The 101,318-nt window shown below is 42.4% G+C and overlaps 3 protein-coding genes across 3 annotated transcripts; 1 reads left to right on the forward strand and 2 right to left on the reverse strand.

The window, feature by feature from the left end:
• Positions 1-32,774: 32,774 nt before the first annotated feature.
• LOC133129314 (small ribosomal subunit protein uS14) lies at positions 32,775-34,053 on the reverse strand. Its single transcript, XM_061243301.1, has 3 exons — positions 33,900-34,053; positions 33,113-33,212; positions 32,775-32,904 (listed from the first exon to the last, which is right to left on the reverse strand). The coding sequence occupies exons 1-3, from the start codon at positions 33,959-33,961 to the stop codon at positions 32,896-32,898; spliced, it is 171 nt and encodes a 56-aa protein (XP_061099285.1). The 5' UTR covers positions 33,962-34,053; the 3' UTR covers positions 32,775-32,895.
• Positions 34,054-45,441: 11,388 nt separating this feature from the next.
• LOC133129395 (alpha-1,6-mannosyl-glycoprotein 2-beta-N-acetylglucosaminyltransferase-like) lies at positions 45,442-50,679 on the forward strand. Its single transcript, XM_061243455.1, has 2 exons — positions 45,442-45,552; positions 47,560-50,679. Exon 2 carries the CDS (start codon positions 47,866-47,868, stop codon positions 49,192-49,194), a length of 1,329 nt encoding a protein of 442 aa, XP_061099439.1. The 5' UTR covers positions 45,442-45,552; positions 47,560-47,865; the 3' UTR covers positions 49,195-50,679.
• A 21,234-nt stretch (positions 50,680-71,913) lies between these two features.
• On the reverse strand, positions 71,914-97,452 carry LOC133128427 (WD repeat-containing protein 20-like). The gene is made up of 4 exons (XM_061241939.1): positions 97,153-97,452; positions 77,509-77,691; positions 74,734-76,053; positions 71,914-73,467 (listed from the first exon to the last, which is right to left on the reverse strand). Exons 1-4 carry the CDS (start codon positions 97,414-97,416, stop codon positions 73,414-73,416), a joined length of 1,821 nt encoding a protein of 606 aa, XP_061097923.1. The 5' UTR covers positions 97,417-97,452; the 3' UTR covers positions 71,914-73,413.
• Positions 97,453-101,318: the final 3,866 nt, after the last annotated feature.

Below are 101,318 nucleotides of genomic sequence, written 5' to 3' on the forward strand. Positions count from 1 at the left end.
TATTGGGACATACATGACTGTAAGGTGTTTCTTGTTGCCCAGATGTGTCCTGTAAGATTGATCAGTTAAACAATAAAAGGTTCTGAATGTCTATTTGCTTTTAGCCTAGTTTTTATCTGGAAAGATTGCATTTGTGTTAGAAAAGATAAGCCAACATAAAGAGCTCTCTTTGGGAGACAAGCAAGCCATTTTGAAGCTTAGAAAAGTGGGGAAATCAGAAATCATTGGGGACAGCTTGTACAACAAATTGGAATGTACTGAAAAAGAAGGAAACTACTGGCATGTTAAAAACAGCAAACAAGTCGACCAAGGAAAACAACAGCAGCTGATGACAGAAACATTGTGAGAGCTGTGAAGAAAAACCCCAAAACAGCAGTCAATGACATCACAAACAATCTCTACAGGGCAGGGGTATCTCAATCAACCATTCGAAGAAGACTTAGAAAGCAGCAATATAGAGGCTGTACCACAAGATGCAAACCACTCATCAGTAGTAAGAATCGGAAGGTGGGATTACAATTTTCAAAGAAGTACAGAGATGAGCCACAAAAGTTCTGGAACAAAGTTTTATGGATTGATGAGACCAAGATTAACCTCTACCAAAGTGATGGAAAGGCCAAAGTGATGAGAAAGAAGGGATCTGCTCATGATTCAAAACAGATAAGCTCATCTGTAACGCACGGTGGAGGAAATGTTATGGCTTGGGCTTGCATGGCTGCTTCTGGAGTGGGCGCACCAATATTTATTAATGATAGTAGCAGTAACTTGTGATGGTAGCAGCAGGATGAAGTCTACAAAAACATTTTGTCTGCCAACTTATGGAGAAATGCACCAAGCTATTTGGGAGGAAATTCATCATGCAGCAAGACAATGACCCAAAACACACTGCCAACATAACAAAAGACTTCATTAGGGAGAAAAAGTCTGGCCAAGTCAATCACCAGACCTTAACCTAATTGAGCATACATTTCACCTTACAAAGAGGAGATTGAAGGGAAAAAACCCTCCGAAACAAACAACAACTGAAAGAGGCTTCAGTACAAGCCTGGAAAAGCATCACAAAAGAAGAATACAACGCTTTGGTGATGTCAGTGGGTCAGAAGTTTGAGGCAGTTATTGCAAGCAAGGGATATGCTACCAAATATTAAGTATTATTGACTTTAATTTACTTAAATACAATCTGTTCCAATACTCACCTAGAAATTGGGTGGTCTGATACCAAAGGTGCTGTGTTCTAAGTAGTTTAACACATCTAGGTATAAATACCAGAAAATAAAAGCTGAAATTCTGAACTCTTGTTCTTGTCTCATCTTTTTATGTCAATATTCAGTGTATTGCAAAAACAAAGGAATTGGCCTTGCTGTTCCAATACTTTTGAAGGGGACTGTCTATGCTGAGTGGTGCTTCAGTTATTAAGTGCATTTTTATTTGTTACAAATATTTTTCAGAAATTAGCCAAGCATTTTATTGGATGCCTTTTGCCATTCAAGAGTATGATACAATATCTGACCTTGCTGGTGTTCATTATTATTACACCTTTTATGTTATTTCCTTTTCCATAGTTGTGCTGTATTGTTTTGAAGACGGGTCTGCTGCATCAACGCATACCCACTCGATAGTCTGCAGAATTTTCTATTTGCAGTGCACAGCTTCACAGTAGTGGACAGAAAGATTTGGCAGCCATTTCAATAATCCTAAAAAGTGGATAAGAGAAACACAATGCAAATATGACCTTGCCAAAAATCACAGATTACCATTTAGAGTTCCTTGGGAAATACTTATTATGATAATGTGAAATACTTATTCTCTCCCTAATCGCTATTAAACATTAACGCAGGTTCTATCAATTAACTAGATGAATAAAGCTAGGAACCTCCAAGATAGAGAGATAGAGAGTACTACATTTGCTGGCCATCAGGGTACTATAGAAAATCAGTGACATTATGCAATGTATAATAGCAATCTGTCACACACCGACCTTTCACATAGGTCAAAAATAAGATTTACAGGGAGAGTGAGTCATTTGCAACCATCCCTTAGTCTCTCTGCTTTTGGGGGTGGGGCATGACTCACAGGCTAGGGCAAGGAGATAAGCGGTAGTAAGTGTCAGTCACAGCTGCGATGAAGCATGAGTTAAAGGGTAACCCAGGAACTAAGGGAACTGCTTTCAAGAGACAGGACCTGCCACTCAAACGCCAAGCTCAGGTGCTGTCAGGACAAATTTATCTGCAGCGTGAAAGCTCAAACATCTTGACATGGCTTTCATGGCAGACACGGATATAAATCAAGTACGGCCCGGCACTCATTTCCTTCAAAATGAAATGCACATTTTGTTAGACAGGAAGAAATCACAAGCTACACATTGCTTATGTCACTATGACAATTCTGATTTAATTTCAGTTTAGAAATTAATATCTTAATATTTCAGGAATCAGTCATCATAAAGCTATAAAAATCAGCATTACATAATTTGTAATAGCTTATGCATTTATCCAAAGCAACTTAGAGTTGATTAGACTATGCAGAGGACAATATGGACAAATATGGGATTAAGGGCCTTGCTCAAGGGCCCAACAGCTGTGCAGATCTTATTGTGGCAACACCAAGGGCTTCAGCCGCCAACCTTCCAGGTTCCAATCATATATTTTAGCTACAAGGCTACAGTGTGCCACCTATGAGTCCCCCTATGAGAATGCATTGTGCATCTCAATAACACAACAACAGTTTTATACATTATAACTGATATGACACTGAGATGCGTTGGGGGAAGATTATAAAGTGGTCCACCTCATTGGCTGCTGATGTTCTATTTGTCTCCCAATGCCTGGGAGGCCTTCAGCAGCAGCCTCACATAAAGGCAGGCACAGGTTGAGGCAGCAGCCATTTTAGGATTTGTCCATTGCCTTTATCAGGTGTGTTGTGCCAGTTGTGTCCTTGGTGAGGGACCTGCATAGACACTGCTGCATGAGTTGTTATACCACTTTCTTTTTGTTATTTTGAAAACATTTTCTTTTCAGTTTTGAACCTTTTCTCTATGCTTCCTTGCGTTTTTCCACCCAAAAAAGCAGAATAAATTATGCTTTGTCGTTTCAGTCTTTTGTTCATCTGCTTGCCACAATCATCGGCGTGCCATAGACTTCTGGTTGATGATAATATGAAGAATTTCACAAAGTGGACCAGTGTCGGGATTAATGAGATGAGTTCATCCTCTTACTTTATTATTTTTATTCCAGTTTTGAAGGCCTGGTCTTATTTGTGGCCAGTCTCATTACTGAAACTTTCTCTGTCGATTCAGGAAAGCGTAGACAAGCAAATGTTCTCCTCGGAAGAATGCGCTGCCAGGTAGCATTTCTTCATTCGTTCCGTCCACCAGCTGAACCATACAGTGGACTCAGAGGGTTGCACAGTATCCTTATATTTGTGTATTAATGGATTATATGGAGACAAGGAGCAGACATCTCTAATAGAGTCTTCTCTCACAATCAGAGGCTCAGAGATCCGTGATGCCCCTCAGACTATAAGCCGCAGTGCCTGTCTCAGCACGGAGGGTCACAGGGATGGAGCAGCAGCTGTCCTGATTTAACATTTACCTCAGCCAGCTCATTGACTTTCACATCACAGAAATAAACGGATGATTCATGACTGATATCTGTCTGATGTCACCTGATGTGTATCCCACACTGATCAGTCCTAAGGTAAACTGCATACACACACACACACACACACACACACAAAATCACACACCACCAATCAGCTTACTAAATTCTTAGGCAGTTATCTATCATGGCCTTGGCCTCAATGGACTACCATTGCCTTGACATTAGTGGACTATGTCAGACTATATAACCAAAATTTCAACCAAAAGGGTCTCCTAAGGCGCCTCAATACTTCAACAGTACGGGAGATGTTGAAAAACAGAATAAAAAATAAAAGTGAAATGGTTTATTATGAAAATTAACTGATGTGTAGGATTCAAAATTATATGCCAGAAGCGAAACCAAAAGGTTAATTGAGAGTAACACCTCATGTGTATGCAAATTTGCTTGCAAATTCAGTACAAATTTGCTTCGTCTAGCACTCCCTGTCAATTCAGTCTTTGCCTGAGAATGGATGGCAATTGTGATTGTCTAGTACTGCGGTAATGCCCATTGTTTGAAACTGGGTTATTTAAGGAACATGAAATGCTGATAAATAAAACCACAGGGGGCAGAAGTGCTGGCATGTTCAGGGGTGCCAAGTTTGGTTTTTCTCTGTCGTTGTCATTGATTTTGACACTGGCTCTTGAGTGTTTTATCGTAGGGTGCACCTGTTGAGCGCCCCAGGCAATGCCATGGGCATGCCTCCTGTGATAAACTTGTTGTCAATTTAAAAAACTTCTGCCCTGCGGGGTAAACTATATATCCCGTTTAGAATTGTGGACAAACGTTACACATAACAAACAATGACAGGCATTGTGTAGGGAGGAGTGAGGGAAAATAGATTAGATATGCTATTCTCCCAGTGTAGAACCATGTTGGGAATTGATCACAGACATTGCTTTTTAAAAATGCACTTTATTAGGTATTTATTAGACTTTTTTTTTTTCTCCTGCTGTAGCCTATCCACTTAGAGGTTTGACACGTTGTGAGTGCAGAGATGCTCTTCTGCATACCACTGTTGTAATGTATGGTTATTTGCTTTACTGTCACATTCCTATCAGCTTCGGCCAGTCTTGCCCTTCTCCTCCGATGTCTCTCATTAACAAGACGTTTCTGCCCGCAGAACTGCTGCTCACTGGATGTTTTTAGTTTTTGGCACCATTCTCTACAAACTAGATTCTGTTGTTTATGAAAATCACAGGAGATCAGCAGTTTCTGATACCTAAACCACCCTGTCTGGCACCAACATTCCACAGTCCATGTCACTGAGATCACATTTATTTCCCATTCTGACATTTGGTCTGAACAACAACTGAACCTCTTGACCATGTCTGCATGCTTTTATGCATTAAGTTGTTGCCACTTGGCTGATTAAATATTTGCACCACATATCTTACTCACTCTCCGATCTGATTTGGTCAGTCATATTTTCGGCAGCTTTCTTATGATCTGGTTCTTTTGATGTTCTGCATGTGTAACTATTGGTCGCTCCCTATAATAACGTTAACCCCTTAAGTACTGCCCCTTTTCTTTACTCAAAAGAAAATTACATAGTGAAAAAAAATTTCTCACTGAAGTGGAGACAGATTATGTAGCAGTACCTGGCTGAGAAACACAATGGAAACATAGCCAAAACACTGGACAAATTCCCTTTCAAATTTGATGACAATAAAACATGAACATTCTGAACATGAACATTCTGCATTGCTTTTTCTAATGTCTAGGAAGTTTTCCAAAAAGGACATTTGAGAACTCCAAAACACATATGGAAACTAAATGATATTATGGGTCTTATAACACATAAAATACTGTATTTTTTGCTTACTAAAGTATACAACACTTTTTATCCTGAAAATGAAATGTGTTTGCATTTCCCCCGCCTGTTAACCTCGCCCTACTTCTCCCTCTCCTTTTGGTCTCCTCAGATAGCAACAGGTCGAGAAGATTATAAAAAATAAGTAAAATAATCAGAATAATAACATCTTAATATATTATATATTATAAATATATTAATTGAGGTCCATTTATTGACGTCTTTGTCAAATACCCAACCCCCATCACCAAGTCAAACACATTCCACAATTTCTCATGCTATTTATTATTCAAAAGCAGCTTGCTCCTTATTAATAAGCATACTGAATAATAATACAATATTTAGAGAATGTATTTAGATGATCACTGGGGTCACGTTGATGAAAATGCTCTCTATTGTGGACCAAAGGGTGTTTTCACGGCAAAATTCGATGAAAATTCAAATTCAAGGAATGAATGGAAAAAAAAACACCACACCAGCCCAGCCCTGGTTAACCAAGTTCGGCTCAAAATGGCTCAAACATACAAAAACACATCACTGAAACTATTTTATAGTTTTATTGGGCTCACTGTTTGCATTTGTGTGACAATGGACTCTTTGGCTGTATTCAAACATGGGTCTTTCTTTTTATGTTTGCATGTTGTAACATGCTGCAATATGTGCGGATAGAGGGAAGGTAGAAGAGGGAAGGTAAATGTGTGAAAAAACGACACAGCTAGCTCACCAGGGATTCAAACTCACAGCCTTCTGATTGCTTGTCCAGTTGACCAACTACTCTGGAAAGTGACACCTGGGGTGCGACCCAATACACCAAAAAAGTGTCCTCCTTTACCCCACTAGTCCCCTCCCCGCACTCTTCCAAATAGGAGGCAAGGTGGTAGTCAAGGAAAGGAGGATGCATTTTTGGTCGCACCACATGATTAGAACAGCAGTTAAGATGGGGACCTTTAGAAGCAGTTAGTGTACCCAGCTTATAATACGATGCCATTGCCCAAACTATGATCCTGCGATGGGGCTTACAAAGCGCTTACATCTTGTTATATTTTTTGCACTCAATATTATTGCCTGATACTGTAGACCAGAGGAAAACAACCCTGGTCCCGACGTGCCTGTGATGTTCCTGCTGTAGATGAATGTGCCAGATGTAGATGGTGATTGGATGGACAACTAGACGCAATGCTGTGGTTGATGAGGCGATGGTTGCCATAGCACAACAGTGAATTCCACATAGACCTGTTGTTTCATTTGTGTCCTGTTAGCAGTTAATTTGATGGCTTTTAAATATAGAAATAAAGGAGAGCAGAACATCCACCTTCCTGTAGAAAGCAGAGAGGGTAACAAATAGGGAAGAAACAACAGCTGAGAAGGACCCATGGAGCCATAGAACCCCCATTTGCACGGTGGGGACTCTGCATGTGACCGGCTCCATGCTTCTGGTACACAAAATTGGACGTTTTTAGTTTATCATTGCATGTTAAAGTACAGAATGAAAGCTACATGAGGTACTGGTGTGATTGAGTAAGTATTTGTAGAGAAATCATTTGTTAAGAGTGAGAGTCACGTAGTTAGCGGGGGTGAAAAGGGAACCTTGCAGCGAGCTGCACGCCAGGCCTCGCCTCTTCTCTCCCCTACACGGCGGTCGTGCCGTGGGGAGGTGGCGTTCGCAGTTCTCTCTAATTGCTGTTTTCATCGCACTCACTAGGCTGCCTGGGGGCTGGCTGACCTTGCCGTTCGCGTGCGCCAGGAGACTTTGCACAGATCCTTGGCGGCCATCAGCCGTGCTGCGGGATGGTTGGCGGTGGAGTGGGGGAGACCAGGGAACTGGGGGAAAAGACTGACTGGCTGACCCACGGCGGGGGGGGGGGCACCTACACCCTTGGAATGTCGGCCGTACTCATCAAGGTGGAGCTCCGGTGATTGCCTGGGAATGCCTGGAGCCACGGACTGCTGAATGCACATTTTCTTCTGGTTTTGTGTACTGTTTCCCCTTCGCCTTCTGTTTTGTTTCTCTACACCAGTGATCAGATGAAGGGAGCGCTATGTCTCCATGCAAGGTCGAGGAGATTGACTTGTTACTGCTGCGCATAGAACATTCTACCCTTATTATAACTGGGCACAACAAGGTATATCCAAAAGGAAGCAGGATTTATTTCGGCACAAAGAGTCCAGGACAACAGGGTGGACAAGTCGGAACTGAAGAGGGTGGGGGTGGTCCCCAACGTTTTTAACCAAAAACTGTTTCATTTGTGACTTACATAAATCTATCTGATTGGTACATGGTTAATACGTAATAAGTTAATAGCATGTAGTGAAATATAATAACAAAGATAATAGTTGAATAATGATAAGCCCACACCGATTTCAGACCTTCAACATTACGTAAACAAGCTCTAAATCAGAAATAACTATATAGTCTTTATCTATCATAAGCTTTGTGAGTCCAGGTTTGTGGTGCCAGAGACATTTTCCACCTAGTCCAGATGGCAAGGGGGATAGTATGGGAAAAGGCCAGGCTCCCCTGCTTAGACTCCTGGAAATGTAGAGAGAGACAGAAAGCACACATGCACACACAGAGACATACGTGCAATATGTCCCCCCCCCCCCCCCCCCACTCTTGTATCGAATCCTAAACATGCCAGTACAAACAGGACTGGCTGGAAGCCCTACATGGTACATAGTGCATAATTGGCCATATTACTGCCAAAGGAAGGATTCAGTCAGCAAGGTAGGGCATGCCTCATTATGCAAGAGCGACGCAAGTCAGTCCGGACATCTGCAGTCAGCCTGAGTCCGTTGCACGTTAAGCGAGCTCTTCCAATGCGATGGCCGCCCTGCTCAGCTGGTGGCCCGCGGAACGGAAAGAAGCGGCAGCTGGCAGTATGTGTTTCAGGGGACTGCGCGTGGCTTACCTTCATGAAGCGGCAACTGTGTCCCTCTTTACTTGACAGAGGATGTTCCAGCAATGGGACAGGCTTTCCCTTGTGAATGTGCTCCAAATTGGGCTGAAAAATGGAGGCATTTCCCAGATGCCTCACTTTGGTAGTGATTAAGCTTATTTTTTACCCCACCCCATTGAAGAAACAGATGAAATAAGTATATAAGAAGTATGTACACTCAGTGAGCACTTTATTAGGTATTTATTACCACTGTTGTAATGTGTGGCTATTTGCATTACTGTCATCTTCCTGGCAGCTTTGACCAGTCCAGCCCTTCTCCTCTGACCTCTCACTAACAAGCTGTTTTTGCCTGCAGAACTGCTGCTCACTGGATGTTTTTTTTATTTTTCGCATCATTCTCTGAAAACTCTGAAGACATTGTTGTGTGTGAAAATCCCTGTAGATTGGCATTTTCAGAGATATTCAAACCACCCTGTCTGGCAGCAACAATCATTTGACGGTCAAAATCACTTTGATCACATTTCTTCCCAATTCTGATATTTGGTCAGAAAAACAGCTGAACCACTTGACCATGTCTGCATGCTTTTATGCATTTAGTTGCTACCACATGATTGGCTGATTAAATATTTGCATGAACAAGCTGGTGTACAGGTCTACCTAATAGAGTGCTCACTGAGTGTATACAGGCGCATTCTCTTATCTGATCAGCAGTGCTGTAAAATAGTGGTACAGTTACACAGAACAGTTGCGACACAAGAGGAAGTGCTTGAATATCTGGCTTGTTTGAGCAGAACGGAGAAATAAAGAATTAACCGGCTCCGGTCTGCTCCTATAGCCCTGAGGTGGGAATCTGGGTTTAACGTTCACTGGGGGAGAAATTATGCCCCGGCCCATTTTCATGAATAAGTGCAGTGTTTCCCTATCTGCAGTGATTGTATGGAAGGCAGTGCGGAAAGCCATATCAGGAATGACTTATGGCATCAATAAACATTTCTCCCATCAAACCAGTAATAACGGCCGGCTGTTTTTATTCCTGGATGTGGAGGAAATAAAAAAGATAATAAGGTACTAAAATATGATCTATGATAGGATTATTTTAAATATATATACTGTATGTGTTTATACATGGTACAGTTAAAACATACTCAAAATGACCTTGTACACACACACATTTACCTCATTAACACTGGAGAATTATAAAGTCATGAATATAGTCAGTAAATCTAGTAGAGGCATGGCCAATTACGAATATCTTGGTATCTTCATGTTGTCTCGATCATGTTTTCTGAGCTGCCACAACGCTTATTGGCTGAGAAGAGCATGTACATGACATTAAAGGAATTTAGCAGACGTTCTTGTCCAGAGCTGTGCAATGAACTGCAAATCAAAACAAGTACGTTCAGGACCCTAGAGGAAAATACGGTTCCGAGTCCTAGCATGATCACAAAGATACAACTTGAACCCTTGAAGAGTAAGGAATTGTGGGAGAGATTGCTTGCCTGTAAATGGTAAATGAACTGCATTTATATAGCACTTTTATCCACTTTTATTTTACTTTACAATTGATGCCTCTCATCAGGTATGTGTGAGGTATGTGTGTACTTTCCATGTCCTTGCTAGAGCTATCTGTAGCCTTTCCCGGAAGGTTGGTATGTGACTGCTGTCATTTTGGTTGTAGCCTGATTAACAACAACAAGTAAAAGCAAGCAGACTGTGATTCATATATTCCTCCAAACACATAAGGCATGCATTTTAGCAATTCCGCATCAAATCTTTAAGTAGCTCCTCCCCGCTAGCCTTTGCCTAAATAGCCTGGAGGTGACTCGGAGACAGCCTAGGCTAGTAGAAGTAGCATTCACATGCATCACTATATCATCACCGAAATCTACCTTGCTAGCATGAAGATAGAGACGCAATATGATGTTGTAATCTATCCTTGAATTGTCAGTCCTTCATATGCTGCATGTATTTTATAGAAATATGTTCCTCAACATTTGTGTCACTTCCTGTTTAAATAACACCCACTTCTGGATAATCAAATATATGTACAAATGCAAATACTTTTATCAGCTGAACAAATACAGACACAAATAATGGCATCTCTGCGCACCCCCTCAAAACAAGTAGTTTTTTGGAATACCCAATGTACATCAAGTGCTCTCTTCGGAAGCATGTGACATACCACCACTTTGCATCCACCGCAGTCTACAGTACAGACTCCAAAAGACTGGAGGAAGTCGGTTCATTTGGAGCTTAACAGGCGGACTTGCGGGCACCAGAACGGCCAGCAGGGGGTTGCTGGCGCACAATGCTGGCATCCCGGCCGATTGAAACCCATCCCCGAGTGATTCTGGAGGCAATTGTCCATCTCCCTGCATGGCTGTCAACCAGTTGGCACAGGCACAGTCCCGGTTTGGTACCAGACCATGCAGCATTTCCATTAGAACAGTGCCTTTACCGAATTAACAACCCAGTCACCCCTTGTTCCCATTTTTTGCTCCTCTACCATTGCAGGACAATTGATGGGCATTTTTTTGTGTTGTAGGATAACATTTATTTACTTTCGAAGAGTCAACAATGTTTAGTCAAGATGAAGAATTTAGCATATCCTGCCAATTTTGTAGCTTTTTTCATTCTGTTTCCACATATTTCAGCTCAGTCACGTTTTAATGGATACTCCAGCATTAACTTCCAGGCTTTGATAGTTTTCATAAATAATTTTCTGTACATTGTTTGTTCTCTAGAGCACATAAATAAGGAAAGTTGGCTATATGTTTAAATATTCAAATTAAAAACATTTTTATCATGGTGGTCTCAAACAAGGGACCAAACAAATTGTTTTCCCGTTCACCAGGACAGAAAGTAATCTGTGGTAACCATTGATAAGGGGAAATTGCAGCATACATGTAGGGGATTCATGTCATAAGCTGATTACATGCAGAGTTATGTAAATACACCCATACTCTCTCTCTCTCTCTCTCTCATACTCGCACGCACACACACACACAACCTGAGCATGCTGATGACAGCCAACCAATCACAGAGAGATCCAGGCTGTCGGGTCAACTCACCTCTATGTAACAGAATGCATATGCCACAAATAGCTGTCCTTTTACAAGGTGCAAATTAGCATTATAACCACATTTTTCAGCAAACAGATTTCAAGGTATTGTATCTGAACTCCGCTCAGCCCATGTCGGCCTGTTCAGTATTCCAGCTGCATAGAGAAGTGAGCAGCTGTTATCTTTACCTGTAAACAGCGCCGCTTTGTCTCCTTACGGCCTTGAATTCATAATGTGCTGTATTCACAGGCAGAACACACTAAAGCCTTCTGAGTACAGACAGCTACATCCATTTCTTACAGGCAAGCACCACCCCCTACCCCCCCCCCCCCCCCCCCTTTAAAAAAAATGAGAACAAAACTGTTCATGTAATAACAGACTATTACAAAGAGACTATTCATGCAGATCATTTTCCATTGGGACTCTCACCGCTGGAATAATAGCTTTGATACTCCCAGTTTCCCAGTTTCTCCGCTCCCCTTTTTTCTCCCATTTGGAATTAGCAGCTCTTGTGTGTCATTACAATGCCATTCTCAATCCCAGTGCTAGTACTGCAGCACTACTGAAACACAGGCACTCCTCCAATACACTCCACTGCAGCCCAGTTTTTACATACACTCACTGAGTACTTTATTAGGTATTCATTAGTACCTATTTTATTTACTTATTGGTCTTCGGCCTGCTGCTGTAGCCTGTCCACTTAGAGGTTTGACGCATTGTCTGTTCAGAGATGCTCTTCTGCATACCCCTGTTGTAATGCGTTACTGTCACCTTCCTGTCAGATCCTGGTCCTTCTCCTCTGACATCATTAACAACGTGTTTTTGTCCGCATAACTGTTGCTCACTGGATGTTTTTTGTTTTTGCACCATTCTCTGTGTGGAAAATCAGGAGATCAGCAGTTTCTGAAATAGTCAAACACCAAACGTCAAATAGTATGGCACCAACAATCATTCCACGGTCAAAATAACTTAGATCCCATTTCTTTCCCATTCTGACATTTGGTCTGAAACAGCTGAACCTCTTGCCCATGTCTGCATGCTTTTATGCATTTAGTCGCTGCCACATGATTGGCTCATTAAATATTTGCAATAACAAGCTGGGGTACAGGTCTACCTAATAAAGCGATCACTGAGTGTATTGCAAACTACACAACACAACAAGCGGTACAAGACACACTATTGACAACTAATTTGTATGTGGGAAGCCTGACCAAATTGGGCTTGCCCTGCCCCACTAGGACAGTGATTTAAACTGAGCCAATGAGGATCTCCTTGTGGCTTTTTGAAGAATTTCCCCTCTGCGATTTACTATGATTTCAAAGGGCACAGTCTACAGAGTCTCAAATGGGGTGGAGTCTCAGAGGAGGGTGGGATCTTACAGCGGCTGAAGTCTCATAGCAGGAATGAGCTTGTGGTAAATGGGGTCTCAGTCGGCATGGTCTCACAGTAGGTGGGGTGTCACCACAGTTTAAGCAAAGAAAGTAAAGGAAGAAAGATGGCAATCTCAACTGTCCGCTTGAGCGGCATGAGTATCCATACTTATGTAAGTCGCACAGGGAAGCATTCAGTTTCAAGACACTGCGAAATATTTGTTTCCCTTGCGTTAATCCTATGCTATAGGACATACAAATAGCGGAGTAACAGTCCATTGTCAGAACATTTTACAATGGGTCCCTATGGGGGTAAAAACGGTCTGCATTAGCAGATTTAAGCGCGGAACAATTTAGCCTCTAGGACGGATCTCTTTCTGCTGTTCCTCTCTGGCTGAAGCCTCAGAGCTTGTGTGGTGCAGCAGTGGGTGTCACTTCACAAGGCCTCAAAGTAGGCATTATCTGACACTCTCAGAAATAAAGTGACAGTGGAGGTACATTTTTGTGTCCTATGCACCTTGATAGTACAGTAATGTTCACTTCGGGTACAAATTAGTATGTTTTCCAAGCAATAAAGGTACAAATGAATTATATACTGCTGGCTTGGGGTACAATTGTCTGTACCTACAGTAGAGGATATTTCAAGGAGTGTACAGAGAATGCATCTTTATAGCAAGTAGATCTTTTTTTTATTGAATGGCCGGTCTGGGAGGGCACACACTATCGGACACAATCTCTGAATGATGTGCAGCTCGGTACCCACAAACTGAGCTGTGCACTAAAGCTGCCAAAGGACTGACCGGTTGACAGGAGGAGTCATTATTGAGGAACGAGGTTGCTGACTACGAACCCTCTTTCCCCAGGTGACACGACGGCCAATTATGCATTACCCTGCGGGCTGACAAAGCCGCAATCTGCACTGGTAAGCTCCAGGTTGGATGTGAACCTCTGCACGTATCGCTGTGGTAAGCACAAGTGCCTGGACTGTGACGAGTTACTCAGCAGGATTCTCGGTAGGTGGTACCCTGCAGAGGGTGGGGCCTAGCTGAGTCAGCATTTTCTACCGGCCATCCATCTTGTCCCCCGCTGGGGTGCGTGTCTTAAATTTTGGGTCACCCAACCCTGAGCTTGCGTGTCAAGCATAGCGCATCCGGCATAGCAAGAAGGGGGAATTGAATCAAAATGCCGATTCGAAAAAGGCAGCCCCGCACACACAAAGCTTCGCGTCGGCTATGGCAATGGCTGCCGATCTGAACGCGAAAATCTGAACGTGATCGACCGAAGCCTGGCGCATTTCCACAACGGAAAAATACAGACTCGCAAAAAAATGCCGTCTAATCTCCGCATGGTCTCTAAGATAGTTTCTGTTTGGCTGCGCTTTTGAAGAAAAAGAAGGAAAAAGAGAAATACTTTGGACTGGCGGGAGCTTTTCGCCCGTCTGTGTGGCAGATGTCAGGGTTTTAATGAACCAGGTGCTTGGATGCCATCTCTGCGGGCCTCCATATAACAGTGGCCCTCTTGGCTCTGGCATGAGGCCTCATTAGGCACAGGCTACAGTGGGACTTCATTTAATTTCATTACCATAAATAGCTGGGGACAGAGAAAGGATACTCAACATTACAGCGATGGCATTGGGCTCCAAATGCCTTCTTTTTGTCTTAGAGTGGGTAAAACTACATTTAAATAAAAAAATGTTTCTAAAAAGAAATGCACATGAACACACAGACAAACGCACATGCATGTACACACGCACATACACACGCACACTGATCTGAGTTCTCAGATATATTGGTGTGCAAATATGTGAAATCTTGGCAAAATGATTAAATTCTTTCAGGTGCTTAAGTACTGATTAGGTAAAAGCATTAGTCTTTTCTAGTTTTATTTCTAGAAAAGGGAGAGAGAGTGAGAGAGAGCAAGAGAGAGAGCGAGAGAGAAAGAGAGACTGAGAGAGAGAGAGGTGGATCAAAGCTTTTATGACCCTTCAGATCATAATGAAGCATAAAAATGTTTTTTAACAAGATGAGTTATTATTATTATTATTATTATTATTATTATTATTATGTTACTTGCATGTGCAATAATACCATGGCTAACATGATAAAATAGTTTAGCAACAAGAGAAAAGTACATGAAGCACAATGTCTACCCTTACTGTGTTAAAATGTAAAAGATGTAGTTGCTTCAATCACAGATTAATCATAGTATTTTCTCGTTCCTGGAATACCAAAGCAGAAGATTATTCCACCTTAAAAACTTCCCACTCACTCTCCATCTTTACCAAGTGGGAGGTAATGGGGAAGCAGCCCCACAAGGGAATGCAATCAAGACTCGCATTACTGGATTTCAAAAGTTTACAGGCATTGATAAGATACTCATTATATTTTAATCAAAACACCACAGTGAAAGCGTGCTTCATCATTTTGTTTGTGTTCCAAAATTATTCACCATAAATCACAATGAATAACTACAATCCTTCCCGCTTATTAAAAAGCCTTCAGGTTTTGCCCTTTGTGAATTATTCTATTTCATTAATGGAAAGTAATTTAATTCCAGTGTACCCGCATATGTGTAATGGCAGAAATTATCCACCATGAATTATTTATGAGCAATTAATAAGGAATTTATATTGCATGTCATGCATTGCAATGGCCTGATTCGGATATTTTTGCATGCTTTGCAACCTGCCATTCAAACTGATAAGGACATTGCTGCTTTTGCTGATAGATTTAGGATACATGATTCAACTCTGTGATCTCCAAGATGAGAAGTAAATTCAGAACATGGGTAACACCAAAAACTTACTGAATCAACAGCCTTGACAAGACTGACATATAAGTGGTCAGCACATGCAATCAAACACATTTTCTGGGTTTCCTAATAGAACTGGAGGTGCATTTTGCTCAGACACATAGGGCTCTATCTTGGACTCAATTGTCATTGCTAGTTTCAGAGAGAAACAATTGGTACCTTCACACCTTAACAGCACCTTTGCTGTTAAAATAGCAACTGACCATGCACGTACAGCAAGGTCAATTCCTTTGTTTTTGCTATACACTGAAGACAATTGAGTTTGAGGTTAAAAGATGTACATGAGATGACAGATCCAAATTTTTATTTCCAGGTATTTTTATCTAGATTTGTTAAACAACTTAGAACATATCAAATTTTGTATTAGATCACCCAAATTTAGGTGAGCAAAAGTATTAGAACAGGTATTTCGTGTTGCCCAGATGTGTCCTGTTAGATTGATTGGTTAAACAACAAATTGTTCTGAATGTCTACTCTTGGTTGTAGCCTTGGATTTTGTCTGTGAAGACTGCATTCGTGTTAGAAAAGATGCACATGAAGACCAGAGAGCTGTCTTTGGGAGAAGAGTAAGCCATTTTGAAAAGGGGAAATTGCTATTTGCAGAGCAGAGCTATTGCACAAGCATTGGAGATAGCTAGTACAACAACTTGGAATGTCCTGAAAAAGAAATAAACCGCTGGCATACTGAGCAACAGACATCGAACAGGTTGACGAAGGAAAACAACAGCAGTTGATGACTGAAACATTGTGAGAGCTGTGAAGAAAAAGCCCAAAACATCAGTCAACATCACAAACAATCTCCACAGGGAAGGGGTGAAGGTGTCTCAATCAACCAATCGAAAAAGACTTAGAGGGCAGCAATATAGAGGCTACCACAAGATGCAAACCACTCATCAGTAGTAAGAATCGGAAGGCACAATACAATTTGCAAAGGAGTACAGGGATGAGCCACAAAGGTTCTGGAACAAAGTTTTATAGACTGATGAGATAAAAATGTACCTCTACCAAAGTGATGGAATGGCCAATGTGCGGAGAAAGAAGGGATCTGCTCATGATCCAAAACATGGTAACATTGTGGGCTCACTAATATTTATTGATGATTTAACTCATGAGGGTAGCAGCAGGATGAATTCAGAAGTCTACGAAAACATTCTGTCTACCAACTTACAGAGATAGGCGTCCAAACTAATTGGGAGAAACTTCATGATGCAGCAAGACAATGAACCAAAACACACTGCCAACACAACAAGGTGGAAGTGGTTTTAGACTGGCCAAGTCAATCACCAGACCTTTACCCAATTGAGCATGCATTTCACATCCTGAAGAGGAAATTGAAGGGAAAACCCCCCAAAACAAACAACAACTGAAAGAGGCTACAGCCTGGAAAAGCATCACAAAAGAACAATGCAACAGTTTGGTGATGTCAATGGGTGGTTGGCTTGATACAGTAATTGCAAGCAAGGCACATACAAATAATATTAAGTATTATTTATTTTCATTTACTTAAATACTCTCATTATATAAAATTACATTAATGCCATTTGGCAGACGCTCTTATCCAGAGCGACGTACAGTTGATTAGACTAAGCAGGAGACAATCCTCCCCTGGAGCAATGCAGGGTTAAGGGCCTTGCTCAAGGGCCCAATGGCTGTGCGGATCTTATTGTGGCTACACCAGGAACCACAAATTGAGCTGTCTGATACCAAAGGTGCTATGTTTTAAGTAGTTTAACACATCTAGGTGTAAATACCAGGAAATAAAAGCTGAAATTCTGAACTCTTGTCTTGTGTTCATATTTTTATCTCAACCCCAAATGTCTTCAGCGTATTGCAAAAACAAATGAAATTGGACTTGCTGTTCATATACCTATAGAGGGGACTGTATCTTGGTCTTAAAGTGAGGTGTGGTCATGGTAATTGCCGGCGTATTTTTATGCAGAAGAATGGGTTGGCATTATGACCTACTAAAACCTGGTCTGTTAGCATGTTGCAATTCCATTGCTAGTTTAATGCCATAATATTTGTTTTGCACCTACACAAGGTGTACGCCTTCCTGTGTGTTACACATGCAGGCACACAAATAAACATGCATAAAAATATCAAGATTACTATGTAAAAGAATATTTTTTATAGATCAATAATGGATGGTCATAATATTGATCCGAATTATCACAGTAATCGCAGTAATCACAAATACTATGAGTATCTGTCTGATGACATCATACATAGTATGTGAATTGCTTTTCAATAGAAAACTCATGAAAACAACCACTGTAGTCCAATAGAGAGAGAGGGGTTTGTAGTAGGCTACTGAAAATGTGCTTCATATGTTTGCCTAAGTTGGGTGGAACATTACAATACAGCTCTCAGATGACTTGGATATGCTTTGCGGCATGGTGTGCATTGCATAACATTGCCAAATGTAAAGACTGACTTTTGAAATAAAGCAGCAGCAATAAATGATGACACATTACGAGACTTTAAAAGGTATAAAGGTGACTTGTATGAACCAAAACACTGGCAAAAGCGCTGTATTGCCTGGTAAGCAGATGGAATTGTTTCTTTGATTGAATAAAGTCCAAAGCTTTGTCTAGTAAATATTGCTTTTATCTTAATGCATAAAATTTTTTTAAAATGCAATATTGTCCCGGGCATTCAGTGAGCATGACGTTTTTTTTCTTTTGGATACGATGGGATTCATTGAAATTTACCACACTTTTTTAACCCTATTCTTTGCAGCAGCTGAACTGATGGACTGCCAAGTGAGTAGTTGAGGAAAATAAAGTGCATGTTTGTCTGTGGTCTCACAAACTGACAGAGAACATTCCAGAAGTGAACGGAGATTAAATGACTGGCCATTCCAAACTAGAGTAAAAGAAAAGGTAAGTGGAAAAAAATGTTTAAACAGGAGTATCATCAATTTTGGTACCAGCAAATGACATCCCTTTATCATTAGTACTGTAAATGGTGCCCATGAGCATAATCAAGCTAATTATGCAATTATGGACATGCTCATTTTGTAACAAAAAAACATCAATTGTGGATAGTGCGAAGTGGAAAGATATTTAGTGTGGTTATATCACAGCTATTTTTACATTTGTAACATTGCCCATATATTTTGACAGATATGAAATATGGCCTTGGTCTTTGACACATATTGATGTACACCGAGCCCAATCTTCATAACTTTTTGTGTCTCGGTGTCACAGTCAGACAGAGATGAGCAGAACATCAGGTACCGCAGGGGGCGATACACAATGGGGGTGAGTAACCAGAAAGACCCGCTTAAGCGATAATTACATTTTCATCCTGCCATCAACTCTGGCATCAGTCAGCAGGTATGGCAACACTTGCCTACATTGAGGCCCCAGCAAAAAGAAAATTGGGCTGGGTCACGGCAACCTTTCCACTCCGGTGGTCCGTGATCTGTCGGAGCATCTCCGAAACACCAGGGCCATTCCTCTCGCCTTCGCCCATTAATCAAAACCTGCAGGAATCAATGGGGACAAGTAAGCTGCCGTCCCCTCTGATTTCTGTCAGTCCTCATTATGTTCACTGTTCCAAATCCCTGCTTCCACTCTGCCCTTAAATATTTAGACACTGTTTTTAAAAAGGCCTTTGATTCTCTGCTGGGTTAAATGAAATCAGTTAAACAAGAAACCGGCCCCACTTATTTAGCTACCTTCCCGTTGGTACCTTGTTATTCTCTCTTTCAATCTATTTTCAATCTGCTTGTGCATATTTTTCTCTCTCTGACTCTCTCTTTCTGCCCATTTCATTCAAGCCACCCAAATGTGAAACAACCACTCTCAGCATTTCAGACTTATGAATTCTGAAAAATATGTTACTCATAAAAAAAACATAAATTTTGGTTGTAAATTCTTCAGTGTCTATATTATTGAGTTGCTAAGAAGTGCTGGGGGAGGAGTGGTTCACTGACAGTTCACAGTCGATAGAAAGAGCAAGCAATTTTAGCATTTGCTCTCCTATAGACATCAAGTAAAACCATGAATGTGCATATATTGACTGCTGAGATTGTGAAACAGACGGATTGTTGATGTACACACTCTGAAGCGTACTTTCATCAATCTCTGTGTTTAATTCCCCACAGCATATAAACAAAGTAATTTTTGATAAAGATAAGATTACAGTAGGTGAAGTGAAACTAAATAAGCTTTAGTTTCAGATAGCAGCTGAACAGTCAATTGTCTTTCCCATGATTTTTATATTTTTATATGTTCATAGTATTCCTCCCATATAGCTGGCACCTAGGTAACCACCTATACACTGCAAATAAATGACTGTCTTATCCCTTTAAGTCTCAAAGCTTTTGCATTCATTCCTTTTTTTCAGGGTGCAATTTTCAATCACTATGGTAAAAGGATATACCGTTTGAAATTGTTTAGACTCACGGTTCTATCTGTATAACCTATTTTAAGATGCTATTGTTTTAGCGACAACAGTTCCTTATTTTGTAACATGTGGGTGGTAAAACAAATGTGGGGGGACCTCACCCTCTCTGTATTTTGGAAATCTACATACTACACGAAGGTAATGTTAGTGTCCTTTTCACAACAAGCGTCCAGCGGACCAAATGCATAATAGTTTCTCATTCTAAAAATGTGCTTGGAAAAACGTTGATAGAATGTCCATTGTTTACTTAGAATTTCTCTGGAGAAATGATCTGTTCAGCCGTTCTATTTATACAAAAGTACTTTATAATTAATTATAAATAATTATATTATCTACATTTTGTATAGGTTCTCGAACAAGATGAGCCCAAGTACAACCATCTCTGACTAGTATTTGGAACATAGTTGCAGAGAAAATGCATTACCCTCATCCATATGTAAGACAATTCAGTATAACTTCAGCTCATGAAAGAACTGACTACGAGCATGTCATTAAAGTGATGACTAAAAAGCATTTTAGCTAATGACATTAGATTTCTAATGGTGAATAATTTGTCAGGCTTGCATAAAGCAACACAGTATTTTTTCACCTGCGTAATGAAACTAGCATTTTTCATACAGTCTGTTGCACTTTGGCAAAAACAGTCCATGACATTTTCTGCCAAAAAATGTTGACGTTTTACAACAAAAAGGTGACATTGCTTCTATTAATTTGTGAGTGGTGGGACTACTGTTTGCAGCGGTGCTACTGCATGTGGCTGTGGAGGCCCAACCTGGAGCCACAGATTCTGGTGTAGATGGTGCAACTAAGGGCAAGATCTGGGGACTGAGGAGGTACATTTAATTGATGTCTCTGCTGCTGCTGGACTTTCCGTTGGCTTGTCCTCTGGGGTTCCAGTATGGCAATACAACAGGAGCTGATGGAGTTCCACAATGGCCTGTCTACAGCCAGCCACTCAAGGTCACTGGGCTTGATGTTGCATCGCTTCATGGTGTTTTTAGCTGGTTTCTTAACCGCCAATGTGTTTCACCTATGCCTAGAACAAACCCGGGTGCCAGTGGGTGCAGACATACAGGGTGTAATTAGCCATAGCACTACCCAGCAAGGGAGGTAGTGATCTCAGTCAGCAGGACAGCTATGCCTCATCACACTCCTGCATCTTTCTCTCTATTCATTGGGTCTCCCACAGTTCACCAGCACAAGCTACACAATAAAATCTCTTCCTCCAATTCCATGTCTGTGCCAGTTTGATTGATGGATAGCAATGTGAAAAGGAGCTAAACATCTTGAGTGCTTGTCTGCTCTTTCTGAATTGACAGAGTTCTGCAGCAATGACCACAAACACAAACAAACTTGTCATTCCAAATAGGAGAAAACTGTGGTACCAGAGGGCTAGAGGTTCTGGATCTTCTCTGTGTGTGGTTTGAATGTTCTTCCCATGTTTGCATGGATTATCTCTGGGTACTCTGGTTTCCTCCCAAAGACATGCATATCAGATTTGTATACTTCTGCCATTACCCTTGGCCAAGGCCAAGACCTCAGAACTGGAGTTGCTCCCTGAGTGCCATCTTACAAAAACTACCTCCTTATTGGTGCTCACTACTGACTCCTCAAGATCAGTATCTACAACCTTTGGTCACAGGGTCAGATTCTGTACAGTATCCCTTGTACCCATACGGTTTTTGGTAAAAATGCTTTTAATGTCTTTGCACGTTGGTCATGGAATGATCTGCAAGGCCATCTCAAACTAGACTCTTTCATAACAACTGATGATTTAAAAAATATATCATTAAAGACCTTTTGGGCACTGAATTTTTTGGAACCTAAGGATTTGATTATTGTTATTTATCTTAATTTGTATTGTGGTTTGTTTTTAATGTTGTATTGTACTGTGATCGGTTTTTAATGCTGATATGTATATATGATATGTGGGGTCCAAAGGTCTGAGATCACTAGTAAAAATGTTGCTATTTTGGATTCTTTTCTAATTTAATTTTTTTTTTAATTAATTCCATATTATATTATCAGCATAGGGCGGCACGGATGGTGCAGTGAGTAGCAATGCCGCCTCACAGCAAGGAGGTCCTGGGTTCGAATCCCCCTCTATGCGGAGTTTGCATGTTCTCCCCGTGTCTGCGTGGGTTTCCTCCGGGTACTCCGGTTTCCTCCCACAGTCCAAAGACATGCAGGTTAGGCTGATTGGAGAGTCTAAATTGCCCATAGGTATGAGTGTGTGAGTGTGTGAGTGTGTGAGTGAATGGTGTGTGTGCCCTGCGATGGACTGGCGACCTGTCTAGGGTTTATTCCTGTCTTTCGCCCAATGTATGCTGGGATAGGCTCCAGCCCCCCTGTGACCCTGTTCAGGATAAGCGGGTTAAGATAATGGATGGATGGATGGATTATCAGCATAAAAATTTGAGTGAAATATTAAATATGTGAAAAATGTACATGAATTTCAACATTTCTTGGTATTTGGTATGTCCCCCAGCTTTAATGGCAACATGCACTCAAGCTGTCTTGGACTCATTTTATCTCAGCATTATTTGCCAATGTTCCAAAGAGCATCTTACCGACTGCTTGGCTTTTGTCAGTCTTCAAGTGTCCCCATAAAGGTTCAGTGGGATTGAGGTCAGGTGACTGTGGATTGTGCAGCACACATTGGTCTTTTTTGGTGTTCAAGCTGTTCTTGCAAAGCTTTGAAGTAACTTTCATTTGTTTTAACATTTTCAAAATCCTAAAACTATGTTTATTTTCACACTTACATGAAAAATAACTCCCATGTGAAACTGTATGTGCTGCTATTCTGGCCAGGATTTGTATGGGATGGTGGGAATACTCCTGGTAAAATGAAGGTTAAATTAATCAAATAAATGCTTTAATGTACGGTAACCCTCAACTATAAATTATAAAAACAAGATGTCATCATGACCTGATGATATCATCTCTTTAGACATAGCTGCTTTTATGCTGTTCAGTTAGGGCAAGATAACAAAAGATAAGAGAGCAGTCAGACTATGGCTCATTTCACTAAACCAAATGGACAAAGCCACTTTTGAGAAAGAAAATGTAGCTAATAATTTCAAGAATTTTTTTCTATTTTATTTCATTTTCTACCTGCTATGCACGTCATGTCTGTTGAACCTTGTGTCACACGCCGTGACACACCCCTGAGAGAATAGACAAGCCAGACACAGGGAGATATAGAAATTTCGGATTGCACCGCCATTTTATTTATACACAGGACCAGGTAAGGGAGAAAGGGAGAGAGCGAAGATGAAAATAAACAAAAACTCTTCACCCGTCACCCTCATGGGATCCAGGCAAAAATAATAAAAGTAAAATAAATCAAACCAGACTGTTGCTTTCACTCCACTTTTCAGCTCTGTTTCTTTTCAGCCCTGTCTCTCATGAACACTGCTCTCTCTTGTCATGGTTCCACGGTCTCAGCCACCTACTGTGGAAAAGACCACACGTTTAACGGCCTGGACTAATTTGAAACGTAGTCCAGGTGTGTGCCTACTTAACCAGTAGGCGTGGTCCTCCGATTGCCCTGCTTCCTTCCCGCAACTCGCACTCTTTGCCACACCTTGTTTGTATCCATTCAACTGAGATCTCTATATTCCTATGCCTGTAATACCATCTCTCACTTGTTTCTGAAGCAAATCATTGGACACCATAGCTGCACAGTACTGTGCCCCAACTGCCTTGGTACTTTCTGTGCAGTGTTCCAAAACCACATCGCCTGGCATAGATCTAAAGGAATATCCCCATGGAGTGACCAGACCAGTCTTTTCCTTCAGATCTAGCCCACAGTATTTTCTGCAGTGAGTTGTTTGAATTCAAGTCACCCCCCAGTGCACACTATCATGCTATGTAATGACTCAGCAGATTTTAGTATTCTTTTCTCCTTCCTGACAGTTCTGTAAAAAATAATCTTGCATTGCAGATGGCATACTTACAGAGTACCCAGAACCATTCTCTATAAATAACTGTCCTTTATCATCACTGTGTATTTCGAATTGGAAGTAGAAATTCATTTAGCTTTTCTTCTGAGAAGAGGGAACATTTTGGAAAGTAACCCCAGGGAATCATTTTAGCAGTTCAATGGTCCACACAGTGTAGACAAACACCCAAACAAACACCTTCTAATGTGCCAACATTCAAGCATCCTCTTTGTGCCAGCACCCAATACTGAAATATAATATTTCCATATAACAACAATTCTCTTCAGCTGCATGGCCATGTGCAATAACATACATGTCCTAAATATAATGTGATTACATTATTGCATTATTATAAGCAACAGAAAGCACGGAATACAGATAGTAGCTGAGCTGAAGACTAAATATTTGTGAGTGTGACACTTCATTTTCTCTGCAAATTAGACCCCTCTGCACCATTAACATTGGCAGATGGAAATAATCCCCTATATTAAGTGGTAAATGCCTACATTTAAACTGCAGAACAGCTATACCGAGACAGAATAGTAATTACTTACATGAATGTATGATTTACAATAGCTTCACTGACATTATCCAGCACAGTACATATGAAGTTATCCATGTGTACTTCACTTAGATATGTATTTTGTTCTGTGAAAAGAGTATATGTTCAAATATAGCACTAAATCTAGATATGCACACTGTATTTGCATGGAACTGAATATGCAGTGGACATGCCATATCGATACACCACATTAAAATCACTTGCAGGTTTTCTTATCAGCTTACAGCTTACAAAATTGGAGAACTTCAATGTTAGTCTCATTAATACCAAAGTATAAGCCACGTCGATTAGTAAGTACAAAGTTAACTGAACAAACCAACAATTACTATTGTAAATAGAAGAAAATGCCACTATACAGCGAAGCTGTCTTTACACAGCTATACAGATAACATTAGGAGGAAGTTCTTTGGTCCGAGTATGGTAATGCTCTCTGCTGCCCAGACCAATGTAGGGCCAGAAGTGGCAGGAGTCAAGGCATGCAGGCATGTAGCTGTGGACTGGCCAGGTTTTTAAGATCTGAATTCTATTGAAGACATAATACAGCGATCGCTTTAACTGCCTGATACACTAACGCCAAGGTTTGTTTTGAATCTGAGTTGATCTGTTGCTGAGATGATGTAGCTGTAAAGGGAGATGAGAAGGAAGTAACATAGCTGAGTCTGGGGAAGTTGTAGATCGGATGCAGAGCATCTTTTTGGATGAGCTGCAGAGGCCTGAAGGCAGAGGCAGGGAGACAATTTAGAAGGGAGTTGCCATAAGAAATGACCAGTGCCTGGACTAAGCTGAGCTGTGTTAGGTACAGTGAAAATATCCAGGCCCCACCAGCAGATGGCGCTATAGTGCAAGATGCATGGTGACACACACAATATCTCAGATTAATCAAATAGTGTTTTTATCGAGAAATCCACTCGTTCAATGAAGTAAACTTGACACATTCATAATGGTGCTGCTTGAAAAATACATATTTGTGTGTGTGTACGTACATCTGGAGCTGTGCTGACATTAGCTTGTCCCTCAGTGTTGTGTGTGATGGGGCCAGCAGCTTGGTGATGGACCCACGCAGCTGTTGTGTGAACCGTGTGAGCATGGGCAAAACAATACCCAACATATCAAATGTATGTTGAAAGAAATACCGCAGTGGTGAAAGGTGAAATAAAAAATATCACACCAGCTTTTGCTGAGCATGACCAGGAATTGTCATGTACAGAAAAAACTTGCAGCCACCACCTCACCTTGTAGGCAAGCTGATATGTATACTGAGACTAGTGTATCAGGATAACAGTGATAAGACAGGACATGAAAGGAGATAACAGAACCAAGACACTTAGTATATACAGAAAAGAGGAGAGCACCAAGGACAGAACCCTGTGGGACTCCAGTAGAAAGGTCATGAGGCCTCAATACCGCACCCTCTGATCCAACCTGGAAGGAGCATCTATTGAGGTAGAAAACAGACCAATTGAGAGCTGAGCCACAGATCCACAGTGTATCCAGGGAAAACAGCAGGAGATGGTGTCAAATGCTGTGGAGAGGTTAATCAGGATTAGAATGAGAGAGAGAAGCTGCCTTTGGAGTGGAGTGGAGTTCCTCACTGACTGCAAAGAGGGCTGTCTCTATTGAGTGGCCAGCCCTGAATCCAGGCTGGTGAAGGCCTAGTGGGTCATTTTTACTGTGAAAAGACGAGAAGCAAAGAGAGCACATTCAAGAGGAAGGAAAGAAGTGAAACAGGAAAATAGTTGAAAATAACAGTGGTGTAAAGACTGGATTTCTTGAGCAGGGGAGTGATTCCAGCTTGTTTTAAAACAGCAGGGACTCAAACAGTGGACAAAGAGAGATGGATAGGAGGATGTCAGAAACAGCAAAGGTAACATTTCATACAAAAAACAATGTATTTTATTATTATAATAATAATAATTATTATTATTATTATCCCTCTTGTTATTAAGTATATCAAAAGTGCTTCTGCGCTGCTGTAATCTTTACAGAGGACAAAAATAATTCTATGGCAGCTTAGTGAAAATCACTGCGGGAGATTGATATTCCAGGTGAATTGTAATAGCAGAGATGTCTATGTTCAACTGCAGCAGAAATTGATAGGTGGTGAAATGTAGCAATAACCTCAGCACTTCTGCAGCATTTGCAGGTTTCACAGTGAAGATAGATAGCATAAGTAACTGCAAATCTGACAGGAGAACGGATGGAAGCAGGCTCACCATTATTGCTCCAATTATTTCTTTCAGGCATTTGCATTTTCCACCCACCAATGTAAAGGGGCAAGAGGATTTCCAGCCTGCTGCATGTTATTGTCCACTGGTTAGTGATAAAAGGTAAAAAATAACTATGTTAAGGCCAGTGCACATAGACCAGTGCACATAGACTTGCATACCCAGAAACCAAGGAGGCTTATACATTTATAAAGTCATATACACAAAGATACACAACAGGCTTAATTTCCTACTCATGTGACAATAAATCCATAGTGTGAATTGTGAATAGGGGTGAATAGTACATTATGCACATTTCTCAGAAGAAAAAAACCCACTTTGAAGTCTTCAACATGATGGGGATCAGCTTGTGAATCTACAAGGCAGCGTTTGTATATACCACATCCAATGTGCACACATACACCAGGCAGGGTGTTAAATGAGTTTATTTGTTTATACAATAGCTACAGTATCTTTAAAGCAAGTACTCTGTGATGGATGGGTGAGGCTTCATTCAGCCAAAGATGGGTGGAGCCATTGTGACTCACTGTGACTCACTCATTTACACCAATCAAGATGTTATTCTGAACACAGTATTTTGATTGTTGAAACACACTGTGTTCGAGGGCCATGTAACACTCTGCCTTTAAGAAGATATTACCCACTGAATTATGAAGCATAGGAGGCTTTCTGTGAGGCTTCATTGTCCAAGCCAGGGGTTATTTGGTAGTTTTGTGGGGAACTATACAAAATACAAAATACCAGAATGGGCAAGATATTTTATATAATTTTCATACTTGAAGTGTATGAACTTAAAGTGTAGAGACACTGCCACTAATTACAGGAGGTCAGCTGAAGCATTTATTACTGTAGGTGTTATTAAATGTCAGCTCATGATCCCTGCTGTTTGTGAGAGCACTTGCATGTAATGTTGACCACAAGGTTACAAAGCTCATACAGAGAACAAGCTGCTGCCAAATTAGATTCTTCTCCCTGACTCCCTGAACAATCTCCCTCACACGTTGTATTTTTCACTGTATGTATGTCACTCTTTCAATTGAGTTCAAACAAAAAAAGTCGCCAACACATATCAGAGCAGTAACACCAGAAATGGTGAAACTGCAGCACAGTAAATATTTACAGAGGATTTAACAATCCCTTCTTGCAACTCTTTTCTTTTATCTTTGGAAAAGGATGATGCAACGTATCATTCTATCTCTCTGTAAGCTTCTCTACTAGTTTGCAACATAATTCAAAGCGGAACTGCACTGAGTTTTTAAAACTACAAAGGAGTGCTGTGCATGTGGTAAGATGGAGAGACACGGTATATGGCAATTTCTGGTTTTGAGCTATCAGCGTGAATCCATTCTTCCCTTTCAATGCCAAATTTATGGCTTAAGATACAGTAGGGCATTAGAGTGGAGTGGTTTAAGGAATGTTTGTGACAGGGAAACATAAAAAGGAGAGAGAGAAAGGGAGAGAGATGCAGAGAGAGAGGGAAACATATATATTTCTCTGTGGAATATCTGTGCCCACCCAAGGCTATAAAAACGGATGAAAAAAATCAGATAAGAAAGAGAAGAGTGAATATATGAGTTTAAGGTTCATCCTTTTGTTCAAAGAATTCTTAAGAAATGTGTTTGTTTGAAAGCAGTAGAAACCAGTAGCAGTTAGAACAGAGTGTTGCTATGCCAACAGCAAGACAAAAAAAGGCCTGTGTATGTGTGCGTCATCTCATAGATGTGCATGCCTGTGTTTCCATTACTTTTTTCTAAAACCTTGGGGAAATGCTAGCCTACACTCAAAGCAAACACTTGCCAGGGAAGGTTGGTCATTGCTGGGGGTCTGATGACTCCTTAGTAGGCACTATGCATCCTTAGAGCAGTTTTAATGTCACTTTCAAGTGGAAATTTGTGACATGTTTTTAGGCCTCTTATTTGATTAACCCCTCATGGGCTGATGCAACCTGCACGTTACATCTCCCTTAACAGATGGATACGACCTGCACGTTACATCTCCCTTAACAGACGGATGTGACCTGCACGTTACATCTCCCTTAACAGATGGAAGCGATCTGTGTGTTATGTCTCCCTTAACAGACGGATGTGATGTTGTATTTGATCATATTTAGCATTTTTCAAGACACATGATCGTTGAAATGCATTGTGATTCCTAGGCCTTTCTGTAGGTTTTCTATAGGGCGCCTAATAATGGGTTAATGCAGCGTTGATTAAATTATTTAACGATGATTTTAAAACTTTACTTCCAATGCCAGAACAAATGTGCGGAAAACAAGTGACATTATGTTTCATCATAAATTTCCATTTCCCTGAGCTCCTAAAAATGCACTGAACACTTTTTGTTTGTGAACAGCATTTTTTAAAACAGAAACTAGATTGAAAAACAAGTTTGAAAAATCGGGTATACTTCAAAGGTACAAGACACTTTTTGTCGGAGGCAATTATACACTTACTGAGCACTAGTAGCACCTACTTATTCATGCGATTATCTAATCAGTCAATTGTGTGGCAGCAGTGCAATGCATACAATCATGAAGATACAGGTCAGGAGCTTCAGTTAATGTTCAAGTGAACCATGAGAATGAGGAAAAAATGTGATCTAAGTGACTTTGACCGTGGAATGATTGTTGGTGCCAGATAGGGTGGTCTGAATATCTCAAAAACTGCTGATCTCCTGGGATTTCTCTAAAGTTTGCAGAGCATGGGGCAAAAAACAAAAGAACATCCAGTAAGCAACGCCTTGTTAATGAAAGAGGTGTGAGGAGAATGCCCAGACTGGTCAAAGCTGACAGGAAGAAGACAGTAACACAAATAACCACACATTACAACAGTGGTATGCAGAAGAGCATCTCTGAACACACAATGCATCAAACATCAAAGTGGATAGACGTTGAAACGCCATTGGCTGTGGCAATTAAACCCCATTGTCTATCAATGAGCTTGAATTATTGTACAGTTATACAATGTGCTGGGCCGTCAATTGTATATTTAGAAACCCAAATGTAAGGACTATAAAAACAGGCAGAGGGTGAGTCAACATGTCAGTGAGCCTTTTGCAATGATAGGAAGGGATTTACAATGGTCTTCTAACAATGTTTTAACACAAAAATCTTACTTATTGTACCTTTAAGTGAACTGGTATGCATCCAATAGCGTTAAGGACCACAATGTTTAGTTTGCTATATTAACATTCAAGGCAATCTGGTTGCCTGTGTGAAACTCATATACGTATACATATGTTACCAAATTGTTTAAATAGCTTTAAATAGCATGTTTAAGGCAATGAATGCATTTTTTCAAAATTTTAATGGTTGAAATAAACCGTTTTTATTAAATATTTATATGTTCTCTGATTAACTATATTTTTGGCTCTGTAAACATACCTTCATATTCAATGAACACAATTTTCACAAGCATTTAAGTATCTAAATACAGAAGCACCTAGTGACTACTTTTGTTCCAGAATTTTGTGCCATTTGTAACAACAGTGCAAGGTTTTTTTAATTTGTAGACGTTTTCTGCCATCTAGTGGTTAGAATTGTGTATTTATGAAACAGCAGTTCTACAGCTGCGATTGCATCCACATTTGGCCCTAGGAGGTTAAGGGGCTTCAACCAAGACGTTCATTGTTCTGCCATTGGAACATTGGCTGCTGATCCTAAAATGCCAGTTTTGCATAAAATAGGTACACCTACAATCTAGCCACGACTGCCACAGAGTAATACCTTCCATCATGAAGAGCCCTAAAACTGACCAATAAACAGATCCATTCTATGGCAGACACTGCACCCGCTATGGTGTCCATATCAGGTCATATGTCATCATGACAACCATGGTTTAGTTGTATCAATAACATAAATAACTGCTATAGAAGTGATCAAAATTAATGTACAGTACATAACACCTTTTGAATCCCCTGGTTTCCTGATTATGAATGTATACATTAAAAGAAAAACAAATGTCAATTTTTTCAGATTAAAAGAAACTAAAAACCTTTATTATGCTAGCATTATTTCATCTATGAAACATAATGACACAAAATATTGCGCTATGCATTATGCATTGCCTATTGTTTGGGGGGTTGACATATTTTGCCCATATCGTCTATCCTATTGGTATGGGTCGCTATAATTATTGTGCCTTTAAGATTGGACTGGATTTGTTGAAGGTCTCCCATGTTTGGTGTGTAACCTGGAAGCACACGTTTTTATTCTCTGAATCAAGCAGAGCTTGAATGACTTTCATTTAATCATTCATTATTCCTAAAATCAAATTCCCTATTCTCCAGTTGCTAAAACATGCCTATTCACTCAGTCCCCAGACCCATGGATATTACACTGGTGATTTAGCTTTCCAACGTATTATGTGTGCATTTCGTCAGGGTCAATACATTTATTTTTAAAATTCATCACGAATGCACTGGTGACACCAAGACTAAATTGAACATAACTAGTGCTGTGACCACCAATGGTTATTAGCACAACTAATATCTGTGACAGGTCTTAATGTGGCAGCACTCTATATACAATACAAGAATTCAAGTTGAGTCACCATGAATGGTTTTAAAATGCGCAATTTGTCACTCCAAACTCTCTTTAAAAATATACAAGTAGACACGAACAATGCTTTGAAACACAGGCAAATCCTGTCTTAAAAATAAGTCCCCAGTGCCCTTTTCATTAATGAAAATAAGACTAAGGAGCTGGTTATTTTGAGTCACCACAATGGCAGTCATTATTTTCAACCATTTTGATTAATGATCAGTCAGTTGAAGCAGCAGAGAGTGTAAATATTTAGGAACCTTTTTTTGAATTTACTTTGTTTTAAAGCCAACACGGAATACATTTTCAAAAAAGTAATGCGGCCCTTGTATCTAATCAGGAAATTGGATTCATACGATATATATAAGCAAGAACATTGTAAAGACGGTTTATAGAAGCCTTTTAATGTGTTCACGGTATTGGCACCTGGGGACTAATAAAAAAAAAATTGATGGTCCAGAATTACAAACATGGCCAGCAAAATTATTGGGAAAGAGCAGAAATAACTGGGATGTATATATAAAAAAACTCAGGTGAAACAAAAAGCCTGACAGATTGTGTCTGATCCTGTTCTTCCCCTTTTTTTAAAGAATTCATAAAACTGCCCTCAGGAAGACACTATAGATCCTCTACAGCAACCAAGAACATATACAGGGTCTTTCATACCAAAGGCAATGATGTTGCTAAATTCATAAACACCATTCACACTGGAACTACATCTATGGTTGGTTGTACAGTACGTTTTATTTATTGTGATGCGTTTTAACCAACCTGAGAAACCGAAGGCAAATTTCCACATTTGTGCGGACAATAAAGTTTAAGTATCACCAGACACTTAATTTTGTGCAGATTTGAGCGTGAAGACATCCACATCTATAAAAATATCATGATGGGGTACAAAGCTTAGTATGTAGTCTTCATTTTATAGAAAGTTCACAATGCCAAATTTAGATTTTTATTTTTTTTCCCTAGAGAAGGCTCCATTTACAGCTATGATGCGGTGTAATGACAAAACATATGTGTGCATTTGTGCATTTGGTTTCAAGGTTGGAGCCAGCTAACTTTTCAAAATCAAGCGTTTCAAAAAAAAGCTCACTGGGCCCCGGAAAACTGAGCACATGAATCTGTCAATACTGTAGGGGTGGCCTGTAGCGTAGTGGTTAAGGTAAATGACTGGGACAAGGTCAGTGGTTCTAACCCCGGTGTAGCCACAGTAAGATCCACACAGCCGTTGGGCCCTTGAGCAAGGCCCTTAACCCAGCATGGCTCCAGGGGAGAATTGTCTCCTGCTTAGTCTAATCAACTGTACGTTGCTCTGGATAAGAGCGTCTGCCAAATGCCAATAATGTAATGTAATACTGAGATTAGGTATTACACACCCATGCCAACAAAGCCTTGCAAAAGAGTGGTAGAGCTGCAACAATTTAAAATGTCTAACCAAATCAGGTTACACTAGCTCTATATGGATGGTAGTAATATGGAGTAAAGGAGGAGACCACTTGTGTTAGGTTCACCAAAAATTTAATGAAAATACAAATTGCAAATCCATGGATGCGCTTCTTTCCATTAAAGGTTTTACGCGGGGTAGGGTGGTCCAATCAGTACATCTTCGCAGCACATCTAATCCAGCTTTAAACGGAAAAACAAACAAAAATCCAGGTCAAAAGGTTACATGAATTACTGCATCCAGCGAATAGACAAGATAATACATTAGACTGTTGACGGTAGTAATATAATAATAATTCCACCGTACTCGCCGCTGAACACCATACCTTCTTCCGGTGGTCAATGAAGACATTAGTGATTACTAGAATAATTAAATACAACCAACATTTACCTTCACAAAGCCGATGTCTTTTGCGTACTGTCGGAAGCACTGACGACACATGTTGAGCCCGTATTTGCGGATCAAACCATGTCTGTTTGAGCATACCCGGCTATAAGGACAAGAAAAACATGATTAAAAAAACGTGCGTGCTTAGTAGCTGCAGCTGTCCGCATGTAATGATCTAGCTAGCTAGCCAAGTTAGATGACAAATTAACTCCTCCAATTCTACAGCCACATTCAACTTAGCAACTACTGCTGTGCACACGATGAGAGCTAACGTTATACCACCAAAACGAGATTAATAGGTGGGCCATTACCTGGATCCATGGGAAGCCAATTTACCAATAACCTGGCTACTAGGTGCAGCTAGCCAAGTTAAACAACAACGGGAAGTTTTAGTAAACTAATCGCCAAAAAGGCTAAAGTTAATCTAGCAAACTTCTGGCTAATGTTAGCCAAGTTGCAGTTAACGAGTTCACGTGGATACCATGCTAAAGCTAGTTGGGTGAATAAAGCGAAGATTCTAAAGGAAATACATAATGTTTTTACGCTATCGTATTGCAAGGCTTAATTTTTAATGAGTTTTAAACATGTTTAACTGAAAATGATATATTTAGCGTAACGCTACGTTTCAAAGGCCGGTCTGAGCGTGGGAAGACGCCATGTTTAGCCGACCACTGTCCATGCGGGCCAGGTCAACAAGCAACGTTTGCAGCCTAAATAGAGTTTATAAACACACATATCTCTGGAAGTATTTAAAAAGGTTTATGTTGTTGATATGAAGGGGATAACTAACCAGGATCGAGATCCCTGGCCGAATTTTCTTGGGTGACTCCAGTAGAGCTGCTGATGGCCCATCTTGTCTCTTTCGCTCGGGTGTCGAAAAGGAAGGAAGGGAAGTGCGCATGCGCAAATTACGTTTTTCCGACAAGTGTTTACGGCGTATCCGCTTTCTCTATATAGCCAATCATACTTTAATTCTGTACTTTAATTCCTGAATTTTGTATACTTAAAAATAAATAAATAAATAAATACATACATAAATACGTACATATATTTATTTAGGTCCTGCCCTAGGATATTAACTTATATAAATGACGGATAGATGAGCACATTCTGTTGTATAGCAAATATTGTACTTGGCAGCTGTCTTCTATAGCTGGTGTTTGTCTTGGTGTTTGGTATATTCCCACCACGCTTTTAAACTAACATGAGGCAATTACTCATAATTTATAACTCATGTCATTCAAATTAATTATACCCCAATCTCCCCAATACCACCAGATATCAGTTTTCTCCTCCATAATGAGGTTCCTATTGATTATGTGGTATGGGGAGCTGGGTTTCTAATTCAGAGGTTACACCTTCAAATTCTGGTTGGGCAATGCCAATGAACCCTGAGTAAGGTACTTGCTTGAGTAGGCCAGTATCCAGGTGTATAGAAAGATAACATTATAGTAACTGTACATACTATCGTAGTTTTCGTTTCCTTTACTGAAATGGCCTGATGGACTTACATCCTGAATATAAATTGTCATTGTTTGTGAAGAAATCTTTTTTTTAAGCTTCATAAATGTTTTATGTCTTTGTGTTGTTTGTGAGTTTTATGATTCAGAGCAGTCCTCTTTGTGTTCTGATGCACCGATTCAGCCCAAAGGGAAATGTCCCGCTGTGTCACTTTAGCCTGCTGGTTCACCTTGTTACAACTCACCTTTGCAAGAGAAAGAACATGAGAGAAATGCCTGTCTGAGAGCTCCTTTTTGATCCTCTCAATTAAGAGGCCTCACCTACCCATGGAGACTGTTGTCATACAATTTCCAGTGTTGTTCAGAAAATACCATTCTATAAGGTTCCACCAAGGGAGATTAGGCTGGGTGGAATACAGTATCACTAAAAGCCATACATCTGACATGGTAACAAATAATGACAAATGCAAGCCCTGGCTCCTTCCAGTTTTCTTCTTTGTAGAGGATAAGATGTTCATACACTGAATTGAAAATTAGTAGCAGACACACTGTGTTACATGGACCTGTTGAGGCTTTGTAAGGATTACCCAATTATGAGGAACGGCAGCAGGCATTGTTATGTCTCCTCTGCCCTGTACCACTAGAATATGAACTTTGGCACAGTGCCCAGTTATATTTATTCCATGTCTCATCTTTATGGCAAAATGAATACAACTGCTGGTCTGATTTTATTAAGCTGTGCCTGGCTTTCCTCATTCTCATTTCACAGTATGTCGCATGATTAGCAATGGCTGGGTTTATCTCATTAGAAAATTCATGCATGTTTTTTCTACCTGTCACAGCCCCAGCTTGTGAACAGTCGCCTGCACTCTCCAAAAAAGGTGTTTATCCATGGCCAAGTTTCTTTATAATAAATGTAATAATGATTGTAAAATCCATTTTAATTTGAATGCTATTGCGTGGAACTGCTTTTAAATGCAAATTTGGGATTTGTGAAAAACAGCTGGAAAGTATTTATAGTTTTGTAGAATGTCAAGAATGCTTTTCTACATCCTTTCCTATAAATTATTGTTATTAATTAGAGTAATTTCAATACTGGTGCATAGAAAATAGGAAATGGGAAAACCTCAGTGATTTAAAGCGCAGTCAAGACCAAGTCCATCTTTAACGAAATTGTCACCTCATAAATGTGTACTTCAAAACTGAATAACTGTTTAATATGAATTGAAATAGTGCTTGAAATTGAAATTATGAAGCAGACTATTGAAGTTAACATAGCTAATATACACTCATTGAGCACTTTATTGGGTATTTATTCAACTTATTGTTTTACTTATTGGTCTTCTGCTGCTGTAGCCTATTCATTTTGATGTGTTCTGTGTTCAGAGATGCTCTTCTGCATACCATTGTTGTAATGCATGGTTATTTGCATTACTGTCACCTTCCTGTCAGCTTTGACCAGTCTGGCCCTTCTCCTCAGACCTCTCTCATTAAGGCATGTTTGCCTGCAGAACTGCTGCTCACTGGATATTTTTTGTTTTTTGCAACATTCTCTGCAAAACCCAGATCAGCCGTTTCTGAGATACTCAAACCACCTGGTCTGGCAGCAATAATCATCCACGGTCAATGTCACTCAGTCCAGCAGACCTTGAACTCTCGAGGACCAAGGTTTTACAGTAGGCCTCTGGTGCAAGCAGTGAGATGGAGCAATGGAATTATTTTTCTGGTTTTGACATTCTTTAAATAAAAAATACAGGTGTACAATGCTTTTTAAATAACCCATCCATGTTATTTGTCAACATTGTTATTGTACCATGCTGGCTCATACAGTACACTGATGGTATTTCTCAATATTGGATGTTGATGCAAGTATGTGCTATGGCACAGATGATACATCTAAACACACATGATCTGAGGGTTAGTATGTTTGTTCCAGTAATATACAACCTATAATACACAATAAAATACAAGGTGTGCATTTGTATTACAACTGTAAGAGGAGCTGAAGAGGAGCTGTAAGAGGTGCATTTGTATTACAATTGTTTGAAGCTGGGGTTGGGTGGGTGTAAGTGGGTCAGAGTTCCTCATGTTACCACTGCATTAGTCCTCCCAATAATGCTCCAGCTACCAGTTGTTAAGGATAGATGCACCTCTCCACTGATAAGGGCTGGCTCATTCCTGCAGTACTTGTGGATGTTAGTATGTAATTAGTGTCTGGCTCACAGTTGGATGCATTGAGTATACACACTTCAGCTGTGTGTTCGTCATGTGGGTGCAGGTGGCACAGCAGTAACTGGAGAGGCACTATTCAAAATTCTAAACTGAAAAAAGAGGGGACAATTTTAATGACTAGAATTTGAATGAGGGATTTGGATGCAATTGAAATGTGCTGGGAAGCTAAGGAACAGACCTGGACAGGAATTTGAATTAGGAATTTATGCCGAGAATACTCAATTGGACTTGAATTAATGGACTTGTCTGGAATCAGTCCGGAGAAGGAACTCTCATGGCAAGGACCATCATTTATTACACTGGGCCTTACTCTTACACCAGGCGGGCAGTGGAGGATGGGTGCCCCATCTATAGTCAGGCTATAGTTTTTCCCACTTTTTCATCTGACTTGCTCCCTTTTTGGGTTTCATGCATGGGTTTTACCCGTTTTTCCTTTCGGTTTCCTCTTTAGGTGTCTGTGACATAGCCACTGTAAAAAGCACAATAAAATTGGCTGGACGTTTGGCTGGAAGTTTCATCAGGTGTCACACTCACTCGGCTGCAACTTTCAATTCCTGCACATTTCACATTGTGTACTTGAGGATCCGGACCTTGGTTAACCTGGCATTTTCAGGTAGCTTTCACCTTGGGGCAGGTCAAACCAATTCAGCATATACTGAAATACAAGTCAGGCCTCAAATGAAATCCTTATAATATCATGTGTGACAATACTGCTTCTGATGTGATTTTTCTCAACAGTTTTTTCCAGCAGTGCTGCTTTTGGCCTTTAAACTGCTGCTGGAATTACATCATATGTTTTCCTTTTCTTTTTCTGTCTGCCGTGTTCTGGACAAATGCATCCAACATTCATTACACAGACTAATAGCCTGTGAAATTGAACAGAAGCTGTAATTAGCACATGCAGCTGTTGCCTCACTGCTTTCTAATGCTTGTCAGATTTGGTGTGAGAATTTAAATATAACTACTCTTGAAATCTCCAGAGATGGCAGGCTCGTACACATTTTCATTCTTTTTTTAGCCTTTAGGGGTGAGTAAGAGCCATGTACACTGAGCGTAAATACAGTATGTGTCAACACTATATGAACAGACTAGACCTGCTGGTCTTGAATGAACCAAATGACTGACTATTATCTTATTCAGCCAGTACTTGTATGCATGTTATGCTAACATATTATTGGCTCTAATAACCAACAGATGTTTATTGTTTACCTCCAATATTTGAAGCATATTTTTCCTGAAAATGTTAAATGATACTTGGACAAACCTTTTTATTTGAATGTATGAAATGCAATAGGTCGAAGCTATTATTTCTGCTTGGCATAGAAACAGCAGTTCAACAAAAAAATTGGCTTTTTAATACTACTAACTAAGCCAAACCTCAGCTGCTATCACACATTGTTTTCTTATATTGTACAGATCCTATTGTGAAAACTTTGCTGGCATGGTAATTGTGATTGCTGCATTACTTACTATTATCACCATTACAGCGACAAACTCACTGTGATCTTTATCTTTAAAAAATGAATCAACTTGTTAGCTGTCACTTATCTGTTATCTGTTTTTAGTATGGAAAAAATGGCACTCCTTTATTTCCCTGAATGTGGACCTAATAGGCCTATTATGAGAGGACAACGGCTTACAAACTGGAATGCCATTTCAGAGGCATCCTAAACAGTTCTCACGTGAATACAAAAAATATTTTTATCCTTTCTGATAATACTGTTCTGATATTATATATATTGAATATAAGTGGCACTGTGTGGTGGCTTTAACAATAAATGAGGAGGTATCCTAATACACCCACTCCTAACTCAACAGCCACACACAATCCAATATGGAAATGAACAATGCTGTCACGTTTCAGGTCTGTCTCACCATGTTTTATGTTGATTTATGTTTATTCATGTTGTCTTAGTCACGTAGTGTCTTATCATGTATTATGTTAGTCTAGGTTCGTCATGTTGTTTAGTTTATTTCTTGTTACGATTTATTTTCTCGTCATGTCTAGTTATGTTTCGTTACGATTATATTACCTGGTTATGTTGAGTGATTATCGTCTTAGTTTCGCTTTGTGTTATGTCTCGATGCATGTTTATTGTTACGTTAACTGGTCGTTGTTATGCATGCACTTTTACATGTTTTTCCGCAAACCTTGCGTTCCGCCTTTTCTCTCTCTCTCTCTCTCTCTCTCGTTCTGTCCTTCACTCCCCTAGTGTTTCTATTTGTCTATTTACTAAAACTACTAACGCTAGATCAGGATTGGGTAGAAACTAACAAGACTAATCATGTGTTCATGTTACCTTACGTTTCTCGTGCATGTCATTTACTAATTTACTAATGCTAGGGCAGGATAGGTTTATTACTAACGATTACTAATCTCCTTGTTAAACTTGTCATCCATCGCACCTGTTTTCCATTTCCTTGCTACGCTCTAACTAATTGTCTACACCTGTCTACACCTGCATTTATAGCCCAGTCGCGCAACTGTTCACTGCGAAATTGTCTGCCTCTGTTTACCACGCAACTCTTGAGCATTATTTACTGTTTGATTACACGTTACGATCCACGCCTGTTTTGTGACCATCGTTTGTTTTTTGACTTCGTCCTTGCCTACCGTTTTTGTACTTTTGCTTCGCTGATTGTTTCATGGTTTCGACTCCTGCTTCGTCCACGACTACGCCTCTGCCTGCCGTCCGTCTGTTCATCTGCCCCGCTGACAGCTCTCCTGCTACCGGACCTCCCTGCACGTCTACCGACTACGAGTTTGCCTCTTCCCTCGGCACCGTGCTTTTTGTTTGTTTACTTTTTGTTTGGCTGGATCTACGTGTATGGACTTTGCTTGTGTTGACTACTCTCCTGGGATTCGTCCCGAATAAAGCCCTGAGGGGTCTTTATATTACTATTGTTTCTGAGTCGTGCATTTTGGGTCCAACCCCCACGCACCCGTCTCAGAACAATTTCGCCACAATGGACCCTGCTGACTCTACTGCCATGTTCCACGCCCTCCAGGAACAAGGAGCAATCGTCCAGCAGCATTCACAAGGAATCTCCGAGCTTCACCTGGAGATTCGTGAACTGTGTGCGGAGATGAAGAAGCTCGCTGTCGCGGTCCTGCTACAACCACGGGAGGAGCCTACCCACCCACCCACATCCCCAGCGTTCAACCCCATGCAAACCTGGCAATTCCGGGAGCCTCAACAACCCCCCCCGGAGAGGTTCGGTGGAGAACCTGAGAGGTGCAAGGCTTTCCTACTCCAATGTGACTTCGTATTCAGGCAACAGCCCCAGACCTACAACAGCGACGACCGTCGGATAGGCTATGTGATGGGACTGCAGAAGGGGAAGGCATTGGACTGGGCTACTGCAGTGTGGACCGGGGGTTCATCTCCTCCTCGTTACCCGGCCTTCGTCGAGGAGATTCGGAAGGTTTTCCAACACGCATCCAGCGACCAGGAGCCATCCCAGAGACTGATTGCTCTGCGCCAGGGACGGAAGACCGCGGCAGACCACTCCATCGACTTCCGCACCCTCGCGGCGGCCACTAGTTGGAACGATGCGGCGTTGGCGAATCTCTTCCTGGCCAGCCTGAGTGAGACGCTCCAGGACGAGTTGGCGCGACTGGACCCCATCACCCAGCTCGACCAACTCGTGCGCACCACGATCCGCCTGGACAACCGTGCCAGACTACGCCGGTCGGAGAGACCGATCTTTCCCGGCAACCCGTACCCCAGGCAGGGGCCAAATCCTCGACATGAGGAGCAGCAGTTGGAGGGACCCGAACCCATGGACCTGTCCCGGGCCAGTACCAAGATCTCTACCGAGGAACGAGCACGCCGCAGAACCACCGGCTCGTGCTTCTACTGTGGGAGGCCGGGTCACACCCAGGCTCGGTGCTCCTTCAGGACCAGGCGACCAGTAGAGGTGAGAGCAGTCGACAGGCATGAGGGTTCTGACAGAGACAACCATCGTCCCACGCTCACCACCCTGCTGATTCTTCCCGACGGAACAACCAGGGTTAACGCATTCTGGAGCGGACGCCAACCTCATCGACGAAGTTCTGGTGTCTGAACTGAACATTCCCACCCTCCCTCTACCCCACCCTGAGAATGCGCGGTCGCTGGATGGAAGGACGTTCTGCCGCATGACGCACATCACTATTCCCGTACAACTGATCATTTCTGGGAACCATCGGGAGATGATCCAGTTCCGCGTCATCCAGTCCCCTAATGACCAACTCATCTTGGGATTACCCTGGCTCCAGAAACACAACCCCACGATCAACTGGAGTTCTAACCAAGTGCAAGCATGGGATCCTAAGTGCCATCTGTCCTGCTTGCGTTCCGCCCCACCACCAGCAGAGGGAGTGCCAGCTCTACCACAGACTCCCAAACCCTCCCTGGAGAGGGTCCCCTCTCCTTACCATGACCTGGGCACAGTGTTCTCCAAGACACAAGCTCAGTCTTTGCCGCCTCATCGGCCCTACGACTGCGCCATCGAGCTCCTTCCCGGTTCGTCACTCCCCTCTAGTCGCCTATACAACGTCTCCAGACCAGAAAGGGAGGCTATGGAGAAATACATCCGTGACTGCCTGGCTAACGGACTAATTCGCCCATCTTCCTCTCCCGTCGGTGCGGGATTCTTCTTCGTTCAGAAGAAAGATGGCTCCCTACGCCCGTGCATCGACTACAGGGAGCTGAACAACATCACGGTGAGGAACAAGTATCCTCTGCCCCTGATGGACTCCGCGTTCCACCCACTTCACGAGGCCACCATCTTCACCAAGTTGGATCTCCGCAACGCTTACCACCTGGTCCGTATCCGTGAGGGCGATGAATGGAAGACCGCCTTCAACACCTCTCTCGGACACTTTGAATACCTGGTCATGCCATTCGGCCTCACCAACGCTCCTGCTGTCTTCCAGGCCCTGGTTAATGACGTTCTTCGGGACTTGTTGGGCCGCCATGTGTTTGTCTACCTGGATGACATCTTAATTTACTCTAATAATGCCAAGGATCATGAGAACCACGTCAGGCAAGTGCTACAGAGACTTCTAGAGAACAGATTGTTCATCAAGGCGGAGAAGTGCGTCTTCCACTCTGACACAGTTGAGTTCCTTGGATTCATCCTTGAGAGGGGACGGATCAGGGCGGATCCCAAGAAGATTCTGGCGGTCACCGACTGGCCCACACCCACCTCACGTAAGCAACTCCAGCGCTTCTTGGGATTCGCCAACTTCTACCGAAGGTTCATCCGTTCCTATAGTCAAGTGGTCTCCCCTCTAACCAAGCTCACGTCCCCTGCGGTGCCATTCCGGTGGAGCCCCGAAGCTGAGACGGCCTTCACCAAGGTCAAGAGACTGTTCTCTTCCGCTCCCATCCTGGTTCACCCCGACCCCACCCGCCAGTTTGTGGTTGAGACGGATGCTTCCGACTCGGGGGTGGGAGCTGTGCTCTCTCAGGTGGCGGCCGCGGACAACCGACTACACCCCTGCGCTTTCTTCTCCAAGAAGCTGTCCCCGACGGAGAGGAATTATGATGTCGGAAATCGCGAACTGCTGGCAGTCAAACTGGCGTTGGAGGAGTGGAGACATTGGCTGGAGGGGTCCGAGAAGCCGTTCATCGTTTGGACCGACCACAAGAACCTGGCATACCTCCAGACAGCCAAGAGGCTGAACTCCCGACAGGCCAGATGGGCACTGTTCTTCGGGAGGTTCAACTTCTCACTCACCTACCGCCCGGGTTCTAAGAACGTTAAGCCTGATGCCCTTTCTCGCCAATTTAACACCTGTCCTGAGCGTGAGGTTCCTGAGAACATCCTTCCGGCCTCCTGCACCGTGGGGTCCGTCACCTGGAAGATCGAGTCGGTGATCCAGAGGGCTCTACGGGAGGAACCCGATCCTAGGCCCAACCCCGGATTACGCCTATACGTTCCCGCAGCCGCTCGGACACAGGTGCTGCAATGGGCCCATTCATCCCTCCTTTCCTGCCACCCTGGCTTTACCCGCACCTTGGCGGTGCTGAAGAGGAGATTCTGGTGGAGTTCCATGATCCCCGACACCAGACGCTTCATCAAGGCATGTACCACCTGTGCCAGAAGTAGGCCTCCCACCAAGCTGGTCTACTCCAACCTCTGCCTGTGCCCAGCCGACCCTGGAGCCACATCGGCGTGGACTTCGTTACCGGACTTCCCCCTTCCGAAGGTAACACCACCATCCTCACTGTGGTGGACCGATTCAGTAAGGCGGCCCACTTCATCCCCCTGCCAGGGTTACCCACTGCCCAAGAGACTGCAGAGGTACTTATCAAGGAAGTGTTCCGCATCCATGGAATCCCCTCAGACATTGTATCCGACCGGGGCCCACAATTCATTTCTCAAGTGTGGAAAGCTTTCTGCCTGGCCCTCGGTGCCACAGCCAGCCTCTCATCCGGCTACCACCCTCAATCCAATGGGCAGACCGAGAGGGCCAACCAGGATTTGGGAGCTGCGCTACGTTGTGTCTCTGCCCAGAATCCGGCCTCATGGAGCAAGATGCTCACCTGGGTTGAGTATGCGCACAACACCCTTCCATGCGCCGCCACCGGAAAGTCTCCGTTCGAGATCTCTCTAGGCTACCAACCTCCTTTGTTTCCCGATCAAGAAGCTGAGATCGCTGTTCCCTCCCTCGCCACCCACATGAAACGATGTGCCAAGATTTGGAGGGACGCCAAGGCCGCGCTCTTACGCATCTTAATCGGCGTTTTGCTGACCGCCACCGCACTCCAGCTCCGGCCTACAAACCAGGTGTCTCCGTCTGGCTGTCCACTAAGGACATTCCCCTCCAAGCCACTTCCCACAAATTGCAACCCCGCTTTATTGGTCCCTTTAAGATCCACAGAATCATCAACCCTTCCTCTGTTAAACTGTCACTCCCTGCTTCCCTTAAGATTCACCCCACATTCCATGTCTCCTGTATTAAGCCTGTATCCTCTCACCCCATATGTCCCCCGGATCCCCCACCACCTCCCCCCCGCATTATTGACAACCACCCTGCTTTCACTGTTAAGAAACTCTTGAACATTCGTAAGAGGGGCCGTGGGGTGCAATACTTGGTTGACTGGGAGGGCTATAGCCCTGAGGAGCGTTCCTGGGTCGCTCCCAGTCTCATTCTGGACAAATCGCTTATCAGAGACTTCCATCGTGACCACCCTGATAAATTCCAAGGACCGCCAGGAGTCGGTCGTTAAGGGGGGGGTCCTGTCACGTTTCAGGTCTGTCTCGCCATGTTTTATGTTGATTTATGTTTATTTATGTTGTCTTAAGTCACGTAGTGTCTTATCATGTATCATGTTGTCTAGGTTCGTCATGTTGTTTAGTTATGTTTCGTTACGATTTATTTTCTTGTCATGTCTAGTTATGTTTTCGTACGATTTTATTACCTGGTTATGTTGAGTGATTATCGTCTTAGTTTCGCTTTGTGTTATGTTTTGATGCATGTTTATTGTTACGTTAACTGGTCGTTGTTATGCATACACTTTTACATGTTTTTCCGCAAACCTTGCGTTCCGCCTTTTCTCTCTCTTTCTCTCTCTCTCGTTCTGTCATTCACTCCCCTAAGTGTTTCCATTTGTCTATTTACTAAAACTACTAACGCTAGATCAGGATTGGGTGGAGACTAACAAACTAATCATGTGTTCATGTTACCTTACGTTTCTCGTGCATGTCATTTACTAATTTACTAATGCTAGGGCAGGATAGGTTTATTACTAACGATTACTAATCTCCTTGTTAAACTTGTCATCCATCGCACCTGTTTTCCATTATCTTGCTACGCTCTAACTAATTGTCTACACCTGTCTACACCTGCATTTATAGCCCAGTCGCGCAACTGTTCACTGCGAAATTGTCTGCCTCTGTTTACCACGCAACTCTTGAGCAGTTACTGTTTTGATTACACGTTACGATCCAAGCCTGTTTACCGGCCATAGTTTATTGATTTCTGTTTTGTGACCATCGTTTGTTTTTTGACTACGTCCTCGCCTACCGTTTTTGTACTTTTGCCCCGCTGATTGTTTCGTGGTTTCGACTCCCGCTTCGCCCACGACTACGCCTCTGCCTGCCGTCCGTCTGTTCATCTGCCCCGCTGACAGCTCTCCTGCTACCGGACCTCCCTGCACGTCTACCGACTACGAGATTGCCTCTTCCCTCGGCACCGTGCTTTTTGTTTGTTTTATATTTGTTTGGCTGGATCTTCGTGTATGGACTTTGCTTGTGTTTACTACGCTCCTGGGACTCGTCCCGAATAAAGCCCTAACGGGACTTTATTTAACTATTGTTTCTGAGTCGTGCATTTTGGGTCCAACCCCCACGCACCCGTCTCAGTGAAGTCAATGTGTATAGAAATAGGCTTAAATAAAAGCTGAGAAATTAACTACTAGCTATTTTGGAGCTAATTGTATGTCAAGATAGAAGTATAGGCTACAATGTAATAATGAATACGTATTTGAAACGCATTACTCACCTGTACGATTTGGCGTCTTGAAAAGTTGATTGATTGAACGGAGCGCGAACAATTGGAGGAGGAAGACGCTATCCAGAGGGGGCGTGACAACGGTGTTTGTCTCCAAAACCCCTTAAGATGTTCGACGTTAATGCATTGTATTGAAAGTGGTGCTATTCGTTGTGAAATGAATCGGAGGGGGAAAGAAGGAAGAATAAATCGGAGCGAAAACAATTTGGAGAGAAGCTGCGCCGCAGGAGAGCATCGGCGTTGAGGTGATGCATCCTTGGTTTGATTACTTTTAACAGGGTTGAATAATGTTTACAATCGCCATTACAGCGCCATTAGCCAGTTTGGTTATATGGTTTAGAAGAATGTACCGTTTCAGTTAGCTAGCAAATTATTAACAACCATTATTTATGGGTTGGTTAGCCACTTTGCCAATGTTATGTAGGCTATGACGTTATGCCATCTTTACGCAATGCAAGTTTACTTGTTTATCTTAACCTATACCATAACAGAAAGCTATATTACCTCACAATCCATCTGCCGTTCGACAACAGCGTTAGCCTAACTAACGACAGCTTTTTATCTTTCTTGCTGGCTTGGTAGTTATCGGCTATTCCTAGCCTACGCGCCCGCAGTAGACCAGTTATTGAGGAAATAAACTCGCCTGACAAAAACATAACGTTAGAATATTCGCTAGCTGATATGGAAATGGACTGTTTAGAAATATAAAATACCATTGAAAGATTACATCTGATTAGATAACCTAACGATTTAGAAGCGCATCTTGGTGTGGAATGAAAATAAATCAGTTGCGGTAGTAATAATGAATTCAGAAAACAAGCCAGAAAACAAGTATACATAAATATTATATTTTCTAAGATTACAGTGCTTAGATTAACTGGATATTGCTGTTGCAGTTACCGTTCTTTCTTTCCTTTTTTTTGTGCTTCATACAATGATCATCCGAACGCAGACTGTATTTTGCCCGAAAAAATCAACGACCGCCGTCGCATACATTTGTAAACAAATGTACGATTAACTGCGAATGTAAAGGGAATATTTTGGCACATACCTTTCTCAAAAGTAAAGTTAATTTGCTGTCTCCAGCACAGTATAGTAGCTACATAGGCGAGTCGGGAGGGGGCAGGCTGAGAAATCAATACATTAGGTGGATTGAATATTAACGGCAGCGTGAAAACATCCATTTCCCCGAGGTTTAGAGGCGACTGCAGATCAAGTAGCAAAGGACCAAAACATGCAGCGCAGACAACAATACTGTCCTGTAGAAAAGCTTGTGCGCAGAGGGTTTTACACTAACTGTAGCGAGTGTCGTTGCTGTTAATCCACATCCACGCAAAACAACGATGGTATTGTAGGACAGTGGTTAGAAAACAATGGATCAATTAGTCCAATCAACTTGTGTACATATTCAAATAAAAACATTTTTTGTCTCAGTCCTGTTTTGAACGGGGATATTTCGCATTGAGTCACATAGTGTTAATATCCAGTATTCTCTTTTTTTTTGTTATTCAGAGGAGTGCACGACTTTTTTGTTGTGACCAGTTACCTTAGTTATAGTTTTCTAATACAGCTGTATGAACTATGCTGGCCTGGTTCACTTCTGTACTTGAGCCCATTAGAATCTTTAGGATGCGTGTGCAGTCTGAAGCCCTAGCAATCAATACAAATATCAGATCAAAGTATGATGATTTGGGCTAATTAAATCATTAAGAGCCACCAGAAGTTGGCTCAAAATCCTGAAATGGATTGGTTCTAAAGGCAAGAGAAATATTCCTGCGATGTGTGATTTCTTTATTTCTGCTTTTGTTTTTCTATATAGGGATTTTTTTGACAGTATCATACAGCTGGGTTTCCTGAAGTGGTTCCCTCTGGAAGGGTAGAACAACAGTGCCTTACTCTGTGCTTGGGCGTTTTATTGGCATGTAAATAGCATTTTAAAGAATGTAAAGAGGGCTTTTGTTTTGTGTTGCGTGTTTGTATTATCTTACCCTTGCAATCAAATGTGACAGTTATTCTTTGTTTTGTCTCCCTAATAATGGCTACAAGTATTGAATGTGAAACAGACATTTCTAATCTGTTGAGCAGATTTGAATAAATTGAGCTTTGTATGTATTGAGTAACAATTTAGGTAGTGTTCGTCAAATAAATGATCCTCATTAGTTATGAAAAACACTTGTGGCTGTATGTCACCAATATGCTGGAGAGAAGCTAGGAGAATTAATCTATCCTTTGTTCTCTGTAAATTTTCAAAGGGTTGTCTGTGGCCTGGTTCAAGCAGAAAAGTTTCTGGGATGCCAAGCTGTAGACATTCTGTGGACAAACACGTGCCCTTCATACTGGCATGGGGGCCACTCAGTGGGCATGGTCACAGACTCTCTGAAGAGGTCTGTGTTTCCAACATTCCTAGAGTCAAGCACAATGGAGAACTACAGATAACAGGCACAGTTTTTTTAAGCATACTTTTTCTCTGAAATGTTTCTGTAGAAACAGAGCTTTTTGGATAGTAATTGTTGACGATTCTTTTTATTTTGAAAACAACGAAACCTTTGTCATTTTCTATGAGCTCGACTCTCTTCCCATCACTGCCCGAAATGAGATTCCGAATCTACAAGAGGAAAGTGGTCATACTGACCATGGGGATGCTGGCTTGTGGCTTTGCTTTTTGGAGCAGTGGCAGGCATAAGAAAAGCGAGGTGTTCTCCAAGGAGCCGATGAGGAGCAGCCAGGTGCAGACAACCCCTGCAAACCGGAGACTGATCAATGAAAGTCACCTGGAGGCAGCGGTCAAAGCAGAGACAGACAACATGACTTTAATCTACAGAAGGACTGTGTTCCAGCTGAACTTCGACCAAACCATCAGAAATGAGGACAAGCTAAAAAAGCGGCCAAAGGATGACCTGGTGGTGGTGGTCCAGGTTCACAACAGACTTGAAAATCTGAAACTGTTGATTGAGTCCCTTCGGAAAGCGAGGAGCATCGAGACTGTTCTGCTTATATTTAGCCATGACTACTGGTCACCAGAGATCAACCAAGTGATCGCCGCCATAGATTTTTGCCCGGTTCTCCAGATGTTTTTCCCCTTCAGCATTCAGCTCTACCCTCAAGAGTTCCCAGGGAATGACCCCAGAGACTGCCCGAGAGACATTCCCAAGAAAGACGCCTTAAAGCTGGGTTGCAACAATGCAGAGTACCCTGACTCATTTGGCCACTACCGAGAAGCCAAGTTCTCCCAGGCCAAACATCACTGGTGGTGGAAGCTAAACTTTGTTTGGGAAAAGGTTAAGGTTTTGAAAGGGCACAGTGGATTGGTGCTGCTCATAGAGGACGACCACTTCCTTTCGCCCGACTTCTACTACCTCCTCAAGAAGATGTCCTCTCTCATGAAAGAGCAGTGCCCGGACTGCGACATCCTCTCGTTGGGGGCATATGGGCATGTTGGTTATGCCAGCAAGGCAAACAAGGTGGAGGTGAAGGCCTGGAAGTCCACAGAGCACAACATGGGAATGGCCTTGACCAGGCAGACCTACCAGAAACTCATCCAGTGCGCAGACACCTTCTGCACGTACGATGACTACAACTGGGACTGGTCGCTGCAGCACCTCACCGTCGCCTGCCTGCCCTCGTTCTGGAAGGTCATGGTAAGCGAGGCTCCCCGTATCTTCCATGCCGGGGAGTGCGGGGTGCACCACAACAATGCCTGTCTGCCGTCCGGCCAGAAGACCATGATCGACAGGGTCCTCCAGGGCAGCAGCAATCAGCTGTTTCCAAAGAGCTTGCTCATCACCAAGAGACTGCCCTCAGCCGGGGTGCCCCCCCAAGTCAAGAACGGAGGCTGGGGGGACATCAGGGACCACGAGCTCTGCAAAAGCTACCATAAGTTACAGTGACATTGCTTGCTGATATTTGCATCCTCATTTAGAGAAGAAACTAAAGAGCCTGAATATACCTATGTATGGATTGCTTCTTTGCCTGCTACTTTATGGGGTTGATCCAGTGGTTGCACAAGCCCATGGAATGCTGCATCTTAGGAACGCAGGACATTTCAAAATATTGTTTTACACTAATTCTGATAAAAAATAACTATTTGTGCCGTAATATGCCAAGTCGCAATAATAGCACAATAAATGTACATAATTTCAGGGAGATTTGCACAACATGTTAGGGGGATGTGACGTTACGATGAGGGAGAAGGGGGGGTCCTCCCCTTGTCTGTAATTTTATTATGACATTTGTAACAGAAGTGCGATGAAATAAACGAATGTTTTGGTGTTCTGATCGAAGTGATTTTTTGCAACCCAGGCTAAATGAATTGAAGGCTATTTATGTTTTATTTACTCATGTTGTGCAAGCAACTGCGGTGTAGGCAGAAATACATTTCAACATATCCTGCTCCAGCGGTCTTTAGCGCTAATCCCATGACACTTCTGTACTCCAAACAGGAATGTGGGCATCGTTCTAACTATTACAACTCTACTGCCCTATGGTGGTACAAAAAATAACATGATTATGTACATTTGTTTTTCTTTTCTGAATCAATATTACAAAGTACACAACAATGACAGCACAAGTTTCGCACAAACCCAAACCAGCAGTACAACACCTCTCCTGATAAAGCGTGCACCCACTCGTGACAGGCACAATTTATTAGCCCCAATTAAGAAGAAATAACGGAACACTGAATTGGGATGTGCACAACAAAGCCAAGGGAAAGACAAGACCATACCATGCAATGTAGCATGCCCTCGCACAGGCAGGAAATCATCAGCTGCCAACTTTATAAGGTGAACTATTTTTGTAAAAAAGCTTATTTACATAGAAGATGTAGTGATCACATAATTGTAACGTTGCCATAGCGGGCATGAAGAATGTAGCTATGTAATTCTTTCTTACCATTGACGGCTTGTTGCAGATAAGCTAAGGTATCACAAAATAATTTGGAATGCACTACTTTATTCTTCTTTTTTTACAGCACACAGCAATGTTTTAAAACTAAAAAAACTACCTAGAGCGTAACATCTTGTTTTTTCATTGAATTGAAAGCACTTTTTATTTGAAACTCGCAATGCTACCAGCTTCTGTGAGTATTGAGATCAATAAACAAATGTCAGACACCAAAGAGGATTGGTACAAAGGTACAGGAGCTATTATTTTGTTGTAGTTCAAGTCTGGGTCATCACCTATTGTTATATTAAAAAAGACTTTGGAATATCTGCATATATAGAACACAGTATATAATATTTGTATTTCTTCTTGCATTTTGGCCCTCTTTTTCAGTGTAAAATGTGACATCTGATTGACCAAATTAAAGCATATGTTTCGGTGCTTCTATAAAATTGTCTTTACATAATAAAATAAATATTTTTGCTTGTGAATGGTAGTAGTTGTGGGGGAGTTTTATTGAACGTGTCAGTTATTTATTGTTTTGTCATGAACATTGCACATCTCTATATCTTGCACGTCTGAGAATTTATTAAGGGTAAAAGTATTAAAAATAGAAATCCCTGAGACAGATGAAATATGTGTTAGCTTTCAAGATTTAAAAAAAATGTATGTCAATATCATTCAGGAGCAGAACAAAAACAAAATATCGGATCCTGCCATAATTAATTATACAATAACCTGAACTGCTAAGTCCCACCACATTAATCAATAAAGTAATGAATTGTGTCCCTGCATTAACTTTGCTTTTTTAAATACTGGCACAGACACACTGATGCAGTTTTCCATGGTTTCAGTGAGAGGACTGAAGCATGCTGGCTAAGGACCAGTGGACCATCTGACAGCCACTGGGGAGATGACTGATTGCTCATTCCACATGATAGACCTGTCCAATAAAAATAGGATTAGAAGCAGCTGGTATCTCACAAGCGACTTGTCCCACTAAAGCACTAGTCCTTGGTGCTGTAATGCAGACCACAGTTTGGATCGCACACTGGCCGTGCCAGTGCCAACTGCAATGTGGGCCATAGCATCACCCAGGGAGGGAGGGTTTCACTCAGTTTACTGCCTGTCTAATAGCACAAGGAGTGTGGTTCTGTGGCACAATGACAGCACAGCTCATCTCATGGACTGTGGAGAGGAAAGCAGCAGTAGGCTGGCTCCACGTGCTTTTCAGGATTTGCATGCTAGGCTGCACTCTTTCAAACAGAGAGGATCTTGCAGGTTTGTGCAGGCTAACTGATATTATTGGTAATTCCGTATTGATGTGAAAAATGAAGACGTGAGGCATTATGGGTGGTGTACTGGGTCATGTGCAAGCTTTTCACAGAGGATTCATTATTTGATGCCATAGATGCATTCCACCATTCATTGTCTAATTGATATATCACATTTCTAATATTATCTTATTCTCTTAAGATCAAGAAGTAACAGATCAGACAATGGGGCTTTTTGGTGCAACAACCAATACTTTTGTTTTCTTTTATGCGTGTATTCTTGTCTTTAACTGAGTTTTTATTTATTTGATTCATTTTTATTCATTTCTAATCCATTTATTATTTTCATTTGAGTATTTTAAATCGAATTAGTTCTACATTTTGTTTTGACTGTCACCTTTAAATTGAAGGTATTTACATCCAAATCAGCTCAGACGGGCAGTAAAAGCTCTGACTTCTGATCTAGGAAATCTGAGACCCATTTGTTTTGTTTTCAATTGGTCCAGGATACAATGTTTTAAGGCCTGCATTTCATATGAATCTCAGTGCAAGGAAGCCTGCAATTTGTTAGTTCCAAATTACTGACTATAAACTGCAAGTCCTATCAGAGTAGTGTCGGGAACTAATTAATCAGGCTAACAATTTTGTCATCGTTCAGAACCATAACCGTATGAACATCAAAGTCTGTTTTATAAATCCCCTGCTTAATCTTCCAGACCACTGTGCTCTTTGTGTTTTTACATAAGGTATTATATTGTATGTCCTCATAAGACTTATTTTTTAGACATATTGGGTCTCATTCATGAAACGTTAGTAAATCAATGTTCAGATTTGCACATAAACGTCCACGCTACTAAAAACCTACTCCGGATTCATGAACGCCGCGGGAAACCCAGATCTGATCGTAAACACATGATCCTGAATGCCAATCCATCGTAAAGTGAAAGCGCGCTCCCGGTAATCAGCAATTAGCATAAATCCCCGCCCATGAATAGACAATGATTGCCATATAAGGAGGTGTAGACGCATCCAGTCGACCTGTCAGTCATCATGGCGCAAACAAGGAAAGAGAGAGAGAGAGAGAAAGAAAGAAAGAAAGAAAGAAAAAAAAGCAGAGATCGAAATCATCTTGGGTGAAATATATTTTATTGGGTAAAAAATATTTCATTTTCTTCTATCAGTAGTGGTGTTGTGACAGGGACAGGCAAAGCGAAGGCCTGGAAGGAGGTGACATGCTGTTAATGTTGCCTCTGTAGACAATAGAACCATATCCGAGGTTAAACGTAAATGGTTTGACATGAAACTGGAGGCAAAGAAACGCATAAGCGCACAAAAAAAACATGCATCAGCCACAGGAGGAGGAGGCTCACAGGCACAAATATCACCTGCTGACGAGCGCATCGCTGGCATTATTGGGGAGACCTCTCTGTCAGGAATTATACCTGACGGAGACATCGACATGCCTCCACTGGAGACAACATCAAACCCAGATGGTAAGGTGATAATTGTTGTATCATAATACATTCTGAAAACCATCCCTGATAGCTTAGTGGTTAGTGTAGTTTAACCTAGGTCGTACAGTCCCACCAAACAAACAGAACATTTGTGTTTTTCTTCGGATTGAATGAAGTGGAAACGGGAAACCAGTAATGTTATATTGTGCGATATGGTGCGTAATGGATATCAGTGTCGGAATGTAGAGCTATTTAACATTCATTTCAAGAAAGGATACGGATAACGTATAGCCCACTGCAGTTGTATGCATCATCTTCAAATTATTTGAATCTTAATAGCCTAAAGCTCTGTTTTATACTGTACAGCTCCAAACATTTCTGTATGTTTACACTAGGACTCTGTACTGTCCTCTCAGGTCCACTTTTGCACATTGATTTGCACTTTGTTGTACGTCGCTCTGGATAAGAGCGTCTGCTAAATGCCACGTAATGTAACGTAATGTAATGTAAAAATAAGTCAGTCTGCAGCCAACGTAAATTAAACATATTTCTAGCTGGCGAGCGCTCCTCCCATGATGTGGCTCCACCACCTGCTGCCGCCGCTGCTGCTCCTGCTGCACCCAGGTACCGAGGCCGAAGAGGTGATCCGGCTGTTCTTACGTATGAGGTTCTGAGGAATCAAGAAAGTCTACTTACAGCAGTCAACCAAATCAACACGTCCCTCCAAGAAATTAACACCAGCTTGAAGGAAATCTGCAAGGCACTTTTGCGTCCTCAACAATAAAGTGTTATGTTGTCAGTATTGTGTGATGTCTGTGTTTATCCTGGGAAAACACTTATTTACTACAAGATAATCAAGCTACTCTCTTTTACTCTGATAATTAAATATAGCCTATTTGTATACATTTTAAAGCGCATGACCTGAAAATGAACTGAGGTAGCCTACTGAAACAGGATGTTGTATATAAATATAAAACAAAATACAAATGAAACTAACTTTTTGCAAAGCTTGTCGGCCTAAAATGTGCACAGCTTATTCAGTCTTAGCAACACTTACCTTAAAATTGCTCTACAAGTTGCTGGTGTGTCTGCATAGCAGCCGCATTTCGAGGCCCAAGAGCTGGTTCCGGAGGCAGTCGTTCCTCTGCATTGGGGACTTCAGGCAGGGGAAGGCCCTGTTTAATGGCCACATTGTGCAGGACACAGCAGGCTAATATTATTTTGCACACCTTCCCGGGTGCATAAAGAAGGGTACAACCTTTATTGTCCAGGCAGATCCATCTTGCCTTCAAGACCCCGTTTGTGCGCTCCACAACGGCCTGAGTAGCAGCGTGTGCCTCACAGATCAGTTGCACATTAACGGAATTAAAGTTTTTCCGGTTTATGTAAGCAAATGCATCACAAAGAATGTGTAATCTATTGAGTCGATTTTCATAGATAATTCACAATCATGAACCTAATCTGGATCTTAAACCTGCTAATTGCCAACTAATTTAACTAAATGTGTTATATTTTTAATTGTTTGTCATGTTCATATCACTTGTTTCAAAGGCATCTGCGTATTGTTTACATAACAGAGTGCAATATGAATTAAAATGTAAATTTCCAATAGTGACAAGCATTATTTATGTGCATTCTTGAATTTACACAAGAACTACGCGTGGTCAGCAGCAGGTGTAGATTTTGTTAGTAGCTACGAAAAGATCGGAGTTACTAAAATATTGAAGAATGCCAAAAACCCGTAAATTTCCCTCTACTCACATTTTACACACAAATTTGTTCTGCTCACGTTTCATGAATGAGACCCATTAAGTCTTCTGCTGCTGTAGCCTATCCACTTTGAGGTTTTACACATTGTGTGTTGAGATGCTTCTGCATACCACTGTTGTAATGTGTGGTTATTTGCATTACTGTCACCTTCTGTCAGCCTGGACCAGTCTGGCCCTTCTACTCTGACCTCTCTCATTAACATGTTTCTGCCTGCAGAACTGCTGCTCATTGGATGTTTTTTGCAGCATTCTCTGAAAGCTCTAGAGACTGTCGGGCATGAAAATCTGAGGAGATCAGCAATTTACCAGTATAACCTTAAAAATCAGCAGTATAACCTTAAAATGGGGGGACCATGTACAAAAGGTGTTGTCATTTCTAAACGGTTCATCCGATATGGATGAAAATTCTCTCAAATTAAGACTGACAGTCTGCAAGTCAACCTCATTGTCATTGTTTCCTTTCAAACTGAAAGTGCTAGAGTACAGAACTAAAAGAACAAAAAATGTGTCACTGTCCATTTCTCCCTGTGTAAATTACTCTGAGTTTTGCGATCAAAACATCATCACAGTGGCCAGAAGTATAATGGATGAAGAGTCAAACAGTGAGGGGTAAATTTCTGCTCTGTTTTAAGGTGCGTGAGAGAGCTATTAATATGTACTTGAGCTGTCAGAGAGAGAAAAGGCATGTTATCAATTTTCATCCGCTCAGTGGAAACCAGGACAAGGCAGTCTGTCGTCCAACAATGGGCACTTTTCCAAAATGGTGCGCTACATCTCAGTGATTGATTTCTTGAGAATCACATTGCTACCTACTCTAAGAGGAGTTCTTTATATAATAAGCTGTCAGTTAATTTTTCTCCTTGCCAATGGAACGGTTTTGAAAAGCAGATATATTTGCCCTGAAAAGCTTACGATTCTATGTTGGAGCCTGAATTTTTCCAATACAAATTGGAGGTATTATTTACTGCCCTTCCTTGTTGCCTGCTGTAAGTTTGAGGTAAAAACCCTACTGATGTGATTTTCCAAAGAGGAAACATTCTCCATTTTCCAGTTACTCGGCAGAATTTGTCTATGCTATTTTTAAGTTTGGCTTAAAATGCTAAACTTCGGATTTGCTCTATTTCAATGAGTTATTGCTCCCATTTTCAGGAAACCACAATGTGCACAGTCATGCGAAATGAAAAATAGTTGATGGATCATTATTTCAAAATGAGATTATATCACGTTAAAATTCCTTTTTGAGTGTGACTACTTGCATGCACATACAGTGACTATTTTGTATGGTAAATTGCTGTTTCAGCAATTTACTGTAGTTTACTAAATCTGTTCATCTACTGTCAGACAACCATAAGAATCCACAGTGCACTAGCTCTACAGCTGTGTCAGCTGTGGCAGCTTGATTGTACATTCTACAATTAATTTCAAAGGTTTCTCATTTTAAGAAGTCAGCAACAGAGGTGTCTTCCTAAGTGCAGTGCTCTGAATTCTTCCAAAATTCTATGAATACAGGGCCCCTAGTGATGCATCAATCAAGCAGGCAATGCATCAATAAAATGTTACTCCACAAAGCCCTTTTAATTAAATAACTACTACAGAGGAATCCATATTGACAATTAATTCTATTGTGGATATACCCTTAGGTAATGAGTTCATGACCACTCGCTGCAACTAAGTTCTCAACCAGCGCTACTCAATTCCAGTTCCAGCCCTGATTCTTCTAATCATTCATCCATCCCCCCATTATCTTAACCTGCTTATCCTGAACAGGGTCGCAGGGGGGGCTGGAGCCTATCCCAGCATAGATTGGGCGAAAGGCAGGAATACACCCTGGACAGGTCGCCAGTCCATCACAGGGCACACACACCATTCACTCACACACTCATACCTATGGGCAATTTAGACGCTCCAATCAGCCTAACCTGCATGTCTTTGGACTGTGGGAGGAAACCGGAGTACCCGGAGGAAACCCACGCAGACACGGGGAGAACATGCAAACTCCGCACAGAGAGGCCCCGGCCGACCGGGATTCGAACCCAGGACCTCCTTGCTGTGAGGCGGCAGTACTACCCACTGCACCATCCGTGCCGCCACTGCTGTCTTCTTATGGACCTAAAATAAAATGCTGGAAAGGTGTACAATATGGAATCTTCAATCATATGTCATATTAATCAATGTAGCCCTGCGTAATCGTGCTGGGCTGCAACAAAAACCTGCACCCACACACTTTTCTGAGATTGGACACCCTTGGAGTAGTCTCACATGCACATTCCGGCATGTGCTTTTTTGGGCTGAAGGTACTCCCCTGCGCTGCCTCACACCTCTAACTGATCACATGACCAATTAGTGGACGACATTCTAACTGAGGGTGCAGCTGCATAATGCACTGGTTTTATTTTTAGTCTGTTCCACCACAGATACTTATTAAAAACTCAAGCAGAAACATTTTTTATTGTTGGAGTCTGATGAGCACAGTTGACCAGGGATTGACATTCTCACAGAAGCTTGAGTGGTTACAAGAGATATTGCAGTATATTAAGCCTTTGGTGCCAAAAAGCACATTTCCCCATTGAAATCCATTCAAACCTACTCACTTTTAAATTCAAAAATGTCTTCACAATGAGATAACTACCCTTTTTTCTGAGCCACAGAGAAGAAGATTTTTTTTCACCCCTTCCGGTTTGTGTGAGCCCCGGTGTGCATAGTCTGGTGCCCAAAAAGCCCTATTGTAAAACATGGCGACCTCCTTGAACTGGCTTCATGCGGCATTGAGCAGCTCCCATAGGAATCCACAGGGCCGGTAAGTCTCCACTCTCCAGTTCTTATATGTCTCGATGGATGAGCGGTATGGCCAGCTGAGCTGCTTTCTTTCACGGCCCAGATGGGATCCTAACTGTGGCAGTGCAAATTGGCTGGGAATTATGTGGGGAAGTGCATATTTCACCATAGATGTAATCGGATGAACGGATTGGTTTCAGAGGCAGTTCCCTTCCTCATCCCTCAACAGCAGCTCTGTTAGTCAATCATGCACCTACAGTCCAAATGGGCGGGGGTGGGGAGGAGAAAAAAAGGATGGAATAAAAACGAATTAACAAGCATGTGGTGCTGCCTCGTGGTAGTCTGCAGATTGGGTCAGCCTGACCCAAATTGGTCCGTAGAGAGAGAGAGAGAGATCATGAATCATTCACACACTTTTCACAGCCTGCAGTTAGCAAACAGTGAAATGGACAGCCAATAAATTCCCACAGTATGGACATAGATCAAGACACAGGAGTGGCTTGAACACAAATCATACATAATTAACAGAGAAGATGGATTTATCTGCATGTAACTACAGAAATCTCCTCGAGTTAATATAATACGTTGCATATTATATACATGAGTTAAAAACTGTAACTGTAATGTAATTAATAGACTTAAACTGGAACAAAATATGCAGTACCCAGTTATAAGATAACTGTTAATGATACATATGGATGCAAAACCTTACTAAAGGGTGCTGAAGACTGCTTCATGAATATGGTAAGACTAATAATTGAAAGTGTAATGGGAACTGGAAATTCATATTTGAATGTCCCCAGAGAGCTAATTTACCATTTTTCTCCAGTAATTGGAATTTGTAAAAAGATTGTCTGAAACAGACATTATCATAACTTTTTCATCACTGGTGAAACATGGCTGGAATTATAAGATTGTGCCACTAATGTTGGAATAATGGATTTTAACCATATACCAAGTAATCACTTTCCTTGCCTTTTACCATCTGTGACAGAGCGAAACTGGATTTGCCATGACATCACCGTGATCCACCATTTGCAGTTGACACACCTATGGTCTTACCACATGGCTCAATTTAATTAGTCAAGTTTCATTAATCATTGTGGTAGTTGGTCCACTTAAAATTCAGGGCAATCCAGAGTGAGTGACTATTCTTTCATGGTTACTGAATGAATGAATGAATGAATGAATGCACTCAACTGAACTCAGTTGAGTCATCATATTAAAGCATGGGGTTTTCAATCTGGCTTTGATCTAGGCCCACCCACCCAACTCAGAGGCATCTGTGGGACCCCCATCACATGTTGAAAAGGCGTGTATTGTGTATTGCAATACCTTTCCAGACCCCCTAATAACCCATGTATCAAAGGCTAAATGAATTGTAAATAGTAAAGGCTAAATAGTGTATAACATAATCATTCTCAATAAATCAAGGTATACAAGTACACATGACTTTTAATATGATACTAATATAGTCTGTATTCTGTATTCATACAGCAGAGAATCTTGGGGTGACTCTCGATAACAGCCTCACCCTGGCTCCACAAGTATCCTTCACTGCCAGAACCTGCAGGTTCTTCCTCTACAGTATTCGCCGTATCCGTCATCTCCTGACGGAGATAGCCACCCAGCTCCTAGTCCAGACGCTCGTCATTTCCCGCCTGGATTACTGCAACTCCCTCCTAGCCAGTCTCCCAGCTTGTGCCATCAAGCCCCTCCAGCTGGTCCAGAATGCTGCAGCCCGCCTGATCACCACTCAGCCCAGGTCGGGTCATGTCACCCCGCTTCTCATTGGCCTCCACTGGCTTCCTATTGCCGCACGCATCCGATTCAAGGCCCTAGTGTTGGCTTTTCAAGCTGCTAAGGGGACTGCCCCACCTTACATACAATCCTTAATCACTCCCTACTCCCCAGCTAGACCACTCCGATCTGCCAGCTCTGGTCGCCTTATGGTTCCCTCACTACGAGCACCTGGCGGTCGAGCTGCACGTTCACGCCAGTGGTGGAATGACTTGCCTACCACTGTCAGGACAGCAGAATCCCTCCCCCTATTTCGACTCAGACTAAGAACACACATTTTCAAACTGTACCTTAGTCCTACCTCCTGATCCCCCCCCCCTTCCGATATCCCTATCCCTCTTGTCTAACCAAAAAATAAATAATAAATAAAAAAATAAAAAGAATTGAATTGCACTTATGATGACTGTATGTTTAGAACAACACTTCATGTGTGTATTTTACTAGTTATGGATGTGTTGCTTTAACTTGTGGAAGAACCTATGCGCTTGTAAATCGCTTTGGATTAAAAGTGTCTGCCAAATGACTAAAATGTAAATGTAAAATGTATTCTTTAAACTGTTTGACTTATGTAAAGTCTTGGGACTTTATTTCATAGCCTGGGATTACATAAAAATGGACTAACTGGATTCAGTAAACTGTGCCTCAAAATGGCTTCATATCTGAAGTTTTTCCAATAGTAGAAAGAGATTTCAGGGGTAAGGACGATTATAACAAAGAGAGACCATCTTCACAGGGAATAATGTTTCCAGTGCCGCACTGTATTCCGATTCTGAAGTGTGGTTCTGACGGTTCCCTCCTCCATATTTCACTTTGACTGAATTTGATGCTCTCTGGAATCCTGCCTGGTTTTATGCACAGCATTAACAGCAGGAGGAAGAAAGCTACTTACTCATTGCGGGATGAGGGAGAGAGAGCTGGCACAAAGAAAGCTGTGTCCGACGTGTCACTTTGGGGCTCTCTCGTTCAGTACAGCCCCTGTCTCTATTGTCACTTTGAAAGATGAGGTTGTCGTCGCCGGCACTGAGAGATCTGGTCACTGCCAGATGCCGTCCTGTGCCGCCCTCGCGTCCCTGCCTCTCAGCCTGGCATGGCTACCCACTCCATAACATAACATAAGGTAATGGCCATAAAGCCCAGTAATGCTAGCCTTTTCCTACCCTGAAGTGTACCTACTGCCTAGTTTAAAAGCTAAATAGTACCTAACACTGTATCAAGCCTGGTCTTGAAAACCTCCAGTCTTTCTGCCTCCACTCCATCCCCTATGTCCATGCTCCTGGGGCCCCAGCCTGATGAGCCATGTTTCACAGGCACGTCACTAGACCAGTATCTGCTCTTGTAATACCACCAAGCTCCTGTTATCAGATCGGGGGCTGCCACACTCCTTTAAAAACCTTCAGAGCAATGCAGTGGTCAAACTTAGAAAAAGAAACCTACGATTTGAAACCTTTCGAAAGGAAAACGTTGAGAGACCCTGGTGTAAAAGCTATAACTAGCTTGAAATGACCAGCTACCAGCAGTTTCAAAACATAGCTTGAGCTGGTCAAACCCAGCTGAGTGGGAAGCTAGTCTGAGCTGGTTGAGCTAGTTTCAAAACCTAGCTTGAGCTATTTTTTTCAGCAGGGGTGCTTTGAAATGTTTAATGTTTTGTTTGTTTGTTTGTTTGTTTGTTTGTTTTAAATGCTTAATGTCTACATGTTTACTATGCCCTCAGAAACTGATAGAGGATTAGAGCAATTCTCGATCCAAGTGTGGTTAGGTTTGGCATGATGTGTGCTTTGCAGCTATTGATGAGAAAATGACACTGCGTGAACTCCGTAATGGCTGGAGCCACCACTTCATCTGCCAAGCAGCAGTGCCACTGCAGCAGAATTCATTTCTGGGACGTGGGGAATGCAGACATTTAGTTTTTGAAGGACTCCAATTTGCGAAGTTGGCTTGGGACCATACATCAGAGTTATAATTACACATTTTTAAAATTCAAGCGCTCGTCACAGTCAATCTGGACAGCGCAGGCGCCAGTTTCTGGGTTAAGCCATGAGGGGATTTTGAATCTTGTCTTATATCGCTGCCAATAACCTCTCCCCCCCTTTATGCAAGATGCTGGCAGCTCAGGTCCCGGAGGCAGAGGAAAGGAGATTACAGTTGTTTAATGTCACGCAACATTTACTTTTATTGCCGGGGAAGGAGAATAGGCCGTTGCATGTGTGGAAAGGAACAGCATCAGTTGTCTGCTGGTGCCGGCTATTAACATTGTGGCAGTGTTCCTCTAAACTAAAAGCTCATCATTCTAGGCCAGTGGTCTCAAACGTGTTACCATGGAGAGCCGTGTGTATGCAGGATTTCATTCCAACCAAGTAATGCTACCTTAATTGATTCCAATGACTCTTTCAGCCATATGTAATTATCTGCATTAAAGCTAAGGAACAGATGTTATTATAAATAACACATTACACTGTATATACATTATGTGCGAACCGACAGCCCTAATTCAGAAAACAATTGAACAAATTATATAATCAAGATGGCTGAGTTTGCACTGAGTTTGAACCAATCAAATGACACATCTAGGCTAGCTAATCAAGCCATGACAGGTATTTGCAGATAAATTAAATTTGCAATAACTACTTCCGATGCACTGGGAAGATTATTCGATTATTTGAAAAATTATATAATTCAATGTTTCAGTGTGGTGGTATTATCAAAAAAGCAAGTAAATCAAAGTGTTCTTATATATAAAATCATACATTTGTAACTAAACCAATAACTAAAATCACTCAAACTAAACCTTGTCCCTTAATTGTAAGGAAAAAGTGGTTAACCTCACAAGACATTTGGGAACGATATTTATTTGTAATTGATTATGCACTGTATGTTACATTTATGTATGAAACGAGTGGACAAATAAAGTGTTACTCACAAATACTATTTTCAGCGTTGCCAAGAGCATGTAAAAATGTGCCTTTGTGAGAGCGCAATACAGTATCTCCAGGGTTCTCCTCGCTTCTCAACGTGCACTTCAATTAATTTCTGGATGATTCCCTCACGACTAAATGATTCCCTCACGACTAAATTGGAGGCGCTCATAAAGATAGCCTTAAAAGGTTTTGCAGGTTTGTGCAAAAAACACTGCCCAACCCATTTTATTGTTTGCTTTGCTAAATCCTGCACTACATTTACAGTACAGTAATAAAGAAATTATAATTAATAATAATTTCTCCCAATTTAGTAGCCAATTGTCCCTTGGCGGATCAGGTGATCCTGAGAATGACACGCCATCTCCAAGCTGCATCGCTACCGTGATTCCGAGGCACCCAGGATGCTGTTGTATGTGGTGCTCTCACTAAACCCTCTATTAGAGGGTTCTGGCCGACCAGTAAGAAACCCCTACTTTAAACTAAGCTCCCTTTCCTCTCCTTTATTGGACAGTGATATCAGATTCACAGTGGGGCTTCCTGTCAGGGCTCTGTTTGAAGCTAGGCTGTGGTGCTCGCAGGAGGGATTAACGGGTCTCACCCAGAATCCTCAGGGAACTGCTGCTTGTCACCTGGCTGAGGGTGACAGCCGAATTAACCTTCCCTGGTCCACATGTCAGTAACGAGGGAGCAGGGCGCGCAGTGATGTGTGCTTAACAGGCTTCAACACATCCTACCCTTCATTCCTTATTCTCTCCGTCCCAGTGCTAACAGATCTGAATGAATTCACCATTTTCAGTCTGTCCCCTGGGCGTCTCACAATGCCTCCTCTCCAGCTTGAACAATCGGAGAACCTCGCCGCTCCTACTCTGGTTGGTCTCACAGCTCTCTGTTGTTTTATAAACCTTGTTTCTTTAAAACCCGAATACATTTTCTCAACTAAAGGAAAAGCGCTTTGGGATTTGGAGGGAACTGAAAGGGTGAAAAAGTAGAGAACTCAAATGCATTGCAATATTAATGTATATCAGTGTAAACATTTAAAATATATTGCTTTTTGGGGATTAAATGGTTGGAGGTCAATTTATTATCAGACTTGGAGCTATTGGGTCCAGACTGTTAGGGGAACCAATCAGAACCAATCACAGACACCAAGATGAAGTGAATAACCAGAGCAATCAGGCTATTAGATATTTTTCTAGGTAATGGAAATGATTAGAAGATTCTAAAAAAGTGGAAATAGGTAGTTTGAAACATTGAGTTTTTTTTAGCCTTCTCTTTCTTGGTAGAATTAAACCATCTTCATTCTGACATCCTTGGCCAACTGTTTAGAGGAACCCATGGTTGTTAATACCAGATTAAACAGCCACTGCAGTTGCAGTTCAGAATCAAAAGTTAAACCCTGGAATTAGATTCACCTGATTCATTGAAGCCATAACAAGTAAATCACCTGGCTCTGGGCCTTAGTAATCATATTTCTAAAAAGTAACGAAGAATAATCCAAAAGGGTCCCCAAACTTTTTCACAGGGCCCTTTTCCTTTTTTTCTCATTCATAAAGAGTAAATAATGTAAAACAAAAAGCTACCTTGCTTTAAAATTTGCTGAACATTTTTCTCATGTTTAACTCCAGGCTTTGCCTTTTCTTTGTAATTATAGAGGTTGGAAGTGAGTACTGGTGTGTATATGTGTGCCTGCGTGTGTGCATGTGTGCCTGCATGTGTGCATGCATGCGTGTGTGTCTTACCCAGGAAAGGCCACCAGCCGCCACTGTATGTCTGGTGTGAGCTATGGGGTGGCATGGTGGTGCTGTGGATAATGCCGTCACCTCACAAAAAAAACATCCTGGGTTTGAGCATTTCCGTGTGGAGTTTGAATTTTGCCTCTCCCAGTCTCCCTCCTACTCCAATACAATTTACTTCTCGGTATATTTTGTGAGGAGTTGAGGTGGGAGGATGAGTGGCAAGGTGGTCCAAACCACGCCCATACAATCCTGACGTCTTCAATAGAGATTTTATGTATGACTTGAAATGTTTGCCATTATAGTTAATGACATTACTTTTAATAGATATTTGGTGGATGTGTAATGGATACTTACGTTTACATTGACATTTTAGTCATTTGGCAGACGCTTTTAATCCAAAGCGACTTACAAGTGCATAGGTTCTACCACAGGTCAAAGCATCACATCCAGAACTAGGAAAATACACCTGGACTGCTGTTCTAAACATGTAGTCGTCATCATAAGTGCAATTTTTTTTTTTTTTTTTTTTTTTTTTGGGGGGGGGGGTTAGACAAGGATAGGGATATCAGAAAGGAGGGGCAGGGGAAATCAGGAGGGAGGACTAAGGTAGAGTTTGAAAAGGTGGGTTTTGAGTCTGCGTCGAAATAGGGGGAGGGATTCTGCTGTTCTGACAGTGGTAGGCAAGTCATTCCACCACTGAGGAACCAGAACGGAAAACAGGCGTGAACGTGCAGCTCGACCGCCAGGTGCACGTAGAGAGGGAACCGTAAGGCGACCAGAGCTGGCAGACCGGAGTGGTCTAGCTGGGGAGTAGGGAGTGATCAGGGATTGTATGTAAGGTGGGGCAGTCCCCTTAGCAGCCTGAAATGCCAACACTAGGGCCTTCCCTCTGTGATAATGTCTGGTTATTTCAATTATTTCCAGCCCCTTTACAGCCACTTTAACGGTAATAATACAGTGCCATAGTCAGACATAGGGTAGGATTCTATCAAAGCTCTACAGTGTATAAGAGCATGTGCAATTTGATCAACCACCCACTCCCAGCAGATTAATCCTCAACACTTACCTAACTATCGCTAAATATAGTGAGCTGAAGCAATTACAATTATTTTCATGGATCAATTGACGCTTGTTCTTATGATTTATTGGTCATGCCACTCACCAGTAATACCTTTATAAAAGCTCTGTTTCGTTTGCACATTTTCCAGCTCAGTTCAGTGTTCTCTGTACCACAGGAAGATATCAAACAGTGAGAGAATAGACTTGCAACATCAAGATGATAATCTATTTTGATAATTTTGTTTCATTGGCTTCATATGCATAAACAATTTAAACCAATGTCCAGGGCCAGTTCTAAACGAAGCAAAATGTTCTTTGGAGGGCCCCATTTCAGTTACAGTGCAGTCCATATATATTTGGACAGTTAGTACAATTTCTGTTCTTTTGGCTCTGTAGTCCAGCACATTGGATTTGAAATGAAACTATCCCCTTTAATTTCAGAGTATTTACATTCATATTGGGTGATGCGTGTAGGAATCACATCCCTTTTTATACATAACCCCCCCCCCCCCCCACCCCCATTTTAGGGGACGAAAGTAATTGGACAGTTGGCTTGTCAGCTGTTTCTGCTCAGTCAGGTGTATTAAACTGCTTCCTACATGCAGGTATAAAAAAGCTTTCAGTAGTTTTGATTCTAGCCTTTTCATTGCCTTTGGAGTCCGTTATGGCTTCCTTGTTGTGACAATGACAGTCAAGGAAGCCATAACGAGGCTGAGAAATAAGAAAAAATAAAAAAAAACAGCCATAGGCTAAACAACATGCTTACAATAATAAATGGTTTGGAACATCATTAAGAATAGAGCACTGGTGAGATCAGAAACACTCTTCAGGAGGCAGGCATGGATGCATCAGTGACTACTCTCCGCAGAAGACTTTACAAACAGATTTACAGAGGCTGTACTGTAAGATGCAAACCACTACTAAGTTAAAAATGTCTTGTGGACCGATGAGACTAAGATTGACTTGTATCAGAGAGATGGCAAGAGCAAGTGTGGTTGCTAAAAGGAACTGCCCAAGAACCAAACCCCCCCCCCCACCCTAATCTGTGAAACATGGTGGTGGGGGTAGTTTGGGCATGTATGGCTGCCACAGGTGCTGATTCACTTACCTTCATTGATAATGTAACTGCTGATAGCAGCAGCAGAATTAATTCTGAAATCTACAGAGGCATCTTATCTGCTCAAGTTCAATCAGAAATTGTGCCAACTGTCCAAATACGTACACATACATGTGCAGCTCTCACGAAACAGCCAGAATGAATGCCACACTATTCTGTTCCTCCCAGCTGAGCCCACTGCAACATATGGACAAAATGGTATCATATCTGCAAGGTTCTCCTGAGGGAACCCAACTCAGCTCATGATGTATTCACTCTCTCTTCCCTGATGGAATTCAGAGCAAGTCAAAAAGATGGCTGCATTGCCCCCTGCTGGAAGAAGTAGGTAATTATTTCTAATTTTAAAATGATTAAGCATAAATCATTTTTGTTCAGGCAGTTAAAAATAAAATGGAAAATCAATGCATTCATAAAAACAAATTAAGTTATTAGATATTTTCCAGTTAATTAACTACTGATATGAATCATACATTATATTTAATTTACATTATTATTGTTATTGTAGGGGCAGCCTGTAGCGTAGTGGTTAAGGTAAATAACTGGGACACGCAAGGTCGGTGGCTCTAATCCCAGTGTAGCCACTATAAGATCCGCACAGCTGTTGGGCCCTTGAGCAAGGCCCCTAACCCTGCATTGCTCCACGGGAGGATTGTCTCCTGCTTAGTCTAATCAACTGTATGTCGCTCTGGATAAGAGCGTCTGCCAAATGCCAATAATATATAACTATTTAGTCAAATCTGCAATTATGACCTGGCTCTAGTTGAATATGTCATTATACATCGGTTCCTCAGAACATGGATATAGTCCAAATAAATTCAGAAGTTTATTTTCAACATCAACAATTTCCATATAAAACAAGACACTATGGTATTTGTTCAAATGTGGCAAAATATGATTGCTTCAATAAGTACTGTCCTTTTGCATATAAACTGCACTACAGAAAGGTGTATTCAAGCCCACTTCCATAAACAAGCTCTATGGTATTACTTTCAGAAGATGAACAACCTCAGAATTCACAGGGGGAAAAAATGCAGCTTACTGGTGTAATTTTGTTACATGACCACAGGGTGGTACAATTGGCTATTAAATACAGCCTCAAGCTTCAGTCAATTTGTGGCCCTAATGTAAGCTGCAGGGTGCCTGGAATTCAGGGCTACAGAAGGCCATTGTGTACATCCATCCATCCATCCATCCATTATCTGAACCCGCTTATCCTGAACAGGGTCGCAGAGGGGCTGGAGCCTATCCCAGCATAGATTGGGCGAAAGGCAGGAATACACCCTGGACAGGTCGCCAGTCCATCGCAGGGCACACACACCATTCACTCACACACTCATACCTACGGGCAATTTAGACTCTCCAATCAGCCTAACGTGCATGTCTTTGGACTGTGGGAGGAAACCGGAGTACCCGGAGGAAACCCACGCAGACACGGGGAGAACATGCAAACTCCGCACAGAGAGGCCCCGGCCGACGGGGATTCGAACCCAGGACCTCCTTGCTGTGAGGCGGCAGTGCTACCCACTGCACCATCCGTGCCGCCGCCATTGTGTACAGCTGTTCTCATTTATAAAAAATGAAGTGTATGACCTGGTCCCTGGGGTCATTCCGACCTGATTCCACCCAAGAGCAATGTCCAAATCATCAACTGAGACTTAGATAAGTTAAATCTGGCCAGGGGGAGGGCAGCAGCCTAATTCAAGCATGCAAAGCATCATGGGAAGAGAACCTGCACAGGTATTGGTTTGCCTTCACAACTAAATATTTTGCACTAGATGAATGGGGAAACATTGATTGTGGAAGACTCTACTTTATATGTGTCTCCTCATGGCTGTTTGAACCCAGACCCTATAAAACAATTAAGCTCAAGTAACTAGTGAAGTCCACCCACACTCCCCAACCTCATTCTCTATGAAGAGGAATTAGCTCTAGCGGTCCTTGAGACCTTGTGCACCACAGTAAACATGAGTTCTGAACAGGTATGAAAGCCACTACTGAGTGAGTAGAATCACTGTAGTGTGTCACCATTCGCTTGTGTTAATGACATAAACAGGCTGCAGGTCTCTATAGTAATGGGGGAGGTGTAACACTAATGTGGTCTCTCAGACAATCAGTCAGCGATTGTAATTAACATCATGACTCCAAACACACAGCACATACACAGTATAATGGTGGTGATATTGCCTAAGTGTGTGAGCCCAGCAGTGTTTGTGTCAGAGGAGTATATTTATAAGGTATAAGTTAACTAACTTAACTTATACGGTCCCAAGCTTGCTTTTCATTATGAGACTGGCTCAGGTAAAGTAGCATTGACAGGGGATCCATTTTGATCTATTGCATATAAGAAAATAAAAGACCCATTGTAAAACAACACATTCATTATAATCATTGATAAATCGTGCAATGTGCTTTACAGTGTGCCATTTAAGTTGACTGCCACACAGTTTGTTTTGAAACAAAAAGAAAAAAACATAAGTGGCAAAAACGAATCAAGTGAAAGAGAATCACTTACCAGAGACTGACCTCCTGTTTAAAATGAGTATTTGCACAGCAGGAATGATTTCAAACAAAAGTATGATCTCTACCTCCCCAGTCTCCATTAGCCACATTTCCAATCCATCCCTGCTATTGCACCAGCCAAATGCCATTGCTGCAATTCTGATATACGTTTTGAAAATGTATCTGATCACTTTCTGGTTTTATTAAAGCAGCCTGCTATAGAACTTAATACATACAGAACACAACATTGCATTACATTAATGGCATTTGCCAGACACTCTTATCGAGAGCGACTACAGTTGATTAGACTAAGCAGGAGAAAATCCTCCCCTGGAGCAATGCAGGGTTAAGGGCCAGTCAGCCGGGGGACTACATTTCTGGCCTAAAATAACTTCCAAATTCTGCTTCGACCTAACTAGTAGTGGCATTTTATTTTAATAGTTTGAACAGGCGTGATGTTGAATGTCAAACAATGAGCTGTTAATAGTCAGAAAATGTCTCGTCCTGAAAGCACTTACCATTACTTAAAAGACTGGAATCCTCCACTTAATAAGAGTCCTAGCCTTTCTCTGAGACCCACGCTTTCTAAATAAAGGAACGTGCCGAACAATGCACTGCACTGGTCGCAGTGCTTTTCTTTCATGTTGCATGCAGCCCAGAAGCAGCCAAAACAGATGACTACAAGAATGAGCCACTGAATCTGAACGTCGTGCTCCGGGAGGTCCGTCTGGACGATGCGTCAGCTGGGTTGAGCCGGAAAAAGCTGTGTCATTGTTTGCAATAACCAAAGTTAGAACACGACCACATACACATAACAGCCAGTAATGAATTCCAGAAAAGAAAAAAGAAAAACAAGATCCTCAGGACAAAGGAGCATCCAGGCACAAAACAACGTTCAGTTAATTGTACTTCATTATTTCCATTGTACCCTGTTTCCCACCCATTAGCACATTTCCATTTTAAGCTGGTGTCTAAAGACTTCTTGTGCAATTTATCCTCAAACTTTGCAGGCTTCTGTGAACTTCAAAATACAGCATAAAAGCCAAATGAGGCAGAACAGTTCTCCTGTCGTCCTAATTGCTGTTAGAGACAGGTGAGGAGGTAAAGCTTTCGATGTGAACAGTACATTCAAACTGGCAGCCCACGCGCACACATTCAATTAAGACAAAGTAAAGTTGGTCTTGGCAAACAAGTCCATCAAAGCATACAAATGGTAATTACACTCCTCAATTTAAGGAAGCAGTTGAAAAGTATTCTCAGTGTATTAAGAACCACTAAGGATAGACACGGATGGGCAGACTAGATGAAATGTGGTCAGAAAATACCAATCAAAGCTAGCGCATAAGAGTGTGGTGCAGAAATGGATGCTTAATAAATTGCTCATAACTGCTTTAAGAACTTACAAACACGCATTGATTGTTAGTCAATATTAATAGATGCTAGCAAAAGTTAAGTTACCAGACACATAAAACATTAACAGCATGTAACCTTGTGCAGTTACACTGTGCAGTAGCCATGACCACTTTTCTGATATATTGACCAATATTCATTCATATTTTAAGACTTCCTGTCGCAGGATGTTCCCATGATCTCTAAACTGGAGTTGCCCTTCTTCAACACCCAGAAAAAAACAGCCCTGGATACACTACTTACTCCTTAGGCCGCAACCCAGGTACTATCTCGGCAATTGGGTTTTTTCAGTGCACTGAGACTTCCGTGTGTGACTTTATGCATGTCACTGTGAGTGTGTCCGTCTTCCCCAGTTCCCAGCAGTTGTCAGACAATTGACAAATTCAGCATGAGTCCCAAGATCATTTGCAATGAGCTCCAAGTCTTGGGAGAATATGTCTTCATTTGGCTCTGTACTTCACAATTTTAGATTTGTAATCAAACAATTCACATGCGATTAAAGTGCATCACGTTATGGTCATGTTGACAAGAACCAATAACAGACACCAAAGGCAATCAAAGGCCAATAATCAAGACAAGAATGCTCTTATACCTGCACTCCAGAAGCAATTGAACACAACAAAGTAAAAACTGAAAATCTGTTGTTGTTGTTGTTTTGTGAATTGATTATAATTCTTAAAATGTGGAGTACAGCTCTAAATGTATTTTCCCCATGACTTATAGAGCTCACTGTATTTATACCAACTTACGGTATGTCAGCTGAAGGTAGTGATGCTAACTGTGATGATTTCACTTCATATCAGCTTAGCTCTTTGAAGAGGTTTCTTGAAAGGCTTCCATTACCAACTGTTACATCAACGCCAGAATGAGCCATTAAGAACATTCGACTGACATGTCTTACACCTTAAAGGGCAATTGTTCTTGGGTGTTGTACAAGTTTTCGCTGTAAATGTGTTAGTATGCCTACTTCGAAGTCAAACATTTTAATCCATTCCATTATTTTAACATTTATAAAATATCCTTTTCGGGTTTTTTTTAATGGCCGAACGGGACGTTCTCCCGCACATCAAGTTTGAAAAATAGGATTTTCAGTGCACTCTGTCCCCGCCCAAATTGTGAAGTGATAGATGTCAATCAGTTATCCAGTAGGAAAATTGTTGACAACGCCCACGCATTTGTCCGTTTAATTTAACGGCTCATTTTAGAAGTTGTTGGGCTGTTATGGATCAATATGAAATAGGTTACAGAATATTTAATGCAAAAAGATACACACCTATTCTACCCACCCAAACGCATTTTTTCTAAATTGTGTAAGAGTCCAGATGAAACGGAGTAAAATTACTCTTTAAAGCGTTAAGATGTCAGAATCGTACGAATTAATGTTCTAGAGGAATACACCAAAGACTTTGTGAAATATACCTTTTTTCGGACTTACCCAGACTTGTTCGACTTCGTTTTCATTTTTGTGCATTCACTGGCTCAGTTCCCATGTTAGCATAACGTACCTTGTGTAAATAAGACAGCTTCAGGGTTGCTGTGTATTTCTTCACATTGTAGGACGTAGGCTACCAACTCTTATAGGTTTCAGGTCTTTATGCTCAGCTAACACATTATCCTAACATGGAAACCGAGCCGATGAATGCACAAAAAAGAAAACCAAGTCTGGGCAAGTCGGAAAAAGCTATATATATCCCAAAATGTTTGTGAATTCCTATGTGGACAATATAAAGATATCAAGGCTGCCACCGTAAGTCAACTGCAACCAATCAGCTTCATAAATGGGCTTCTTGTGATCCCTGCTGACTGAAGGTTTTCAAAGACATGAGAGTGTAATGTACACCAGGCTCTTTGCTGTCCTTGTCCATTCCTGGATGGGAGGATGCTGTGAACAAAAACTGGAAGTGACAAAAGAGGATGTACATGAAAACTGTTTTTAATAGTGTCATATGGAAAAAGGTCCCATTGTGGGACCTTGAACCTAGTTGTTCCTTGCGGCTGCTACTTAACGTTACATAGAATAGCATTGCTGATGTTAAGCAAATTTTTAATAATTTTTTTGTTTCATATTTTTTCCTTTGTTTTTTGTAGTCTGCCATAGACTTCCTGAGCTTCAAATATATGCTGAGTTCAACTGTTGCTCTGTGCCAGCCTTCTGTACATTTAATGAATCTGTAACAATAAGTAAGCGTTTTAGCTTCATCTTGGAGATAAGAGCGTTTGATACAAAGATGTCTCCTATACCAACATTTAAGAAAATACATTTCAATGATCTCTTTTATACAACAGAAAAGAAAAAACAAAAACCTGCATATTCAAGATTCGTTTTAATATTATTAATATGTATATATTTGTCTGCATTAGAAATATCACTATTTTTTCTTTAATGAAGATGAACTTCCACTAGTGTAATGATCATTTTTGCCCCATCAATCACTTGAATTACAATATTTATACATAATATACAGAGCCAATTTTAATCTGAAACAATATTAAAATAAATGTCCAATAGATACAAAGGTTTTAATTCTTTAATATTTTATCCACCTTATAGCTGTTTGGAGTCTTCGCTCACCCAAAAAATTGTAAAGCCATTCTGTTCTAACAAACTATTAAGTGCAAACAATTTTCTCTTTTTCTTTATAAAACCATGATTGCAGCATCCAGCTCTCAGATTCAGAATTCCAAGCCACACGCGACTTGCTGTAACCCAAGTTGTTCCATCTCAATTATAAAACAAAACAAACAGCAATAACAAAAAGAAACAAGAAAAAAGAAAAAAAAATCAGTGCAAAATACCCAACTGTGATATTCTAATTTAAATTAAAAAAAGGTTCAACCGAGAAAAGTTTTTTTTTTTTTTCTATGAAAGCAGAATGTTTGTTTTCTGGCTCTCTTTAGTACTGTGGCCTGACTGGCTCATGCCACCTTCTGAGATGGCGAATGCGGATGGGGGAACTGCTGGGCTTGGATTGGTTTGTTGACGACTCACTCAGACCAAAGTTTTTTTTTTTTCTTTGGGGGTGGGGGGGGGGGGGTGGGCACATATGGGAGTGTCTGAGAATGGAAGGGTGAAAAAACAATTACAAAATCCTAACCATCATCTGCCACCCCCCTGCAACACACCCACCCTGAAACCCACCCAACAGTCATTCACAATTGCACCTCACCCATTTGTCTTGCATCTGCCGCTTTCTACACACGTAGGGAGGCGTTTGTGTGTGCGTGCGTGTGTGTGTGTGTGTGTGTGTGTGTGTGTCGGGGGGGGGGGGGGAAGGGGGGGGGGTTAGAACAACAGAATGCAAAAGAAAGAAAAGAAAAATCGTTGCGATGCGGTGCAGGTGCGGAGCAGAGCCAGGCTCTGGCGACGTCACTGTGTCTCTGTGACTGTGGGTTTGCTTAGCAGCAGAAATACGGTGGCTATACTACAGTCCCGCTGGGAGAGTTGGCTTGGTTTTGGGATGACAGCAAACCCTGCAAAACAAAAATGAGGACAGCTGCAGTCGGGACCATTTTTCGAAAATTGACAGATTAGAGTCAGCTGCCCACTGGAATCTCTCACCTTGTACTTCAGTGAAAGCCATGCGCTTTTAAATCACAGCATATTCAAAGAGCAAGCAAGAGGGCAGTGTTTCCCTAGCCCCAATCAGACCTGCGACAAATACGTAATTGGTTTAGATTCAAATACTTTTCCGTGCTCGATTGATCTTGCTTGGTGCAATTGAGGCAACCAAGAGGACCAGAAGGGCACAGTTTGAACAGAGAATTTCACAGGTCCCACAGATACGAGACAAAGCATAGAAAAGTACTTGAATCCAAAACAGTAAGTGACCCAAATCCAGCCCCATTAGCATAGTAGTACCTGCTATTACAGGTGGACCTTTCATCCTGATCCATTTAGACACAGATGTCACCATATTTCTACATGACTGATTGAAAGAAGAGAAGGCTGGCAAACAGGGCTACGGTCCAGGAGCCCCTGCCAATAAACTGAACAGAGCTGTCAGGCATACAGAACATCAATAAACCAGAAGCTTCTATTGCTTTGCCATTCACCTAATGAGACCACCAGGGGGCAGCTCTTTGTTCGTCAGGTTTCTGTTGGAAATGATGCAAAATCAAAGCCAAGAAAGAAAGTGAGGGCGTGAGAGATAGAGCGAGAGAGCAAGAAAGCGAGAGACAGAGAGATGCTGCAGGTCATACAGCCAAATAAAGCAAGATGGATAGAATTGACCGACTTCTGTAGCAATGGGAAGATAAAAAGTGTCTGCATTTCCCTCCGAACCTACTCCTCAACTCCACTAGGTGCCACTGTTCTGTGTACAGCATTTTCAGACTGGCTTGCCGACAAACAGACCTACCTCTGAGCACCTAAACCCCCGCCCCCCCTTTTTCTTGAGAATTTCCTTTTGGGTCAATATCTGTGCAAAGATATGCTACCTGTATGCGACCTAAGATATGCTACCTAATTCATTTTGTCGGTTTGTTCAGAGAACTGTACACCTGTCGATTACAGACGACAATGATTACACTGTGTGGCGAGTTGTGCCGTCTTGGTGGTACGCCACTTTTGTATTCCCGAGACTGACACTAATGCCTGCCACTTTTGTAAGTCACTCTAGATAAGAGAACCTTCTCAGCGCGTGTAACGTAATGTAGGGTAATTTCGCTGAAAGTACATACCATGCCAGCCACAATCACAGCCATCTCCCTCTCTCAGCCAGAGATGAATGAACTTACCACTTTGCCAGGCCTCGCCCATGTGCAAATAAAGCCCTCCTGGCAGGCTGTGACTATGCAGTCCTCCAGAAAGATCAACACAGTGAGTCTCTCGTGCGCAATCTTTTTACAAATGAGTGGCTCCAGCAAGGGCACGTCCTCCATGCGGGGACACAGCAGCGTCCCCAGGGTCTTAGCGGGGTCCGTTTTGGTTTTGGCCAGCAGGTTGAGCTTGTCGCTGCTCTTGCTGCTGATGTGGCCCATGCTGTGGTTGCGCTTGTGGTCCTTCTCGTGGTGCCGCTCCTTGCGGTCGTGCAGGGAGAGCGTGGCGAACTTGCTGACGCCCGTTGCCACGGCGCCGTCCGCCACGCTGGCCTTGCTGTTGGCGGTGACCGCCGGGGCGGAGTGCGGGAGGCTGTTGGAGCGGGGAAGCGGCGCGGGGAGGGAGTTGCCGGGGGCCACGCCCGTGCCGGTGCCGGCGGGGTTGCCATTGGCACCGGGGTTGTTGCCCGCGGGAGGGTTGGTGGTGGTGGAGGTGGTGGTGGTGGTGGTGGTGGCGTTCATGACGTTGGTGTGCGTCCGGGTGCGGGAGAGCGGGAGGTGGGGGAACAGGATGTCCTCCGTCAGGTCCCACAGGCAGAGCTGCGTGTCCTGGCCCACCGAGCCGAAGCGGTACGTGACGCTGACCGGCCGGCTGTCCGTGGAGTTCCTCTTGGAGAGCCGCGACTGCGTGCTGTTGGCCCGGTCGCGCCCGAAGTGGATTTGGTCCTGGAAGTCCTCGTCACTGCCGCTGAACTCGGTGGGCTCACTCTCCTCCACGCTGGTGGTGTAGTGGTCGAAGGCCACCACGCTCACCCACGACTTGTGCCCGTGGCCCCGCGCTATGACCCGGCAGTCCGAGAAGGACCAGACCGTCACCAGGTCGTCCTCACCTCCCGCCACGATGTAGCGGCCGTCCGGGCTCCAGCACGCGCACAGCAGCCCGCCGAAGTAGCTCTTCATGGTCCCGTGGAGCTCCACCGCATCGAAGTTGAACACCCGCAGGAACCCGTCCTGGCTCACACACGCCAGGAACTTTCCGTCGGGCGAGAAGGCAAACTCATTCAGCGCCCCCTCGCCCACCGTCCATTTGAGCAGGGGGTTGCGTGTGGACTTGCTCTTGCACGTGTGCACTGAGTAGTTCTCCCCCTGCTTGAGCAGCTGGTAGTGCGGAGCCGCGGTGCCGCACGCGTGCTCCACGTTGTACAGGTACATGTTACCGCTGGAATGCGCTACGAGGAAGAGGCTCTCCGAGCCCGGGACCCATTTCACGCAGGTGACCCGCGACTTGTCTATTAGCCTCTGAGGAGGAAACGAAAGAAAGAAGAAAAAAATGACGTTAAGGACACTTCGCCAGCCTGTTGTTAATTGCATTTTTTAATGAAACTGTCAGCAGTCGGATTAAAACTCGAGGGCGGTGACAACAGCGGCGTGCTTGTGCTTTGCCTCTTACCATCGCTTCAATAATCCGCTGCTCTAGAGATCTTAACACAGCCAAGGGGAGGCGATCGTAGCCTGAATTAAAATGCGCTGCGGTGAAGCTCGAGTCGTTAACGGTCTCACGCTTCGGATTAAAGGTGATTTGCTTTCTGCAAAGCGGCGGGGGAAGCAGCACAGTGCGTTTTGGTTTCGGATCAAACGTCTCTTTAGATCTGAACTCTTCAGCTTCCCCAACTCCCAATCAGAGAGAAGCCACCGCTCTATGATTATTTTAGCAGTTACAATAAGTCATTTCGGATTTCTAACAGTCAAGAGAGGAATTGCAGATACAAACACCCTGAAACCACAATACTGTGTATCCCTCCCCCTTCTCTGTGAACACGCTAACGTAGAAACCCCCCTCTATGCCATTGGCTGAGGCAATTAGGACCAATTTTCAACCAATGGGCTTCAATTATTGTACAGCTGTACAAAGGTGCCGGTCCATCAACTGTATATTTTGAAACCCAAATTTAAGGCCTATAAACACAGGCAGAGGATGAGTCAACATGTCAGTGAGCCTTTTCCATTGACAGGAAGGGATTGACAATGGTCTTGTACAATGTTTTAACACAAAAATATGAACTATTGTACCTTTAACAAATGTGCAATGAATCATTGCCCAGCTGTCCTCTCCTACATGCTTTATACACTCCATGCTGCAGAATAATCAGACTAAAAACCCCTATCAGAGTGCTCACGGTCACTGAACCTGTGCAAAAAAACAACACATAGTTGTAACGCCATTTAGCAAAAGTGTCGGGTAGTTTTAGGAGACCATAAAACCCAGAGGCTGTGATCAGATTCTGTATTGACTTCATGTGGCCCTTAATTGCTTTCCTGAGAGTGTCGACCATTTGGTCCTTGAAAAAACATTTCATTTTAAACATTTGTTAAGCCCAGTCTCCACCAAACAGCCAAGACGCGACGAGACTGAGTGAACTGTCCAGTTTCAGAACGTCAGCTCTCAGTGGTTGGCGTTTCGAAAACTAGCATGTCAAGTCTCAAGTCTTAGAAAAATTAGTTATTTAACGTTAGTTACCTCGGATTGTCATGGAAACAGTTGTTTATTTGTTTACTCTGTGCTTTGGTGTGAACTGCCTAGTCGCGTACGTTCTGAGATTTAAACACGGACCTTCTGAGATTTCTCCTGTCTAGTCTTGTCTTGTCTTGGCTGTTTGGTGGAGACTGGGCTTTAGCCTACACAATCGGATGCGTGGGCGCTTGTTACGCGGGTAAGCGACAGTGGTAAGTGGTCAAGGGGGCGGCCTGGTGTACCTCTTCATTGAAGAGCTTGCTGGTCTCCTTCTTGATGGGGTCGATGAGCTGCACCTGGCCGGCCGAGAAGCCCACCAGCAGGGACACACTCTCGGCCGTGGCCGTCAGGTGATTGAAGTCATGGCAGGTGGGCTGCGTTCCCTTGTATATCCTTTTGTCAATGGGCTTGCTCAGGTCAGCAGCCTGGGAGGAGAAGAGACCCCACAGCTTTTACCAGCCGTCCATTCCAGCCCCCCACGCATGTGGGGGGAAGACCAACCATGACTATGACTACTAAGGTTAAAGAAGCTTACGCTATACCGGGTAGGAACCTAATGGGGCTAGTTCTAGCAGTACACAAGTACACATATGCAGACACACAGAGAAAGGTGCTCACTATAGACATGGTGCTCAACTTTTAGATTCCAATTGATATCATTCCCACAGGAGACTAAACCCATGAATTGCGTATGTGAAGCTTGACTTCCATATGAACCTTTTGCATCTATATAGGGTTAATCAGAGCATTTTCATCAGGAAATGGCACAAAATGACCTAAAATTACATAAGCGTAACAGCAAGACACGGGTTGACAGTTCAAATCCTCCAGGGCTGGATCCCTTCTGGGTTAATCAGCAAACAGCAGAATATGATGTGATGGAAATTATTCTGAGAAAAGGGATTTCAATGGGATAAGGATTTCATCTGGATGGATGTGAATGGCTCAAATGTGATGTACACCCTGAAGCACTCCTTATTTTGATCTAAACAGCACAAAAACAATAAAAAGGCAAGAAAACCCAATGGCTTGTAGGATGAAAATAGTGGTCGAGCCAGGACAAGCCTCTCCGATCTCCAGCTTCGGATTTTCAAATATCAATCATGATGGGCATTCCTGGGATTCCCTGGCAAATTTCCCTGGGATTCCTTCAGCGTTTCGCTGTGGGTCTCCACAAGGGGTGCAACCATCCACAGTGGCAGTTCACTCAGTTCAGTTTGTTCGTGCTTTGGTTCTGTACATTTTTGGCGAATCGAGCCTAATGACCCTTTCAATCACACAATAAAAACCACAGTGAGAGGATCCTCTGACATTGTTTAAATCTGCTGTTTGGGAACATAATGGATTTAGTGTTGTGTGAGATGGTAAATGGTTGGAATTTATATAGCGCCTTTATCCAAAGTGCTGTACAATTGATTTAGTGATGAGTGAAAAAAGGCGGCGGATAAAACCATGCCTGTGCAAGCATTGCTTTACAAATGTGTTTAAATATTTAGCAGTACACTAAAGCACCCGTTAACAGAAAACGCTAGCATAGCTGTGTTGTGTGACACCAAGTAGAATTGGCCGATATACTTTTTTTTCTTTTCTTTAAAGCAGCAAGTTGTGAAAAACCCATTTTGAAAACACCGCAAGACAGAACCAATTGCGAGGAAACTGAACCGTTGGTGGAGAAACAAACTTTTTTTACATGAACCATTTTATCCCTAATCTTCATACAATCTCATTGTGAGGCTACTGGTGCCATGGAAACTTGGTACCTATGACACCGCGAGCGGGGGAAAAAATAGCATATTCATGAATCTCACCAGTGATTACCTGTGCATTTTTATACACAAATACAAAATTTGTACAGCTTAGCCAGGAAATATTCAAATGTGAAGTAAGAGATCATTCTAAAATTTTCAGCATCATGTCAGGGCAGCTTGAGGGGTCTCAGGGGTGCGCGCTCCAGCCCAGAAACATAACCAATGAATGAGTCATTTCACAGCAAAGACAGAAACGGATGAACACGGGCCTGAAAAGCTGACATTAACAACATTAAAAAAAATAACAAAGAACTGTTTTGTGCGCTGGTTTGATCCGCCACCTGGTATTTGAGTGTCACAGCTCTGCTGAGCTAATGCATTTGGAAGTTGCACTGGTATCGATCCTCTTGTCGGCGGTGTGTGGGTGGCAAACGACGCCACAGTAACTGAAAGTGGCAGCGAAGCACACACCGGAGAGCCCAACCGCTGTGCGCTTCATTACCAGCAGACAGACTGCAGCGATATTACCGCACACTGCCTGTATGATGACCGGATGGTCTCCGCCGTCTCTCCTGTGGTCTGATCCTTCAAACTCATTGCAAATATCCACGAGGGGGCTGTTTGAAGATTAGACGTTATAGCGTGTCAGAATATCTCAAAGCCTTCCATATATCGCTTAAATGTTAGCATTGGTGCTCATTAAATGTAATCAAAGCGAATGTGTCTGTTAGCAGCCACAGACAGAGTATAAAAAGAACAAGATTAACTGTCAGATGGAAGTGATGCAGCTTATTTAATTCGCCAAAAATATCAGTTCATACTTAATCAACTTCATGACATACTGCTTGAAGTGGATTTTAAAGAAGGCACCTAATTGCAACAAAATGGTCCCAAATAAATTGAATTGGGGAAAGATGCGTCTACATCCGGGAACACGTGCCCATACCGTACTATACTGATGAGACATTCCTAGCAAGTGTAATTTCCAATCCTCTAGCCAAATCTTTGAAATGATGAAACATTCCCACTCTAAAAATAATTTTGAGGAAAGCAAGTACTAAATCAGAAATGACAGATGGCTAATGTTGATCGTCTGCCCTCACAAGCAGGAAGCAGGTCTTCTCAAAATAAACAAAAAACATTTATAAAAACCTAATTTCACATGTCTACAGATCCTCTGTGTCAAAAATGTAAACTTTCCAGAATGAACTTGGAGAATGAGCTGGATAAAGCAGCATCAAAGTAAAGTGCTTTGACTGAACTGCTTCCATGGCAACATACAGCGGTTGGATAGTAATTGAAATAAAATCAGACAGACAACATGGTTTGTCGTGCTACCATCAAGCAATATTCAGAGAAGACAGAAGGGGGAGCTGTGCAGAGAGTAATGTGTCTGCTGGGCTTGTCTGCTGTTCAGGACTTGGTTTCTAGACTCTCTCTCACGCCCACCCCCCACCACCTAAAACACAAAAAGGCTAGGATGACAAACTGCAGATCACAGTGGAGAAATTGTTACTCTTTCAGTCTTACCACATGGAAAAAAAGGAGCAGAAAAAATCTAAATCAGGATCAGATTAACGAACACCGCATTTCAGTTTCCTAGTCAATGCTCGATCAGTGTTTCTGCACTTCCAAAAAGCAATACGTGTAAGATTAGTCCAATTGCAAGCCTTCACACAACACAGGGCAAGAACAGTCATTGCTAGACAAACAGAAAGGTTCAAACAATGAGAGAATAATGACTAGTTTAAGTCTCCCAACACTTATGCCTGTCAGACAGACTATCAACACTGGGAGCTACCAGCCACAATGACCTCTATTTCCAACTAGTTTGGCAAACAATTCATGAGGAAACTCGCGCTTCTAATCAATCCAACCCCAGATCACTTGGTACTCATTCATCTTGCAGCGCAAGGCCAGTTGGACAGCAAACTAATGACACCAAACTCGACGATGCGCTTCCCATTACTCAGGACAAATGAGCATTTGAGTATCAGGACTGATGTACAACTTCAACCTGCACAGTCTCGACAGGCCCCCCCCCTCCCCCCCCCACCAATGCAAGAAGAGTGAAAATAAATCACCAGAACATTGGGGAATTACTTTTAAAAAATGTATTTAAAGTGTATCCATTGGCTACTCAAAAACAGGTCAGAAATTTGAGCCCTAATTAAGAGTTACATGATAACGTACCTAGTTTCTGCAGTTGTTCAAATAAACCATCAAGTGTTCTGCAGCAACCAATCACTTGCAGTTGCAGTGAACCAGTGATAAAACAAATTCATAACTACAGCAGTGTTCTACTGTCATAGTGCTGCACATTCAAGTTTTACCTCCCACCAACCCTATATACACATCACTGGGGCATGAACATTCCACCACTTATTAAATATAGGATTCCTAATGAGTTAATTCTACATGCTGGACCTCAGCTGGCAGGTCCCATGATTAACCCACGACTGTAATTAATCAGGCAGTTCCCCCCCACCCACAGTCTTGTACAGCACTCAACGCGGGGCTGAATGTCCTATTCCCACCACTCAAATTCAACTGGAACTCTGCATGAATGCGCAAAGCCCACTGCCGGTTTAAGAGATTATATCTTTGATATTTTACTATTACAGAAATGAGAAGACCTGGGAAGAGATCACGCTACACAAATTTAACAGTGTGCCATTACAAATGAACAGTGTTAAACAAAGCCAAAATTCACTGAATATTAGCAAAAACTGGGCATATTGTCACACAGTTCACCGTTTCTTACATTTCTTGGGCACAATACATCAGAATGGAATAAATGTCATACCAACTGAAAGACTTTGTCTTCATATCTTCATATGTTATTTCAGTACAGTTATAGACAGTCAAGTAGAGGGTGTACACTTGTGACAACTTTCCCCATCAGTGGGCAAGTTGTTAGACTATGTAGGGAAATTGGTCACATTGGATTTTTCAACAAATAACACAACCAAGTCATTGTGAATATTTTATTTAAAATTCAAAACCAAAAATAACTCCCCCACCCCACCCCACCCCCCTCATCACTCACACCTGATGACTTTGTCTCCTTCTTTGAAAAGAAGGTTGATGCTATTTGCAATTCCTTCTCCCAACCCTCCACCCCTGCTGACCCTCCTACCCTCCCCAACTCCCTAACCTCCTTTTCTCCCCTCTCTTGACGCCGACACACTGAAACTCCTTACTTCCCACCGCCCAACCACCTGTCCTCTTGACCCCTTCCCCTCTCCCCTCCTACAATCTATATCTGATGACATTCTCCCTTTTCTCTCCTCTCTAATCAACACCTCCCTCTCTTCCGGCACCATGCCCTCTTCCCTGAAGAGGGCCAGAGTCACTCCCCTGCCCAAAAAACCTACTATTGACCCCTCTGCCCTGAACAACTACCGGCCTGTCTCTCTTCTTCCCTTTCTCGCTAAAACTCTGGAACGGGCGGTCTGCTCCCAACTGTCCACTTATCTTCTCCAGAACAATCTCCATGACCCCAACCAGTCTGGCTTCAAGAGTGGCCACTCCACTGAAACCGACCTGCTCGCGGTCACTGAGGCACTCCACTCTGCTAAAGCAAAATCCCTCTCCTCTGTCCTCATCTTCCTCGACCTGTCAGCCGCCTTCGATACAGTCAACCATGAGATTCTGCTCTCATCGCTGTCTGGGATGGGTGTCACAGGTTCTGCACTCGCTTGGTTTTCCTCCTACCTCTCTGGTCGCTCCTACCAGGTGACTTGGAGGGGCGCAGTCTCCGACCCTCACCCCCTACGAACTGGAGTCCCGCAGGGCTCGGTTCTTGGGCCTCTCCTCTTCTCGCTATACACCATGTCTCTTGGTTCTATTATCTCTTCCCACGGCTTTTCTTATCATTCCTACGCTGATGACACCCAACTCTTCATTTCCTTCCCCCCCGACACCCAAATCACCACAAGGATCTCTGCCTGCTTGGCTGATATCTCTGCGTGGATGACTTCCCATCACCTGAAGCTCAACCTTGCCAAAACTGAGCTTCTCTACATCCCTGCTAAGTCCACTCCGTCAATCGCCCTCTCACTGACTGTTGAGGACTTTGTAGTTTCCTCCTCCCGTACGGCAAAGAATCTTGGGGTGACTCTTGATAACTGCCTCACCCTGGCTCCACAAGTATCCTCCACTGCCAGAACCTGCAGGTTCTTTCTGTATAATATACGCCGGATCCGTCATCTCCTGACTGAGAAAGCCACCCAGCTCCTAGTCCAGGCGCTCGTCATTTCCCGCCTGGATTACTGCAACTCCCTCCTAGCCGGTCTCCCAGCGTGTGCCATCAAGCCCCTCCAGCTGGTCCAGAATGCTGCAGCCCGCCTGATCACCAGTCAGCCCAGGTCGGCTCATGTCACCCCGCTTCTCATTGGCCTCCACTGGCTTCCTATTGCCGCACGCATCCGTTTCAAGGCCCTAGTGTTGGCATTTCAGGCTGCTAAGGGGACTGCCCCCCACCTTACATACAATCCCTGATCACTCCCTACTCCCCAGCTAGACCACTCCGGTCTGCCAGCTCTGGTCGCCTTACGGTTCCCTCTCTACGTGCACCTGGCGGTCGAGCTGCACGTTCACGCCTGTTTTCCGTTCTGGTTCCTCAGTGGTGGAATGACTTGCCTACCACTGTCAGAACAGCAGAAACCCTCCCCCTATTTCGACGCAGACTCAAAACCCACCTTTTCAAACTCTACCTTAGTCCTCCCTCCTGATTTCCCCAGCCCCTCCTTTCTGATATCCCTATCCTTGTCTAACCCCCCCCCCCCCCCCCCCAAAAAAAAGAAAAAAAAGAAATGCACTTCTGATGACAACTATGTTTAGAACAGAATTTCCTGTGTATTTTGCTAGTTTCTGGATGTGATGCTCTGACTTATGGTAGAACCTATGCAATTGTAAATCGCTTTGGATTAAAAGCGTCTGCCAAATGACTAAAATGTAAATGTAACTTCAAATATAACATCAAAGTACCAGTGGGGCCAGAACTGGGAGGTGCGTTGCCCTCCAAGCTCAATTGCTGGTGTCGCCATTATTGTCAACAATCACCACGATTTTTGAGAAAGTTCTATGCATCAATATATAGTGGGAAAAAGTCACATGACAAGGACTATATCGCAAGCTCAGCTTAACATAGGACTGCAGCTATAGCATCAAAATACACTTTATTCTCTCCTCTACTCGGTACAAAAATATAATTTTAATCTAAAAATGTTTTATGCCATTTTTTTACTTTTGACAGTGGAAAAATAAGAAAACTGTCATTACACCCCAGATTAGTGTGACACTGATCTCAGAATATGAGGTCACACAAAATGGCTGTAAGATTTTTGAGGTATTGACTCTTGTTTTGGAAAAAGTAAGTATGACAACCTCTACACGACCACAAGACCGAGAACACTTACATTCATGCTCGAGTACTAAGAATTGAAATGGTACAATAGCTGCTCTGAACGTAAACACCGCTCACATGTAAAAGATCTCAAGTGCGTAAAGGTGATCTCCAATGTCAACAAACATGGATGCAGTCATTCAGGTTTTGTTAGTATCTGCCAAGAGAAGCCATGTCAGCTCTAGCAGCAAACGCAAGAATGTTCAATATTATCTTTTCGCAGAACTCAACAGCACATTCTGTGTTGGAAGTTCTTCTGGCATCAGAGCATGAAAAGAAGTTATTAGGAGTATTGCGCAGTTAATCACCAGTAATAAACTCCCATTCTTGTCCATACTCGCACAACCAAGATCATTTGCATAGGAATAAGAATCAACATCAATAGTCACTCCCTGCTTCAAGCAAGACTGGTCGTTGTTCTCATTCGTAGCCATAGTGTAAACTTAACTACATTAAGTGCTAAAATGAGGAGCAACAACCATATTTAGGTGATTGTGATCGTAGCCAACCAATAGGAACAAAAGATGGGGGCTCTGCACTTTTTGGGTATTTCATAGGTTCCAGTCAAGCTCAATAAATTGTAGAAAATCGTTGAAATAATTCATCCAAAACAGTGACCCTCACCTTATGTGAACGGGTCCTCAGTGCCCAATACTGAGCACTGAAAGGCTGTGGGCGCATGTGGAAATGCTCCAAATTATGACTCACTTCTACAGCTGCCTTGCTGCATTCACACACTCCCAGGTCAGGTTCCGGTGTGTGCAAGGCCTGAGAACACATTCAAGCCTATCACTGGCCTTATGAGTAACTGTACTACACCCACCATTATAAAGAACTGCACAGCTCTCCTGTTCATTTCTCTCAATAAAAAGCACCTACGTGCATGAAAACCACAGAGCGTGGGCCCCTCTATTTAGTGCAATTTACCAGGGCAATTAACCAACTGCAGTACCACAGAGGGTTTTCTCATAATTTATCCCTTTAATTTGAATGGTATACATTCAATCAATATTCGCGAAGTGTACGGCACGGAGCATGTAAAGCCACACATTTAGCATTGATCTACGACTCTGGGCTTGGCCGGAACAAGGTTAATGCGCGCTAGTGTGGCTGTGCTCTAGGACCCATTACGGCACCCGCTCTGCCACCGAAGAGCCCGCTTTTTCCACAGCCAATCTGAATGAGAGCAGCTGCAGCGATATTCCCATTTATTACGGCTTAATGACAGCCACTCACCCGGGACAGAGACGCACGCTGACTGACATATGCTCTGTGAATTGAACGCGCGTGCCGTAATTAGCGCGCCTCGCTCTCGCTCCCCTCCGTCGAAATCTCCGCAGCTTCGACACGGCCTTCGCATTGGCACACCGCAAAAATGTTTACACGTGTCCAAGGTGAACTTCCCGCAACGCGGTGATAAACAAAATCCGCCGGACGAGACAGGGCCGACATCTTTATGCATTGATCCGTCGCGGTCATGTTTCAGGCTAGACTAAGTGGGTCACGCTCGCCTAATGCTGTTCTCAACAGACCTGCGCTAGGCTACAGTTCGTCAGTGGACACAGACGTAAAATCAAAGACACAAAATGAACAGGCTCAACAGCAGGTGACAGGCTAACAATTCACTGCAGGTGACCCTCTGCGTGGGAGCTAAGCTGCACTCTGAAGCTTTAGAAACAAAATGCTAATTTTGGTTAAATGCAGATAAAAGGGTGGAAAAGGATGAGAACTGGAAGGAATGTGATGTAGAACAAAGAGGGGATGGGGCTCCCATAAATAGCTGCCTTGTATGGAGCAGAGGAAAGCCTTCATTACAAGCTCACATACTCTAAAGAAAAGGAATTTTACCAGTTACTTTGCTACACATTTTTCACATTTTAGCTCAAAGCCAGGAGATGCCACCAGTGATGATGAATGATGATACAAATTAGATGACTAATCTCATCTGTAGGCTTCTTGCGTAAATGTATACAATAAAACCTACAAATGCACTTGGTCCATTGCCTTAAATGTAATATATTTAAAGCATTTTAAATCATTTTACGGTATTTAAGTAAAATTGTTGTTTTACTTCTTTTAAAGGGATAGTATAACTGTGCGTCCAGTACAAAAATACTACGGGAAGTAACACAAGCTTAGCCAATTTATGAAAATTCCAATAGCTTCAAAAGCAGAGTTATTTACGCGTGTATCTTGCTTTTTTATAACTCTTGAAAATAAAAACGGAAAAACAAGATTCTAGCTGTTTTAGAGAGAGCAAAATTCAGAATTATTATTGAAAAATTACCATTACCTATCATTGAGTGTAGTGATTAGTAACTGCGTAGCACCACTTGAAGGGCGACTTTGGGGTTGCCAGGTTCTCTGCCACTAAGCAAGGCTAATGTTGCTTCTGTCTGCAGCCATTCACAGTGGTAGCACAGTTAGCATGCTGCCTGCAGATATGGTCTAATATTTTTATACTTGACAGACAGGGATGAAATCAGTATCACTCTTTTCGCCTAACTACGTATAGGAATGGCAATTTCACAAAAAGTTAGGCCCTTTAATTGCCACATATTTTGCACTTCGAGAAAAATGTTAAGGCTCATTTCTTTGATAGCAAATACTGCATAAACCAAAACTATAATACTGACATGGGCACACCAGTTATTGTAAGTTTAGTCTAAAAACACCATCACACTGATGTACAAAGAAAATAAACATCGAAAGAAAGGCTGACTGACCAAACATCTAGCCAAGATTATGAATCAGCTTCATAAAAGTCTTTACCATGGTGGGCGCTTGTAATGTCCAGTGAAAATTTTTCATGGAACAATTTCCCATCACAGAATCACAGTCCAAAACTCAGTTCTCTCTCCAAAAAAGGCTTAAATAAAGGTACTACAATTACAAAAATTAAAGGTATATTTGTCTTATCAAACAGCCACAGACGCCCTTTACGTGAAAATATGCCTCAAGGCACACTTTCAAGTTAACCTGCAAGGCAACTGGCACTACGTGTTCTCCTAAATGTCAACTATGCCTTTAATCATAGCAGCATGTGAAAGCAGCATGTTCCCTGAACAACAAACTAAACTCTGAGTGCCATCCGATGAGCAAAATAACAAACCCAGGAGCAGTAGGAAAGTATATAGTACTTTAAAATGCAAACATGATAAATTAAGTCTTTTTCAAAGATGCCCAAAAAGAACTGCTCTCTCAGATGGATGTCCCCTTCCTCAAATGATTTAGTAATGATGAAATGCCTGAATATGCATGCTACCGTTGTACAGCCTTTTCTCTTCGCTGTTCTCTTCCCTCCCCCACCCCACATTGCAGCATGTGCTACTGCGTGCTGTAACTGCTCACCATGCGTTTTAAACTGAAGGATTACTATGAAGGATAGCCATTATCAATGAACTTATAAGTAGAGAAATTGGGTGGATCAACCTTGGTCAAAATGAATGAATACAGTCAAATGAATCAAACAGTAAAATGAAAATTAAGAGCTGGTTCATTACAAGTTCCTCTCTTCTGCTGAATAGGGAGCGGAGCCCTAAGGCAAAGCACTTGATTTACTAGCTGATCTATGTTCCTACACTCACCTATGGTCGCAAGCTTTTACCGAAAGAGTGAATACAAGAGGCCAAAATTGGGTGTCTTTGCAGGATGGCGGGCCTTACTCTCCAGAAAAGGGTGATGAGCTCTGCCATTTAAGAGGACCGCACAATAGGGCTGTCACTCCTTCACATTGTGAGGAGTCATTTCAGGTGGTTCAGACACCTGTTAAGGATGTCTCCCTTTGGAGATCTAACAAGCAGTTCCAACTAGGAGGAAGCCACGGGCAGACTCAGGATATGCTGGAGGGACTACATTTCCCAGCTCGCCACAGGAGGATTTGGAGGAAGCTGCTGGGGAAAGGGACACCTGGGTTGCTATGCTGGCCCTGTTGCCACCACAAACCAAACTTAGACCAAGGGGTATAACGAAATGGATGGAAATGGAAGGATAGATAAAGTACAGTACCGAGATAGATTTGATGTGTGATAATTTGTCTAAAATTAAACATTAAAGTTGTTAAGCTGTGTGTATCCAGTACATTTTGGGATACACTTTGGGATCTTGCTTTATTTACTTTTTGTGTCTCAGGATCCCAAAATGCACGGAACACACACAGCCAGAGAACAAAGCAAAGCGCCAGAATGGAGAGCCAGGAGAAATATGTGCTACCATTTGCCAAAGTACCTCAGGCAATGAATGTATAAAGCAGTAGCAACTCTAGTAGTAACACCACTAGTAACACCAGTAAAGCCGGTAAAACTCTGCGTTTCTGCCATTACCTGCTGTGACCTGGACATGGACCATCGACAACTCTCAATTAGCTATAATCTTTTCCTAGCCATCACCAGCACAAAATAGAGAAGCTGGCTATGTGGGCAAAATAGGGTTATATACTTTTGTAATGTGTGGTCCAAGATAATTTTGCGGTTAAAAAATATTTCTGTGAAATTGTGAATAGCCAGTTGTGAAACCGGTGTAAAAAAATTTAAGGTGGCCCGGGAATTACGAATAAGACGTTGTGAATAAGAAACCAATTTAAACCTTGTTTATAACATTGAATTTATCCCAGATAAAAAAAGAACCAAAACCAGACAGCTTCTCTATTCTGAGCAGGACCTAAGCAACATATGTAACCATAGCAACATGCTGAAACAGAAACCAACTTAATCACTTGAAGTAGTTAGTGCCACAAAAAATTGTCAAAATAATAAAAACTATTTTGAGGCCGAATTGCCCAGATATTAACTACCCCGGCTTATATTTTAATCTTTTGTAAAAGACCATGATATAAGTAGAATAATCCACTCTGAGGTGGCCATTAAACAGTTCTCTCAAAGAGAACTCACTCCAAGAGGTTCTTCCTCTCTGCATTGTGCCTTAAATCTCGTTAACGACCATCTCGTCCTGGATAGTTCCTTACATAATCATCAGTCTTAAATGCCATGGTATATACAGAAACCGGTACACCATTGCATCACTTTTGCAGATCAGACATGACAAGGCTGGAAATACTGGTCAACTGGAAGCCTCCCTGGGGATAATAGGGACCGTTATGCATTGCTTTTTTTCGTGGCACATTGTCAGGATTTTATCTTCACCTTGAGGCAAATTACAGAGCCAAAACTTCAGCTGGACCCCGTAATTTTGAAAACCAAGGTCAAGGCATCTTTGCATCCATGCAAGAAATAACAAGAATTGACAGTTAAATGGAGAGCAGGTACAGCTGGTGGAAAAATTCTAAAGTCAACCCCTGAACCTTATAGGCCTTCACATTCCAGATCCGCTGCTGAATATCAGTCTAGCAACAATAGTGCACTTGACATGATTATCTAGGGTTCAGAATACAAAGAGCAGGAGTCTTCCCACAGTTTGTCTTTTCCAAAATACACCCACAATAGCAGGGTAAATTAAGGGTATTAAATCAACTGTGCACATCCAAACTTGTGCATTCCCTGCCCACAATACAGATAGTAGCATCACCAAGATAAAGAATACTGTCATGCCATATAAAACAGTTGACACAGAATTATTAACTGTAACCACAGGACACACTTCTTCCTGTGTGTTATTAACTGTAACCACAGGAATATATAGATTGGAATGTCCAACAAAGAGAAAAGGCTGACAGACAATACACAATTATACAGCAATGAAAAAGCTTGACTTGACTCACCAAAATTCCCCCCTACTCCCAGCCACCTCATTTATTTGAGGCTTGGCTCATCTATGAATTTCTACCAGGAAACTGTGACATTTAAATCATGAATATGGATGGAGAATGAGCCGCACATGTGACAGGTTCAAGTCAGATTAGCCAGTCCATTGATTAAAATGCTCTAAAAGATCCTGAATACAAAACTGGGCATTTTCTGAGCAGGTCTGGCTGTGAAGGCCTTTGATTTGCACTCACATTTGCATTAAGGTCCTTTGAGCCGTATAATGTATGCCTGCTGTTATATAGCCCACCCTTAGATGGGCTGAAGTCTAGGAAAATGCACCCCAAACTTTCCAAAGTCTTGCCTTGATTTTTGTTCCCGGTCGTCTTTACTGATCACACTCCCCAGGTACGTGGAATCCTGAACAAAAGTGGTTGTTGTGGTTGTTGTGAAAAAGTCCTTTGCACATCTCTGGATTTAACTACCATAGTCTCAGCAAGAGGAACAAGAAACAATATTGTGGAGATAATACACCCGTCTTACTCCTGACTCCACTGAAAACCACTCAGAAAAAGATATTGTCCAAGATAACACTGCATCATGTGTACACAAATGTCATGGAATACCACAGGACAATTGTTCAGAAAGTCTGGACACTGTCAAAAGCCTTCCTAAAGCTTATCAAGTCTATATACAAAGGGGTGCTACACTCCACACAATGTTCTATATGATGCAGTACCAAAATCTGATCCGGCTTGCTGTAAAATAGCTGATTCCATTCTATTCAGGACTCAGCCAAAATCGTTTGCAGGCACGGGCCAGTTGAGCACATCCTGAAAGTGTTATCAGTTATCACTTCAGTTTTGCATCAAACAGTACATTTTTGCAGACACTGATCAGTTGTCATTTCCACAGATGAGTTAAACAGTCTACACTCGCATCTCCCTGTACAACAGCCTTTTCAGCTTACTCAGCAAGCTCCTCAACAAAGGATGGCCCATCTCTCATTGCAGTCCTCTTGACCTCCTTGTTGTGTGGACTTTCTAGGCTTCTTCATGAAGCTTTTGTGATTCGTATTATCCTTTTTAGCCCAGCCATTTTGTTATATTTTTACCAGGTTCCAGATTGCAATCACTTTTTATTCTTATTCCTTGTGATGCCCGGGGTCTGTTTCAGCCATCTGAGGCAAAACGGTTGAGAACCACTGCCCTAGAAGACTCACTCACACACTCCTGACTTCACTAAAACAAGGGGTGTATCAGTAGTGGTCAAACAACCTGTAGGTCTGAAATCCACTTGAGGGCTCTTGGTATGAACAGTGCTTTTTAAAGGGTGGGGTTTCCAGCCCTGTGTCCACCGGGATGACCAGATGCTACTGTTAGTGTGGCTTGGTTAGATCTGAGCAGGAAACAAGATCCCAAGTTCCTAGAGTCACATAAAACCACCCACCACAATATGGTTATAGCACTAGGGAGGCTTAAATTTACATTGACATCATTTGGCAGACACTCTTACCCAGGGTGACTATAAAAAGTGTTTTGAAGTTCAGAATGACAAGACAGCTTAGCATCCACAGTCCACACAATGCAAGACAAGAACACAAGACAAAGACTAGTGGCTAGGACTGCTAGTAAGGTAAGTGGCACAAAGTCACAGTGGCTGAGCTATACCAAGATCTAATGTGCTATAAGGCCAGTCAAGATCTAAAGGCCAAATCAATGATAGGAGATATCAGTAATTTCACATACCAAAACTAGTGGACCATGGAGTGGAAAACTCCTGCAGCACAAAATATGTGCAAGGAGATAAGAGGTATCATTTATTCCTGGAGCCATAAGGTTCCACAGTAAGATTTCAATTAGTGTTGCTGCGTCGATGTGGTATTTTAATGTTTTTTTTTTTTACATATTTTGTATTATGAGTTTTTAAGACATGGAAATGGCAACCAAATTAATTTCCATAAATGAGATCATAAAGCATCACCTATCTTAGTAATTTATTGCTTTTAAAATCATATTTGGTAAGGGTTAGGGAAGTCAAGGGCTTATATGGGTTAGAGGAGAGTAACTTTATTGAGGATAAGAGCATGGTGGTATAAAAAAAAGAACAAGTTAAAAAATAAAATAAATAAAAAAACACTTGAGAGATTCAGCAAGACGCTTGCATGTTTTTTGCCCGAAAGGATTCAAATCACTCAGATTGTTAAGTCAATGTGTTTAGACATTGTAGCAGGATAATTCTTGCTTTCCATTATTGGCAAAAGCAAAGAAAAATGTGTGTATTTATGCAACAAGCAGGCTGTCAAAGGGTATTCGGAAAGGTAGGAAATGTAGTCACCCCTGTTTGGTATTCCCTGAAACCTGACAAGTCACGAAACCTCAGGAACGACGCCTAAAACAGCATACTAATAGGCAATAGCATAGAATGTTATGGCAGGCCTTTTCTTTTGCTTACTATTTAGGTCCATATTACTAATTTTCGTTTCTCATACAAATTGAGTAGCCTTAATTGGTTTAATTTACAAAGGTTGCAGATAGAAAGCATCTATGCTTCAACCCTTTTAACTGGAAGAATATGAGGTTTCTTTAGCAAACTCTGGAATTAGGCCGATATGGTTCAGCACTAACCTAGTGAATAATACAAAAAAGGATACATTTGAAAAGCCCTGCTGCTAGTAGGCCATATCACCAAAAAATAAAATCCATGCGACCAGACATACGAAAGAAGACATACTCCACCAACTGTTTTCATATGTAATGGCATAGAGAACAATTACATGAAATTTGTGGTTTGAATAGGCTGCCACATTAATTCAAATAAATCATTGTTTCACAATGGAAATGTTGCTCATTGTGGTGATTTGAGTTTCATAGTATCCATATCCACTAGATCCTCCCAGAGATGGAGTTGGGAGGCTGCCTGTGACGGGGAACAAAGTGGCGGAGCGTGGGCCTAGGGCTCGACTTTGGCCGGGAGGGAACAGGGGGCAGATCCATTCTTGACCCTGTAGATCAGCCCTAGTTTTGAATCTAATGTGAGTCACATTAGAGCCAGTGGAGGGTGCTGAGCAGTGGTGGCACGTGTGCGAATATGCGGAGACCGAACAGCTTTCAAGCAGCTGGGGTCTAATGGCAGAGATAGGGAGTCTGGTCAGAAGTCACTTGCCATAGTCAAGACACCTGGCTTGGTCGCAATGTTGTCTTAATCATAGTCAGTATGCATGTAAGTGCGGTTAGCTTCCCTCAAAGCTAATGTATCCTCTTTCGAGATCTAAGCACATGCCATAATCCCAGCACATATCAGTAATTCCGCAGTTCAAGTGTTTTCCCAAAAAAGACAGACATATTTTCAAAAAGAGGACAAAGACCTTTGAAACAAATTGGGCGAAGGAGTTTTACAACTGGTGAATTTTGTTTGCGGTCAACGTCATTTTGTTTGCGGTCTGTGTAATGCACTGCAATACAAAGAAAGCTTAATTCATTCATAGGGAACGCTTTCACATTTTGGAAAACAACTTGCATCAGCAGGCTCTATCTATCGGAGGGTTTGACTTCGCATTATGCAGCTTATCCAGAAACACGCGTACCCCCCCCCCCCCCTTCCCCCAGCACAAAAATAATCTGTTCAAGAACAAAGACATCCTCACGACTCTGCCAAACTCGGAGGGAGAGGGGAAGTTCAGATTCATATGCGGGATGAAGCTGTTAGTGCTCAGAGTACAGCAGAAATAAACAGGAATTATGAATTTCATTACAGACAAGGGGAAAGAGCAGACTCATGAGTTATGTTTTCAGCTCTGATTTACCTTGTGGATGCCCAACACTGCTGATGTTAAAAAGCCAACATATTTTCTAAGACCTATAGAAACATGAAAAAAGCACAATTCTTTGGTGGTATTAGATCCATGATGCTGAAAGCTTTCCAAGCTGCAACTATTTTGTACTGCAATTGGAAACCAATGCTCTAATGAAAGCCAGTTCTGAAAACAACCACACAGAACTGTTTCAAGAACTGGGTTTCGGAACTACAAAGTGTTAGACTCCTTCACAAATATGCTATATCCTCCTGAAAGGCCACCTGCAGCTACTGTAGTACACCAAAAATAGCAAACACACAAATGTTATGCGTCATGTCACGTGGGTGTATTGTGAGGGCAATAAAGAGGGAGTAAGAGTGATTGCACGTTGAAGAGAAACATTGAGGAGAGCATTGGGAGATTATGAAACCCCTTTTAACCGAAGACAACTATGCCAGACAGTGAAGTGGATGGATTCATGGGGTGAGGTGGGGCAGATTTTTTTTTTTTTTAAACTGTACCACTCTAGTGAAATGCTTCCTCTCACTGCCCAATCAGTGGAAGTGTGCGAGCTGCAAAGGATAGAATTGACTGCAGCTGACCGTTTTAATATGGCTACTTTGCACTGAAATGGACTTAATGCTTAATAAACTTCAGTGTTGATACAGTGATGATGTAAACATGCGATTTAAATAACCATTAGAGAAAAGGAAGGAAAATTCCAAACCACTCCAGTATTCAAAATGCTAGAAAGTGAGATTGTTTCTCTGTGACTGAAACTGTCATGTTGCAAACTGTGAATTCCCTTAAAACAAAGGCAATGTTTGCAAAGCTAATAATTGATAATACTGGACTTGTGACAGTCAGTGAATACAGTTCCTGAGTAAGGAAGTGCAACTTGATTCACACCATGAAAATACTTCTAATGACTCCGCTACAGTTCTCACATTTCATGGTCACCATTCTGAAAATCAGACCAGGGCTTCAAAGCCACCAAATCTGCAGTTACAGTCTGCAGAATACAGTTTGACTGGCGATGACTCTACAAACAGCTCAGTCAATGTTGTGGTCTGAAGATGCATCCCTTCAGGCTGTACCTTGACTAACCAAATTTTAGATGACTCCTATGTATCACTCATATCTTGACCTTTGAGTCCCTTCTTGTTGTAATTGTATCTTCATAAATCACATTCATTTTGAACTTGTATTCATCTTCATGTTAGTTATTTTCCCTTTCTCTTGTAATCATGCCTCGCTTCTAGTTTCTGCAATGCCATAACTTTACCGATTTAGCTGGTATTTACCATGGGAACTAGACATCTCGTGTGAATTGTACTAGGTCTGACCAATGTTCTGCAGTTGTTCCAATAACCTTCCGTGGGCACTTATTGTACGTCACTTTGTATAGCAGCGTCTGCCAAAAAAAAGTAATGTACTGACAAAAACCCAGTCACCAAGGGCTGAGTCTAGGGAAGCCCTTTCCAGCTGGTTCAGAGCACCTTAAAGCACGCAAAGAGAGGGAGAGAGTGCTAGAATGCACACCAGTGAACACACAGAGAATGATACCATGACGTGACAGAATTGTAATACGCTAATGAACGGGCAAGATAACATTTCACAACATCTCTTTAAGGCACAAAGTCTCCAAGACAACAGAGTACACACCCCAAAACAGCATATGGTAAGAGGTAAACATGAATAAACACTCCCACCCAAAACTTAAAACGGCGGCTGGGTTATTATCTGCACGCAGTCCGAATGATTTGCCTTTTGCCCCTGGCCTTTGAAGATGTGTGACGAACTGACTCAGAATGTGGTCATCTCCACCAGGAAGTGGACAGGTTGTTACATACTTGACAGTCCAATTGAGAGATCAGTTTCCACAGTGCCTGAGGGCCAGTGTAAATAATTATATTAAAGCTTGGTTTACATCCAACATTACCAGAACTATTTTAGAACAATGTTATTACAGTTCCACTAGCAGAGATTTTCATTCAATATTCACAGAAAAGAAGCTTACTTAGCTTAACTCTAACCAGGTTAGAATGAAATACCTGCTGTATATCAGTTTTGTATTAATTAGGCTATGGCCCCTTACCTCTGTCAAACTTTACTTTACACAGAGACTTTACATTTGTATTTCAAACTATGGGTGGCTTGACAGTGTTACTGGACCACTTAGCCTAAATTATGTATTACAAGGATCCAATTGATGCAGTGGATGTTGCTGGTGAACAGGACATTATCAACCTCTACGGTGACCCTGAATTAAGGCACACATAATCCCTGAAAAATATTCAGTATCCTGTTGCGAACTTCTCCCTCAGATACACCAGTCTGTTGCGTCACTTACAAAGTTACAAAACACAATCTTGTAGTCATCTTAAATTAATTCAAAGTTCCTGAGGGCAATTAAATGCTGTTATTTGTCATTATTTCCGAACTTTGCTCAAGTTAGCTTGTAAAGATAAGGTGACACTGTCAGTTACGGCCACTTCTCCAGTGACCATGTGTAAGATAGCTACCTAGCTTGCTAGCTATTCATTCATCCGAGTACAAAGATCATTCTCGCGCATCGCACTGAATTAACAGTGCAATAATGGCAACGTTACATACGTCGCACTTTACTCCAAAACGGGGAAGTTATGCGAAGCTATGTTGCCTGTTAACTGGTGTGTAATCCAACGTAATGGCATCTATTAAACGAACACGCATACAGAGTTAACAGCACGCACATTAGACGTTTGTTCCGCACGCACACAGCTATTAACCAACATGGTGACAACTGAACAAAAGTGCAACCCTGAGGTCAAAACATCTCTCAGGGCGACCACGCAGAACAAATCTCGGTCACATTGTGACCATCACCACTGCATGTCACGTCCCGAGCGGTCAATTGCATCAGTCAGAACTATGTACACGTTCCAAATGATCACGCGTGCATGTTTATGGAGAACTTCAGGAATTCCATAGCAGTTTGGTGGGTTGCGTGAACTGCAGGTGAAGTAAGGCCCAGGCCCTTTCACTCCTGTTCTAGTTGTGCATACCACAACATTTCCACAAGGGACGCACACAACAAACTAGGGGCGGTTGGCTAGCTAGTTAGCCAGCTAGCTAGCTATCAGCTGCGTCAGTCACAACACCGCCAAAGTGGACAGCACTCGTTATTGGCTTTTAACCCAATTATTACCAACATGGTACCTAGGACTTGAAGAACGTAAGGTCCTGTTTACCTTTCTGACGCCTTTGTAGATATAAAAGTATAGCTCCCGGCCCACATTGAAACAAATTCTGTCGCCGTTGCCAGACTGGTCGTTGACGTTGACGAAGGAAACTTTCACCGGGTTGGAGCCCTGGGAATTGAAAGGCACCCTGTTGGGGCGGCTGTATTCGGAGTGAGTGAGGAGTTTATAGACGCCTTCCCGAGTGGTGAACTGAGTTTTAATTTCGTTCATCTCCTTCCCTCCTCCCTCCGCCGCCATCTTGGAAATTAGCATTCATCCTGCCCTGAGCCCGGATCTTACTCACAGGGCATGCGCAGTTCTGCAGAAGGCACCGACGGGTTTACCTCTTACGTCAACTAATGGTGGAAGTCACGTGTTATTTGATGAGCACAGCGGATCGGGCAATGTAGTTCAGGTGACACGGCTCGCGAAAGTGATTACAATGTGCATTTAACTACGAGATGTGCATAAATTGTGTAAACTGTCAACAGCAGCGTCACTTACCATTAGGAGCCAGAAAACTGCTACAATCAGCCACATGACATTGGCAGTTCTAATGACTGAAATCATTAGAATCATTAAAATAGCTAGCTAGCTTATTAAACATCATCTTTAAATATTCTCAACCGCATCTTTTATCAGGAATATTGTCAAGAACTATTGTCAAGCATGAGATCACTAATTTGTGTTCACTATCCTTGGCATATTTAATGAGAAATGGCACCGCTTAGTGGATTACTGCAGTATTGCATTTTCTATCGATGATGATTTATATTGAGCAGCAGGTTCATAACTTTTTTATTGCTCCTTGTTTACAATCGTATCGTAGCCGTCTACGCCAGAATCTAATCAACTAGCTGTATAGAGAGTAGATTTATAGGTTGTCGTTTGGAAATGTGATAAATACACGTGGCTCTGTGAGTAGTATAAAAAAGATTTTAAAAATGTCCTAGTCTACACTAGATTATTGAGTAAAATCCACTGCAACAAACAAGCAATACATAAAGAAATGTTATCAAGGAAATTAGACGGTAATGGAAATGAGTCATGTCTTTCACGATCTTGTCTTGAGCCTTGGGAGTAGATTTCAGAATGTATGCAGAATGTAGTATTGGCATGTCTCCACAGAGCGCTTGTGGTAATCTGTGTTATAGTGTATGGTATATAATTTTAATAAGTCAAATCATAATTATAGTCAATATAGCGTAAGGGGAGCACAGCAGGGAAGGGGAGAGGAGTTTATGAATGAAAAAGTTATGCTATATTGGCTGAGAATGATTTGGATCTATAATAATAATAATAATAATAATAATAATAATAATAATAATAATATTAAGAAGAAGAAGAAGAAGAAGAAGAAGAAGAAGAAGAAGAAGAAATCCACTATGACACAGTTCACAACAAGAGCTTTGTGGATACATGACGAATACTTTAATTCTGAAACAATCAGCACCCTTGATAAATATGCAGAACAAATACTGTAAAAATTATAATAGTTATTGACATAAACTTTATTTTCCAACATGTATAGTGTGCTTTATTAATGTTTCAATGGAAACAACCGAAGTCTTCCATTTTTTAAATAAAAAATGTATTTCCCCAAAAAACTGGTTTCAATTACCGGCACCTCTGGTTTAATACTTTGAACAGCCATTGAGCCATGAGTTTTTTTCCAATAATTAGTGATGACTTTAAAAGAGAAAACTTTTGGAGGAATGTGTCGATGGTGTGCACAGCCAAAAAATTCAATCTGATTATAGCACTCTCTTCCAGTTATAATCACAGTGAGGTTTGGCAAACTTCAGATGCTCGGTTTTGTTTATTGTGCACAGTATTGGGTTTCTTCATGCCACTCTTCGAAAGAGTTTGGTGGTATGGAGGAGGTATTTTATGGTTCTTTGTAATTTCTTGGTTTTATGGTTCTCTGCAATTAGTGATCCTTGGTTTCTTTATTGCCTCCCTCACCATCCGTGGGGACAACGTGCATCCTCTTCCTGGCAAGTTTAAAAACATTCAATATGTTTTGTACTTTTATTAAAAGGAAAGCAATGTCGGGGCGACATTGGCTCATGCGGTATGAGCAGTCGGAGGGTTGCCGGTTCTAACCCCTGTCAATCCCCCGCCCAGGCTGTGTCAAAGTGTCCCTGAGCAAGACACCTAGCCCCTAAATGCTCCTGACGAACTGGTTGGTGCCTTGCATGGCAGCCAATCGCCGTTGGTGTGTGAGTATGAATGGGTGAATGAGAAGCATCAATAGTACAGTGCTTTGGATTTATTTTATTTAGCGAATGCTAATTTCTCAAGCCAAGCAGTAGCCTCTTGATCTAAATTGTGGATGGAGATTAGACCTCCTTTCAGTCTTTGGAGAGGGCAGGCTTCAATAATATGCTCCATAGTTTGCTCCTCTCTGCAGGCACACAGTGGGCTCGGACTGCTTCCCCATCTGTGAAGGCTGGCCAAGCAGGGACCCTGACCAGTCCTGAATCTGTTTAAGGTGGACCACTGTCTCCTAGGGAGGTTGGTGCCAGGGACTGGTTGGGTCGTGTCTGACACTAGATGTTTGTTTGGGATGTCTTTGGATTCCCATTCTGTTACCCAGGCAGACATGGTATTGGGGGGAAGTATGTTAGATAAGACAGGGAGCCAGGTGACCGGTGTTGACCGGATAGTCCTAGTAATGATTTGCATAGTGTTGTTTAGTTGGGTGTATACTTGGTGTGTGTGGGGTGACCTGGACCAGACAGGCGCGCAGTATTCTGCTGCAGAATATGACAGGGCCAGAGCTGAGGTGCGCACTGTGGGAGCTGCTGCACCCCATTTTGCAAGTTTGCAGAGGAGGTTGTTTCTAGATTTCACCTTTGCTGCTGTTCCTTTAAGGTGTTCTTTGAATGACAGTGTCCTGTCCAGGGTCACTCCCAGGTATGTTGGGTTGGGGGAGTGTCTGAGCTGGTGTCCACCCAATCTGATGTCCAGCTGTTTGGTGGCATCTGCGTTTCGAAGATGGAAGACACTGGAAACTGTTTTTGCTGGACTTGGTTGCAGGCGCCAGACCTTGCGGTACTGGTCCAGTTTTGCAAGGTCCTCATTGAGCACCTGCTCCAAAGAGGCCAGGTCAGATGCTTGGGTTGCCAGACAGATGTCATCAGCATAGATGAACTTGCGGGATCTGGTGATGGGCAGGTCGTTTGTGTATTCATTGAACAGGGTTGAACTGAGCCTTGAGGAAGCCCATTTATCTGTGTTTTCCATGAGTTTACTTTCTGTCCTAAGTGTACTCTGAACCTCCTATTGTTGAGCAGAGTTTGGATGGTGGCTGTTGCCCAGGCAGGGAGCATTTTCCTGAGTTTCAGCAGGAGGCCTTTATGCCAGACCATATCGTAGGCTGCTGTGAGATCGAGGAACACAGTCCCTGTTTTGAGCTTGCTCTCCAGGCCGTTTTCAATGTAGGTGGTTAGGGCCAGTACTTGTTCCCCTCTCCAGTTCGTTGACCATGAAAGGCTCGGGGTTTTGTTCCTCGCTGGGATGTTTGCCTTCTGCCTTTAGTTCAGTTAAGATCGCTCTTCTGGTGTCTTTGTCTTGGGCTGCCTTTGCAACAGACAGTAGGTGAGTCGCGACTTGGTTGGGGGTGACAGAGGGTCGGCTCTGGGTTGGGGGTTTCTGTGCAGCTCCAAGGCGGGGGATGAGACTCTAGCATTTCCTGCTGGAGTGGGCGAAATTCATCTCTGAGACAGTCTCCTCCCATTTCTTGCACCGTGCTGTGTTTAGTGATTCTATAAGGTGGTCTGCTAGCTCGGGGTCCCCTGTTTCATAGGCATGTAGGAGGGCAGCGCTTTCCTCATCCAAGCAAGGGACATAGAGGGGGCCATAGCCTCTGGGGATTGCCGTGAGACCAGCTTTGTAGACGGCACCACAGAAGCGATTGCATGCTTCATCTACAGTGATGTTTTGGAGGGGGATGGTGACAACACTTTGTTCCAGAGCTTCGCTATATCTCACCCAGTTGGCTTTCCGGAAATTCCATCACATCTTCCTGGGGCTGTTGGGGAGTTGTAGGCCAATGTGAATGAGTGATGGCCGATGTTGGCCGATGTTGACTGTTGGCCGATGTTGACTGTGTGGAATGTTGACTGTGTGGAAAGTCATCAAGGATGAGAGTCTGTACAGGGTATGGGGTT

The sequence above is a fragment of the Conger conger genome, chromosome 5, assembly GCF_963514075.1.
Source record: "Conger conger chromosome 5, fConCon1.1, whole genome shotgun sequence".
NCBI classification, from domain to species: Eukaryota; Metazoa; Chordata; class Actinopteri; order Anguilliformes; family Congridae; genus Conger; species Conger conger.

Excerpts from the sequence above, each read along its gene's own strand:
- LOC133128427 (XM_061241939.1), bottom strand. The coding sequence starts at position 97,416 with ATGCTAATTTCCAAGATGGCGGCGGAGGGAGGAGGGAAGGAGATGAAC. Across the intron at positions 77,692-97,152 it reads TCTACAAAGGCGTCAGAAAG|GCTGCTGACCTGAGCAAGCC; the intron begins GTAAACAGGACC and ends TTCTCCTCCCAG. Across the intron at positions 73,468-74,733 it reads GGGCGAGGCCTGGCAAAGTG|GGTTTGCTGTCATCCCAAAA; the intron begins GTAAGTTCATTC and ends TTTGTTTTGCAG.
- LOC133129395 (XM_061243455.1), top strand. The coding sequence starts at position 47,866 with ATGAGCTCGACTCTCTTCCCATCACTGCCCGAAATGAGATTCCGAATC.
- LOC133129314 (XM_061243301.1), bottom strand. The coding sequence starts at position 33,961 with ATGGGCCATCAGCAGCTCTACTGGAGTCACCCAAGAAAATTCGGCCAG. Across the intron at positions 33,213-33,899 it reads GGCCAGGGATCTCGATCCTG|CCGGGTATGCTCAAACAGAC; the intron begins GTTAGTTATCCC and ends TTGTCCTTATAG.